This window comes from Phyllobates terribilis, unplaced genomic scaffold (assembly GCF_046119375.1).
Source record: "Phyllobates terribilis strain yellow unplaced genomic scaffold, ASM4611937v1 Scaffold_2__4_contigs__length_985480577, whole genome shotgun sequence".
Classification (NCBI taxonomy): Eukaryota; Metazoa; Chordata; class Amphibia; order Anura; family Dendrobatidae; genus Phyllobates; species Phyllobates terribilis.
In genome coordinates this window covers 927404145-927521662 of record NW_027362762.1, presented here as the reverse complement: position 1 = coordinate 927521662, position 117518 = coordinate 927404145, and the positions used below count along the sequence as shown (strand labels likewise).

Below are 117518 nucleotides of genomic sequence, written 5' to 3'. Positions count from 1 at the left end.
GTGATTAATAGTGGGGTCCCACTACCGTATAAAAAATCACTCGGATGTTGATCCAGAACAGTAGGACGAGTGTCACGCTAGTGCAATGCGATTTATTTCACCCACCATCCGTATGAGATCCGTATGCAAAGCGTTTTTAACATCATCTTTTACATACTGTAAATCTCTATGTAATTTAAAGAGAGTTCACAAAACTAATGAATCAAACTTATATAAAGATATAGATAGACAGATATCCTGTAGATCTTTATTGTCACAACCCCCTACATATAATACACTTGCACCCTTTAGTGCCTTTCATTTGGCATTACATGGTGTTTAGCATTATTTAACCTATTAAATAAATAATTTAAAAAGATGACGTGGGGAACCCCCTTATTTTTGATAGCCAGCAAAGGTAAAGCAGACAGTTGAGTGCTGATATTAAGTGCTTGACAACTTGATCACACTATATAAATCCATGCAGCCGGCAATGGTAAAAAATAAATATTATACTTACCTTCTGATGGCCCCCAGAGTCTTTATCCGATGCTTCCTGGCTTGCCGGCAGCTCGCCATACACTGAAGGACCTGCCGATGTCAGCGGTCGCGTGACCTGTCACATGACTAAATTACATCATGGAAGGTCCTTTTACACCATCGCGAGCCACCGGGTAGCCTGGACGAATCGGAGAGAAGACCGCGGGCCATCGGAAGGTGAGTATAATGTTTATTTTTTATCATATTTTTCATTTTTTTTTTAACTGTTAACTTGGTCACACTATATATGCCGGTTGCATGGATTTATATAGTGTGACCAAGTTGTCAAGCACTTTTCCAAGTGATGGTAAAATCGCTTGGAAAAGCGCTTGATAACCCACATGCAGAAATGCATGCAAAAATGCTCTCGGGTGCCCCCCTGGTTATTGGGCCCTTTCCAGCCTAAAAATGCCAGCCCGCAGCCGCCCCAGAAGTGGCGCATCATAAGATGCGTTAATTCTGGCGCTTTGCCCGGCTCTTCCCGATTGCCCTGGTGCTTTGGCAATCGGGGTAATGGGAGTTGGGGTTGACGACAGCCATGATTTGTCAAAAATCACATCTGCCATCAAGCCTTGGTGTTAGTAATGGAGAGGCTGTTATGCTCACGCCCAGACTGACTGACATGAGCGTGGTTAGTGGTCCCACTGGGCCACGAACCAAGGAGTGTCTGGAGGGGCGTGACTAGGGGCCTCGCCAGATCCGACTACGAACACACCGCGGCTCAATCGACTCTGTGGTCTGAGGAGGGACGTGGGAGGTGGCCCAGGTGCTACGCCAGGTCAGACCCCGGTCACAGCTGTTGACCCACACCGGGGAATGCAGGAATGGGCAGGCACAGCTGGTATGCAGATAGGTGGGTACTGGCAGGCTCGGCTGGTATGCAGACAGGTGGGTACTGGCAGGCACGGCTGGTACGCAGACAGGCGGGTACTGGCAGGCACGGCTGGCATGCAGACTGGCAGATACTGGCAGGTAGGAACGCAGGCTGGATAGGGACCAGTACAGACTGGGATACAGGAACAGAGCCGCGGGTGCGGTGGACAAGCAGAGCAGAACCGTAGGCGCAGAGGACAAGCGGAGCAGAGCAGAGCGAAACCACAGGTGCGGTGGACAAGCAGAGCAGAAATGCAGGCACGGAGGACAAGCGGAGCAGAGCAGAGCGAAACCGCAGGTGCGGTGGACAAGCGGAGCAGAGCAGAGCGAAACCGCAGGTGCGGTGGACAAGCAGAGCAGAGCGAAACCGCAGGTGCAATGGACAAGCAGAGCAGAGCGAAACCACAGGTGCGGTGGACAAGCAGAGCAGAGCAAAACCGCAGGTGCGGTGGACAAGCAGAGCAGAGCGAAACCGCAGGTGCGGTGGACAAGCAGAGCAGAGCGAAACCACAGGTGCGGTGGACAAGCGGAGCAGAGCGAAACCGCAGGTGCGGTGGACAAGCGAGGCAGAACAGAGCAGAAGGTGCAGGCAGACAGGACAGGGCTCTGTTCACATGGAACAGACTGGGAAACACAGGAAGATAGTTAGAACACAGGAGGTAGATACGGAGGCAGGGAAACTGGAAAAGCAGAACCAGATACACACAAGGTACTTACAATGAAGTAGTGAGTGGACACAAAACTCACAAACAGAAGTATAGCGACAATGAGTTGGAGTTAGGTGCAGGTTTAGACACTGCAGGAAAAGGGCAGGTATGGACATAGAGAAAAGCAGGTAACGGGCTAGGACACAGTTCAGACAGGAATTGAACCCGGAACAAGATACAGGAACGAGCCTGGGAACTCAGCCCCCAGGGTGGCAGAAACAGACTAGAAGTCACAGATACCGATAACGGGCCTGGGTATACAGCCCCCAGGGTGGCGGAAACAGGCTAGATACAGGACAGGACCTGGCAACTCAGTTGCACAGAACACACTGAAAGAAAGTGTTGCTCAAGCACCTCCTACTGGGTGGAGGGGGTTTAAGTGTCCAGTGACTCACAGCAATAGGCTGGGGAGGCATTAGGACTGCGCACACTGTAAGTTTAAGAATCAGGCAGTAACAGCGCCGCCGCCCTAAGCAATCAGATAAGAGACATGCACACAGCACATACTGGAGCAAAGTGTGCAGTCTGGACTGATAGGTAAGTTGGCGGTCTTGCATGGTGGGAGATGGTAAGCCATGCCAGCACGCCGCCAAGGATGTTACAGAGGCGTCTATCAGACTCCCCATTACTAAAACGGTAATAAAAACACGCAGAAAAAAAAACACTTTATTTGAATAAAGATTTTCCCCACACTATCCCTCGTTCACCAATTTATTACCCAAAATGTTCCCACGAAGCTCCGATGTATCCAAGTTCCCTGATTCTGTCTACAGCAGTAATGTTCGTGGACGAGGTACTCGTCTTCCACGCCCCGACACGCTACATTAAAACGGGGTCCCAACTGGGTGTGTGTGGTTGGATTGCTGCGCCGGACCCCTTTAAACCCACAATGAAGAAACCAGACAAAGTTGGTAAAAATAGAGACATTTTTACTGACAATAAAACTTATGTACAGAGGATAGCAGGGAATAAGCTTGCTGTTTTCTTCTGCACGACGCAGAGGTCCATTCTTATTGGTTCTGAACGGTGGCACAGTACTTATGGTGAACTTTACAGATGAACAGCAGGATAAAGCAGGTGACTCCATCTTCCTGGTACAGGGCCACACGGGTCAATGTGTGTCGCTATGACCACTGCTCCCTAACTGCACCTCCTGAGCACAACGTAAGGTAGCTCCGCCAGCTACCACCTCACTGAACGTGCCCCCAGCCTGGCTGACGCTGCCTTACTTCACGGCAGATCCCAGTTCTGGCTAGCACTAATGTGTCACCCCAGGCCTGGATGCCACAAACTTGTAAGGCTGTGTCTGAGAGCAGGAGGGAGGTTCTCTGGTCATGGACCATTTGCATGCAGCACCTCCTGTCCCAGGCCAGTAGGGGGAGCAGGCTGCCCCTATAAAAACTGGTACTGAGGGCAGGGTTAGAGAGACCAGGACCCACTTCTGAAGCATCCAGAAGGGTTCCCAGAAGAGAGGGACAGGTCAGCCGCAGCTGAGGAGTCCAGGAGGCAAAGGAGGAACAGAAAGCCAGGGACAGAGGCGACGAGAGCCGGTACTGGCAGAGAGAGACTACACAACCGGACACTGGGGTCCGAGGCTGTCAGGGTTGCAGGTCCTGCAGCAGATAACCAACCCGCAAGGGATTTCAGGTCCCTTGGCCTAAGAAGCCTGGAGGCTCCGCCACACAGAGGGACCGGTACAGCACGGAGAAGCTACAGGTACCTAAGGCCCGAGTCGCAAGTCATACAGGCGTAGTACACGGCAAGCTCAGGGACGTGGGCTATCACACCACTAAAGGGGGGAGATAGTCAGCAAGGGCAGAGAGAGAACAGTAGGCCTACCCACTCACCCTGGCCAGTGGAGCTCACCCGAATGCCCTCAGACGCCCAGGTCCATTCCTACCCTGTACTCCTGGTGGGTCTGTGATAAGATCTGCAGTAAAAGACCCTGGACTGCATTATTGGACTCTGTGTGGTTACTGCTGCGCCTGCACCATCACCCCCAGCATCCTATTACACTGCCCTGAGGCAACACTCCTGCCTGCTGCACCCACAACACCAGCCTCAGCAGTCTGCCCTGCAGCGGCGGTTCATCCTGACCGCAATCCACGGGTGGCGTAGTCGGACAATTTACAAATAATAACAAACACCATAACTAGACTGCCATTTGGTCTGACCACCCTGAGCTACGGACCGGGTTGCCACTACTACTCCGAGCATTGCCCCGAAGCCCGGTTCTGGGTGCCCCACGGCCCAGGGGGCAAGTCAGCTTTGGCGTAGTCGGCAGGATTGTGACCAACCCGCCACAAGCGGGTATTGCGTGCCTGAAAAAGACTGTACACGTACCTTAAAAAGAAGTTTCCCGCCATCCGGAGCCGTTTCCCGCCGTTTTCAGCCGTCTCCAGCCATCTTCAGCAGTTTTCCCGCCACCTTCAGCCATTTTCCCGCCATCGGACGCCATCTTCAGGACGCCGCGCGGGAAGAAGAGGGGCGTGGACGTCCAAAGCGCGCGAGACTTGAAGCCCCGCCCTACGCACGGACGCTGCGCAAGGTCCTGGAAGGGAGAGAGAGCGACGCTGACGTCACCAGGACGCGACGCAAGGTCCTCACACGGAGCTGCACCAGCGGAGCCGCGGCCTACAGAAGAGGATCGTCGGAAGGTAGGCCACGCTTAACTAGGGGGAAGGAAGATGACGGACACGGAGGGGCCTTCTACAACCAGCGGGGCTGCAGCAGCGGTGATGCCGTTCTCTATGCCCTACATCCCCGGAGCAGCCTGGCTGCCCCAATACTCAGGGGACCCCCATACCTTATCTGACTTTAGGGAAAGACTGCACAGTTTATTCAAAGTTTATCCCCTGACAGAAGAACAGAAAGTGAGCATTCTGACGGGGCAGCTAACCGGCGGGAAGTGAAATCATGGTCAGATGAGGAGAAAAGGACAGTAAAGGACATTCTGACCCGGCTGCGGAGTACCTTTGATACCCGTACCTCAGCAGAAATCAAAATGCGGTTCTATGGCTGTAAGCAGCGGGCCCAGGATAGTATCAGAGACTATGCCTTGAACCTGCAAGAAGCCCTGAGAGCTATCAAACAAGCTGACCCTGGTAGCGTGCAGGACTCTGATAAACTGTTGACTGACCAGTTCATAGAAGGTCTGCTGTCCAGCGCCCACAGAACCCAGCTGCGCCTCATGGTCCTACAGAACCCCGATTTGACTTTTGCGCAGTTCAAGGATCGGGCCATCCGGGTGCTCAGAGAACCCGCAGCAGGTGGCGCTGTAGCTTCCCGGCGCCCTGCCATCACTTACCACCAGGGGGCAGCGCCCTACCCCGCAGACCTTGTGGGGGCTGATGCACAGGCCCTAAATCCATCCCAGCCTGCAGACCTGCACAATCAGGTCCAGGAGCTAACAAAGAGCGTGGCTGCATTAACCAGGACCGTACAGTCGTTGCAGGTGGAACCGTCAAGACCAATCGAGCTGGCTTCCAGTCCGGAGGATGTCCCGTGGCGTCGACAGAGGAGGATCCCGCCGTTCAGAGGGAGGCCCGCCGACCGCTACACTGAGGATGGACAGCCGATTTGCCGCCATTGCAGTCAGCCAGGACACATAGCAAGGTACTGTACTTTAAATGGGTCCGACCTGGGGCAGAGGGCCAACCCCCAGGCATAAGGTCATCAGGCCCGTCTAATTGGCATGATAAGTACGTGGGGGGATGCCCGGTCTTACTCGTAGTGCTGGATGGTATCTCCATGAGTGCACTGCTGGACACCGGGTCTCAAGTGACTACCATCCCTTACGTACTTTTCAAGCGGTACTGGAGTGACGCTGACATAACCCGCTACCCAGACGATGACTTAAGCATCATTGCCAGCAATGGCCAACCCGTGCCGCAGGTGGGGTTCAGAGAGATGACCATCAAGATTGGTAAGGTGGAACTGCCGGCACAGGGAGTGATCATTGTGGACATTGACCGTCGTGAAAGTCACCCTAAAATAACTGTGGGTACTAATGTAATTGAAAACTGTCTTTCAGAAGTAATTGTGATTTTACAGCAGGTGGCGATGAATGCGAGCTCCAGCCAACAGAGAGTCCTCCAGAAAGAGATAAGAGCCCTGATGAGACGGCAGCAGGTAGAACTGTCTGGTGGTGAGATCGGTAGCGTAAGAATGAGTGACCCATTCCCCATTTCCATGCCTCCCAAAAGTGAAATGATGATCTGGTGTCGGACTGCAATCGGGTTGAGAGGCAGAGACTACCAAGCCATGGTAGAACCCGTGTACTCAGACAGCAGGCCCACCATTTTGACAGCCCGGGGGGTGGTTGATGTCCGTCATGGGAGGGTGCCCGTTCGCATTCTCAACATTGGGGAGAGGGAGGTACACCTACCCAGGTACGCTACACTTGCCAAACTGTTTGCTGTTGAGCACAAAGCTATCAGGGCCGTGGAACCGTTGCCTCCATCTCCACAGGCGGAGGGTAATGGCTCCCAGAAACAAAAGGAGGACTGGTGCCAGAAACTCCATGTTGGTGCTGACTCCACTCCCCTGCACCAAAAACAAGGAGTCTACCAGGTGGTTCAGGAGTACAAGACAATTTTTAGTAAGCACCCGCTAGACTTTGGCAGAGTAAAAGGGATAGAACACCATATCCCCACGGGGAGCCACCCACCAATAAAAGAGAGACACAGGCCTGTACCCCGTGCACATTATCAGAACGCCAAAGGTATGCTGAGAGAAATGAAAGAAGCTGGGGTCATTAGAGATAGCTGTAGCCCCTGGGCAGCTCCCTTGGTTTTGGTAAAAAAGAAAGACGGTACCATGAGAATGTGCGTGGACTATAGACAAATCAATCGTATCACCCATAAAGATGCGTACCCGTTACCTAGGATAGAGGAGTCTTTAGCAGCTCTAAAATCAGCTAATTTCTTCTCTACTTTGGACCTTACTAGCGGGTACTGGCAGGTTCCTGTGGCAGAGGCTGACAAGGAGAAGACCGCCTTCACCACCCCGATGGGACTGAGCGAGTTCAACTGTATGCCCTTCGGGCACTGCAACGCACCAGGGACCTTCCAGAGGCTGATGGAATGCTGTCTAGGACACAGAAACTTCGAGACGGTCCTCCTTTACCTGGACGACGTGATCGTCTATTCGAAGACTTACGATGACCATCTAAAGCACCTGGCCGAGGTGTTCGAAGCCCTGGCAGGCTACGGCCTGAAAGTGAAGCCTTCAAAGTGCCACCTGTTAAAACCGAAGGTCCAATACCTAGGACACGTGGTGAATGCAGAGGGAGTAGCCCCCGACCCTGACAAAGTTACAGCCATCAAGAGCAGGCCAAGCCCCTCTAACATCAAGGAAGTGAGGCAATTCCTCGGGTTGGTAGGCTACTACCGAAGGTTCATCCCCGGGTTCACAAAGATGGCAGCCCCTATGCAGGACCTCCTGATAGGGCAATCTAAATCCAGAAGTCACAAGCCATCCTTCAAGTGGGACAAGCCGGAAGAAGAGTCCTTCCGCCAGTTGAAGATGGCCCTCGCGGGGGATGAGATCCTGGCCTACCCCGATTATGGCCAGCCTTTTATCCTCCACACAGATGCCAGTAATGTGGGGCTGGGAGCCGTACTGTCACAGAACCAACAGGGCAGAGAAAGGGTGATCGCGTATGCCAGCCGGAAGCTGAGGCCCACTGAAAGAAACCCGGAGAACTACAGCTCCTTCAAGCTAGAATTCTTGGCAGTGGTATGGGCTGTCACAGAACTGTTTAAACATTACCTGGCCTCCGCAAAGTTCACCGTGTACACGGACAACAACCCGTTGACACATCTGGACAATGCAAGACTAGCTGCCCTAGAACAGCGGTGGATGGCCCGGCTATCCAATTATGACTTCACAATCAAATACCGGGCGGGCAGAACCAACGCCAACGCAGATGCCCTATCAAGAATGCCCCACCTACCTGAAGGAGAAGACGACTCGGAAGAGCTGGAGGAAATAGAGCTCCCTGCGTTCCACCGGTATGGGGCCACTCAGCATTCTCACCGGGTAAGAGACAAAGACTTAACCACCGTCATGTTCAATCCCTTACCCCACCACGGCTGGGCTGAAACGCAAGATAGCGACCCTGCAATACGCCTGGTGAAAGACATGTTAACCCAGGGAGACGCTAGCCCTGGCCCGGACGCTCCAGAGGAAGCCAAGCAGATATGGAAGGAGAAAAGCAGGCTATTCCTCTACGAGGGTAAGCTGTGCAGAAGGCTTGTCAACCACCGGACGCACAAGCTGATCTGGCAGATAGTGGTCCCAAGGCGAGATGCAGCAATGGTCCTGGAGGCCTACCATGACAGAGCGGGACACTTCGGGTGGAAGAAACTGGAGTTCCTACTGAGAGAGCGGTTCTACTGGGTCGGCATGAGAAGGGCCATCGAGAAGTGGAGCAGGGACTGCGGCCCATGTTACCTCAGAAGGAAGGACCGTACCAGCCAGCAGACACCCTTGAGGCCTATCGTCACCAGGCTGCCTCTTGAGCTGGTAGCTCTGGACCATGTGAAATTGGCTCCAAGCTGGTCGGGCTACGTATATGCCCTGACAATTGTGGACCATTACTCCCGGTTCCTGGTAGTGGTTCCTGTTAAAGACCTGACAGCCCAAACAGTGGCCAGAGCCTTCCAGCAACACTTCTGCCGTCCACATGGGTATCCGGAACAGGTCTTGACAGATCAAGGTCCAGCGTTTGAGGCTGAAGTATTCCAGGAGTTCTGCAACCTCTACGGCTGTAGGAAGATTCGGACAACGCCTTACCACCCGCAAACCAACGGGCTGTGTGAGAAGATGAACAATATCGTCATTGATCTCCTCAAGACGTTACCCCTGGAAGAACGCAGCCTGTGGCCGGAGAAGCTGCCAGACCTGATTGACTTGTACAACCATATCCCGGTGAATGCTACAAATTGCACCCCGGCTTACCTGATGCGAGCAAGACCAGGTAAGCTGCCGATCGACCTGGAAATGGGAGTCCTGACACCTGAGGACACCTCCCCAGATGTGGACTGGGATACGGAACGGCGGCTACAGTACAAGAAGGTACAGGAGAGTGTGGAGAGGAGTCTGGCTCAAGCGAGAGAAAAGCAAGAGAGGCTCTTCAACCAACATGCCCCTGCTGGTCCCCTGGAACCTGGTGAGCAGGTCCTGAAGCGGAAGAGAAGGCTTCACAAGCTGGACGACCAGTGGGAGAGAGACCCGTACACAGTACTGCTGTCCGACCACAACAACCCGAAGGTATGTGTGATTACCAAGGATGGAGGAGAAACCACTAGCACCATCTCCAGAGACCACCTAAAATGGTGCCCCGAGCAACTACAGAGTCCAAATGAAGATCAAGATGACCTTGAACCCGCAGAGGACAATGAAGAGATGATCAGCACAGTTCTCGGAGAGTTCCCCCAGACCTGGACTCAGATAAATGGCGCAATAGTGGTACACGTCCTACACTTCCTTCAGCCTACCCAGCAGGAGCCTACAGGAGGATCGGAAGAACAAGAAGAGCAAGAGGCCCCAGAGGCGGAAGAACCCACGCCAGCAGCCCAGGAGAGTCAACCTTCTGCTGACAGTGAGCCTGCCATGCCTGCGGTAAGCCAAAGGACCCGCAGACAGCTGCTTGCCCTGCCTGTACACCCAGCTAGTAGCTATACCCTCAATGATAGTGGGGAAAGCCAGGTTGGTCCACCACCAGACAGTGGGTTAAGGAGGTCAACCAGGAGCACTAGGGGTCAAACACCAGCTCGCTGGAGGATATAGGTACAAGATCTAAATGTACCATGTATATATTTAATATGTTTGTTACCTGTAACTAATAGTGTTTTCTCCAGTTTTTCTAGATATATGGACTGACAGGTTATGAACTTTGGATAACCGGAACTACGTTGTAAATAGTTGCACTTTGTGCCTTTTGCGAAGACGGCCAAGGAAGAAAAACCTGTCTGGCGTGGTCCCGAGTGGTCCAAAGTAGTTTGCTTCGCCTTGCAGCCACGCCCAGGGCCAACATTTGGGGTTTGCTTTGGACAGGTCCCCGCACCGGTTGAGACTTCGCCTTATTGGGTGAAATGGACACCCGGTCACAGGCCATACTGTGACCTAAAGAACTCAATATGTGTGTTGTTTGTTGTTTTCTTCTCTGTTATGTTTATGTTATAATGTATACCCTGTATCGTGTTTCTTGTTTAGTCCCGGACTACTAAGCTTTCCTAGGGGGGAATGTGTCACCCCAGGCCTGGATGCCACAAACTTGTAAGGCTGTGTCTGAGAGCAGGAGGGAGGTTCTCTGGTCATGGACCATTTGCATGCAGCTCCTCCTGTCCCAGGCCAGTAGGGGGAGCAGGCTGCCTCTATAAAAACTGACACAAGACCGATAAATAGACACATATACCGGGAATAAAATAATCACATTTATTTCATACTTGATATTAAAATTAGAATACATAAAAATAGAAAAAGGGAAAGGTGATAAAGACACTCACAAAAAGAGTACACTAGGGTGAGATATTCTAGACCTATCAAAGCAACAAAATATCTCAGGTAAGAAGGCCAAAAAGACACTTAAGTGTGTATATCCACTGACAATGGAAAGTGCATAGTGCTATTCAATGAAATATAATAAATATATAAATACAATCATATCCATAATGTACAAGTCCAAGTGGATGGAAATAAATAGATAAATATACAAATATATCAAGAATATTGCACTTTAAAGAGTAGCCAAAAGTAATCATGACCAAACAAATCAATATAGCAGTAGGTAGATGAGTAGGTACTAACCCTGGAGTGTGTGGTGTCTCATGTGTGAGTCCTGCATCCGAGGTTCTCTGGTCATGGACCATTTGCATGCAGCTCCTCCTGTCCCAGGCCAGTAGGGGGAGCAGGCTGCCCCTATAAAAACTGGTACTGAGGGCAGGGTTAGAGAGACCAGGACCCACTTCTGAAGCATCCAGAAGGGTTCCCAGAAGAGAGGGACAGGTCAGCCTCAGCAAAGGAGGAACAGAAAGCCAGGGACAGAGGCGACGAGAGCCGGTCCTGGCAGAGAGAGACTACACAACCGGGCGCTGGGGTCCGAGGCTGTCAGGGTTGCAGGTCCTGCAGCAGATAACCAACCCGCAAGGGATTTCAGGTCCCTTGGCCTACGAAGCCTGGAGGCTCCGCCACACAGAGGGACCGGTACAGCACGGAGAAGCTACAGGTACCTAAGGCCCGAGTCACAAGCCATGCAAGCGTAGTACACGGCAAGCTCAGGGACGTGGGCTATCATACCACTAAAGGGGGGGAGATAGTTAGCAAGGGCAGAGAGAGTACGGTAGGCCTACCCACTCACCCTGGCCAGTGGATCTCACCCGAATGCCCTCAGGTCCAGGTCCATTCCTACCCTTTACTCCTGGTGGGTCTGTGATAAGATCTGCAGTAAAAGACCCTGGACTGCATTATTGGACTCTGTGTGGTTACTGCTGCGCCTGCACCATCACCCCCAGCATCCTATTACACTGCCCTGAGGCAACACTCCTCCCGTGGGGAGTTGTACTACACTCTGCTGCACCCACAACACCAGCCTCAGCGGTCTGCCCTGCAGCGGCGGTTCATCCTGACCGCAATCGACGGGTGGCGTAGTCGGACAATTTACAAATAATAACAAACACCATAACTAGACTGCCATTTGGTCTGACCACCCTGAGCCACGGACCGGGTTGCCACTACTACTCCCAGCATTGCCCCGAAGCCCGGTTCCGGGTGCCCCACGGCCCAGGGGGCGAGTCACTAACATTGGTCCTAAAAGTCTCTTGCTGTAGGTCCCCCGACTTGCCACCGCTGAAGATCTCTTTCTGAAACTTGCTCCATTTTCATAGTCTCTTCCTACACACACACTCAGTGATGATCGCTTTCCTCTGAGGGTGTCCTTTCTTGTCGCCAGCTCGCTAACAAATCAGTACCAAAACAGGAGCTGACACACAAATCCCCAATGCTCTTCCATAAACATGGGCCGTCCCTGCCATTAACCTTGTCACCCCTGACTAACCTGCAGCCTCCCACTCCTGCACAGGGGCCCACCAGAGAATTCTCCTGTTCTCCTGTCGGCCAGTCCAAGCCTTCTCGTACATGCTGATGTGATGATGTCATGTCACGGGAGAGGCGCTGCCATTCTGTATCGCCAGAAGCAAAGCTCCAGGACAGCACTCTGCCCAAATATGTGCTCCGCCATTATAGTGAGGGCATGCTGGCCATGGGCGCCCTGGGCAGCAGTTCAGATTGCCCTCCCTATAATCCACCTATGACCGTTTGCCTTCTATAGCCTCTGTGCTACACTGTCTATTGCAGGATGCAAAATAGGGTTAACTGAGGATCTTTCAGTGAGCTTGCTCTGACTGTCCAATGGGAGAGTTTGGACAGTATATACTATTTATGTCAGGAATTTCCTCCTTGAAGTCAGTCTCACCAATGGTGCAGAAAGGCACAGAAGGAGATTGTGCCAGACCTGCTAGTGCATTAGGTAGCTAGCATTGAGGATGGGGAAGTGCTGTCTAATATGGTGCACCACCTTAGGACTTGGATATGGCCACAGAGGAGCATTAAAAAGCACTGGCCTGAACTGCAGCATATCAGGTTTGTCCAGGATTGAAGAGACCAGTCAACCTCCCAAGAGAAGGCGCCATTAGAGAGAGGCGGATTGCAACACATGGGGAAGCATAGAGGCTCATTCCTGACTGTGAAGAGATTGCTGCCAAAGAGAGGTGACCGCATGAGTGTGTGCTTAAGAGATAACTTCCACTGTGATGGAGTTGCTGCTGGAGAGAGTGACAGCATGCTGCTACAAGAGAGTCTACGGCAAAGTGATGGAAGTGCGGCTGAAGAAAATGCCAGCAGACTGTCATAATTGAAAACTAATTTTCACATGTGCCAACCTCTGTTCAAGATGATTTGTAGCCTCTAGTAAGATTATGTAACCATCAAATTAGTTACCTCCTTGTGATCTTCAACTGACTCCTATACATGCCTGCATCTTTCCATCATCCCTCAGTGGGGAATCACTCTACTAGAAGGTGCCACTGCATCCTAAAATATCTAAGGGGCACACCATCCTTGAACTTTTTTATAACATGGTTCAGCTCATGCAAAACATCAACCAAACCATCCCCTTTACAACCACACCAATCATGTGCCACTGGGTTTGGCGGTATATTTTACAGTAATGCTCCATTTAAGGTAACGGTAAAAGAATAAATTACAAAATGCTTAAATATTTAATGCACTTTCAGAAAACTTTCACCAAGTCAGAAGTTTTGATTGGTTGGGGATCCAAGCGCCAAAACCTCCACTGATGGCTAAAATGAAGAAATAGAAGCACTGCTCTCCTCTAAGACTGATTGTGTGTATATATTCTTTATATATCCTGCTTGTTTAGTGTCTGTACAGATGTATCTTTATTTACTCACTTATATAGAGCCATTAATTCCACAGGGCTTTATCATACATTATCATCACTGTCCCCATTGGGGCTCACAATCTACATTCCCTATCAGTATGTCTTTGGGGTGTGGGAGGAAACCGAAGAACCTGGAGGAAACCCACGCAAACATGGGGAGAACATACAAACTCCTTGCAGATGTTGTCCTTGGTGGGATTTGAACCCAGGACCCCAGCGCTGCAAAGCAACAGTGCTAAACACTGAGTCACCATACAGTGCTAACCACTGAGCCACTGTGCTGCCCCATTTCATAGATTATGGTGATGCAAAATGGTGCCAAAGTCAAACACATCCTTTGACAAATCTACTTTAGACCATACTTATATTTACTATTAAAAAATACCAAACAATTCTATACGATCTTTTCTTAAAACTCTGTGTGGTGCTGTTCCTCCATTATTCTTCCTGGAAATAATAACAAAATAAGTTGAAAACTGCCATTCCCTTTTAGAGCGTATATCCTTTTTCAGTCTGATATTGCCCCATTAATTGGACAGCATCAGATACTGTAAGAACAAATCAGTTATAAGTTGACAATACATTTTCAAGAGGAATAAAACTGAAGGTGGACCGCGGACTGCGGAAGACAGGTTACCAAACTTTGGGTTATTCAGTGTAGAAAAATGAAGGCTAAGGGGCAATCTAATTACAGTGTACAAATATATGAGGGGACAGTACAGAGATCTGAATAATGATATTTTTACACCTAGACCTGCAATAATGACAAGGGGGCATCCTCTACATCTAGATGCAGACTAATGAGCAGATCTAATTTGATGCAGGTGTTAGCTTTGGAAATGAAAATTTACAGGGTGATTCCATCATTTTTTCCTCAGAATTGAGTGATTCCATAATTTTTTCCCTCTGCTTGGTCTGAAAAAAATTACCCTTACTGAGTACCACATTTTTAATCTTGATTTCTTTTAGTGTTTCTTAAAGCCCTAAAGTTGCCATTTGAAATGACTTTAGTTTTGTGCCATGTCTGTGATCTGCTTTTTTTCAACAACATTAAACAACTGAATGAACATCCTCCGAGCCCGGTGATTCCATAATTTTTGCCAGGGGTTGTATTATAAGTAACACAAGCACAGGAGAGAGAAAGTGTTGTGCTCCAGAAGCATCCAGCAACTAGAGGGGTTAACACAGTCACAGGAGAAGGGGAGTGTTTTAGCAGATCCCCAGGGGGAATGTGGGGAAGTTGTTTACTGTCTGGCTGGAGCCAAAGAGAAAGGTGGTGTACGATCTGTATCTCACAGAAGGCAAGGGAACAGAATTCAGGTCAGCAGGGAAACTAATCAAAGGTGAGTTAGACTCCCTAAGCTAACAGTATGGAGTATTATCGGCCAGCCTGTCATAGGGATCATCTCCCTCATCAAACCCTCCCCCCCTCTATCTCTATGCAGGATAAAGAATGCTGTGTACTATTGAATCCTTGTGAAAGAAAAGCCTGTGGTTGTGTATGCATTAAAACTGTGCTGTACTGTGCTACAGGATAATACACTGTGTACTGCTGTGCTGCAAAGGAGACTGTACTGTTATAACTGGAGCCTGTTGCTCAAAGAGACATTTACATTGCACTGGCCGTGCCTCATTAAATGTTACTGTTCTACCGTTTATGAAGACTCTTGTCAGATGTGTCTGGTCAGCAACTGAATCTGTCGTGTGCCTGAGAGAAGCTGCAGCCTATGGAATAACGGTTCCACCAGGATTCCAACGAATTCATGTAACCTGTCTCGCCCTATCTTAACCTAATGGTGTGCGTGTAACATTGGTGGCCTGTACGGCGAATCCTGAGCGGGAAGTAGCGTGTAGAGGGAGGAGAGGAAAAGTGTCTGGAAAAATACAGCAGCACAGCACCTCAACTCAACTCTGCTACACCAGTTAAAGGGGACCAGCCCTAAAGAAAAACTCACTAGCAGCAATGGATGTGGAAATACAAATGGACAGAATTAGTGAGCTGCTTCTTCAGTTAACCTGTGAAGAATTCAGAACAGTAGCAGAACATATAAAGATGTCAGTAAAACAGATTTCCAAAGCACACAACCGCAGGGAACTGTTAGCTGCCATTAATGCAAAAATGGATGAGCTGGGGGAGAAAGAAGCTGAAGATGTCATGGGGACGTTCCTCCAGGAACTAGCACAGTTTCTAATCAGGTTGAAATTTGAGGATGGAGGGGTGGCAACAATTACCAAAAGAGGAAATGTCCGTCCGCAGACAGAACTACAGGAATTGAAAGAACAATTCAAAGCCCTAACAACAGCCTTGCAGGAATCGACCCAAACCTCTGAATGGGTGACAGACTCAGACAGGACCTTTAACCTGCTTGAGTTAGATAAATCAGGGAGACAGTCCTCTCTAACACCACAAATCACCATAAGGAAAGAATTAAAGATCCGGGGACAGATTGGAGAGTGTGAACAGAAAGAGAGACTGTCTTATAGGAACTTGTTGCACCAGATCAATGCAGGGTTACAGAAAGGATGAAATCATTGACGGGATGGTGAAAGCAATCAGCCCAGGACTGAACCTCTGTAGTATGCTAGAAATGAAAAGTCAATTGACCTTGCAACAGCTGAAGATGATTTTAAAAGGCACTATCAAGAAGAGAGTACTTCAGAATTGTTCCACCGACTCATTAACCTCTCACAGAAAAATAATGAATCATCCCAAAATTTCTTGTTCAGGGCAATTGAACAGAAGAATAGACTGTTGTTTGCATCCAGAGATGTAGAAGCGGAAGAGAAGTTTGATGCTGGACTAGTCCAGAAGAAGTTCTTGAGATCATTGGGAAAGGGATTAATCAGCAAAGATATCAAGTTGCAGCTGAAACAGTACCTAGAAGATCCTGGCATTTTGGACAAAGTCCTAACTGAAAAAATGAATGAGGCCGCTAGTTTGGAGTCAGAGAGCGAACAGAAGTTAAAGAAAGGCTCTGCTCCTAAAATCACCAAAATGAGTCAGCTGAAGTTGGAGACCACCGATGGCCAGTCCGAAGATCATCATGGAGACCCTCTAGTGCCGCCTCCAAGAGGGAACCTTAAATCACCAACAAAAGAGAGAACCGCCAGCGCTGACTGGGAGGAAGTAATAGGAGAACTGCGAGGTGAGTTGATTGAGGTGAAAAAGTTGATTCATTCCAGGCCAGAACTTGAATCCCTCAGACCCAGGAGTGGGTTCCAAAACAGAAGATACCCGGCTTGTGAAGCGTGCCGTTAATCAAATCAGAGTCCGGTGTGTGTCCACTGTCTAAGATGTGGTGAGGAAAGACATTATGCCAAGGAATGCCAATGGTCATGGTCGTTTGGGTTAAAAGACAGGAGGTTACCAGTGCGGGACGACTGGTAACTGTGACACGGAGGAGGCCCCAGAAGCAAATCCAAATCTCACCAAACCCCAGAACGGCGCATGAGGTAAAACGGATGCGTCAGTACTATCCCCAAGTGTGTTCCCCTCTACAACAGCTGCAAGAGAGACAGGGGCATCAGTTACTTAATGCCCAGTGCGGAGGTCAAACGATGTACTCCTGAGAGGAGGATTCCTCGGACAGTAAAGAGAGCCTCATCAGCCTAATCGGTGAAAGGTGCTTTATACAGTGCCAGCTAGATGGACTCCTGGTAAAAGCACTGTGGGACACAGGAGCACAAGCGAGCCTTTTAAAAAAAGACTAGAGAAGGCGCTACCTGCCACACACTTGCCTTCAGTCACTAAAAGAACTCTTGGGACCAGTGGAACTCCACGGAAAAGACCAAAATCTCTTTCATAGGCTGGGTGGAAGTGACTTTCCAACTCAGGGCCACGAAGAACAGCAACACCATTGAGCTTTTCGTACCTTTTCTCCTGATCAGTGATCAGAATGTGGCAGAGGATCCTATCCTGGGTTATAATGTAATCAGTGAGGTCATCACGAAACACAAGGCAGGGGCACTGGTAGTGGATGCAATTGCCACATCACTTGCCACACCCAACGCCGTGGCGGAAAACGTGATTCATAGTGTAAAGTGTAACATACCTGGCGGCGTCCTTGCATAGTGGTCCATCTCCCACTGTGCAAGAGCGCGCACTTGATCTCCTGTCCAGAATGTCTCTCTGGCTTCCCTCCATGCTGTCTGTTTGTGTCTGTTTCTGCTGCTTAAGGGCGGCGCCCGATCACTTCCTGCTTTTTGTACCTGCTGTGGGTCACACCCCTTGTGCGTCCGCAGCCTATTGATGTCTGTCAACTGGTATATAACCCAGCTGCGGCAATCAACCCCTGCCTGAGCATAGTGTTTCATTCAGTGTGTGCTTGCACTCTGAAGGTGCCAGGTCCCGTTCTTTGTCTCCTGCCTTGCGGTATCAGTTCCCGTGTCTGAACTGAGTCCTGTCTATGTCTCCTGCCTTGCGGTATCAGTTCCCGTGTCTGAACTGAGTCCTGTCTTTGTCTCCTGCCTTGCGGTATCAGTTCCCGTGTCTGAACTGAGTCCTGTCTATGTCTCCTGCCTTGCGGTATCAGTTCCCGTGTCTGTACTGTGTCCTATCTGTGTACCTTAACCTGCAGTCTGTACTCGTTCCTTGCCTGTTCGTTCCGCCTTCCTGGAGGCTGTATTTCCAGGCCAGTCTGAACACGCTCCTTGCCTGTTCGTCCTGCCTCTCTGGGGGCCGTATTCCCAGACCCGCTCCTGTATCCCGCTGCAGTGTCGGTCTCCTCCGTACACTCAGTTCCAGTCTGAACTCTCTCCTATCTTTTACCTGTTTTTTCTCTATGTCCGTTCCATTCCTTTTTCTGCAGAGTCTGAACTCGTACCTAACTCCTGCTCGTTGTCACTGTACTTCCGTTTGTGAGTTTGTGGTCCACTCGCTACTTCTCTGCAAGTACCCTGTGGGTATCTGGTTCTGCCTTTCCCTTCTAGTCTGTTCCGTGTGAACAGAGCCCTGTTCCCACCGCGTCTGCGGTTTTCGCTTTGCTCAGCTCTGTCGCCGCGTCTGCGGTTTTCGCTTTGCTCAGATCTGTCCGCCGCGTCTGCGGTTCTCGCTTTGCTCAGCTCTGTCCGCCGCGTCTGCGGTTCTCGCTTTGCTCAGCTCTGTCCGCCGCGTCTGCGGTTTTCGCTTTGCTCAGCTCTGTCCGCCGCGTCTGCGGTTTTCGCTTTGCTCAGCTCTGTCCGCCGCGTCTGTGGTTTTCGCTTTGCTCAGCTCTGTCCGCCGCGTCTGCGGTTTTCGCTTTGCTCAGCTCTGTCCGCCGCGTCTGCGGTTTTCGCTTTGCTCAGCTCTGTCCGCCGCGTCTGCGGTTTTCGCTTTGCTCAGCTCTGTCCGCCGCGTCTGCGGTTTTCGCTTTGCTCAGCTCTGTCCGCCGCGTCTGCGGTTTTCGCTTTGCTCAGCTCTGTCCGCCGCGTCTGCGGTTTTCGCTTTGCTCAGCTCTGTCCGCCGCGTCTGCGGTTTTCGCTTTGCTCAGCTCTGTCCGCCGCGTCTGCGGTTTTCGCTTTGCTCAGCTCTATCCGCCGCGTCTGCGGTTTTCGCTTTGCTCAGCTCTGTCCGCCGCGTCTGCGGTTTCGAATTTGTCTCCCAGTCTGTACTGGACCCTACCCAGCCTGTGCTCTAGTCTGCCTGTTCCTGTATTCCCCGGTGTGGGTCAACAGCCGTGTCCGGAGTCTGACCTGGAGTAGACCCTGGTTCCTCTGCTCGGTTCCTCCCTGGTGCACTGGCGTTGTATGCCGTCGTGCGACCTTGGTCGGATCGGGCAGATACTTAGTTACGCCCCTCCAGGCACTCTCCGGTTCATGGCACAGTGGAATCACTACATAAACACGCACACGCCAGTCAGTCCGGGCGTGTGCATTACAGCATGCTCAGGCCATGGTTCCCGTTGAGCCCCACGGCCTTCGCTCTCTGAGAAGTTTTCCAACGAACACATGCATTAAAATAAATAATTTTTTTTTTTTTTTTTTCCCTTTAGCTGAGTTCCAGGCGAATTACGCACCCGTCCAGATGGATCTATCTGCTCTCGTTCCTGCGGATCCGCTACGTTATTTTGGGGATCCAAGACAAAGTCGTGCATTTGTGGAGCAATGCATGCTACACTTCAAGTTCTACCCTCTATGTTTTCCCACCGATCGGGTTAAGGTGGCATTCATTATGTCTTACCTGGCGGGTGATGCCTTGGAATGGATCAACCCCCTATATGAAACACAGGATCCGATCCTCCTGGACCTAATGGCCTTCCTGGTGGCCTTTCTAATGGTCTTCGATGATCCTAACCCGGAGGCTCCTGCTGAAGCTTCACTTCCCAATATCCCGGAGCAGCCCCAATGGGTAATGTGTGTGGGTAGCGCAATAGTCCTCCAGCCCAATGAGACTACTGCCCACCCAGAATCCTCACAGGGTGACTACGCTTTCCGGAATACTTCTCCCAACCTCAAGAGGCAGTCCAGACGTGCTAGACGTAGAGGCAAGCCGTCACGCCAGGGTCTGTCCTCCCTGAGACCTCCTGACCCCAACCTTGAAGTCCCTACTGAAGCTTCATCTCCCTGTATCCCGGAGAAGCCCCAACGGGTAATGTGCGTGGTTAGTGCACCAGTTCTCCTGCCCGAAGAGACTTCTGCCCATCCAGACTCCACACAGGAGAACTTCCTGCACCCGGCATCAGATGCTTCACCCACTTTAACCGGTGTGCATGTCCAAGGATGCTCCAAAGCTGTGGTTACCTCAGAGTCTGTGCACCTCTACTACCTGGCGGAGGATCCCCTGTTGCCTCCTGAATCCTCCGGGATACCACTCAATGACAAATGGAGAGAGACTTCTCTACACCCGGTACTCGATACTTTGTCCGCTTCGTCCTGTGAGCCTGACAATGGGTACCCCAAAGTGGTAGTTACCCCCGAGTCTCTACACCCCTCCGACCAGGCGGAGGACCTCCAGTTGTCTCCAGAACCCTTCGGGGTGCTACCTGGTAGCGAAAGGACAGAGACTCTCCTATACTCTGTACCTGATACCTCGCTCGCTTCGTCCAGTGAGTCCAACCTAGTGTACTCCGAAGCAGAGGTTACTCCCGAGTCTCTACACCCCTCCGACCAGGAGGAGGACCTCCAGTTGTCTCCAGAACCCTTCGGGGTGCCACCTGGTGGTGAATGGATAGAGACTTTCCTATATCCTGGATCAGATACCTCGCTTGCTTCGTCCAGTGAGTCCGACCTAGTGTACTCTGAAGCAGAGGTTACCCATGAGTCTCTACACCCCTCTGACCAGGCGGAGGACCTCCAGTTGTCTCCAGAACCCTTCGGGGTGCTACCTGGTAGCGAAAGGACAGAGACTCTCCTATACTCTGTACCTGATACCTCGCTCTCTTCGTCCAGTGAGTCCAACCTAGTGTACTCCGAAGCAGAGGTTACTCCCGAGTCTCTACACCCCTCCGACCAGGCGGAGGACCTCCAGTTGTCTCCAGAACCCTTCGGGGTGCCACCTGGTGGTGAATGGACAGAGATTTTCCTATATCCTGGATCTGATACCTCGCTTGCTTCATCCAGTGAGTCCGACCTAGTGTACTCCGAAGCAGAAGTTACCCATGAGTCTCTACACCCCTCTGATCAGGCGGAGGACCGCCAGTTGTCTCCAGAACCCTTCGGGGTGCCACCTGGTGGTAAATGGACAGAGACTTTCCTATACTCGGTACCCGATACCTCGCCTGCTTCGTCCAGTGAGTAAGACCTAGTGTACTCTGAAGCAGATGTTTTCTCTGAGCCTCTGCACTCTTCTGACCCGGCGGAGGACCTCCAGTTGTTTCCTGAATCCTCCGGGGTACCACCAGATAACAAAGAGACAGTGACTTTTCCTCATCCTGTACCTGATAACCCGTCTATTTCTTCCTGTGAGCTTGACAAGATGTACCTCGAAGCAGAGATTACCCCCAAGTCTCTGTCCCCCTCCAACCCGGTGGAGGACTTCCAGTTGTCTCCTGTACCCTCTGGGATGCCTCCTGAAAGTATGTGGAGTGAGACTTCCTTGTGTGCTGTTCCTGGTACTCCACCCATTTCGTCTGTTGCTAAGGGTGGCTGGATGGGAGGTAGCATCCTAGCTACCCAGAGGAGACCAGTTTTTCCGGTGGACAGTGGAAGTGATCTCTTCGAAGTGAAGAATTGGCCCTCAAATTCCCTGCGGAAGATTCTGGCAGGCCTGAAGAAGAGGGGGCGTAAGGGGGGGGGGGGTACTGTAACATACCTGGCGGCGTCCTTGCATAGTGGTCCATCTCCCACTGTGCAAGAGCGCGCACTTGATCTCCTGTCCAGAATGTCTCTCTGGCTTCCCTCCATGCTGTCTGTTTGTGTCTGTTTCTGCTGCTTAAGGGCGGCGCCCGATCACTTCCTGCTTTTTGTACCTGCTGTGGGTCACACCCCTTGTGCGTCCTCAGCCTATTGATGTCTGTCAACTGGTATATAACCCAGCTGCGGCAATCAACCCCTGCCTGAGCATAGTGTTTCATTCAGTGTGTGCTTGCACTCTGAAGGTGCCAGGTCCCGTTCTTTGTCTCCTGCCTTGCGGTATCAGTTCCCGTGTCTGAACTGAGTCCTGTCTATGTCTCCTGCCTTGCGGTATCAGTTCCCGTGTCTGAACTGAGTCCTGTCTTTGTCTCCTGCCTTGCGGTATCAGTTCCCGTGTCTGAACTGAGTCCTGTCTATGTCTCCTGCCTTGCGGTATCAGTTCCCGTGTCTGTACTGTGTCCTATCTGTGTACGTTAACCTGCAGTCTGTACTCGTTCCTTGCCTGTTCGTTCCGCCTTCCTGGAGGCTGTATTTCCAGGCCAGTCTGAACACGCTTCTTGCCTGTTCGTCCTGCCTCTCTGGGGGCCGTATTCCCAGACCCGCTCCTGTATCCCGCTGCAGTGTCGGTCTCCTCCGTACACTCAGTTCCAGTCTGAACTCTCTCCTATCTTTTACCTGTTTTTTCTCTATGTCCGTTCCATTCCTTTTTCTGCAGAGTCTGAACTCGTACCTAACTCCTGCTCGTTGTCACTGTACTTCCGTTTGTGAGTTTGTGGTCCACTCGCTACTTCTCTGCAAGTACCCTGTGGGTATCTGGTTCTGCCTTTCCCTTCTAGTCTGTTCCGTGTGAACAGAGCCCTGTTCCCACCGCGTCTGCGGTTTTCGCTTTGCTCTGCTCTGTCCGCCGCGTCTGCGGTTTTCGCTTTGCTCAGCTCTGTCCGCCGCGTCTGCGGTTTTCGCTTTGCTCAGCTCTGTCCGCCGCGTCTGCGGTTTTCGCTTTGCTCAGCTCTGTCCGCCGCGTCTGCGGTTTTCGCTTTGCTCAGCTCTGTCCGCCGCGTCTGCGGTTTTCGCTTTGCTCAGCTCTGTCCGCCGCGTCTGCGGCTTTCGCTTTGCTCAGCTCTGTCCGCCGCGTCTGCGGTTTTCGCTTTGCTCAGCTCTGTCCGCCGCGTCTGCGGTTTTCGCTTTGCTCAGCTCTGTCCGCCGCGTCTGCGGTTTTCGCTTTGCTCAGCTCTGTCCGCCGCGTCTGCGGTTTTCGCTTTGCTCAGCTCTGTCCGCCGCGTCTGCGGTTTTCGCTTTGCTCAGCTCTGTCCGCCGCGTCTGCGGCTTTCGCTTTGCTCAGCTCTGTCCGCCGCGTCTGCGGTTTTCGCTTTGCTCAGCTCTGTCCGCCGCGTCTGCGGTTTTCGCTTTGCTCAGCTCTGTCCGCCGCGTCTGCGGTTTTCGCTTTGCTCAGCTCTGTCCGCCGCGTCTGCGGTTTTCGCTTTGCTCAGCTCTGTCCGCCGCGTCTGCGGTTTTCGCTTTGCTCAGCTCTGTCCGCCGCGTCTGCGGTTTCGAATTTGTCTCCCAGTCTGTACTGGACCCTACCCAGCCTGTGCTCTAGTCTGCCTGTTCCTATATTCCCCGGTGTGGGTCAACAGCCGTGTCCGGAGTTTGACCTGGAGTAGACCCTGGTTCCTCTGCTCGGTTCCTCCCTGGTGCACTGGCGTCGTATGCCGTCGTGCGACCTTGGTCGGATCGGGCAGATACTTAGTTAAGCCCCTCCAGGCACTCTCCAGTTCATGGCACAGTGGAATCACTACATAAACACGCACACGCCAGTCAGTCCGGGCGTGTGCATTACATAAAGAAAGCACAGAATACAATGGACCTAAAAGAAGTCAAGGTAGGCTTGCACCCAACCATCATCCCTGCAAACCAAATGGTGGGGGTGAGGTGTGGAGTCTGGGTAGAACCGAGAAGAAAAGACCAGAAAAGACTGTTCGTGTCTAAAGACTCCTCAGAACTTCCGGAAGGCCTAGTTCAAGGTGAGACTGTGCTTACGATTCCTACTGGTAGGTTTGCTCGAGTGACAGTACCGGTGATGAATACTACGAAACACGAAATTAGACTGGATCCAAAGACTGTGTTAGGTCACATTGAAACTGTTAAAACGGTATATCCAGCCAGTATGAGACCCGCTCCGGGGTCCACAGTGGACTGAGTCTCTCAACCAAGGAACAGGAGTTGCCCAGGGGAAGAAATTGCACAACCCACCTCGGGGACCTGGGATCCCCCAGTACCCCTAGAACACTTGTGTGCTGAAGATCTAGCAGTAGCAAAACAGATGCTGAAAGAAGAGTGTCATATGTTCTCCAAAGATGACTCTGATATAGGCTGTATCCCGTCGTTGCATTTGAAAATCAATTTGAAAGACATGACCCCAGTAACCAGGGTTACATGTCTGTGCCAAAACCATTACATCGTGAAGTGAAAGAGTACTTACAAGATCTCATCAACAGAGGTTGGGTCCAAAAGTCAAAGTCGTCTTATTAAATGTTGCTGGTTTCTTTCAGCAGTGCAGAAGTTAATCTGCTCAGCTTTGAGTCTCTGTAGCTTCCTCTTGGAAGTTTTCAGCTGTGCAGTTTCATCCACTCACCTCTCTCATATAGTCTCTACTCTGGCAATCTGTATTGCCAGTGTTCGGTCTTGTACTGCCTGGTGAGGAGTGGAGGATTCAGTGTTCAGTAGAGGCATTAAAGGTGGAGTTTTCTACGACTGTTGCTTGGAGTATTGGTTGTGTGCATAGTCCAATCCTCTCTTATTTAGTTTACCTTCCTAATTCCTTTGGTGTTTCCCTCTGTTTGTGAGTGCATATTTTGCATATTTGGTATTTTCATTTATCCCTGTACGTCCTTTCCTTGTTTGTCTGGTTTGTTTATTTACATAGACTATTCCTCCCTACTTCCCTGGGTGGGGGAGGGGATAGATAAGGGCTGATTCAGGAGTACAACAAGGTACGTGGAGACGGCGTCTTCACCATCAGAAGTAACCTGAGAAGCAGGGATAGCTAGGGCGCCCCAAACGTTAGGGACAGGGTAGGTCCCGGTTTATCAGACAACAGTATCGTGACATGTCTGACTTTTCATAATATGGGACAATTAGCATCTACCTCATGGGTTGTTTTTCATCCTCTGGATCAACACATTCAGTTAACGACTAAGGGTGTACTTAGCGTCAGAAATGCGTCCATTGTTTCAACCATATAGGATTACTTTTTTAATGTGCCTTCAATAAAAATTCAATATTTTACCAGTGGATGTGCTGACAATTTCCCTTTATTTCTTCACTATTGCTGTCCTCCACCAGCAGGATCCAGCACCCATGGTATAAGGCTGATCTAAATACTAATATTACTGGAACATGGTAAGCTTACTTTTTACATTTACATTTAAATTTTTTTCTTCACATTAGGCTATAGGGTGAACTCGATGGACTTGGGTCTTCTTTCAACCAGCCAATATCGGTGGCGGTGGCCCGAGGCTGGAAGTACTCACTGGCGGAGCTGCCAGTCTACTTGTAGTGGCCACTGCAGAGTACTGCACATCTGGAGGCGGATGTGTAGTACCCTGCCTCGGCCACTACAAGTAGACGGCCAGCTCCACAAGTGAGTACTTCCAGTCACCGGCCACCGCCACCAATAACAGCTGATCGGCGGGGGTGCCGGGTGTCGGACTCCGGCTGATTAGACATTGATGACTTATCCTAAGGATAGGCCATCAATGTAAAAGTAGTGGACAACCTCTTTAACTATAATTGAAAATCTGAGAAAAGTGTGTGTGGGGGGGTGAGCTTTAAGAAAAAAGTAAGACACCAATTTATTCCCTCCACCAGGTTTATTATTATTGTTTATTGAAGTAGCACAAACTTATTCCAATAAATTTAATCACATTACTCCCTTCTCCAGTGAAGCTTAAGGGGGTCACCCAGTTCTTAAGAATTTATGGCCTTCTTGGCACCACCGCCATCTTTGAAAGTCCCTTCATTGTTGGCCGGGCACAGCTTTAAACTTTTGGTAGTGACTGTACAGCAACTATTAAAAGTGCAACGCTATGCCTTTGGGCATCCCTGCCGAGCAGCTTTCGAGGGCAAAGCGGCTCCCTGGTGACCAATGTGTCTTACTAAATCTGATCAGTGGTGGTGCCGAGATTTGGACCTTCACTAATTTAATATAGATGGTCAGTCCTAAGGATAAAGCACCAGATAACCCCTTTGAAAAGTCATTTTCCCATCACACACACTAAGGTCTAGTTATTGGAAACTAGACAGTCCTACTTTACTCTCTCAGACTAGGCTGCAACAGAAGCCCGCAGTTCAATCCTAGTCTGGTCGTCAGTAAATTAATGTCACAATGTAGCTCTTATTTGTGGCCGATATCAAATTGGAAAATGGCAGATTCGGGAACTCTTCCTTTACGCTTGATACGTTCTCCACGCTGTACGACTTTAACAAGGGAAGTCCATTAAACAGTGAAGTATCCAGGTAGGAGATGTGAAGCAGTGGAGTTGTGGGCACTTGGCATGGTCTATCTTTGACACGGCAGTGGGTTATTGTCAGGCTTTGCTCTTGGATGGTCTCAGCCTGGACACGAAGGTACCTAAGCCCAAGAATGGCCAGATACTCTGTGGGGAGAGTAGTTGCTCCACACAAAGATAGTTTTAGGCTATGGACAAAGGTAAAGTTAACCAACCTTCCCAGAGTGATTGTGTCAGAGAACCAGATGGTCAGGTCACCATTGTAGCTCACCCTGGATCCCGTCTTGTTTTTCGGAAGGGTGATGGTTTTACAGTTGCACATCAGGTTGGCCAAACTGTAGTCACAACTCTGGATGTCGAAGGAGCAGCTGCAGTTTCTGAGGTTGTTGTCCTTGGAGAATATCAGTGTGTGGTTCTGGCTCTCTACAAGGTGCTCAATGATACAGAAGTCCAGGAAGACAAGTAAGAAGAACAGGTATCTATTGAAGGACATTGATAGCCTGATATCATAGGCACCAGGCTTCAAGCGGCATAACTCCATCCATCGGGGGACTGCAGAGGCCGTTCGTGATCTGGAAAGGAAATTATCAAGAGTCATCAGTGCTCTGAAGCTGAACATGTACATTCGATTTTGTCCAAAATCATTGATTTTGGTGGGACCCACCCACCATCTAATGCATACATGTCAAACTCTTGCCCGTGGGCCAAACCTGTCCCGCATGGTGATTATATGTGGCTCGCGACACCATGACCTCCCCCCTAAGTGGGGCCATTATTCTGTATGGAGGACTTTGTTGGGCCCATTATACTGTATAGAAGGCAGTATGGGGCCCATAATACTATAAGGAGGACTAGGTGGGGCACATTATACTATAAGGAGTAAATAAACCAAAATCAAAACAAACCCTTATAAAATCACTATTTATTAGATATATTAAAAAATACTATATAAAACCACATACATAGACATACAAGAAGTTAGATACTTTATCATACCAGTGCGGGGTGATTGGTTGAACTAATAAGTCCCTAATAGGACCCTATCATACCCCTACCTGGCTGTGAGGGTTTGCACCCTAATAGATTGTCGAGAGTGGTGCCCCCACTCCACGTTGACTGACCCTATTGGTCCCTATTTACCCCTATAGAGGCTGTGGATTTTACATGGTCGGGTATAACGCCACGTAACCTATGGTCAGGTATAACAGCATGTAACCTATGGTCAGGTATAACAGCACAAAACCTATGGTCAGGTATAACAGCATGTAACCTATGGACAGGTATAAGGGCACGTAACCTATGGTCAGGTATGACGGCACGTAGCCTATGGTCAGGTATAAGGGCACGTAACCTATGGTCAGGTATAAGGGCACGTAACCTATGGTCAGGTATAAGGGCACGTAACCTATGGTCAGGTATGACGGCACGTAGCCTATGGTCAGGTATAAGGGCACGTAACCTATGGTCAGGTATAAGGGCACGTAACCTATGGTCAGGTATGACGGCACGTAGCCTATGGTCAGGTATAACAGCACATAGCCTATGGTCAGGTATAACAGCACGTAACCTATGGTCAGGTATAACAGCACGTAACCTATGGTCAGGTATAACAGCATGTAACCTATGGTCAGGTATAACAGCATGTAACCTATGGACAGGTATAACGCCACGTAACCTATGGTCAGGTATAACAGCACGTAACCTATGGTCAGGTATAACAGCACGTAACCTATGGACAGGTATAACGCCACGTAACCTATGGTCAGGTATAACAGCATGTAACCTATGGTCAGGTATAACAGCACGTAACCTATGGTCAGGTATAACAGCATGTAACCTATGGACAGGTATAACAGCATGTAACCTATGGTCAGGTATAACAGCACGTAACCTATGGTCAGGTATAACGCCACGTAACCTATGGTCAGGTATAACAGCATGTAACCTATGGTCAGGTATAACAGCACGTAACCTATGGACAGGTATAACGCCACGTAACCTATGGTCAGGTATAACAGCATGTAACCTATGGTCAGGTATAACAGCACGTAACCTATGGTCAGGTATAACAGCATGTAACCTATGGACAGGTATAACGCCACGTAACCTATGGTCAGGTATAACAGCATGTAACCTATGGACAGGTATAACGCCACGTAAACTATGGTCAGGTATAACAGCATGTAACCTATGGACAGGTATAACGCCACGTAACCTATGGTCAGGTATAACAGCACGTAACCTATGGTCAGGTAAAACGCCACGTAACCTATGGTCAGGTATAACAGCACGTAACCTATGGTCAGGTATAACAGCACGTAACCTATGGTCAGGTATAACAGCACGTAACCTATGGTCAGGTATAACAGCACGTAACCTATGGTCAGGTATAACGCCACGTAACCTATGGTCAGGTATAACAGCATGTAACCTATGGTCAGGTATAACAGCACGTAACCTATGGTCAGGTATAACAGCATGTAACCTATGGTCAGGTATAACAGCACGTAACCTATGGTCAGGTATAACAGCACGTAACCTATGGTCAGGTATAACGCCACGTAACCTATGGTCAGGTATAACAGCACGTAACCTATGGTCAGGTATAACGCCACGTAACCTATGGTCAGGTATAACGCCACGTAACCTATGGTCAGGTATAACAGCACGTAACCTATGGTCAGGTATAACAGCACGTAACCTATGGTCAGGTATAACAGCACGTAACCTATGGTCAGGTATAACGCCACGTAACCTATGGTCAGGTATAACAGCACGTAACCTATGGACAGGTATAACAGCACGTAACCTATGGACAGGTATAACAGCACGTAACCTATGGTCAGGTATAACAGCATGTAACCTATGGTCAGGTATAACAGCACGTAACCTATGGTCAGGTATAACAGCACGTAACCTATGGTCAGGTATAACAGCACGTAACCTATGGTCAGGTATAACAGCACGTAACCTATGGACAGGTATAACAGCATGTAGCCTATGGTCAGGTATAACAGCACGTAACCTATGGTTAGGTATAACGCGACGTAACCTATGGTCAGGTATAACAGCATGTAACCTATGGTCAGGTATAACAGCACGTAACCTATGGTCAGGTATAACAGCACGTAACCTATGGTCAGGTATAACAGCACGTAACCTATGGACAGGTATAACGCCACGTAACCTATGGTCAGGTATAACAGCATGTAGCCTATGGTCAGGTATAACAGCACGTAACCTATGGTCAGGTATAACGCCACGTAACCTATGGTCAGGTATAACAGCATGTAACCTATGGTCAGGTATAACGCCACGTAACCTATGGTCAGGTATAACGCCACGTAACCTATGGTCAGGTATAACAGCACGTAACCTATGGTCAGGTATAACAGCATGTAACCTATGGTCAGGTATAACAGCATGTAACCTATGGTCAGGTATAACAGCACGTAACCTATGGTCAGGTATAACAGCATGTAACCTATGGTCAGGTATAACAGCATGTAACCTATGGACAGGTATAACGCCACGTAACCTATGGTCAGGTATAACAGCATGTAACCTATGGACAGGTATAACGCCACGTAACCTATGGTCAGGTATAACAGCACGTAACCTATGGTCAGGTATAACAGCACGTAATCTATGGTCAGGTATAACAGCATGTAACCTATGGACAGGTATAACGCCACGTAACCTATGGTCAGGTATAACAGCATGTAACCTATGGTCAGGTATAACAGCATGTAACCTATGGACAGGTATAACGTCACGTAACCTATGGTCAGGTATAACAGCATGTAACCTATGGACAGGTATAACGCCACGTAACCTATGGTCAGGTATAGCAGCACATAGCCTATGGTCAGGTATAACAGCACGTAACCTATGGTCAGGTATAACGCCACGTAACCTATGGTCAGGTATAACAGCATGTAACCTATGGTCAGGTATAACAGCATGTAACCTATGGTCAGGTATAACAGCACGTAACCTATGGTCAGGTATAACAGCACGTAACCTATGGTCAGGTATAACAGCACGTAACCTATGGTCAGGTATAACGCCACGTAACCTATGGTCGGGTATAACAGCACGTAACCTATGGTCAGGTATAACGCCACGTAACCTATGGTCAGGTATAACGCCACGTAACCTATGGTCAGGTATAACAGCACGTAACCTATGGTCAGGTATAACAGCACGTACCCTATGGACAGGTATAACGCCACGTAACCTATGGTCAGGTATAACAGCATGTAGCCTATGGTCAGGTATAACAGCACGTAACCTATGGTCAGGTATAACGCCACGTAACCTATGGTCAGGTATAACAGCATGTAACCTATGGTCAGGTATAACGCCACGTAACCTATGGTCAGGTATAACGCCACGTAACCTATGGTCAGGTATAACAGCATGTAACCTATGGTCAGGTATAACAGCATGTAACCTATGGTCAGGTATAACAGCATGTAGCCTATGGTCAGGTATAACAGCACGTAACCTATGGTCAGGTATAACGCCACGTAACCTATGGTCAGGTATAACAGCATGTAACCTATGGTCAGGTATAACGCCACGTAACCTATGGTCAGGTATAACAGCATGTAGCCTATGGTCAGGTATAACAGCACGTAACCTATGGTCAGGTATAACAGCACGTAACCTATGGTCAGGTATAACAGCATGTAACCTATGGTCAGGTATAACGCCACGTAACCTATGGTCAGGTATAACAGCATGTAACCTATGGTCAGGTATAACGCCACGTAACCTATGGTCAGGTATAACAGCATGTAGCCTATGGTCAGGTATAACAGCACGTAACCTATGGACAGGTATAACTCCACGTAACCTATGGTCAGGTATAACAGCATGTAGCCTATGGTCAGGTATAACAGCACGTAACCTATGGTCAGGTATAACGCCACGTAACCTATGGTCAGGTATAACAGCATGTAACCTATGGTCAGGTATAACAGCATGTAACCTATGGACAGGTATAACGCCACGCAACCTATGGTCAGGTATAACAGCATGTAACCTATGGACAGGTATAACGTCACGTAACCTATGGTCAGGTATAACAGCATGTAACCTATGGACAGGTATAACGCCACGTAACCTATGGTCAGGTATAACAGCACGTAACCTATGGTCAGGTATAACAGCACGTAACCTATGGTCAGGTATAACAGCATGTAACCTATGGACAGGTATAACGTCACGTAACCTATGGTCAGGTATAACAGCATGTAACCTATGGTCAGGTATAACAGCACGTAACCTATGGTCAGGTATAACAGCATGTAACCTATGGACAGGTATAACAGCACGTAACCTATGGTCAGGTATAACAGCACGTAACCTATGGTCAGGTATAACAGCACGTAACCTATGGTCAGGTATAACAGCATGTAACCTATGGACAGGTATAACGCCACGTAACCTATGGTCAGGTATAACAGCACGTAACCTATGGTCAGGTATAACAGCACGTAACCTATGGTCAGGTATAACAGCATGTAACCTATGGACAGGTATAACGTCACGTAACCTATGGTCAGGTATAACAGCATGTAACCTATGGTCAGGTATAACAGCACGTAACCTATGGTCAGGTATAACAGCATGTAACCTATGGACAGGTATAACGCCACGTAACCTAAGGTCAGGTATAACGCCACGTAACCTATGGTCAGGTATAACAGCATGTAACCTATGGTCAGGTATAACAGCATGTAACCTATGGTCAGGTATAACAGCATGTAACCTATGGACAGGTATAACGCCACGTAACCTATGGTCAGGTATAACAGCATGTAACCTATGGTCAGGTATAACAGCACGTAACCTATGGTCAGGTATAACAGCATGTAACCTATGGACAGGTATAACGCCACGTAACCTAAGGTCAGGTATAACGCCACGTAACCTATGGTCAGGTATAACGCCACGTAACCTATGGTCAGGTATAACAGCATGTAACCTATGGTCAGGTATAACAGCATGTAACCTATGGACAGGTATAACGCCACGTAACCTATGGTCAGGTATAACAGCATGTAACCTATGGACAGGTATAACGCCACGTAACCTATGGTCAGGTATAGCAGCACATAGCCTATGGTCAGGTATAACAGCACGTAACCTATGGTCAGGTATAACAGCATGTAACCTATGGTCAGGTATAACAGCACGTAACCTATGGTGAGGTATAACAGCACGTAACCTATGGTCAGGTATAACAGCACGTAACCTATGGTCAGGTATAACAGCATGTAACCTATGGTCAGGTATAACAGCATGTAACCTATGGTCAGGTATAACAGCACGTAACCTATGGTCAGGTATAACAGCACGTAACCTATGGTCAGGTATAACGCCACGTAACCTATGGTCAGGTATAACAGCACGTAACCTATGGTCAGGTATAACAGCATGTAACCTATGGTCAGGTATAACAGCACGTAACCTATGGTCAGGTATAACAGCACGTAACCTATGGTCAGGTATAACAGCATGTAACCTATGGTCAGGTATAACAGCACGTAACCTATGGTCAGGTATAACAGCATGTAACCTATGGTCAGGTATAACAGCACGTAACCTATGGTCAGGTATAACAGCACGTAACCTATGGTCAGGTATAACGCCACGTAACCTATGGTCAGGTATAACAGCATGTAACCTATGGTCAGGTATAACAGCACGTAACCTATGGTCAGGTATAACAGCATGTAACCTATGGTCAGGTATAACAGCACGTAACCTATGGTCAGGTATAACAGCACGTAACCTATGGTCAGGTATAACGCCACGTAACCTATGGTCAGGTATAACAGCACGTAACCTATGGTCAGGTATAACAGCACGTAACCTATGGTCAGGTATAACAGCATGTAACCTATGGTCAGGTATAACAGCACGTAACCTATGGTCAGGTATAACAGCACGTAACCTATGGTCAGGTATAACGCCACGTAACCTATGGTCAGGTATAAGAGCACGTAACCTATGGTCAGGTATAACAGCACGTAACCTATGGTCAGGTATAACAGCACGTAACCTATGGTCAGGTATAACGCCACGTAACCTATGGTCAGGTATAACAGCACGTAACCTATGGTCAGGTATAACGCCACGTAACCTATGGTCAGGTATAACGCCACGTAACCTATGGTCAGGTATAACAGCACGTAACCTATGGTCAGGTATAACAGCACGTAACCTATGGACAGGTATAACGCCACGTAACCTATGGTCAGGTATAACGCCACGTAACCTATGGTCAGGTATAACAGCACGTAACCTATGGTCAGGTATAACAGCACGTAACCTATGGTCAGGTATAACAGCACGTAACCTATGGTCAGGTATAACGCCACGTAACCTATGGTCAGGTATAACAGCATGTAACCTATGGTCAGGTATAACAGCACGTAACCTATGGTCAGGTATAACAGCATGTAACCTATGGTCAGGTATAACAGCACGTAACCTATGGTCAGGTATAACGCCACGTAACCTATGGTCAGGTATAACAGCATGTAACCTATGGTCAGGTATAACAGCACGTAACCTATGGTCAGGTATAACAGCACGTAACCTATGGTCAGGTATAACGCCACGTAACCTATGGTCAGGTATAACAGCACGTAACCTATGGTCAGGTATAACAGCACGTAACCTATGGTTAGGTATAACAGCACGTAACCTATGGTCAGGTATAGCAGCACGTAACCTATGGTCAGGTATAACAGCACGTAACCTATGGTCAGGTATAACGCCACGTAACCTATGGTCAGGTATAACAGCACGTAACCTATGGTCAGGTATAACGCCACGTAACCTATGGTCAGGTATAACGCCACGAAACCTATGGTCAGGTATAACAGCACGTAACCTATGGTCAGGTATAACAGCACGTAACCTATGGACAGGTATAACGCCACGTAACCTATGGTCAGGTATAACGCCACGTAACCTATGGTCAGGTATAACAGCACGTAACCTATGGTCAGGTATAACAGCACGTAACCTATGGTCAGGTATAACGCCACGTAACCTATGGTCAGGTATAACAGCATGTAACCTATGGTCAGGTATAACAGCACGTAACCTATGGTCAGGTATAACAGCATGTAACCTATGGTCAGGTATAAAAGCACGTAACCTATGGTCAGGTATAACAGCACGTAACCTATGGTCAGGTATAACGCCACGTAACCTATGGTCAGGTATAACAGCACGTAACCTATGGTCAGGTATAACAGCACGTAACCTATGGTCAGGTATAACAGCACGTAACCTATGGTCAGGTATAACAGCACGTAACCTATGGTCAGGTATAACAGCACGTAACCTATGGTCAGGTATAGCAGCACGTAACCTATGGTCAGGTATAACAGCACGTAACCTATGGTCAGGTATAACAGCATGTAACCTATTGTCAGGTATAACAGCATGTAACCTATGGTCAGGTATAACAGCACGTAACCTATGGTCAGGTATAACAGCACGTAACCTATGGTCAGGTATAACAGCACGTAACCTATGGTCAGGTATAACAGCATGTAACCTATGGTCAGGTATAACAGCATGTAACCTATGGTCAGGTATAACAGCACGTAACCTATGGTCAGGTATAACGCCACGTAACCTATGGTCAGGTATAACAGCATGTAACCTATGGTCAGGTATAACAGCACGTAACCTATGGTCAGGTATAACGCCACGTAACCTATGGTGAGGTATAACAGCACGTAACCTATGGTCAGGTATAACAGCATGTAACCTATGGTCAGGTATAACAGCATGTAACCTATGGTCAGGTATAACAGCACGTAACCTATGGTCAGGTATAACAGCACGTAACCTATGGTCAGGTATAACAGCACGTAACCTATGGTCAGGTATAACAGCATGTAACCTATGGTCAGGTATAACAGCACGTAACCTATGGTCAGGTATAACAGCATGTAACCTATGGTCAGGTATAACAGCACGTAACCTATGGTCAGGTATAACAGCACGTAACCTATGGTCAGGTATAACAGCACGTAACCTATGGTCAGGTATAACGCCACGTAACCTATGGTCAGGTATAATAGCACGTAACCTATGGTCAGGTATAACAGCACGTAACCTATGGTCAGGTATAACAGCACGTAACCTATGGTCAGGTATAACAGCATGTAGCCTATGGTCAGGTATAACAGCATGTAACCTATGGTCAGGTATAACAGCACGTAACCTATGGTCAGGTATAACAGCACGTAACCTATGGTCAGGTATAACAGCATGTAACCTATGGTCAGGTATAACAGCACGTAACCTATGGTCAGGTATAACAGCACGTAACCTATGGTCAGGTATAACAGCACGTAACCTATGGTCAGGTATAACAGCATGTAACCTATGGTCAGGTATAACAGCACGTAACCTATGGTCAGGTATAACAGCACGTAACCTATGGTCAGGTATAACAGCACGTAACCTATGGTCAGGTATAACAGCACGTAACCTATGGTCAGGTATAACAGCACGTAACCTATGGTCAGGTATAACAGCACGTAACCTATGGTCAGGTATAACAGCATGTAACCTATGGTCAGGTATAACAGCATGTAACCTATGGTCAGGTATAACAGCATGTAACCTATGGTCAGGTATAACAGCACGTAACCTATGGTCAGGTATAACAGCACGTAACCTATGGTCAGGTATAACAGCACGTAACCTATGGTCAGGTATAACAGCACGTAACCTATGGTCAGGTATAACAGCATGTAACCTATGGTCAGGTATAACAGCACGTAACCTATGGTCAGGTATAACAGCATGTAACCTATGGTCAGGTATAACAGCACGTAACCTATGGTCAGGTATAACGCCACGTAACCTATGGTCAGGTATAACGCCACGAAACCTATGGTCAGGTATAACAGCACGTAACCTATGGTCAGGTATAACAGCACGTAACCTATGGACAGGTATAACGCCACGTAACCTATGGTCAGGTATAACGCCACGTAACCTATGGTCAGGTATAACAGCACGTAACCTATGGTCAGGTATAACAGCACGTAACCTATGGTCAGGTATAACGCCACGTAACCTATGGTCAGGTATAACAGCATGTAACCTATGGTCAGGTATAACAGCACGTAACCTATGGTCAGGTATAACAGCATGTAACCTATGGTCAGGTATAAAAGCGCGTAACCTATGGTCAGGTATAACAGCACGTAACCTATGGTCAGGTATAACGCCACGTAACCTATGGTCAGGTATAACAGCACGTAACCTATGGTCAGGTATAACAGCACGTAACCTATGGTCAGGTATAACAGCACGTAACCTATGGTCAGGTATAACAGCACGTAACCTATGGTCAGGTATAACAGCACGTAACCTATGGTCAGGTATAACAGCACGTAACCTATGGTCAGGTATAGCAGCACGTAACCTATGGTCAGGTATAACAGCACGTAACCTATGGTCAGGTATAACAGCATGTAACCTATTGTCAGGTATAACAGCATGTAACCTATGGTCAGGTATAACAGCACGTAACCTATGGTCAGGTATAACAGCACGTAACCTATGGTCAGGTATAACAGCACGTAACCTATGGTCAGGTATAACAGCATGTAACCTATGGTCAGGTATAACAGCATGTAACCTATGGTCAGGTATAACAGCACGTAACCTATGGTCAGGTATAACGCCACGTAACCTATGGTCAGGTATAACAGCATGTAACCTATGGTCAGGTATAACAGCACGTAACCTATGGTCAGGTATAACGCCACGTAACCTATGGTGAGGTATAACAGCACGTAACCTATGGTCAGGTATAACAGCATGTAACCTATGGTCAGGTATAACAGCATGTAACCTATGGTCAGGTATAACAGCACGTAACCTATGGTCAGGTATAACAGCACGTAACCTATGGTCAGGTATAACAGCACGTAACCTATGGTCAGGTATAACAGCATGTAACCTATGGTCAGGTATAACAGCACGTAACCTATGGTCAGGTATAACAGCATGTAACCTATGGTCAGGTATAACAGCACGTAACCTATGGTCAGGTATAACAGCACGTAACCTATGGTCAGGTATAACAGCACGTAACCTATGGTCAGGTATAACGCCACGTAACCTATGGTCAGGTATAATAGCACGTAACCTATGGTCAGGTATAACAGCACGTAACCTATGGTCAGGTATAACAGCACGTAACCTATGGTCAGGTATAACAGCATGTAGCCTATGGTCAGGTATAACAGCATGTAACCTATGGTCAGGTATAACAGCACGTAACCTATGGTCAGGTATAACAGCACGTAACCTATGGTCAGGTATAACAGCATGTAACCTATGGTCAGGTATAACAGCACGTAACCTATGGTCAGGTATAACAGCACGTAACCTATGGTCAGGTATAACAGCACGTAACCTATGGTCAGGTATAACAGCATGTAACCTATGGTCAGGTATAACAGCACGTAACCTATGGTCAGGTATAACAGCACGTAACCTATGGTCAGGTATAACAGCACGTAACCTATGGTCAGGTATAACAGCACGTAACCTATGGTCAGGTATAACAGCACGTAACCTATGGTCAGGTATAACAGCACGTAACCTATGGTCAGGTATAACAGCATGTAACCTATGGTCAGGTATAACAGCATGTAACCTATGGTCAGGTATAACAGCATGTAACCTATGGTCAGGTATAACAGCACGTAACCTATGGTCAGGTATAACAGCACGTAACCTATGGTCAGGTATAACAGCACGTAACCTATGGTCAGGTATAACAGCACGTAACCTATGGTCAGGTATAACAGCACGTAACCTATGGTCAGGTATAACAGCATGTAACCTATGGTCAGGTATAACAGCACGTAACCTATGGTCAGGTATAACAGCATGTAACCTATGGTCAGGTATAACAGCACGTAACCTATGGTCAGGTATAACAGCACGTAACCTATGGTCAGGTATAACGCCACGTAACCTATGGTCAGGTATAACAGCATGTAACCTATGGTCAGGTATAACAGCACGTAACCTATGGTCAGGTATAACAGCATGTAACCTATGGTCAGGTATAACAGCACGTAACCTATGGTCAGGTATAACAGCACGTAACCTATGGTCAGGTATAACGCCACGTAACCTATGGTCAGGTATAACAGCACGTAACCTATGGTCAGGTATAACAGCACGTAACCTATGGTTAGGTATAACAGCATGTAACCTATGGTCAGGTATAACAGCACGTAACCTATGGTCAGGTATAACAGCACGTAACCTATGGTCAGGTATAACGCCACGTAACCTATGGTCAGGTATAAGAGCACGTAACCTATGGTCAGGTATAACGCCACGTAACCTATGGTCAGGTATAACAGCACGTAACCTATGGTCAGGTATAACAGCACGTAACCTATGGTCAGGTATAACGCCACGTAACCTATGGTCAGGTATAACAGCACGTAACCTATGGTCAGGTATAACGCCACGTAACCTATGGTCAGGTATAACAGCACGTAACCTATGGACAGGTATAACGCCACGTAACCTATGGTCAGGTATAACAGCACGTAACCTATGGTCAGGTATAACAGCACGTAACCTATGGTCAGGTATAACAGCACGTAACCTATGGTCAGGTATAACGCCAAGTAACCTATGGTCAGGTATAACAGCACGTAACCTATGGTCAGGTATAACAGCACGTAACCTATGGTCAGGTATAACAGCATGTAACCTATGGTCAGGTATAACAGCACGTAACCTATGGTCAGGTATAACAGCACGTAACTTATGGTCAGGTATAACGCCACATAACCTATGGTCAGGTATAACAGCACGTAACCTATGGTCAGGTATAACAGCACGTAACCTATGGTCAGGTATAACAGCACGTAACCTATGGTCAGGTATAACAGCACGTAACCTATGGTCAGGTATAACAGCACGTAACCTATGGTCAGGTATAACAGCACGTAACCTATGGTCAGGTATAGCAGCACGTAACCTATGGTCAGGTATAACAGCACGTAACCTATGGTCAGGTATAACAGCATGTAACCTATGGTCAGGTATAACAGCATGTAACCTATGGTCAGGTATAACAGCACGTAACCTATGGTCAGGTATAACAGCACGTAACCTATGGTCAGGTATAACAGCACGTAACCTATGGTTAGGTATAACAGCATGTAACCTATGGTCAGGTATAACAGCATGTAACCTATGGTCGGGTATAACAGCATGTAACCTATGGTCAGGTATAACAGCACGTAACCTATGGACAGGTATAACGCCACGTAACCTATGGTCAGGTATAACAGCACGTAACCTATGGACAGGTATAACGCCACGTAACCTATGGTCAGGTATAACAGCACGTAACCTATGGTCAGGTATAACGCCACGTAACCTATGGTCAGGTATAACAGCATGTAACCTATGGTCAGGTATAACAGCACGTAACCTATGGTCAGGTATAACGCCACGTAACCTATGGTCAGGTATAACAGCACGTAACCTATGGTCAGGTATAACAGCATGTAGCCTATGGTCAGGTATAACAGCATGTAACCTATGGTCAGGTATAACAGCACGTAACCTATGGTCAGGTATAACAGCACGTAACCTATGGTCAGGTATAACAGCACGTAACCTATGGTCAGGTATAACAGCATGTAACCTATGGTCAGGTATAACAGCATGTAACCTATGGTCAGGTATAACAGCATGTAACCTATGGTCAGGTATAACAGCACGTAACCTGTGGTCAGGTATAACAGCACGTAACCTATGGTCAGGTATAACAGCACGTAACCTATGGTCAGGTATAACGCCACGTAACCTATGGTCAGGTATAATAGCACGTAACCTATGGTCAGGTATAACAGCACGTAACCTATGGTCAGGTATAACAGCACGTAACCTATGGTCAGGTATAACAGCATGTAGCCTATGGTCAGGTATAACAGCATGTAACCTATGGTCAGGTATAACAGCACGTAACCTATGGTCAGGTATAACAGCACGTAACCTATGGTCAGGTATAACAGCATGTAACCTATGGTCAGGTATAACAGCACGTAACCTATGGTCAGGTATAACAGCATGTAACCTATGGTCAGGTATAACAGCACGTAACCTATGGTCAGGTATAACAGCACGTAACCTATGGTCAGGTATAACAGCACGTAACCTATGGTCAGGTATAACGCCACGTAACCTATGGTCAGGTATAACAGCATGTAACCTATGGTCAGGTATAACAGCACGTAACCTATGGTCAGGTATAACAGCATGTAACCTATGGTCAGGTATAACAGCACGTAACCTATGGTCAGGTATAACAGCACGTAACCTATGGTCAGGTATAACGCCACGTAACCTATGGTCAGGTATAACAGCACGTAACCTATGGTCAGGTATAACAGCACGTAACCTATGGTCAGGTATAACAGCATGTAACCTATGGTCAGGTATAACAGCACGTAACCTATGGTCAGTTATAACAGCACGTAACCTATGGTCAGGTATAACGCCACGTAACCTATGGTCAGGTATAACAGCACGTAAGCTATGGTCAGGTATAACGCCACGTAACCTATGGTCAGGTATAACAGCACGTAACCTATGGTCAGGTATAACAGCACGTAACCTATGGTCAGGTATAACAGCACGTAACCTATGGTCAGGTATAACGCCACGTAACCTATGGTCAGGTATAACAGCACGTAACCTATGGTCAGGTATAACGCCACGTAACCTATGGTCAGGTATAACGCCACGTAACCTATGGTCAGGTATAACAGCACGTAACCTATGGTCAGGTATAACAGCACGTAACCTATGGACAGGTATAACGCCACGTAACCTATGGTCAGGTATAACGCCACGTAACCTATGGTCAGGTATAACAGCATGTAACCTATGGTCAGGTATAACAGCATGTAACCTATGGTCAGGTATAACAGCACGTAACCTATGGTCAGGTATAACAGCACGTAACCTATGGTCAGGTATAACAGCATGTAGCCTATGGTCAGGTATAACAGCATGTAACCTATGGTCAGGTATAACAGCACGTAACCTATGGTCAGGTATAACAGCATGTAACCTATGGTCAGGTATAACAGCATGTAACCTATGGTCAGGTATAACAGCACGTAACCTATGGTCAGGTATAACAGCACGTAACCTATGGTCAGGTATAACAGCACGTAACCTATGGTCAGGTATAACAGCACGTAACCTATGGTCAGGTATAACAGCACGTAACCTATGGTCAGGTATAACAGCATGTAACCTATGGTGAGGTATAACAGCACGTAACCTATGGTCAGGTATAACAGCACGTAACCTATGGTCAGGTATAACAGCATGTAACCTATGGTCAGGTATAACAGCACGTAACCTATGGTCAGGTATAACAGCACGTAACCTATGGTCAGGTATAACAGCATGTAACCTATGGTCAGGTATAACAGCACGTAACCTATGGTCAGGTATAACAGCACGTAACCTATGGTCAGGTATAACAGCATGTAACCTATGGTCAGGTATAACAGCATGTAACCTATGGTCAGGTATAACAGCATGTAACCTATGGTCAGGTATAACAGCACGTAACCTATGGTCAGGTATAACAGCACGTAACCTATGGTCAGGTATAACAGCATGTAACCTATGGTCAGGTATAACAGCATGTAACCTATGGTCAGGTATAACAGCACGTAACCTATGGTCAGGTATAACAGTGTGACACCCCAGGGGTCTGGTTGCCACAGTGATAGAGATATTACGTCTGAGAGCAGGTGGGAGGTCCTTTGGTCAGGGATCCTGTGCATGCCACACCTCCTGCCCAGTCTTGGGAGGGGAAGAACTTCCCCTATATAAACCCGGGGCTGAAGCAGGGTGAGCAGTCAAGGAGAGTAGAGACAAGAAACAGTCACAGGAAGAAACAGCAGAAGCTCAGTGGGAGCAATACTACTACAAGTCAGGGGCTGGCAGCTGCAGAGCTCGCCCTGACTGAGAAGATTTCTTACCGGACCCGGAGTCCGAGGCTGTGGGGACTAACTCCTACCCAGCAGCAGAATCCGTCAGGCAGGGGATTTCAGGTCCTCTGGCCAAGAAGCCCGAAGGCACGGTCACACGCGTGGGACCAGCACCGCCATCGTGGAGCGGAAGCCATTAGAAGGCCCCGAGTCACCGGCCATACGGGTGAGCACCACACGGTACACTCAGGGACGTGGGCTACTTATACCCGCTTCTAGCAAGGTAGCCAGAAGAGTACAGTCAGTTTGGGAGGCCTACAACTCCACCTGGCCAGGGGAGATCCCATCTGCTCAAGGACTGACCAGGCCCCAATCGCTAGCCAGTACTCCGGGAGGGTCTATCATTGTCACCAGTAAAGACCCTGAACTACACAGTACCGTCTCCGAGTGGTTCCTGCTACCCCCATCATCCACATCTGCTGCCCTGAGGCCATACCCCTCCCGTTGGGGGGTATACCATCTACGCTGCACCATCCATCCACCGGCCTCAGCGGACCGTTCTGCAGCGGCAGCTCCATAGCTGCATTCAACGGGTGGCGTAGTCGTACAACATCTACCGCCGATACATCGCCGCTCAGTTTGACTCCCTGGGCACGGACCGGGTCGCCGCCACGAGGCTACAACCCTCAAGAGATCCGGCTCCGGGTAAGCTCCCGCGTGCGCAACGCAGCGTGACACAGGCCCAGGGGCGCGTCAACTTTGGCGTAGTCGGCAGGATTTCGTGCCCGCAACCACCGGGTACTGCGTGCCTGAAAAAGAGACTTTTCAAACTTACCTGTGGTGAAGATTCCCGCCATCCGGCGCCATCTTCAGCCTTCTTCCCGCCATCGGTGAAGTTTCCCGCCATCCGGCGCCATCTTCTGCCTTCTTCCCGCCATCCGTGGAGTTTTCCCGCCATTGGACGCCATCTTGAGGACGCCGCGCGGGAAGAAGAGGGGCGTGGACTCCGAAAGCGCGCGAGAACTGAAGCCCCGCCTCACGTCCGGATGTTGCGTAAGGTCCTGGAAGGAGCCCAGCAGACGCCGACGTCACAGGAGCGCGACGGAAGGTCCTCAACCCTGACGATCCACTGCGGAGCCGCGGCCTACGGAAGAGGATCATCGCAAGGTAGGCCACGGTCCACTAGGGGGGAGGAAGATGTCGGATACGGAGGAGAGCTTCACTGCCTCAACCCCCGCCGGCGCTACCGCTGCTGCAGTTATGCCCTTCACCATGCCCTATATCCCGGGAGCAGCTTGGCTACCCCAGTACTCAGGGGAGTCACATACCCTGCATGACTTTAGAGAAAAGCTGGATAGCCTCTTCCAGGTGTACCCCCTCACAGAAGAGCAAAAAGTGAGCATCCTGGTGGCCCAACTAACCGGGGCAGCCAAAAGGGAAGTAAAATCCTGGCCACCTGGGAGGAAGACTGTCGCAGGGATACTAACCCGGCTGAAGGACACCTTTGATACCCGCACCTCAGCCGAGATTAAGCTTAGATTCTACGGGTGCAAGCAGCGAGCGCATGAGAGTATAAGGGACTATGCACTAAACCTACAAGAGGCCCTGAGGGCCATTAAGCAGACCGACCCTGATGGAGTGGGAAACGAGGACAGGCTGTTGACCGAACAGTTTATAGAGGGACTATATTGTAATACCCACCGAACCCAGTTGCGGGCAATGGCCTTGCAGGATCCCCATATGGGATTTGCACAGTTCAAGGACAGAGCCATCCGGGTGCTCCGAGAACCGGCACCAGGTGGCGTTGTGACCCACAGGCGCCCCACTACCACTTACCACCAGGAGGCGGCGCCCTTGTCGGCAGGGCCTGTGGGAGCTCATGCGCAGGCTTTGGACAATGACCCGGCTCCAGACCTACACCATCAGGTCCAAGAGCTAGCTAAGAGCGTTGCTGCGCTAACCCGAACTGTGCAGTCTTTACAGGTTTCCACTCCAGGGAAGATCCAGCTGGCATCCGGACCGGAGGACATCCCGTGGCGTCGACCAAGGAGGACCCCACCGGCCAGAGGAAGACCCAGTGACCGATACAGCGAGGACGGACGACCCATCTGCCGCCGCTGCAATCAACCCAGACATATGGCAAGGTACTGTTCTTTAAACGGGCACAACCTGGGGTAGAGGGCCAACCCCCAGGAAAAAGATCACCAGGCCCATCGAACTGGCGCGACAGATATGTGGGAGGACGTCCAGTCTTGCCTGTGGTACTGGATGGCATTCCCATGAGTGCCCTACTGGACACCGGGTCACAGGTCACCACCATCCCGTACGTGCTCTTTAAGCAATACTGGAATGACTCGGATATTACCCGCTACCCTGACGACGACTTGAGTATCATCGCCAGCAATGGCCAGCCCGTGCCACAGATCGGATTTAAAGAAGTGACCATCAAAATCGGTAGAGTCGAACTGGCAGCACAGGGACTGATCATTGTAGATATTGACAAACATGAGAGTCACCCAAAAATAACTCTAGGAACTAATGTAATTGAAAATTGTCTTGCAGAGGTGATTTTCCTTCTACAGCAGGTTGCCAAGAACGCCAGTTCCGGCGAGCAGCGGGTGCTCCAGAAAGAGATCCGGGCACTGATGCGACGGCAACAGGTGGAACTCTCCGGCGGTGAGATTGGTAGCGTAAGAATGTGTGACCCTTTTCCTATTGCCATGCCCCCAAAAAGTGAAATGATGATTTGGTGCCGGGCAGCTATTGGTATGAGAGGTAGAGATTACCAGGCAATGGTAGAACCAGTTTACTCAGACAGTAGGCCCACCATCTTGACAGCACGGGGGGTGGTTAATGTACGCCATGGGAGGGTGCCCGTTCGCATAATCAATATCGGGAAGAGGGAAGTGTACCTGCCCCGGTATGCCACGCTAGCCAAATTATATACCATTAACCAAAATGCTATACAATCTGTGGAACCCTTGCCTCCATCTCACCCGGAGGAAGGTAACGGCTCTAAGAAAACAAAGGAGGACTGGTGTCAGCAACTACATTTGGGTACTGACTCCACTCCCTCACATCAGAAACAGGGAGTCTATCGGGTGGTTCAAGAGTACGAGAGAGTGTTTAGTAAACACCCGTTAGACTTCGGGCGAGTCAAGGGGGTAGAACACCACATCCCCACGGGAGACCATCCTCCCATAAAAGAGAGGTATCGACCCGTACCCCCTGCACACTACCAACACGCCAAGGGGATGCTTAGAGACATGAAGGAGGCTGGGGTGATCAGGGATAGCTGTAGCCCCTGGGCAGCTCCACTAGTTTTAGTCAGAAAAAAAGACAACACCATGAGGATGTGTGTAGATTACCGGAAAATCAACCGTATCACACACAAGGATGCGTACCCCTTACCAAGGATAGAGGAGTCATTGGCTGCTTTAAGATCTGCTAACTTCTTCTCTACCTTGGATCTCACTAGCGGGTACTGGCAGGTTCCTGTAGCAGAGGCGGACCGGGAGAAGACCGCATTCACCACCCCGATGGGACTTAGCGAGTTCACCTGCATGCCGTTCGGACTCTGCAACGCACCAGGAACCTTCCAACGACTAATGGAGTGTTGTCTGGGCCACAGAAACTTCGAGACGGTCCTGTTGTACCTGGACGATGTCATCGTATATTCCAAGACGTATGAGGACCACCTGAAACACCTGGCGGAAGTGTTCGAAGCTCTGGCAAGTTACGGCCTAAAGGTGAAACCCTCCAAGTGTCACCTCCTGAAACCAAAGGTGCAGTACCTGGGACACGTGGTGAGCGCTGACGGAGTGGCTCCCGACCCTGATAAGATCACCGCAATTAAGGAATGGCCAAGCCCCTCCAGCGTAAAAGAAGTGCCGCAGTTCCTCGGGTTGGTAGGCTACTACCGAAGGTTTATTCCCGGTTTCACCAAAAAGGCAGCACCTATGCAGGACCTCCTGATAGGCCAGTCCCGGAAGGCCAAGAACCAGAAGCCGCCCTTCAAATGGGAGGAGCTGGAAGAAGAGTCCTTCCGCCAGCTGAAGATGGCCCTCACGGGGGACGAAATCCTGGCGTACCCGGATTATAGCCAGCCCTTTATCCTCTACACCGACGCCAGTAACATCGGGCTAGGAGCCGTACTGTCCCAGATCCAGCAGGGGAAGGAACGAGTAATCGCCTACGCCAGCCGAAAACTGCGACCCACCGAAAGGAACCCCGAGAATTACAGCTCATTTAAGTTAGAGTTCCTGGCCATAGTATGGGCAGTCACCGAGCGCTTTAAGCATTACCTCGCTTCTTCCCGGTTCACCGTGTACACGGATAACAACCCGTTGACACACCTGGACACGGCAAGACTCGGTGCCCTGGAGCAGAGGTGGATGGCCCGTCTGTCCAACTACGAGTTCACAATCAAATACCGGGCAGGACGCTCCAATACCAACGCGGACGCCCTGTCCAGGATGCCCAACCTGCCGGACGGAGGAGAAGATCCGGAGGGACTGGAAGAAGTTGAACTCCCTGCGTTCCACCGTCATGGGACTATCCAGTATTCCCACCGGGTAAGGAGTAAGCAGGCTGCTACGTTAAACCCCTTACCCCACTACAACTGGGCGGAAACGCAAGACAGCGACCCTGCCGTCCGACTGGTGAAGGAGATGCTGACTCGGCCGGAGGCTCGCCTTGAACCAGACGCTCCGGAGGAAGCCAAACAACTATGGGCAGAGAAGAGTCGACTGTTCCTTTACAAAGGGAAGTTGTGCCGCAGAATGGTTAACTCCCGGACGCATGAATTACTCTGGCAAGTAGTGGTGCCACGAAGAGACGCAGCCATGGTGATGGAGGCATACCACGACGGAGCTGGACACTTCGGGTGGAAGAAGCTGGAGTTCCTGCTGCGCGAGCGGTTCCACTGGGTAGGCATGAGGGGAACCATCGAGAAGTGGTGCAGAGACTGTGGCCCGTGCAACCTGAGAAGGAAGGACCGTGCCAGCCAGAAGACTCCCCTGCAGTCCATCGTCACCCGGCAACCGTTGGAACTGGTAGCCTTGGATCATGTAAAACTGACCCCAAGCAGAAGTGGCTACGTCTACGCGTTAACCATCGTGGATCATTACTCCCGGTTTCTGGTTGTCGTCCCCGTCAAGGACTTAACGGCTCAAACAGCAGCTAGAGCCTTCCAGCAGCACTTTTGCCGTCCACACGGGTACCCGGACCAAGTGCTGACGGACCAGGGACCTGCCTTTGAAGCGGAGGTCTTCCAGGAATTCTGCAATCTGTATGGCTGCCGGAAGATAAGGACGACACCCTACCATCCGCAAACTAATGGACTTTGTGAGAAAATGAACCAGGTGGTAATGGATCTTCTAAAAACGTTGCCCCTGGAAGAACGCAGTCTGTGGCCTGAGAAGTTGCCCGATCTGGTGGACCTATACAACCACATCCCGGTAGGTTCCACCAACTGTACCCCGGCTTACCTAATGAGGGCAAGACCTGGTAAGTTACCTGTTGACCTGGAAATGGGAGTCCTGACACCCGAGGACACTTCACCAGAATCAGACTGGGACACAGAGAGGCAGCAGCAGTACCGGAGAGTACAGGAGAGCGTGGAGCGAAGTCTCTGTCAGGCTAGGGAAAGACAAGAGAAAACTTACAACCAGTATGCTCCCGCTGTTCCCCTGGTACCCAGAGAGCAGGTCTTGAAGAGGAAGAGACGGCTCCACAAGTTGGACGACCAGTGGGAAAAGGACCCGTACACCGTACTGCCCTCAAGCCACGAGAACCCGAAGGTTTGTACCATCAGTAAAGACGGAGGGGAAACCACAGCTATTGTATCCCGGGACCACCTGAAGAAGTGTCCCGAACAACTGAGGAACCCTGAAGAGGAACAAGAAGACCATCGACCCGTAGAGGAAAGGGAAGATATGGTTAGTACTGTGCTCGGGGACTTCCCTCGGTCTTGGACTCAAGTCAATGGTGCAGTTGTGGTACCCGTACTCACCTTCCTCCAACCAGCATCCCAAGCACCTACGGAGCAACAGGTAGAGCTGGAAGAACAGCCGGTCCAGGAGGCAGAAGACTCCACACAAGCAGAACAGGAGGATCAACCCTCTGCTTATAGTGAGCCTGCCGTACCCCTAGTGAGACAAAGAGCCGGTAGACAGCTGCCCAGTTTACCCTTGACAGCTCCTACACCCTGTAGTTCAGGGCCAGACAGTCAGCTCCGTAGGTCCACTAGGGCCACTAGAGGCCAGTTACCCGCACGCTGGAGGATTTGAAGTGTATAAATTGTTTTATTTATGTTTATCTGTGTATTGTTGCTTGTGTATAATTTTGTGTTTCCAGTTATTTTTAGGAGTCCTTGGTGGATTTACCGGGAATCCTTGTACATAGTTGGAGCGTAACCCAGGATGGACTAGAGACTGTTAAGGACTCGGGGTAGGACAGACCCCTACCTGGTTACGTCTCCCTGTTTTGGTGAAATGGACACCTTGCTTTCTTCAAAGACTGCACCCGGTTGCGGACACGCCGCAACCATCTTATGTGTTTTTCTTATTGTATTGTTATTGTTATACCTTGTTATGTTTTTCTAAAAAATATGTTTAGTCCCGGAGTACTAAATTTCACTAGGGGGGAATGTGACACCCCAGGGGTCTGGTTGCCACAGTGATAGAGATATTACGTCTGAGAGCAGGTGGGAGGTCCTTTGGTCAGGGATCCTGTGCATGCCACACCTCCTGCCCAGTCTTGGGAGGGGAAGAACTTCCCCTATATAAACCCGGGGCTGAAGCAGGGTGAGCAGTCAAGGAGAGTAGAGACAAGAAACAGTCACAGGAAGAAACAGCAGAAGCTCAGTGGGAGCAATACTACTACAAGTCAGGGGCTGGCAGCTGCAGAGCTCGCCCTGACTGAGAAGATTTCTTACCGGACCCGGAGTCCGAGGCTGTGGGGACTAACTCCTACCCAGCAGCAGAATCCGTCAGGCAGGGGATTTCAGGTCCTCTGGCCAAGAAGCCCGAAGGCACGGTCACACGCGTGGGACCAGCACCGCCATCGTGGAGCGGAAGCCATTAGAAGGCCCCGAGTCACCGGCCATACGGGTGAGCACCACACGGTACACTCAGGGACGTGGGCTACTTATACCCGCTTCTAGCAAGGTAGCCAGAAGAGTACAGTCAGTTTGGGAGGCCTACAACTCCACCTGGCCAGGGGAGATCCCATCTGCTCAAGGACTGACCAGGCCCCAATCGCTAGCCAGTACTCCGGGAGGGTCTATCATTGTCACCAGTAAAGACCCTGAACTACACAGTACCGTCTCCGAGTGGTTCCTGCTACCCCCATCATCCACATCTGCTGCCCTGAGGCCATACCCCTCCCGTTGGGGGGTATACCATCTACGCTGCACCATCCATCCACCGGCCTCAGCGGACTGTTCTGCAGCGGCAGCTCCATAGCTGCATTCAACGGGTGGCGTAGTCGTACAACATCTACCACCGATACATCGCCGCTCAGTTTGACTCCCTGGGCACGGACCGGGTCGCCGCCACGAGACTACAACCCTCAAGAGATCCGGCTCCGGGTAAGCTCCCGCGTGCGCAACGCAGCGCGACACAGGCCCAGGGGCGCGTCAACAGCATGTAACCTATGGTCAGGTATAACAGCACGTAACCTATGGTCAGGTATAACAGCATGTAACCTATGGTCAGGTATAACAGCACGTAACCTATGGTCAGGTATAACAGCACGTAACCTATGGTCAGGTATAACAGCATGTAACCTATGGTCAGGTATAACAGCACGTAACCTATGGTCAGGTATAACAGCACGTAACCTATGGTCAGGTATAACAGCACGTAACCTATGGTCAGGTATAACAGCACGTAACCTATGGTCAGGTATAACAGCATGTAACCTATGGTCAGGTATAACAGCATGTAACCTATGGTCAGGTATAACAGCATGTAACCTATGGTCAGGTATAACAGCATGTAACCTATGGTCAGGTATAACGCCACGTAACCTATGGTCAGGTATAACAGCACGTAACCTATGGTCAGGTATAACAGCACGTAACCTATGGTCAGGTATAACAGCATGTAACCTATGGTCAGGTATAACAGCACGTAACCTATGGTCAGGTATAACAGCACGTAACCTATGGTCAGGTATAACAGCATGTAACCTATGGTCAGGTATAACAGCACGTAACCTATGGTCAGGTATAACAGCACGTAACCTATGGTCAGGTATAACAGCATGTAACCTATGGTCAGGTATAACAGCATGTAACCTATGGTCAGGTATAACAGCACGTAACCTATGGTCAGGTATAACAGCATGTAACCTATGGTCAGGTATAACAGCATGTAACCTATGGTCAGGTATAACAGCATGTAACCTATGGTCAGGTATAACAGCACGTAACCTATGGTCAGGTATAACAGCACGTAACCTATGGTCAGGTATAACAGCATGTAACCTATGGTCAGGTGCTTATCCTTTAAGCACTTATTTTATTTTAAGAAAATACTTATTTAACCATACTTTGTAAAAAAGAAAAAAAATGTATTCTATGTTAGTATTTTTTCTTTTTTAAAGCGAACATTTTTTAAAATTTAGGACATCTCTCCCAGTAGATCTGTCTCTTTTCTCACTAATTTACAGTGAAAAGAGAGACGAGGAGTTGTGGGAGAGCACAGTGCAGCACCTACGATTTAACAGGGTGTAGCCCAGCCTTTGTTATCTTGGTGGTTGATGCCTATGCAGAGCGCAGCAGCCGATGATAAACTGACTTCAGCTGCTGTGTTTTTCAGAGGAAATGGAGGCAGCCACTGAAGTGACAAAGCAGCTCGCCAGTCGGCAGACAGGTACTCCAAGAAGATGCGGCAGTGAGGGTGGAGGGAGCAAAGTTTTCCACCCCAATAGATTTTAGTTCCTTCCAGGGCGACCGCCCCTGTGCCACCTCCCATGCAACGCTATTGACAGGACAAAATAAGTATTTCTGTCAGTGATGTCCATGAACAAAGCAGAAAACTGTCTGAGAGAAAACCTTTATTTGTCACCCATTGCAACCAATCACAACGTAGTTTTTATTTTTTAAGAGCGCTGTCAGAAATGAAAGCTGCACTGTGATTGGTTACTATGAGCTACAAATACGGGTATTCTTGCAGACAGTTTCAAAAATCAGACCCACTGAAACCCAAAATAAAAATCCCCTAGATAACCGCACAGGTCCCACCGCTCCGCTGAGAGGACACCCCTGCAGGCCTCTTGTACAGGACAACTGGGGAAGACATTGCTTGGTCTGATGATTCTGGATTTCTTCAACACCGGGATAAAAATAGATGTAAATACTTTTATGCCCAAAAATGACAAAACTATTCTCAGAGTGATACCTTTATTGGCTAACCACAAAAAATATATATTTGCTGCTTTCAGAGCACAGAGGCTCCTTCTTCAGGCAGGTTTACAAATTAATTCATTTGTAATCTCGCCTGAAGAAGGAGCCTCTGTGCTCTGAAAGCAGCAAATATATATTTTTTGTGGTTAGCCAATAAAGGTATCACTCTGAGAATAGTTTTGTCATTTTTGGGCATAAAAGTATTTACATAGATTTTTCTGGCTAACATGGTACCACAATATAATTTTATATTGTACATCATTCTACACCGGGAAAATGATAAATCCAAAAGTTTCTATAACCCGTCTCAGTTCTGGCTGCTGGTGGCCGGAGGGTTCAACTGAATGACATTAAAGGGTTTCCCAACCCTCTCTCTGTTTAGACACTGCTGCGACAACCATATAATGCCCAGGACATATGAACGATCCATCAATCTATCTGTGTCATATCTATCTCATCTATCTCATTGCGACCACTATGGGGTACGTAAATGGTGGGGGGATCCGGTGTCCATCCTCCATCATTACAATTTCAAATGCATTTGCATCCTTAGGGCGCAGATACTGTTAATTAGGATGGTGGATCAGGGAGCCGAAGGCTGAGGGGCCATCATACTGTGTGTGTGTGTGTGTGTGTGGGGGGGGGGGGGTGAAGGGGCCTCATACTGTGTGTGTGTGTGTGTGGGGGGGGGGTGAAGGGGCCTCATACTGTGTGGGGAGCTGAAGAGGCCATCATACTGTGTGGGGGGCTGAAGGGGCCTCATACTGTGTAGGGAGCTGAAGGGGCCATCATACTGTGTAGGGGGCTGAAGGGGCCATCATACTGTGTAGGGGGCTGAAGAGGCCATCATACTGTGTATGGGGCTGAAGGGGCCATCATACTGTGTATGGGGCTGAAGGGGCCATCATACTGTGTAGGGGGCTGAAGGGGCCAACATACTGTGTAGGGGGCTGAAGGGGCCATCATACTGTGTATGGGGCTGAAGGGGCCATCATACTGTGTATGGGGCTGAAGGGGCCATCATACTGTGTAGGGGGCTGAAGGGGCCATCATACTGTGTAGGGGGCTGAAGGGGCTATCATACTGTGTAGGGGGCTGAAGGGGCCTTCAAACTGTGTAGGGGGCTGAAGGGGCCATCATACTGTGTAGGGGGCTGAAGGGGCCATCATACTGTATGGGGGGCTGAAGGGGCCATCATACTGTGTAGGGGACAATTTGGGTATCATACTTAGTGGGGATATCATACTAACAGGCCATCATATTGTATGTGGGGGAACTTTCGGAACATCCTACTGTGGTGGAGGGGCACTTTAAGGGCTTTGGGCTGTGAGGGTATTATACAGTGCTGGGAGCATCATACTTTGCTGAAGGTACTGTATAATCATCATACTGTACGTGTGTGGAGAATAATTGGGGTAAAATTGTGGTGAGGAATTCACTATGGGGCTATCATACTCTATGTGTGCGGGTGGGAGTATTTTTGGGAGCATCTTACCATATAACAGCCATGAAAGAGGTATCATGGGTAAGAACACTAAGGGACAATAGGGGCATAATTACTGTGCATGTGCCGCAAAACATGTCCCCCTTCTCTCATTTATTAATGTTCGGAGGTATGACCCCGAATACTATCTATCTATCTATCTATCTATCTATCTATCTATCTATCTATCTATCTATCTATCTATCTATCTATCTATCTATCTGTCTATCCTCTAGTTTGGGGTCTGTAGGGCACAGACTGGAAGCTTTGTCTCTAGCAGCTCAGGATTTCCAGTGTCAGTGCACTTGGAGTACCTCGTGTGTATATATATATATATATCCTCACCGGCTCTGGTCATCTGTCCTCAGCTCAGGTTACCCTGTGGATGTGCTGATGCTGCTCTGCTCCAGACTGCTGAACATTTTTGCATTATAGGAGTTTTATTCTCGGCTTTTCCTGGATTTCTCTTGTTTTTCCCCTTGATCTATCTTTGGTTCCTCTGCCACGCAGCAACACCAGTAGCAGGAAATGAATCTCAGAAGTTTCTGGCTAACTATACAGAGTTAGTTAAAGGAGCAATAACTCTTACTGCATATAACGCAGGATGTATTGTGTTATGTCGCCTACTAAAAAGAAGAGAAAACATATAGAAATGACTCACACGAGATCCTGAGAAGGTTACGCCATTGTCAGCGACAGTGATATTACTCTATGAACTGTTTCTTAAAGGGGCTACAGGTAAATAACCTGGTCTAACTATACACATCTTATGTACAGTACAGACCAAAAGTTTGGACACACTTTCTCATTTAAAGATTTTTCTGTATTTTCTTGACTATGAAAATTGTACGTTCACACTGAAGGCATCAAAACTATGAATTAACACATGTGGAATTATATACTGAACAAAAAAGTGTGAAACCACTGAAAATATGTCTTATATTCTAGGTTCTTCAAAGTAGCCACCTTTTGCTTTGATGACTGCTTTGCACACTCTTGGCATTCTCTTGATGAGCTTCAAGAGGTAGTCACCGGAAATGGTCTTCCAACAATCTTGAAGGAGTTCCCAGAGATGCTTAGCACTTGTTGGCCCTTTTGCCTTCACTCTGCGGTCCAGCTCACCCCAAACCATCTCGATTGGGTTCAGGTCTGGTGACTGTGGAGGCCAGGTCATCTGGCGTAGCACCCCATCACTCTCCTTCTTGGTCAAATAGCCCTTACACAGCCTGGAGGTGTGTTTGGGGTCATTGTCCTGTTGAAAAATAAATGATGGTCCAACTAAACACAAACCGGATGGAATAGCATGCCGCTACAAGATGCTGTGGTAGCCATGCTGGTTCAGTATGCCTTCAATTTTGAATAAATCCCCAACAGTGTCACCAGCAAAGCACCCCTACACCATCACACCTCCTACTCCATGCTTCACGGTGGTAACCAAGCATGTAGACTCCATCCGTTCACCATTTCTGCGTCGCACAAAGAAACGGTGCTTGGAACCAAAGATCTCAAATTTGGACTCATCAGACCAAAGCACAGATTTCCACTGGTCTAATGTCCATTCCTTGTGTTCTTTAGCCCAAACAAGTCTCTTCTGCTTGTTGCCTGTCCTTAGCAGTGGTTTCCTAGCAGCTATTTTACCATGAAGGCCTGCTGCACAAAGTCTCCTCTTAACAGTTGTTGTAGAGATGTGTCTGCGGCTAGAACTCTGTGTGGCATTGACCTGGTCTCTAATCTGAGCTGCTGTTAACCTGCGATTTCTGAGGCTGGTGACCCGGATAAACTTATCCTCAGAAGCAGAGGTGACTCTTGGTCTTCCTTTCCTGGGGCGGTCCTCATGTGAGCCAGTTTCTTTGTACCGCTTGATGGTTTTTGCAACTGCACTTGGGGACACTTTCAAAGTTTGCCCAATTTTTCGGACTGACTGACCTTCATTTCTTAAAGTAATGATGGCCACTCGTTTTTCTTTACTTAGCTGCTTTTTTCTTGTCATAATACTAATTCTAACAGTCTATTCAGTAGGACTATCAGCTGTGTATCCACCAGACTTCTGCACAACACAACTGATGGTCCCAATCCCATTTATAAGGCAAGAAATCCCACTTATTAAACTTGACAGGGCACACCTGTGAAGTGAAAACCATTTCCGGTGACTACCTTTTGAAGCTCATCAAGAGAATGCCAAGAGTGTGCAAAGCAGTCATCAAAGCAAAAGGTGGCTACTTTGAAGAACCTAGAATATAAGACATATTTTCAGTTGTTTCACACTTTTTTGTTAAGTATATAATTCCACATGTGTTAATTCATAGTTTTGATGCCTTCAGTGTGAATGTACAATTTTCATAGGCATGAAAATACAGAAAAATCTTTAAATGAGAAGGTGTGTCCAAACTTTTGGTCTGTACTGTAGATATGCACTGCCTTCATAAAGGAATATAGATATACTGATGTAGCAAAATTTACCTTAAAGGGGTTGTCCACTATTTGGACAAACCCTTCTCAATCCTTGTGTTTTATTCTCCCCAGTAAAATAGCAAAGCCTATACTCACCGCAGGTGCCGCTGCCGACGCCGTTCCAGTGGTGTTGAAACTTGCTCTCCCAGGGCTCACATAACATTGTTATGTCATGCATTCCCTGCGGCCAATCAGCGCTGGCTTCACTCTCCTTTAGACAAATCAGACATCCAGAGGAAGTGACAGCTACTGCTCTCTCACCTCCTCCAGATGTCAATTACGTCCAAAGGAGAGTGAAGCCAGCGCTAATTCGCCACAGGGATCTTTTTTATGGCACGCAAGCCCCGGGAGAGCAGAAAGCAAGAACGACTCCAGCACCGGAAGAGGCTCAAAGTGCTGTTTTTAGGGACACTCTGATATTGATGCTTAGGGGGGACCCTAATGGTGCTGTTTATGCGGGCACTATGATGGCAGTGTACATGAGTGTACTGTGATGATGCTGTATATGAAGGCACTCTAATGGTACTATTTATGGGGCACTTGAATGGCACTCTTTGTTGTGGCATTCTGATAATACCATTATGGGGCCACAATCAACAGCATTATTCAGTGGCGTAACTAAAGTCCGATAGGCCCCGATGGAAAATTTAGACCAAGGCCTCACACTGCATGTTGCTCAGATGTATAAAGACATATGTTTTGCCCCCCTATTATGTAGTAATGTCCCCTATCTTGGGCCCCTTCCAGGTATATGTCCCCCATCATGGGCTCCTTCCACATGTATATGTCCTCCATCCTGGGCCCCTTTGAGGTATATTTGCCACCATCCTAGGTTCCTTCCTGGAAGATATGTACCCCATCCTGGCATATATGCCCCCCTTCCTGGTATATATGTCCCATTCTGCCCCTGTTCTGAAACACATAAAAAAATCAAAACAGTCTACTCATCTTCACCCGTTCCCACGTTGCGTGGCGTCCTCATCTGTAGCAGTCACAGAGGCCGGCAGCTGACATCTGTGTTCCTGCTATGGGCGACGTATGACGTCACTGCCATGCGCTGCCTGCCTGCGGTGTGTATTGCAGAGCAGGGACCTGGCAGGTCTGTGTGCTGCAATAAATTGCAGCTGAATGTGCATCGTCGAACGCACATCTAGCTGAAATAGCTGCTAGCATTGGTGAGCCCCCCTCCCGCACAGGCCTGGTCACGGTCACACCCTCTGCAACCACGATCGGTACGCCCCTGGCATTATTTATGGAGGCACTTTATGTTATTTATGAAGCACTTATGGTTTTGTTTTTTGGGCACTCTGATGGTGATGTTTATGGAGGCACTCTGATAGTGCTGTTTATGGAGGCAATCTGATGGCAGTGTACATGGGTGCACTCTGATGGTGCTGTTTATAGAGGCACTATGATGGCAGTGTACATGGGTGCACTGTGATGGTGCTGTTTATGGTGGCACTCTGACGGTGCTGTTTATGGAGGCACTCTGATGGTGCTGTTTATGGAGGCACTCTGATGGTGCTGTTTATGGAGGCACTCTGATGGTGCTGTTTATGGAGGTACTATGATGGCAGTGTACATGGGTGAACTCTGATGGTGCTGTTTATAGAGGCACTCTGATGGCAGTGTACATGGGACACTCTCATGCGCTGTTTATAAGCGCATTCAGCTGATGCTATTTATGGGGCACTCTGATGTGCTGTTTATAGAGGCACTATGATGGCAGTGTACATGGGTGCACTGTAATGGTGCTGTTTATGGTGGCACTCTGATGGTGCTGTTTATGGAGGCACTCTGATGGTGCTGTTTATGGAGGCACTCTGATGGTGCTGTTTATGGAGGCACTCTGATGGTGCTGTTTATGGAGGCACTATGATGGCAGTGTACATGGGTGCACTGTGATGGTGCTGTTTATGGTGGCACTCTGATGGCAGTGTATATGGGACACTCTCATGCGCTGTTTATAAGCGCATTCAACTGATGCTATTTATGGGGCACTCTGATGTGCTGTTTATAGAAGCACTCAGATAATGCAGTTTAGGGGACACTCTCATGTGGTGTTTATAAGAGCACTCGAATGATGCTATTTATGGGGCACTCTGATGCCACTGCTTATGTGAACACTCTCGTGCTGTTTATATGAGCACTCATATTTTGCTGTTTATGAGGCAACCTGTTGGCACTGCTCGTGGGAACACTCTCATCTGCTGTTTATAGGAGCACTCAGATGATGCAGGTTATGGCGCACTCTGATGGCACTCTTCATGGGGATCACTCTGATGTGCAGTTTATGGAGTAACACTAATAACACTCTAAATAGAGGCACTCTAATAGCATGGTCCACAGAAACGTAAAAAAATCTGCCGCGCACGCAGTATGCCATACCTCGTCTCTACCTAAATGCATTTTTGGTGTGTTTTTTTGTGCATTTTTTCTGTGCAGAATTGCTCCAGAAACGCATTGCATACCTTATCCTATGACTTCCTAAGACATTTTGCAAGTTCTGTGCACATGATCAGGAATTTTCCTGACAGGATTTCATTTTTGCTTATACAATGAATTGGAAAAAACGCATGGCAAATCCGCAGGCAAAAATGCACAAAAAATGCATCAAAAAAGCATGAGTTTTTGCTGCCAAGAGGTGCAGAAACACTTCAGAAATTTCTGCAAGCAATTCCTGAACGTTTGCACATTTCCAAAAACAATTTAGAAAAGTAAGCTCACATGCTTTAAATTGTAGCTTATCACTAACCTTATAATAATTTATAGGAAAATCACATTATAAATACATTTCCTAATATATCACTATAATATCTTCATTATAATACAAAATTATATATTTACTATATTATAATATCTACTATTCTATAATATATGATAACATATTATCAACTCTACTATAATATGTCATAATAACATATTTACTCTAGCATACTGTTATATCTACTCTACTATATTACATAATATCTACTGTTCTATATAATATCTTCCATACTATAATATATCATTTAATATATACTGTTCTATAATATAATATACTCTATTCTATGACATATAAAAATATATCTGCTATTAGAGTTGAGTAAAAAGATTTGCATTACCCCGCTGGTCCAGCAGCCTTCTCCTACCGACCAGTGTGACATCATCATCATCAACGATGATGTAACGCCAGGCCTACTGATCTAAATGAGTAGTGTGTAATACTTAATTTCTCCAGTGGTGGCGCTGTAGAGAAATTGAATATTTCCTACCACCGATTACAGAACAGTGATCAGCATATCGAGTCGGGACCCTTCCAACAAGTAGGACTTGTCCGAGGCAGAGAGCCCCTTTATTACCTACCTGCCGCCATCTACCATGATGAGGTTGCATCGTGATGTTGTTTTGCATTCTTCTTCCATGTTTCTAGAATTGTAAATTATTTTCCTACACAAGTTGTGTGTCAGTTTCTGCCTATTTATGAGAGAGAGTGGCAGAAAGAAGCTTTTTCGGGCTTTAGTGCCCAAACATAAGCAGGATTAAAGATTAATCGCCTTAGTTACTAAGAAAGAAAATCTCAGCGGGGTGTGAAAACATAAAGGTAATTAACGACTTAATTCAGCTTCAGGCGCCTAAACCAGAGCTGAGAGTCCCCTCTGTGCGCCGCCGTTGTTATTCCCCGGTCTTACTTTCAGTTCTTTACGCAGTACTTATAGATAAGTAAATATCCCTATACAATGACATTAATATTCATAATGACTGGAAATGATTCGTATAAAGGAAGGGAAACGACGGAAGATTCTGTAAAGGAAGAGGAAGGCCTCATCCAGATGGTGTAGTGTATGGCACCCACGTGTAACCGTCTGGGTGTAACGCCCGCACCCATATCAGAGCTCAGTTACTTTACAAGTCAAACGTTCTACACCTTTCTAATTCAATTTTAGATTTTTTTTCGGTATACTGTAAACTGCGTCAAAAATTGACACAAATTTTTGAACGTTCCAAAATGTTACTTTTTAGATTGCATTCGTCAAAAGTTATATAGGATGTGGAATACAACAGAACAAATGTATTCATTTGGATATATGCCTTTTAATAAATATTTTAAATAATCTTCACTCTCCTAGCCTGATTGACAGCTCCTCAATGCCTCTCCTCACTGCTGCTTAATCCCCAGCCACCTAGCCTGACTGAAAGATCCTCAGTGTCCCTCCTCCCTGATGCTGCTGAATCTCCACTCATCTAATGTGATTGATAGCTCCTCATTGTCCCTCCTTTGTGCTGTTGCTGAATCTCTGCTGACGTAGCTGGATTGACAACTCATTGGTGTCCTTCCTACCTGCTGCTGCTAAATCTCTGCCCACCTAGCCTGATTGATAGCTCCTCAATTCCCCTTCTCTCTGCTGATGAATCTCCAGCCACCTAGCCTGATTGATACCTCCTAAGTGTCCCTCCTCCCTGCTTCTGAATCTCCACCCACCTAGCTGGACTGACAGCTCCTCAGTGTCCCTCCTGTATGCTGCTGAATCTCCACCCACCTAGCTGGATAGATATGTTACACGCACGCCGCTAGGTTCAGATAGGGGCATGATAGGTTACATGAATTCTTTGGAATCCTGGGGGAACCGTTACTCAGGGCGACCATAGACCATGTGTTGCAGCTTCTCTCAGGCACACAGGGGTATTGACCCTCAGCACAGACAGGTAGGTTGTTTCACTTGCTCACCAGATACACTTGACAAGAGTCCTCATAAACGGCAGAACAGTAGCATTTAAAAAGAAGCCGCACAGCCAGTGCAAGTTAAGTCTTATGAGCAACAGGCTCCAGTGACAAACAGTACAGTTTCCTTAGCAGCACAGCAGTTCACAATCTTCCCAGTAGTACAGGACAGCACAGTTCTAATGCAAAGGCACATCAATGAACACAGTATTCTTGACAGCACAGTGGGATGGAGGATGGGGGGAGGGTTTGCTGAGGGAGATAATCCCTGTGACACCATTTCTTACAGTCCTTATCTTTCTGCTTGATAATACTCTGCACTGGTAGTTCAGGAACTCTACCTGACCTGTGCTTTGCTTCACTCCTGACTTGAATCCTTTTCACTTACAGGGGCACTTCTGTCAGATGCAGAACACACACACCACCTTTCTCTTCGGCTCCAGCCAGACAGTAAACAACTTCCCCACAATCCCCCTGGGGCTCTGCTAAAACACTCCCCTTCTCCTCTGACTGTGGACTCAATAGTACACAGCATTCTTTATCCTGCATGGAGATGGAGTGGGGAAAGGGTTTAATGAGGGAGATGATCCCTATGACAGGCTGGCCGATAATACTCCATACTGTTAGCCCAGGGAGTCTAACTCACCTTTGATTAGTTTCCCTGCTGACCTGAATTCTGTTCCCTAGCCTTCTGTGAGATACAGATCATACACCACCTTTCTCTTCAGCTCCAGCCAGACAGTAAAGAACTTCCCCACAGTCCCCCTGGGGCTCTGCTAAAACACTCCCTTTCTCTTGCGACTGTGTTAACCCCTCTAGCTGCTGGATGCTTCTTGAGCACAACACTTCCTGTCTCATGTGCTTGTGTTACTTCTAATAGTTGCTGATTGAAAGCTCCTCATAGTCCCTTTTCCTTGCTGCTGCTGAGATCTCACATTGCTTAGTACAAGCTGTAAGTATTTGTCAGGCTGAGCGGGTGAATCTTTATGCCGGACTCTAATGCTGACTGCTTGTAAACAAAGACAAGGGGGGGGGGGTGAGATGTAATTACATAGTAACATAGTTTTTAAGGTTGAAGGAAGACTAAGTCCATCTAGTTCAACCCATAGCCTAACATGTTGATCCAGAGGATGGTGGATTGGTGGATTATTAAGGGAAAGAAGAAGTCAGAATAATTTATTATGATATTTTATAACATTTGCAGCAGTTTTTTTAGTATTATTTTTTTTTAAAGTTGGATAATGAACCAGTATCTAGTAAAAGCCACCTGGAGGCAGCAGACAGAATCAACCAATACATAAAGAATAGCTCATAAAAAAAGAAGGCATGAGTTACCCTATTCTCCTACTGGTGAAGGGAGTAACACATCCTATGAGAAGTACAAACGTTCTGGACGTGTTATTGTATATAACACATTTATATAAATACTTCAATGCTTTTATAAGGGCGTCAGTACTAAATTTACCTCCTTCCTCTCTCCCTAACCTCATTTCACCTCTGTCTTACATTTCTGCCTACTGTCATATTAACATCCTAATTTAAACATAAGTAATGCAAGCACCCAATTCCAGACCACCCAAAAATAGTGACTAGACTCTCAAACAATGCTGAGAACAATCCCAATAATGATCCCAACCCCATAGATAAGAGTCTTATGTAACTGGTGGTTGTTGCTTTTGTGGCCGTAGAGTGGTGGTAAGCAACACTTATACAGGGTGGTGAAAATAAGATTCTTGAGGCGCATTGCTCATTTATCACCAGTGCTTTAATGTCAACACAGAAAGACATTAAAGGGAGTAACGGGGCAGGAGATAGTGTAAATGCTAGGAGTGCAACATTTTCCCAGTAATCTCTGTTTATGTTGTGATTCCTGTTCACACTCCAGATAGAACACCACTCCTGAAAGTTTTGAGAAACATTAGAAAATTCTTAAGAAACTTTCTGCTGGAAATCAACCAACAGAAACAGAGTCAGTAGGCAAAATATTACCTTTAAAGGAACACTAAACCTAGAAATGAATGAATAAAGTAACAAGAAATCTAGAATTTAAAGGGAAATTGTCACCAGAAATTACACTATTAACCTGCAGATATGGGGTAATTCTGCAGGTTAACAGCATTATTACGCTGCCCGGCGCCTGCACGCAGTCGAATGCAGTGAGGAGAAAATTAACTTTATTAATTAATTAATTACCTTAATTGTCCCTGGTAGCATTCGCTTTCAGTCATGGGGCGGGGGCGCTGTGGGTTCGGTCATTTCTCTGAGAATACAGCGCAGCAGCTGTAACCACGCCTTGACTGACACTCGCTTTGCATTACGGCCGACTGTCAGTCAGGATCGGGAGCGCGATTACAGCCAACTCTCTGTATTCTCAGAGCAATGAGTGAACCCGCAGCGCTCCCGCTCCCATGACTGAAATCGAATGCTGCCAGGGACAATTAAGGTAATTTTCTCCCTGCTGCATTCGGTTACATGCAGGCACCGGGCAGCATAATGACACTGTTAACCTGCAGATTAACCGCATTTCTGGTGACAGGTTCCCTTTACTATCAAGTATATCTGCATGATCTGCAAAAAATCAATCTTGCAGAAATCCTGCAGAGACACAGGGGTTAATCTCCGGCTCATCAGTTCCATCTTTGCCTGGTAGACAGCTGAAGTTATGCCCCTGAGATAAGGGGTGTGGCTTAGTAACCTTTTACCCTACTGCACACAGGGCAGCAGGAGAGAGGATCCTGCTGCAGCCAGTTGTCTTACAGTCAGACACAGAATTGTAAGGAGGAGGTGTTCTCAAGACACATAGAAGATTTCTTCATATATTTTACACAATTATCCCAGATCTGTGCCCTTCTCCCTACACGCCAGACTGCTATGCTTTCTTGTGCTCAATGTCGGGCTTTGCAAGTAACCTGGCATGCTCCCATGTGTTGAACTTCCTAAGCCTATATAAGGCCTCCCAAGACACACACTTGTGTCTTGGTATTAAGACTTTCCAGTAACTGTCTTCAATCTACAGAACATTTCCTGCCTGTGGCTTCCAGTAACTCTACTACCTATCTGCGGTCTCCAGGATGTCTCCGGTCTGCCTGCGGCTTCCAGTAACTCTACTACCTATCTGCGGTCTCCAGGATGTCTCCGGTCTGCCAGCGGCTTCCAGTAACTCTACTACCTATCTTCAGTCTCCAGGATGTCTCTGGTCTGCCTGCAGCTTCCAATAACTCTGCTACTTATCTGCAGACTCCAGGATGTCTCTGATCTGCCTGCAGCTTCTAGTAACTGCGATCTAGAGTACATCTGATTTTCTCATATGAAAAAAATAAATAAATTGCAAAGCGTCTCCAATTCATTGCAATGTTAATCACAGACAGCACACAGACTGCACACTGATGCCATTCGTGTGCTCACAATGATTTTCACGAACCCATAGACTTTTATGGATAATTTTGATTTGTGACTCGAAAATCAGAGATATCTCTTTTTTTATGGATACATTAAAACCATGTCTGATTTTTGGACTGAATTCACCAATGATTTTCATCAATGATCAGTGTTTCATCATTAATTATTATTTTTTTTTTAAAAGGAAGTTACAATCCTTCTAGAGCACACAGGCTGCACACGATTGGCATCCTGTGCTGTGAAAACCACAGATAGAACATGAAAGGAAATTACTGGGATTTTTTTTTTAATTTTTGTGAATTTTATGTGCTTAGTGTTCCTTTAAAACATTGCAAAAAAAGCAGCCTCGCATACTAACACCTGGTCACAATACTAATGTACTGCGGGATGCAGATAGACCCTGGTGATATAAGGTGGAGGTAGCACAAGTGCAAAATACTGAGGAACAATCATTCACACACCGACAATTCATGGGGGAAGTCGATGCGTAGTATTATAAATGCACAAGGATAAGGCTTGCCTAAGCCCGACTGTCACTTCTCATATAGGATGGAACTTACTTTGTCCAAACTTCAATGAGAAATGATTGCTCATTATTATAATAGCAGCAACACACAGTCATAGGAAAAAATAAGTACACCTTCTTTTAATTCTATAGTGTTTACATATCAGGACTGCTTCCATAAGATGGCAAGTAGCAGCCAGGTGATGCTAATCAAATGCCCTTGAATATTTGGCAGTTTTGCTGGTCTGCAGCATTCAGACATGGAGCATTCAGACGTGTTTGCCAAGGAGGAAAGATGTCATCAATTATCTTAAAGAAACAACTGTTCCCGCCCATCAATAAGAGAAGGGTAACAAGGCCGTTTACAAACAATTTGGAGTTGGTCATTCTCCATCCTCCATTGGGAAAGATTATTCACATGTGGAAAATGTTCCCTGGAGTGATCGTCCCAGCAAATTCACCCTAAGGTCAGACTGTGCAATGCTAATAGAAATTTCCACCCCCTCCCCAAGAGCTACAGCTCAGACTCTAAAGTCCTCAGTTAGGATGTTCAAGTTCGAGACAGTACAATTAGAAAAAGACTAAGGCTGTGTGCCCACGATGCGTTTTTAATGCGTTTCTGCAGCGTTTTTGCAGCTGCGAAAGCGCATTAAAAACGCATAGTAGAAGGTCTGCCATGTTCCCCAATGATAATCCCCATGTGCTGTGCACATGCTGCGGAAATTTTGGCTGCGGATTATCATTGCGGAAAAAAACGCAGCACTACCAATTATTTTGCGGAAGTGCTGCGTTTTCGCCGCCATTGACTTGCATTAGAACGCGCCAATTCCGCAAGACTGCATCTGTACTTGCGTAATTGGCGCATTCTAATGTGTGGATGGTACCCGGGTGTAGAGGAGAGGAGAGTCTCATCCACACGCAGGTACCATTAAAAAAGCGGTAAAAAAAAAATAAAATAAAAAATAAATGTATATATACCTTCCGGCGGCCCGCGCTGCGCTCCTCCTTGCTTCCCGGCACTTCGTGGTGGATTGAAGGACCTGCGCTGACGTCAGAGTCATGTGAGGGGTCACGCGACGCTGACGTCGGCAGGTCTTTCAATCCACTGCTGCCGGCAGCCGGTACCGAGCGAAGCAAGACAGCGCGGGGCATTGGAGGATAAGTATATATTTATGTTTTTATTTTTAACCACTCTCTCGGGTCACACTATATAAATCCATGCTGTTTGCATGGATTTATATAGTGTGACCTAGTTGTCACAAGCACTTTCCAAGTGATGCTTATCGCTTGGAAAGCGCTTGTCAACCCGCATGCGGAAATGCATGTGAATAACGCTTCACTTCCGCTTGTCCCTGGCAGGAAAACACATGTACAATCCGCATGTACAATCCGCATGCGTTTTTTTCTGCCAGGGAGATGCAGAAACGCTCAGGATTTTTGCATCGTGGGCACATAGCCTAAATGAAAAATGGCTTGTTTGGTAGGATCGTCAAGAAACAGCCTCTTCTTTGGTGTTTCTGGTATTTCAGAGAAAAGTACTTTGAAAAGCCGGCCGTGGACTATGCCACTTGGATGACTAGTCCAAGATGTGTCTTCTCCCTGCCTTGCTCCTCTGGAGTGACAGGTCTCTCGCTATAGCATTTCTAAATAAAACATACCTGGCTGAAATGACAGAACCAAGGTCTGATACATTCTGTAGGAGTGTCCGACCTCACTGGTTCAGAGAACAGAGGTCCCAAAGTCACCTGTGTGAATGAAGTATTACTGAGGATGTGCAACCACCACTCCTGTAGGCAGCAGGCAGCGGTCGCACATGCCCACTAGCGCTCCATTCACACAGGGAACTTTGAGAACCCTATTCTTCAGATTGATGGTGGTCAGATAGATTCTAATGTAATTGTTATCTTAAATGAGGGGAGGAGAGAATGGAAGGAAGGGAAAGCAGGGAAGGAAAGGAAAAGAAGGAATGAAGGAAAGGAAGGGAGGAAAGGGAAGGGAGGAAAGGAAAGGAAGGGAAGAAGGAAAGGAAGGGAGGAGAGGAAAGGGAGGAAAGGAAGGAAAGAAGGAAAGTGTGATGAAAGCCGGCCGGTGGGTGCAGCTCTCTGGCGCCCCCTTACCTCTCAGGTCAGTCAAGGTACTGCACCTAGAGAAAGTAGTGCCAGGAAGCTGCAACCAGCGCAGGGAACACGGTAGTGTGTTATCCCTTCAACGTCACTAAACCGTAACGTCACTACACAGCACAACTCGCTAGCGCCCTCTTAGCCTCAGGTCAGTCAAGGAACTGCACCTAGGATAAGCGGTCGCCAGGGAGACTGTCCTGTAACCTACTGGGTATCGGGGCCCTCTGTAGTGAGGGCGGTATATATATCTTCCTTGGCCGCGCCAGGAATATATATATCTGAACCTCCGACCGTCACTACCAGCCTTCCCCAATCCCCAGTTGGTATGCTGCCACCAGTCCCTATTTTAGATATACGCCCAGTCCGTGAATGGGCCTATATCGGGTCAGGAACCAACCCTGGGTAGCGTTTTTGGCTTGAGCCGAGCTCACACGGACGTGCGTTCGTTATGCAGAATAAAAGGCAGGCCCACAATTACTTGAGGTAATTGATTATAATAATACACTAGATACACGATATACAACTAAATATACACAGGTATAAGGTCAGGCTAAACTATACAACAATGGAATACAACACACAGAATCACCACAGCATATCAGTTACCGGTTTCTTGATTTTCTTGTGACGCAGGGAGAGGATTCTGCGATCGCAGGCACGGTTCTTTGTTACAGGCTGAGGCCTACCACCGCATGGTCAAACTGCTCCTCCCCTTGGTGGCCTCAGCTGGTGCTCAGATGTTCAGCACACCACTCTTGGGTCAAGACTGACTTGTCTCTTGTCTGTCCTGCTATCTTACCTGCCCCGTCCCGCCCACTGCTGGTGAGGTCAGCTGGCTCAGTCTCCACCCTCAGGTCTAACTTCGATCAGAAGCCCAAATTCTATGGAACCCAATAACTTCTTCTGGGATGGTCTCATGATACCCCCAGGGGTTCCCATGGATTCGGGCCGCCGTAACCGACCTTTTGATATCAATTATGATACCATACGGTCCTCAGGAATGGCTCCGCGCTATATCTTGGCTTCCAGAGCACGTACAAACGTCTACCGCGGAGGCTTGTGTGCGCAATGGCTCCGGGACGCCGTGATATTTTTTTATTGGCCCATCCCACGCAACATGCGTGTACTATTCATGTTTCTATATCTTATGCCTCCATGCTTGTGACAGACAAAGAAACTAGTCCTATGGGACAAATGGTCAGGTACAGATAGACGAAGCACCCCCCCCTGCTGGCTGTGTTTCCTCTCGAAGTCTTTGAAGCTCCTAGCATTCAAGTGTTAAGTAGGCTTCTTATCTTACAGGAGCCTGGATGGGGGGAAACTATCTAGTTGACGTTTTAACAGAAGGTCCCAAGGGTGGGGGCTGCTGAAGTGTGGCCATCCCTGGATATGATTTATCATTACCAAGATGGCGGCTACAGGTTCATCACACCTCCCCCTATACGAGGGCGCGAGGGGGTAGCACATTCCTGTGTTCCCCCGTGCGTCCTTCTGCACCCTCCCCTTGCCGGGATAACCCGTCAGCGTTACCGTGGTCACGGCCTCTTCTGTGGCGAATGGAGAAGTGGTACTGCTGGAGAGCGAGGCTCCAGCGTAGCAACCTGCCATTCGACCCAGAGACCGTGTGTAACCAGCTGAGGGGGTTGTGGTCCGTCTCCACGGTGAAATGGCTCCCGTACAAGTAGGGCTGCAGACGCTGCAGGGCCCATACAATTGCCAGGCATTCTTTTTCCACCGTGGAGTAAGCCACCTCCCGGGGCAGTAGCTTCCTGCTCAGGTACAAGACAGGATGTTCCTGGCCTGTCGTGTTGACCTGACTTAGCACAGCACCGAGGCCAAAGTCACTGGCGTCGGTCTGTACCACAAACGGCCGGTCGAAGTCGGCAGCTTGCAGTACAGGGGAGCTACTTAGGGCGGCCTTGAGTGCCCCGAAAGCTGTCTCGCAGGCGACTGTCCAGTCGACTGCGACGGGCAGCTTCTTCTTGGTGAGGTCCGTCAGGGGCTTGGCCAGGGTGCTATAGTGTGGGACGAACCTCCTATAGTACCCGGCGGTCCCCAAGAAGGACATCACCTGCTTTTTGGTCCTAGGAGTGGGCCAGGATGCGATGGCATCCACTTTCCCCGGTTCTGGCTTCAGAACCCCCCCGCCTACCCGGTGACCCAGGTAGAGGACCTCACTCATGCCCAGCTGGCACTTTTCCGGCTTGATGGTCAAGCCTGCCCGGTGGATCCGACCGAGCACCTGCCGCAGGTGCTCTAGGTGATCCTCCCAAGTGGGACTGAAGACTGCAATATCGTCCAAGTACGCAGCCGCGTACCCTTCAAGTCCCTCAAGCAGCGTATTGACCATCCGCTGAAAAGTGGCAGGGGCATTCTTCATGCCGAATGGCATCACTGTGGACTCGTACAGTCCAAAAGGGGTGATAAAGGCAGAGCGTTCCCTTGCCGCGGGGGTCAGAGGAATCTGCCAGTACCCCCGGCTCAGATCCATGATGGTCAGGTACTTAGCCCCGGCCATCCGATCGAGCAGGTCATCGATGCGTGGTATGGGGAACGCATCGGTGGCCGTTACAGCGTTGAGCCCCCGGTAGTCCACGCAGAACCGTGTAGTTCGGTCCTTCTTTGGTACGAGGACTACAGGCGAGGCCCACGCGCTGCTGGATGCCTGGATCACCCCCAGCTTCAGCATCTCGTCTATCTCTTGGCGCATGTTTCCCTGCACCTCGAAAGAGACCCGATATGCTGAACGCCGGATCGGCGGGTGATCGCCAGTGTCCACGTCGTGGACAGCCATCTCAGTCCTTCCGGGCAGGCTGCTGAACAGCCCCCGGAAGGGGTGCAGGGTGGTCCCCAGCTGGGACCGTTGGTCCTCCGTGAGCTGGTGGCCAACCCCCACATCCTCGATGGACCCACCCGCCTTGGCTTGGGTGAGCAGATCCAGGAGGGTTTCTACCTCTCCTTCCTCGGGAAGGTTGCACACTGGGTGGGCAGTCGCTTCCCGCTCATGATGAGCCTTCATCATGTTCACGTGGAAGGCCTTCCTCCTTCCACGGGCGTGATCCAGGGTGACCAGATAGGTGACGGCATTGAGTTTCTGGTGCACGAAGTAGGGACCTTCCCAGGCTGCCTGAAGCTTGTTCTGTGGTACGGGGACCAGTACCCACACCTTTTGACCCACCTGGTAGGTCCTCTCACAAGCATTCTGGTCGTACCACCGCTTCTGGTCGGCCTGGGCCTGGGCCATATTGTCCTGCACCAGCTTTGCCAAGGCCATCATCCTGTCCCGGTGGCGCACGACATACTCGATGACCGACACCTCGGGGGTGGCCAAATTCCCTTCCCATGCTTCCTTCACCAGAGCCAGGAGGCCCCGTACCCGTCGCCCGTACAGGAGCTCAAAGGGGGAGAACCCCGTTGAGGCCTGCGGAACCTCCCGGTAAGCAAATAGGAGGTGTGGGAGGTAACGCTCCCAGTCTCTCCCGTGGGAGTCGACCAACATCTTAAGCATCTGCTTTAAGGTGCCATTGAACCGCTCACACAGGCCATTAGTCTGTGGGTGATACGGGCTGGCCACCAGATGTTGCACCTGCATTTGCTTACAGAGGGACTCCATCAGCCGCGACATGAACTGGGTCCCTCGGTCGGTGAGCATTTCTTGGGGGAAACCCACTCTGGAGAAGATCTCCAGTAAGGCGGTAGCCACCTTGTCGGCCCGAATGGACGACAAAGCTACCGCTTCCGGGTACCGGGTGGCATAGTCCACTACCGTGAGTATGAAGCATTTCCCGAAGTGGCTGGGAGTGGACAGAGGTCCAATAAGATCCACAGCAACCCTCGAGAAAGGCTCTTCGATGATTGGCAGAGTTACCAGTGGGGCTTTGGGGCGCGGCCCCGCCTTCCCCACCCTCTGACAGGTGTCACACGAACGGCAGTAGGCACCCACCGCGGCTCCCATCCCAGGCCAGTAGAAATGCTGAGCTATCCTGGCCTTGGTTTTAGCGATCCCTAGGTGTCCGGCCATCGGAATCTCGTGTGCGATCCGCAACAATTCCGCCCTGAACGGATAGGGTACCACTAACTGTCGGTCCCTGGGCCACGCCTCCGGTGAACCCTGCTGGACCGTTACCCGGTACAGCCGTCCCTGGTCCCAGACCACACGCTCGCAGTCTGACTCCATGGGAGGCTGTGCCGCCTGTTCCTTGAGAGCTTTCAGGCTGTCGTCTGCTTCCAACGCAGCCTGAAATTCCTGACTTGATGTGGCCAGAATCGACGAAACTGCCACATCCTCCGTCAGCCCCTCCGGGCATGTCACCTGGCCGCTGTCTGACCCGGCAGACACTTGGTCAGAAGTGGGGAAGCCGTCGGACCTCTGCAAGGCTCCTTGGGCTCCGGCGCTCCCACTCCTGGTGACAGCGGCTATGACCGCTGTGACCGTGGGTAGTGCCTGCTTCCCCTCTGTTTCTGACCAAGCCGCCCGATCAGGCAGGCTTCCTAGGCCTTTGGACATCTCGGATGTGGGGAACTCCTGCCCTGGGGTCTTACCTGGCGGCTCCTCTCTTGGGACACCCCCACCTCCCATGGCCTGTTCCTCCCCCTGCAGTGGGCCTATACTCAGCAGCCTGGATACCCCTGGGAGCCCTACACTGCCGGTAGCTGCCCCCCTCTCCATCCCTGAGCTTCCCTCTACAGAATCCTGCCCGCCCCCTCCCTCACCGGAGGACAAGAGGTCACGGCACGCCGGCTGAGCACCTCTGCGGGCATCCCCACACTCCCCACCTGCTTTCACTAACCCTGTTTGTGTTGTGTCTGTGCAGGTGTTACCCTCAGGTTTCACTCCCTCCTCCTCAGCAGGACACACACTACATACAACATGGTTGGCATTAGCAGCAGACAAATCAATACACTCTTGGGGGGCCGAACTTGGGGGTTCAGAGGGTACATACTGCGATACTAGACGCCCCAAGTCGGTCCCTAATAAAACATTTGCGGGAATATTTGGCGTTACTCCCACCTCCCGCATCCCCCTTCCGGCACCCCAGTCCAAATACACCATGGCAACGGGAAGTGCCGGCTCCACGCCTCCAACCCCGGAGACGGAAAGAGTCTTTCCTGGTACCAAGTCCTGGGGGGACACCACCTCAGGCCGTACCAGTGTTCGTTCAGCGCCCGTGTCCCGCAGTCCCATGACCGCAGAACGGCCTATGGTGACGGGTTGGATGTTGTCCAGGGACCTACCACCACCCCCTCCCACACACAAAACATTGGGCGCTCTCTGGGACTGGGATGGGGTCTTTTGGCGCTGGGGACACTCAGCCCTAAAGTGTCCTGGTTTGTTGCATAGATGACAACGTCTTACGTCTGGTCCTTGCCTGGAGAGGGCAACAGGGGGATACACCCCTTGTGTTCTAGGGGCCGGGGAAACAGGGGCATGACTGGGCTTACCCCCTCTCCAGGTGCTGCTGGCAGACTTCTTCAGCTCAGGCGCCCTGTTATTGGCATACTCGTCTGCCAGGGCGGCTGTAGCAGAAGCCCCTGTTGGTTTTCGGTCACGGAGGAACTGTCGGAGGTCCTCTGGGCAGTTCCACAAGAACTGCTCCGTGACGAACAGTTCCTGGACCTCCTGGCGGGTAGTAAGCGCTAGACCCGAGGTCCAGTGCTCTGCGGCTCTCAACAGCGCCCGCATATGATCGGTCCAGGTGTCCTTGGGGCCACGCAGCAGGCTCCGGAACTTCTGGCGGTACGACTCGGGAGTGAGGTTGTACTGCCGGATCAGGGCCCGCTTGATGCAGTCGTAGTTCTGTACCTCCCCGGCAGGTAAGTCCCCCAAGGCATCCAGGGACTTACCCCTCAAACGGGGGGTCAGGTATCTGGCCCACTGATCCCGGGCCAGATGGTGCTGAAGACAGGTCCGTTCAAATGCCACCAGAAAGGAGTCCAGGTCCCCATCCTTCTCCAGTAGAGGGAAGTCCTCAGCTCGGACTTTGGACGACTTGGTCTCCTGATGGGTTGGTTGCTCTAGCGGAAGCCCCCGCTGGGCCAGGTCCAGTTGGTGCTGGCGCTCCGCAGCTCGCTCTGCACGCTCCGCAACCTCCCGGCGCTCTGCAGCTTCACGCTCCGCAGCCTCCCGGCGCTCTGCAGCTTCACGCTCCGCAGCCCGCTCCGCAGCCCGCTCCGCAGCCCGCTCTGCACGCTCCTCCTCCGCTGCCTTCTCTGATGCTGCCAGGAGGGTTTTGTAGACGGCATCGCCATGAGACTGGAGACTTGCCATAGCCGCTTGTAAAAGGGCTTGTGATCTGGACAGGCTGGGCTGGGTAGGTGGTGGGCAGCCCACTGCGGGACCGTATACTGGGGACTGGCTCCCTGAGGTGCCCGGGCTGGACTCCTCCTCGCCATGAGTAACAATGTCCTCCCCTCCTGCCACACGGACCGTAGCATTAGCCTCTTGCAGGGTCTTGCTCCTGGTGCCGTCTGCCATCTTGGTAACCGACACCGCTGCAACCCTGAGTTTGCACACACCTTGTTATACTTTTAGCCTGACCGTCTAACGTTGGGCTGACCTTAAGACTCCAGCAGTGGAAGTTACCACTGGCAGTCTTTAGTGCCTGGGAGTAGGGGTCCCACAACACTATTATTCTGCAATCCCACCGCTCTGCCACCAATGTGATGAAAGCCGGCCGGTGGGTGCAGCTCTCTGGCGCCCCCTTACCTCTCAGGTCAGTCAAGGTACTGCACCTAGAGAAAGTAGTGCCAGGAAGCTGCAACCAGCGCAGGGAACACGGTAGTGTGTTATCCCTTCAACGTCACTAAACCGTAACGTCACTACACAGCACAACTCGCTAGCGCCCTCTTAGCCTCAGGTCAGTCAAGGAACTGCACCTAGGATAAGCGGTCGCCAGGGAGACTGTCCTGTAACCTACTGGGTATCGGGGCCCTCTGTAGTGAGGGCGGTATATATATCTTCCTTGGCCGCGCCAGGAATATATATATCTGAACCTCCGACCGTCACTACCAGCCTTCCCCAATCCCCAGTTGGTATGCTGCCACCAGTCCCTATTTTAGATATACGCCCAGTCCGTGAATGGGCCTATATCGGGTCAGGAACCAACCCTGGGTAGCGTTTTTGGCTTGAGCCGAGCTCACACGGACGTGCGTTCGTTATGCAGAATAAAAGGCAGGCCCACAATTACTTGAGGTAATTGATTATAATAATACACTAGATACACGATATACAACTAAATATACACAGGTATAAGGTCAGGCTAAACTATACAACAATGGAATACAACACACAGAATCACCACAGCATATCAGTTACCGGTTTCTTGATTTTCTTGTGACGCAGGGAGAGGATTCTGCGGTCGCAGGCACGGTTCTTTGTTACAGGCTGAGGCCTACCACCGCATGGTCAAACTGCTCCTCCCCTTGGTGGCCTCAGCTGGTGCTCAGATGTTCAGCACACCACTCTTGGGTCAAGACTGACTTGTCTCTTGTCTGTCCTGCTATCTTACCTGCCCCGTCCCGCCCACTGCTGGTGAGGTCAGCTGGCTCAGTCTCCACCCTCAGGTCTAACTTCGATCAGAAGCCCAAATTCTATGGAACCCAATAACTTCTTCTGGGATGGTCTCATGATACCCCCAGGGGTTCCCATGGATTCGGGCCGCCGTAACCGACCTTTTGATATCAATTATGATACCATACGGTCCTCAGGAATGGCTCCGCGCTATATCTTGGCTTCCAGAGCACGTACAAACGTCTACCGCGGAGGCTTGTGTGCGCAATGGCTCCGGGACGCCGTGATATTTTTTTATTGGCCCATCCCACGCAACATGCGTGTACTATTCATGTTTCTATATCTTATGCCTCCATGCTTGTGACAGACAAAGAAACTAGTCCTATGGGACAAATGGTCAGGTACAGATAGACGAAGCACCCCCCCCTGCTGGCTGTGTTTCCTCTCGAAGTCTTTGAAGCTCCTAGCATTCAAGTGTTAAGTAGGCTTCTTATCTTACAGGAGCCTGGATGGGGGGAAACTATCTAGTTGACGTTTTAACAGAAGGTCCCAAGGGTGGGGGCTGCTGAAGTGTGGCCATCCCTGGATATGATTTATCATTACCAAGATGGCGGCTACAGGTTCATCACAGAAAGGAAGTGTAAAATAATACTCTTTCTGTATTATTTTTTCTACTGAGGACTTCTCAAAGTATCAATATCACGATATTCTTATAAAAAATGTATCGATTTATTCTTGGATTGTCCACTAAAAAGAATCAAATTGCAGCAGGTACATACAATAATTAGTTATAAAGTAATTGTCCATTTGTCCATAATTAGCTTAATGGTTGAGATTCACCCATCTTTCCTTGGATCCTGGCTGGTAAATCATGTCTTTATCCAGCACATGTCCAGGCCTACATGTCAGATACGTCTCAGCATGAAGATTCTTCTTGTGGGGTGGGAAGAGCAAGAGAGCCCCCCCTTTCTGTACCATGGGCTTTTATAGCCAGTCGTATGGACACCTGTTCTACATATGGTAGTGAACCAAAAATACACACACAAATAGAGCATGTCAAGTAGACACGATGGCTGAGGCATAGAACTCAGATTTAAGAAAAATGATTATCAATTATTAATTATTTAACAGGAAGGGAGGAAAGGAAGGGAAGGAAAGGAAGGAAAGGAGGAAAGGGAAGGAATGAAGGAAAGGAAGGGAGGAAAGGGAAGGGAGGAAAGGAAGGAAAGAAGGAAAGGAAGGGAGGAAAGGAAGGAAAGGAAAGAAGGAAGGGAAGGAAAGGAAGGAAGGGAGGAAAGGGAAGGACTGAAGGAAAGGAAGGGAGGAAAGGGAAGGGAGGAAAGGAAGGAAAGAAGGAAAGGAAGGCAGGAAAGGAAGGAAAGAGGGAAAGGAAGGGAGGAAAGGAAGGAAAGGAAAGAAGGAAGGAAAGGAAGGATGGGAGGAAAGGGAAGGACTGAAGGAAAGGAAGGGAGGAAAGGGAAGGGAGGAAAGAAGGAAAGGAAGGGAGGAAAGGGAAGGGAGGAAAGGAAGGAAAGACGGAAAGGAAGGGAGGAAAGGAAGGATAGGAAAGAAGGAAGGAAAGGAAGGAAGGGAAAGCATGGAAAGGAAGGGAGGAAAGTAAAGGAAAGGGAAGGAAATTGAGGAAAGGAAGGAAAGAAAGGAAAGAAAGGAAAGAAGGAAAGGAAGGAAAGTAAGTTATGAAAGGGAAGGAAGAAAGGAAGGGAGGAAAGGAAAGGGAAGGGAGGAAAGGAAGGAATGGAAGGGAGGAAAGGAAGGGAAGGAAGGGAGGAAAGGAAGGGAGGAAAGGAAAGAAGGAAAGGAAAGGGAAGGAAGGAAAGGGAAGGAAAGAAGGAAGGGAAAGAAGGAAAGGAAGGAAAGGGAAGGAAGGAAATAAAGAAAGGAAATGAAATGAAAGGAAGGAAGAGCTGCCTTGGCTCTAGACATTAGCTATAGGAGCTGAACTGTTTATATACGTCCAGTATGGCCACGCACAATGATGTATTTATATTCATAGTTATTTTGTAGAGAGGCTAAATATAAATATATATATAGTATCTATAGTTCTCTGCCGGTGAGGTCAGTCTAGTATTGGATAACGTGGACAAGCCATTTTAAACATGCTAAAAAATAAGGAAATTACGAACATATACAATATAGAAATATATACAGTTATAGCTTGCTAATTTTTCCTAGCAGTCTCCACCAGTCAGTGCGTCCTGGCACTTGTAGTCCCATACCAGCTGGGCAGGTGCCAGGCGTCATTATGCCCATTTGGCTCGGGGCGAATAGACTGTAAAAAATGAACCTGCACATTTAATGCTATTGTTTCTAAATCAATGAATTGCATTTATATTGGATATTGTTTCCTTCATGCTATAAATATATATAATATATTATCAACCCTGAAAGTTGGTATCCAGTAGTCAGCAACCTGTGCTTCACTAGCTGTTAGCAGGCTACAACTCCCACCAGGCTGCAGCTGTCATGGGTCATGCTGGGAGTTGCAGTCTTGAAGAACACAGACTGTATGTATGTATATTGGACTAACCTTGGGGCTCCGCAGCCTTCAGATAAGGTTCAGGTATCCACTTGGAGTCGTAGTTAATCCCAGCCTCTCTCAGCCTGAAAACTCCTTCCCATCCCAGAGACTTTGGCACATGGAGAATGGGCAGTGCCGATCACCGGGAGAACCTTCCAATGTTTTCCTTGATAAATGACTGTGTTTAGATTTGATTTGTACTTTGCATTCCTGGGAAACACTCCCTGCAGGAGCTGGGAAAGGTTACCAGTCTCTGAAATGCCTGTCTGACTAATGACTTGGGAGTTTAATTATTTCTAGACCCCGCGCTACACATACTGGATTGTAGGCAGCACCAAATATAGATGTACAGTATATATATATATATATATATATATATATATATATATATATATATATATATATGTGCACCTAGTACCATAGGTCTCTTGGTCTGTTGTATAGTAGGGAGAGTGAAAAGAATATCTGGAAACATGATTACAGAGGAAGGAGGAAAAGAAAAAGATAGATGAATAAAATATATAAATAGAAGATAGAAATATTTTTAGATACAGTAGATAGAGATACATATCAATGAGTAGCTAAATGTTGCATCGAAGAATAAAACAATAGATGCAATGAGATACATAGTTAGGAAATACAAATGCAGAAATAAAATGTATGTAAATATTTATTGTACTCACTTATATAGCGCCTTTAATCCCACAAAACTTTGCAAACTTTTTCATCACTGGCCCCATCGGGGCTCACAATTTACATTCCCTTTGGAATGATGGAGGAAACCCACGCAAACACGGGGAGAACATACAAACTCCTTGCAGATGTTGTCCTTGGTGGGATTTGAAACCAGGACCCCAGGGCTGCAAGGCTGCAGTGCTGACCACTGAGCCAACCTGCTGTCCTAGCTATAGTACAGTGCTAACCACTGAGCCATCCTGCTGCTCTAGCTATAGTACAGTGCTAACCACTGAGCCACCCTGCTGCCCTAGCTATAGTACAGTGCTAACCACTGAGCCATCCTGCTGCTCTAGCTATAATACAGTGCTAACCACTGAGCCACCCTGCTGCCCTAGCTATAGTACAGTGCTAACCACTGAGCCACCCTGCTGCCCTAGCTATAGTACAGTGCTAACCATTGAGCCACCCTGCTACTCTAGCTATAGTACAGTGCTAACCACTGAGCCACCATGCTATATTTTTTTTATTGTTTATTATGCTTACTTTTATAGCGCCATCATATTCCATAGTGTTTTACAGATATTTTCATCACTGTCCCCATTGGGCTCAAAATCAAAATACCCTATCAGTGTTTCTTTGGAGGGGGGGAGGAAGCTGGAGAACCCAGAGGAAACCTAGATCAATAAATATGAGACAGATAGATAAAAAAGTGTAGGAAAGATAGATAGATAGATAGATAGATAGATAGATGATAGATAGATAGATAGATAGAAGAGATAGATAGATAGATAGATAGATAGATAGATAGATAGATAGATAGATAGATGGGTAGATGGGTAGATAGATAATAATAGATAGATATTAGAGAGATAGATAGATAGATAGATAGAAGATAGATAGATAGATAGATAGATAGATAGAAGAGATGGATAGATAGATAGATAGATAATAATAGATAGATATTAGAGAGATAGATAGATAGATAGATAGATAGAAGATAGATAGATAGATAGAAGAGATGGATAGATAGATAGATAGATAGATAGATAGATAGATAGATAGATAGATAGATAGATGGGTAGATAGATAATAATAGATAGATATTAGAGCGATAGATAGATAGATATGAGATAGATGATAGATAGATAATAGATGATATAATAGATGATAGATAATAGATATACAGATATTATATAGATAGATAATAAAAGATAGATTTATAGATAGATATGAGATAGATAGATGGATAGATAGATATTAGAGAGATGATAGATAGGTAATAGAAGGATAGATATGAGATAGATAATAGATAGATAATACATAGATATTAGAGAGATACTGGATACATATATATGAGAGAGCTAGCTATAGATAATAGGGTCATAGATAGATAGATAGATACTAGATAGCTGTAAATCCTCCCCGTACAGCACGTTCTCCATGGACTCGCGCCTGGACAGTGATTAGCTGGGGGCGCAGTATATGATGTACGCTGCTTACTCCAGACATAAATGGGAATTCCAGTCGAAATCTACAAATATGTCTGGTATTCAGACTAACGCTGTCTTCGTTTTATAGTCATCTCATTATTTTCTGGTCCATCAAAAATTATTTTTCCTCCTTTTTTAACCCCCTTGCTATTATGGCAATTGATTCCCCAAGTCCATATTTTGGGGGCGGCGCTGCCCCCGTCTCGCTGGCAGTGCAGGGGTCGTGGACTGAGCATTGTGTCCGGTGTGGAAACTTCTAGAATCGGGCAATAAGACGAGTCTGTGGGAAAATTCAGCAAGACAAAGAGCTAATCCCGTCTAGTGGATTTCCACTCTTTTTAAACAAAGGACGGCTAATTACAAATTTTCTTAACCCAATGAAGGACTCGGGTGGCGAGCGGGTTTGTCTGCCACCTTTTCTATAGTGAAGTGAAAAGCCGCCTTTATGAGCAGAGAAATGCTGAATAGTTAGATGCGTAGGACACATTGTATAGCGACATAGTAATGTACCATGCGTAATATAATACCAAAAGTATCACTGCAGAAGATGACGGATTAGGAGGGTAAGTACAGACATAACAGAATGGACAATTGCTGCGGGGCCCAGAAGTATTGGGGCCCATTAAGAAAACAAAAACGTGTCTAAGAGCCCTATTTAAAGGGATTTTCCCATAATTGACTTTTTATGACCCTTCACACCAGCTGCCGGACCCCCACGTATCTGAAGAATGAATTTTGAAGTCCTGGTTGTCCATATTGGAATGGGAATAAAAAGTTTGTATAGGAGAGAACAGCACCAGAGCGAACTAGGGGACGTGTGTGGTACTGCAGAGCAGTCCTATTAACTTTAGCAGAGATGAGTGCAGTACCAGACACGGCCCATGGACAGTGGTGGCAGCGATGTTATTTTAATCCTGTACAACCCTTTTAATGAAATTTACACATTTTTATGCTTGTAGCTCTCAATGACATCCATTTATGTCTATGGAGAGCAGTAATGGAGTCTAGGGCTGCAATATTAGTTTGTAAACATATTACTTTACTCATTTTGTACTGATCCTGTATTATACCCCAGAGCTGCACTCACTATTCTGCTGGTGTAGTCACTGTGTACATACATTACATTACTGATCCTGAGTTACCTCCTGTATTATACTCCAGAGCTGCACTCACTATTCTGCTGGTGCAGTCACTGTGTACAGACATTACATTACTGATCCTGTACTGATCCTGAGTTACCTCCTGTATTATACTCCAGAGCTGCACTCACTATTCTGCTGGTGCAGTCACTGTATACATACATTACATTACTGATCCTGAGTTACCTCCTGTATTATACTCCAGAGCTGCACTCACTATTCTGCTGGTGCAGTCACTGTGTACATACATTACATTACTGATCCTGTACTGATCCTGAGTTACCTCCTGTATTATACTCCAGAGCTGTGCTCACTATTCCGCTGGTGCAGTCACTGTGTACATACATTACATTACTCATCATGTACTGATCCTGAGTTACCTCCTGTATTATACTCCAGAGCTGTGCTCACTATTCCGCTGGTGCAGTCACTGTGTACATACATTACATTACTGATCCTGTACTGATCCTCAGTTACATCCTGTATGATACTCCAGAGCTGCACTCACTATTCTGCTGGTGCAGTCACTGTGTACATACATTACATTACTGATCCTGCACTGATCCTGAGTTACCTCCTGTATTATACTCCAGAGCTGTGGTCACTATTCTGCTGGTGCAGTCACTGTGTACATACATTACATTACTCATCCTGTACTGATCCTCAGTTACATCCTGTATGATACTCCAGAGCTGCACTCACTATTCTGCTGGTGCAGTCACTGTGTACATACATTACATTACTGATCCTGTACTGATCCTCAGTTACCTCCTGTATTATACTCCAGAGCTGTGCTCACTATTCCGCTGGTGCAGTCACTGTGTACATATATTACATTACTGATCCTGTACTGATCCTCAGTTACATCCTGTATGATACTCCAGAGCTGCACTCACTATTCTGCTGGTGCAGTCACTGTGTACATACATTAAATTACTGATCCTGTACTGATCCTCAGTTACCTCCTGTATTATACCCCAGAGCTGCACTCACTATTCTGCTGGTGCAGTCACTGTGTACATACATTACATTACTCATCCTGTACTGATCCTGAGTTACCTCCTGTAGTATACTCCAGAGCTGCACTCACTATTCTGCTGGTGCAGTCACTGTGTACATACATTACATTACTGATCCTCAGTTACATCCTGTATGATACTTCAGAGCTGCACTCACTATTCTGCTGGTGCAGTCACTGTGTACATACATTACATTACTCATCCTGTACTGATCCTGAGTTACATCCTGTATTATACCCCAGAGCTGCACTCACTATTCTGCTGGTGCAGTCACTGTGTACATACATTACATTACTGATCCTGTACTGATCCTGAGTTACATCCTGTATGATACTTCAGAGCTGCACTCACTATTCTGCTGGTGCAGTCACTGTGTACATACATTACATTACTGATCCTGAGTTACATCTTGTATTATACTCCAGAGCTGCACTCACTATTCTGCTGGTGCAGTCACTGTGTACATACATTACATTACTGATCCTGAGTTACATCTTGTATTATACTCCAGAGCTGCACTCACTATTCTGCTGCTGCAGTCACTGTGTATATACATTACATTACTGATCCTGTACTGATCCTCAGTTACCTCCTGTAGATCTTTTATTATAAAAATGAAAAACATAACAATAATAATAACAGAAACATAACAAAATTAATAACCAGAAAATAAACAATGTAATGAACTGGTCCAGCCGCTCCCTCTCTCCTCACACACATATTATACATATATACACAATAATAACTACCTACACCATGACATCTGGTCCGGTTACCAAACAAATAATAACAATATAATAAGTAAAATAAACCATAGCTGACAAAATATATACAAACTAATATATACATTTTTTTTTTATATTAAATAAATACTAACTATATAAATATATACAAAACAAAACAAAATACCCCACACTCAAGCCCACCATTCCCAACCTCGGCACTGACCTGAGAGCTGGTCCTGCGCCTCATGCCTCAGTCCATGTCCAACGTCCATAGGACAGATCAGGCAGTGCCAGTTTTTCCCCCAAATAACCAGTGTCCCTCAAGATGAACCCACCTCCCCCCTTTTCCCACCACCCAACCTAACACCTACACCCAAACCCATATATACAATATATACAGAAACAAACAATACAATAACAAACAATACAATAACCACAACTGACAAAGCCCAAGTTCGGCGCCTGCAGCCCACCACCAGGAGAGGAGATGACCAGACTAGGGCACACTAAAAGAAAAGCCCCTCCAGAGGAGAGCGGCCCTTCGTGTACCCAGTCTCTCATACTCCAGAGAACGCACCTTCACCAGGTCACCGAGTATGGTCCTAAACACATCGTTCCCTGGGAGGATTTTCCGTTGCGTCGATACTAAGCACCGTGCGTTCCACGAGTGATACCTAACCACTGCGCTAACTAGAAATAAGGTGCAGATGTCCCGACCACCCAGGTCCCCGAATGCTCCATAGGCCCATTCGGCATAAGAGAGACCGGCCAGCCGGGGCCAGCCAATGGAGGCGCCCACCCTGTTGTACACCTCTGTGTTAAAGGGACAACGAAGCAGGAAGTGGTCCATGCTTTCAAGCATGGTACCACAAAGCTCCCGAGGACAGTTCCTGTCCTCAGAGCTCCTACACTTCAGATTGTCCCTCACACACAGTTTCCCATGGAAGCAGCGCCAAGCTAAATCCCAAACCTTCGATGGGATCCTGATAGAATTCAAAAGATGCAGACCCACCCCAAGATCCCGACTTGGGCAATCCCTGAGCACCAGAGGCCTCTGAAAATGGGTCAACAGAACCCTTTTGTCAAGGAGCTTCCTTGGCAGAGTCCTGACCACCCACATTCCCAGACCCCACCGGCGAATTACCTTCAGAACCACGGTATCGTAAGCTGGGAGATGTCCATGCGCTGTGCGTAGATCCTTCACTTGCCCTCCTGTCTCCCATTCCTGGAAGAAAGGCTGAAACCATCCCCTCAGGAGAATACCCACGGAGGAGCCCTCTCTTTCCAGAGGCTTGCAATATTGATCTTAATGAAGGTATTCACAAGGAATACCACAGGGTTGACCATACCCAACCCTCCTAGTCTCCTCGTACTGTAAGTAACCTCCCTCTTGACTAGGTTCAGTCTATTCCCCCATAACAGTTGGAAGAACAAACTGTAGACCTGAGTCCAGAGAGGCTCCGGCAAGATGCATACACTGCCCAGGTAGATCAGCAAAGGGAGCAGGTAAGTTTTGATCAGGCTTATCCTTTCCCTTAGGGTCAAAGACCAACCCTTCCATTGGTTCACCTTCTGAGTGGCAATCTCTAGCCTGCTGTCCCAATTTTGTTTGGGGTAATCCCCCTGGCCAAATTCGATGCCAACAACTTTTGCAGAGACTTTGGATCCTGGAAGGGTGTCCGGGAGATCAAAACCAGGATCTCCTCCTCCCAACCAGAGACTGTCACACTTATCCCGGTTGATCTTGGACCCGGATGCCTCCGAGTAGCGATTTACCTCTGACATCAGCAATTCTGCCTCCCCATCAGAGGAAACAAAAACGGTGACGTCATCGGCATACGCCACCACTCTCAGAGTGGCTTCCGGTGCTGCCTGGTCCATCCCGATCCCAGCCAACGATCCACGCTCCACCCTCCTAAGAAGCGGGTCAATCGCAAACACGTACAGCAGCGGGCTCAAGGGACAACCCTGGCGAACACCACACCCAACCTCAAAAGAGCTGCCAATTCAACCGTTCACAAGCGGGAAACTCTCTGCCCCAGCGTACAAGGTCTTAAGCCAATCAACAAACCCTCCCGGCAGGCCATACCTCAGAAGGACAGACCAGAGGTACTCATGGTTAACCCGATCAAACGCTTTTGCCTGGTCCAATGACAGCATGTACCCCTTCCAGTGGCCAGCCCTACCCTGCTCCGCCGCCTCTCGGACACAGAGCACAGCACTAATTGTACTGCGGCCCAAAACAGAGCAATGCTGGGCTCCCGAAAGGAGTCGTGGCGCAAATTTTACCAGCCGATTAAACAGCACCTTTGCCAAAACCTTCCTGCCTGCATTGAGAAGCGCTATGGGATGCCAATTCTCAATGCAAGATGGGTCCTTACTCTTTGACAAGATGATCAGGGCAGACCTCCTCATTGACTTTGGCAGAGTGCCCGAGGAAAGACACTCATTGAATACCTCAGTCAAGAAGGGAACCAAGGCGTCCTTAAAGGTCTTATAGAATTCAGATGTTAAGCCATCTGGACCGGAAGATTTCTTTAGGGCAAGTCCTTCAATTGCAAACTTAACTTCCTCTTCCCTGATCATCTCTGTCAAAACGCCAAGAGAGGGGTCTACCCATGGTTCGGGGATGGCTTCAGCCAGAAAAGCCGACATCTCATCCCAATCCAGATCCCTCTTCCCCAAGAGGTGCGAGTAGAAGGATCTGACGACCTCCAGGATCCCTGATCTGGATCTTTTCAGGGACCCCGCAGTGTCAATCAGTCCTGTAACAACTTTACTATTCACTGACATCTTGCAGTTTCTGTAAAGGTCAGGCGAGCGGTACATCCCATAATCCCTCTCAAAAACCAAAGATGCGTGTCTATCATACTGACACCTCATTAGCAAAGATTTCACTCTGGAGATCTCCTCGCGACTACCTCCAGTTGAGACAAGATGCTCGAGTTTCCTCCTCAGGCCCTGATACAGGTGATACCTGTCCAGGCTCTTGAGGCTCGAGAGCTGGCGGAAGAATCTCGCCACCCTTTTCTTGAACATCTCCCACCACTCTGACTTACTACTACAAAGATCCAGTAAGGGTACCTGGCTCTGAAGAAAATCCTCAAAGGACTGTCTTATCTCCGCTTCTTCCAACAGAGACGAATTGAGCCTTCATAAGCCTCTTCCCATCCGGGGGTCTCGGTAACATTCAGGGAAAACAAAATCAAACAGTGATCAGAGAGCTCCACCTCAACAACAGATACTGCTGAAGAGATGGCTTCCTCCTTTAAATAAAACCTGTCTATCCTGGACTTACAGTTACCTCTATGATAGATGAACCCCTGGTGGCCTGGGGTGTGCCGGATGTGGACATCCACCAGGCGAGCCTCACTAGCTATACTATTAAGGGCAACACTATCATAATTCAGCTTGTCTCTGCAACCTCCTCTATCCTGGGGCCTCATGACAGTGTTAAAATCCCCCCCAAAGACGACCAGCCGACTCGTAAAAAGGTAAAGAGACTCTTCCTGTCCCACTTAGATTGGGGACCATAGATGTTAATGAGCCGAAGCTCTTGTCCCTTCATGAGGACATCTAATATCAGGTACCTCCCCATTTCTAACTCAATAACCCGTCGGCATTCTACCGGTGCGGTAAAAAGGACCGCCACTCCTCTATACGGCTCAGCCGCAAGAGACCAATAGGAGGGCCCGAGTCTCCACTCCCTCTTAGCGATAAACACCTCTGCCATATTTGGCAGCCTGGTCTCTTGCAAAAAGAAAATGTCAGCTTCAACCCGGCTGAGAAAATCAAAGGCCGCAAATCTAGCCATATTTGACTTAATGCTGGTGACATTAATGGACGCCAGCGTCAACAGAGTGGGTACCGCCATCATTGGTGATTGAGTTAGATGGCTTTCTTCTTCCCACTCCCCTTATCCTCTGCCTCAGACGAGGAATCCTACCCCCTCTTTAACGATACAGAGGTGTCCATTCCCACATTTTTCATTCTTTTTTCGTCCTCGTCTCCGGACTCTGAGCCAGTCCCTCCCCCCAAGGACGTTGCATCCCCAGGAGAAGGAGACTCGGCGCCCCCTGTAAGCTCCGCCGAAGCTGGAACCTCACCCTCAGCCTCCTCTTCAGAGGAAGAGGTGTTATCAAGGGCTTGGAACCCGTTAGAAAGACCAACTAGAGGGGAGTCAGTTTTACCTTCCTTAGGTACCTGGTCAGAGAGGGAGAAGATGTTTTATCTCCCTTCTTTCTCTTCTTTTTGGTGCCGAGCTTACGCTTGTCCTCTAGCCACCGCTTATTATCCTCATCAATAGTTTCATAATGGGAGGATTCTGAGGCAGAGGCGGTTTCCTCCCTGTGGATCCTCCTGACCTCCTCATCCAACTCATCATCCCTCGGGGCCTCAGCAGCAACACTGGCATCCAGGACAGGGGCCGCCCCAGTAGCCCGGGGCTCGCCCTACTCCCTCTCCTGTCTGCGCTTGTATAGACGCCTCAGCTAGGCAGGCGTCTTTTTATTGCTTTTCTTCCCTGGCCCCTCAGCTCCCCCACCCCTGTTAGTCCCCTCCCCAGCAGAATCGGCCTCACAGCTTTTTCCCACCGGGGTTTCGACTGCATTAGCGAAGGAGCGAGGACAACTTTCTGAATGGGTGACCTAACTCACCACACAGGTGGCACCTAATCTTCACAGAAGAGGGGGCAAGATGGCCCACACCCCCACACAACACACATTTCTGCACAGTGCAGTTTGCACTGAAGTGTGTGGGGTCGCCGCACCTGTGACAGAGCTTTGGTTGCCCCTGGTAGAAGACCAGGATACGATCCCTACCCAGGAAGGCAGATGATGGAATGTGCGCAACCGTACCACCTGAACTCCTAAGTTTTACCATAAACGTCCAGGCCCCTGACCAGATACCAAACTCGCGGTCTTTCTTTGGCATCTCCACCACCTCTCCATACTGACCAAGCCACGTCATGATGTCATAACAAGAAAGTGACTCGTTACGAGTCATCACAATCACTTTCTTGATTTGGTTTTGGCGAGACACTGCCTGAAAGGTAAAGTCTCGCCAGCAGGGCTCATTTTTTGCCAACTCATAATTCGTCCAGAAGAGCTCAAGCCCCTCAGGCGTGGAATAGAGATGTATCAAGGCGTAGATGTCAATCGCCTTGAAGCCCATCCTCAGCAGGACCTCAACAACTTTAGACCTTGGAGGACATGCATCACTGCCCCTCCACCGAAGGCGGACCACATTCCAACGCACACTCCCTGGACCGGCTGTTGGGAGGGACCACACTGTATCCCCCCCTTTTTTCTCTCGGAAGGCCCCGAGGCCATACCTCTCTATCCAGAAGGATAGATCAACCTCTCGACCCTCTACGATTAGTGATCTCTCCCCCTTCTTTAGAGCCTCCAAAAGGCACCGTTGCAACATGCCATCCCCAAAGCCCAGAGCCGAGGAGGCAGATGCCCTATTTGCCCCGGAGGTGACACTGGCATAACTCTGGACAGGTGTTGCCACCACCAGGGGGTCAACCGGACCAGTGACTACATCAGCCCCAACAGCATCACCATTACCCACCTCCAGCTCACCCTCCACCAAACCAGCAACCACACCACTAGACAATGAATTGGCCTCATTCACACCCACGACCACATTCATTCCTGCTGGACCAGTAACAATGGTGCATGACATTTTGACCACAGCATCATCAGGCACAAGGGGCTCAGTCACCTCCATAGAACTGGAGGCGACCTCACCCCTGGTCTTATGTGTGCCCTCCACATCATCAGTCGGTAATTTCTGTTTGACATTAGGTATAATGCGCCGCTGATCTTTAGCTGCTGTGAGGCGCCGCTGATCTCTAGCATCAGGATCCTCCGGACCAGCGACGCCAACACAAAATAGCACTTTCGTGGGAGGACTGGAACTCTCAGCCTCAGCAGCCCCCTCACACTGCCGCCACTTCTCAACTAAGTGATCAGCGGCAACAGCATTCAGAGGCGCTGAGGCTACCGGAGCTGCCCCCGACACCGGGCTGCTCCCCCCTCACACTGAGGAGCGCACCACAGCAACGTGGCCTGACCGAACGCCCGCCGCCGGGCCGCCCTCACTGTCCAGCCTCTCGGCTGATGCACATCCTGCTGCGTCCCCGCTACTACAAGCAGAGACGGAGCTCTGTGCCTCACTACCACGCTGTGTAATCTCCCCGTGCCTTTGCACCGGATCCACAGCAGAACCCGGGCAGGGCTGGGCAGCAGGGCTTATACAGCGAGCTAAACCTGCCGCCGACTCAGGGGGTACAGGGAGGGGGGCATATACGTATCTTACCGCTTCCTGCAGCTTTGGCTTGGTCTTCTTAGCCTTTTTGTGGCCCCCAGGTGCCTCTTCTGGTAGATGGTCACCAAGATGGAAGTTTTGGAGGCACACTGGGGACTTCAGGAGCTTTATTTCCGCCATTAGCGCCCCTCCCTGGCCGCTGCTGTAACTGTCCTCCCCAGAGCCGGCAGAACTGCGACCGGATGTCATTGTCGCCTGTCCTGCAGGGAGCTTGCTGCACGTGGCCTGCGGGTGACTTTGCAGGCTGCCAGGTGGGGCTTTCTGCTGGTCATCATCACTCTCATCATTCACCTCATCATCCAACTGGCTCTCAGTCTGCAGCCCCATCTGCCTTTGCTCTCTGTTATCAGCCATTTCTCTGAATCGGTCTTCATTAATTAGTTTTTCCTTGAATGGACCATTCTGCTCTCTGATGGTAGCTTTCCTTAGTTCCAGCACATTAATCTCACTGGTGAGCCTCTTTACCTCTGCCTGGAGTTTAGCCTTCCTCGATTTGGAGGCACCTGCAGCTTTGGCGCTTGTGCAGCGCAGCTCCTACCGGAGCCTCCTGATGAGCTTACTCGCATCTTCATACTCACGGAGGTGGCTCATGACCCGGGAGGCATAGGTGGACACAGACTCCCGGGGACTTTGAATCGCCCAACCTTCCTCCTCAGTGAGGTCGGCCTCACCTCCGTGAGCACTCAGCTTTCCTCCGGCAGGAGCACCATCATGGACGCTGTCAGGCTTTACCTCCATGCTGGAAGCCTTGTGGCTTCTGGGAGTCTCCACAGTCCCAGGGGGAGTAGGAGCCACATTGCTGCGACTCCTGGTGGAGCGTCTCACCCCTGAGTCTTCCGATGTGCAGGCTGGTTGCTGGTTTCTCCTGCCCCCCGCCGGCCTGGTTCGGGAAGCAGAAGCCTGGGACTTGGCTCCATCACTCATCCCAGGAAACCCACTCCCTCCCTGGGTAGGAGAGGGAGCAGATCCCCAGGTGGAGAGGTGTTGGTTCTCACAGACCTCAGGAGCGAACCGCAGGATCTGCAGCCACCACACCCACAATGACCACAGTGAGCAACAGCTGATCAGAGCTGCACTCACTATTCTGCTGGTGCAGTCACTGTGTACATACATTACATTACTTATCCTGTACTGATCCTGAGTTACCTCCTGTATTATACTCCAGGGCTGCACTCACTATTCTGCTGGTGCAGTCATTGTGTACATACATTACATTACTTATCCTGTACTGATCCTGAGTTACCTCCTGTATTGTACTCCAGAGCTGCACTCACTATTCTGCTGGTGCAGTCACTGTGTACATACATTACATTACTGATCCTGAGTTACATCCTGTATTATACTCCAGAGCTGCACTCACTATTCTGCTGTTGCAGTCACTGTGTACATACATTACATTACTGATCCTGAGTTACCTCCTGTATTATACTTCAGAGCTGCACTCACTATTCTGCTGGTGCAGTCATTGTGTACATACATTACGTTACTGATCCTGTACTGATCCTGAGTTACATCCTGTATTATACTCCAGAGCTGCACTCACTATTCTGCTGGTGCAGTCACTGTGTACATACATTTGTAGCGCCCCGAGGGTTCGGTCGCTACAGAGGTATTGCACCTCAACCAGAGGTGTGATATCCCACTCCCGGGTAAGGATGGTGTGTGGACCGGGACTCAGTTAGCTGAATGCATCACACACACCTCATTTCCGGGGGACAGCTCAACGGTGCTCCCATTAGTACAGTAATGCAGGCACGACAGATCATGTCCCTGACTGGAGTGGGGAGGGGGGAGGAAAACCCAGTGATGTAGGAGCAGGAGGGGACGGTTGCTGGGCATAGGTAGGAGCCCATTGGTTGCAAGTCACCTGGGCTCATACACTAGAGGGAGGTATATAAGGTGGGCACTATCTTAGTTCTGAGAGTAGAGAAGAAGGTCAGTTCAGTCAGTGGAGAGAGAGAAGGAGTTCAGCCAGAGAGGGCTGACAGGGAGCTGTGGCTCAGTCTGGGCCCAGCTCCACGAGGCAGGCCTAGGGTGAAGGCCGGAGCCAGAGGAGAGGAACAGAAACAGAAAGGAAAAGAAGGGAACAGGAACAGAAAGGAACAGCAAAGAAAGAGAAGTACCCAAAGTGTAGAAAGGCCCAGAGACAGGAAGGCGGAAGGAACCCTAAGGACCCAGGAGATTACGGGTGACGGGTTGGCAGAACAGGGTACCGGATCCCACGTTGGTGGAGGTGACTAATCCTTAACCAAGAACCGGTGGTCGTGATCATTTACTGGTGCGACCCCTCACTACACCTACTAGGAAGGCACACCACATAGGGTCAGGGAAGTGGACACCCAGTCCTCCCAGGAGAAGACCCGAGGCAGCTGGACAGGGGTAGTGTCACTGGTGGGGCACGGCTGGCGAAAGGATAGAAGGGAGTCCTGTGCCACACTCCGGAATTGCCTGGGGGTTGATCGAGCCCCCTGCCTGGTGGACGCAGCACGGCTCAGGCGGTCCTACCTGTGCACAAGTGACCTGGATGAGAACTGTGAGTAAAGAACCTGAACTGCAACACCTTGTCTCTGTGCTTTCTCACCGCGTCAGCACTACTAGTACTGGGACGCCCCGCACCACAACCACCATCATCACTCTACACTGCCCTGAGGCTATACTCCTCCCGTGCGGAGTTGTACTACACTCTGCTGCACCCTCAACACCAGCCTCAGTGGTCTGTCCTGCAGCGTCGGTTCATCCTGACCGCAATCCACGGGTGGTGTAGTCGGACAATTAACCTAAAACCCATAAAAGACTGCCACTGGTTTGACCACCCTGAGCCACGGGACCGGGTCGCCGCCACGGAGACTACAACCCCCAAAGACCCGGCTCCGGGTATCCCACACACGTGCACACACGGCCCAGGGGGTGTGTCAACCTTTTTGGCGTAGTCGGCAGGATTGCGACCAACCCGCCGCAAACGGGTATTGCGCGCCTGAAGAGAAAGAGACTGCTTTATTGAAAGTTGACTGTGTTGAAAATGGCGCCCGCCCCAGCAGAACGGACGCCATAATGTGCGCGCCAAAAGACAACAGGAAGCCACCTCCCATCGTGGGCCAGGTCCCAGAATGGCGCCAAAGAAGGAGCCCGCCCCCAACAGCCATGAGTGCGGCTGTAGAGATGTCCATTAACGTGGGGGGGCTGCCCCTGAAAGTGATTGCCAGCAGATGGCCCCAAGACCACCCCCAGTGGGGGTGGACAGGAAAGAAAACTGTGGGGCAGGATGCGGTCTGGATCAGTCTGGACAGACCGCACCCGGGAATGGAAGGAGCACCGAATACTACTAGCACCATGGCCCGTAGCCTGTTGCAGGCTGAACCACCATGCAGCCTAACAGAGTTGCTGGCACAGCTCCCTAGAGACCCGGAGCATGCGCAAGCCGCGCTAGAAGACCTGGACCGGAGAATGGTCCGGGCACAGCGGGATGTGATCGCCGGGTGGAGGGAGGAGTTGGCCCGGCAAGCCGTGACCCGAGCGCAGGAGGCGCTACCACCGCCCAGCCACACGCCTGCCTCTGAGGGCGGTGAAGGTGGACCGGAGTCCGGGGACGACGCCGCGGAGGAGGCCACAGAGACCGAGGCAGGTAGCGGGGACATCAACACCCCAAGCCCTGAGGCCGCAAGCCTGCCCCGGCCTCCCGTTGCGGGACCCGAAGCCCCGGGAACGGTACCTGACATCACGCCTCCGCCGCTACCAGCTAGGCCTCAGGCTGCAAGAGCTGCTGTCACGCCCCGCCCCGCGCCGTGCCCTTTAACCCCGGGCGCAATAAAGAAACAGGCGCCACAGGCTGGGTCGCAAGGCCTAGTGCATCCGGGCGTCACTGCCTCACGAGCGCCCCCTTCCTTGACGGTGCCACTCCCGGGCATAACCGGAAGATGCCCACCGGCCTGGTCGCCAGGACGAGTGCCCCCGGGCGCTGCTCCCCAACCGGGGCCCCCTGCCATACTGCCCCTGGGCGCGGATCTATTCGCCCAGCACACCTGCCCGGACGAACTGCACCTGGTATGGCCGGCCGACCTTGTCAGCAGCCGCCGATGGAGAGACCAGCCCCCGCGCGAACCCCTGATACCAGCTCCGGAGCCCAGAGAGATAAGCCATCCCCCGCTGGAGGACGCCCAGTTCGAGTGGGACCCCACTGGAGAAAACCTGATGAGGTTCACCCAGGAAACCCGGGCGGACGCAGCCCGTCGACTGGAGTCCTGCCGCCAGCAGCTGGCGACATTTGAGAGGGAGCGGCGGGAGCGACGTGTCAGGGAGTAGCGGCTCCAAGCACGGAGTGCGGAGCAAAAGAGGAGAGCCTGACAGGATCACCGAGCAGCCCGCGGTCCCCGAGCCACCGGGACCGTGGTGAAATTCCAGATGGAGCGCGGCTGGGGCTTCATCAAGGATCCTGAGACCACAGACGACGTCTTTGTGACCCGCAGGGACGTCGAGAGCCACCTGCCAGAGGGACATCGCGGACGAGACCTGTACCCTGGTGACGTGGTCACCTACACCCGGCACAACGGCGCAAAGGGACTGTACGCCCTCCGTGTCCATAGAGTGGTAGGAGAGGAGGAACAGTACCACTCGGACCCCGAGTACCAAGAGGGCCAGGAAGGGCCTGAAGACTACCCGGAAGAAGGTGCACAAGGAGGACACCGCTACTGAAAAGTGGCAGCCCACAAATGTATATAGTTACCCATCAGGGTATAAGAAATGTTGTGGGACTGTTTCCACTGAGAGTGTGGTCCCCGTTGGGACTGATATAGAACTGATAAAAATAACCCCATCCCCTAAGTTACCTGGCTGGGGACTGAGAACAGCCATCCCTTTTCCCTACCTGGCCGAGGACTGAGAGCGGCCATCCTGTAAATAGTTGCGCTTCCTAAAGCGCCCCCTACTGGTTTTATAAAAAGACTGCAACGTCTACCTCAAGACAAATTTATTGGACTGTTGCACCTTTAAGAAGAAAGGACACCTGGTCGCAAGATGCACGGCGGCCAGTACCCAAGAATGTGTTTTACTTGAGAATGTTTTATACTGAAAAGTTTTATATGCTGCTAAAAGAGTTTTATGGTATTTTATATGTGTAATACTTGTTAAAAGAAGGAAGTGTACCGGTAACGTTGAAGGAGAAAAGTGCCTCCCATAAAGGGAGGGGTTAAATGGTTATTGTCTTATATGCGAATGCATTCTAAAAATGTTGTATGTTTTTGAATTGTCTTTGCTCTTTTCCAGCCCGTGGACGTGCTGTGGTTTACCGGGGGAAAATGTAGCGCCCCGAGGGTTCGGTCGCTACAGAGGTATTGCACCTCAACCAGAAGTGTGATATCCCACTCCCGGGTAAGGATGGTGTGTGGACCGGGACTCAGTTAGCTGCATGCATCACACACACCCCATTTCCGGGGGATAGCTCAACGGTGCTCCCATTAGTACAGTAATGCAGGCACGACAGATCATGTCCCTGGCTGGAGTGGGGAGGGGGGAGGAAAACCCAGTGATGTAGGAGCAGGAGGGGACGGTTGCTGGGCATAGGTAGGAGCCCATTGGTTGCAAGTTACCTGGGCTCATACACTAGAGGGAGGTATATAAGTTGGGCACTATCTTAGTTCTGAGAGTAGAGAAGAAGGTCAGTTCAGTCAGTGGAGAGAGAGAAGGAGTTCAGCCAGAGAGAGCTGACAGGGAGCTGTGGCTCAGTCTGGGCCCAGCTCCACGAGGCAGGCCTAGGGTGAAGGCCGGAGCCAGAGGAGAGGAACAGAAACAGAAAGGAAAAGAAGGGAACAGGAACAGAAAGGAACAGCAAAGAAAGAGAAGTACCCAAAGTGTAGAAAGGCCCAGAGACACGAAGGCGGAAGGAACCCTAAGGACCCAGGAGATTACAGGTGACGGGTTGGCAGAACAGGGTACTGGATCCCAAGTTGGTGGAGGTGACTAATCCTTAACCAAGAACCGGTGGTTGTGATCATTTACTGGTGCGACCCCTCACTACACCTACTAGGAAGGCACACCACACAGGGTCAGGGAAGTGGACACCCAGTCCTCGCAGGAGAAGACCCGAGGCAGCTGGACAGAGGTAGTGTCAATGGTGGGGCACGGCTGACGAAAGGATAGAAGGGAGTCCTGTGCCACACTCCGGAATTGCCTGGGGGTTGATCGAGCCCCCTGCCTGGTGGACGCAGCATGGCTCAGGCGGTCCTACCTGTGCACAAGTGACCTGGATGAGAACTGTGAGTAAAGAACCTGAACTGCAACACCTTGTCCCTGTGCTTTCTCACCGCATCAGCACTACTAGTACTGGGACGCCCCGCACCACAACCACCATCATCACTCTACACTGCCCTGAGGCTATACTCCTCCCGTGGGGAGTTGTGCTACACTCTGCTGCACCCTCAACACCAGCCTCAGTGGTCTGCCCTGCAGCGGCGGTTCATCCTGACCGCAATCCACGGGTGGCGTAGTCGGACAATTAACCTAAAACCCATAAAAGACTGCCACTGGTTTGACCACCCTGAGCCACGGGACCGGGTCTCCACCACGGGGACTACAACCCCCAGAGACCCTGCTCCGGGTATCCCACACACGTGCACACACGGCCCAGGGGGCGCGTCACATTACATTACTGATCCTGTACTGATCCTGAGTTACATCTTGTATTATACCCCGGAGCTTCACTCACTATTCTGCTGGTGCAGTCACTGTGTACATACATTACATTACTGATCCTGTACTGATCCTGAGTTACATCCTGTATTATACTCCGGAGCTGCACTCACTATTCTGCTGGTGCAGTCACTGTGTACATACATTACATTACTGATCCTGAGTTACATCCTGTATTATACTCCAGAGCTGCACTCACTATTCTGCTGGTGCAGTCACTGTGTACATACATTACATTACTGATCCTGAGTTACATCCTGTATTATACTCCAGAGCTGCACTCACTATTCTGCTAGTGCAGTCACTGTGTACATACATTACATTACTGATCCTGAGTTACATCCTGTATTATACTCCAGGGCTGCACTCACTATTCTGCTGATGCAGTCACTGATCCAAAATAGCAGCCTTTATTATACCCCAGAGCTCATTAACAGTTCTGCAGGCTTCAGAGCTGAAATCTTACAGAATTTCTTGATTTTCTGTCAAAACCTTACTCTGGTGATTTGCAATGTTGGCAGTGTATCCTTTGTGCCATACAATGCACATTTTTAAGAGCAAACAAACCTGATTGTTCCACTGCATATAGGAGCTCAGCTGTTGGAGATCTGACAACAAGCTTGATGACTGTTTCCAATGACAACCAGCTGACTTTTAAATGTAGCTCTGATCTATAAGGTTACCTTTACAGGTTAGTGGTGCTGGTAAACTCTGTAGTAGAAGACAGTAGCGTTCCTGTGGGTCAGAATTTAACAAATCTCATCTACATGCTGTGGACTTTTTCTGCATAGAAATTGACCTTGGGTGCAGATTTTAAAATCCACATGTCCTTTATTTTGTCTTGTTCACATTATTATTAGTTTTAGTAAAAAGACCCTCGTTTGGGCTGGGAATAGCATCCATAATCTGGATATATACACAATATGGTTGTGTTAACCCTCCATTCCTTAGAGGTTCCTCAGCTGACTTCTATATGAGTTTATGTTCAGGGGTACAACTAGAATCCTATGTATCCCCAAGAAACTTTTGGACTTGCCACCAATACTTACCAATAATACCAGCCTACAAGGGACACATAATACCGCCACACCATTACTACATATTACCACCACACAGTGACTAAATAATACCATCATATTGTTGCTAAAGAAAATCTAGTATACATAGGCCTTGTTACCAATAATACCACTATGTACGGGACAAATAATACTACCTGAAAATGCCCACATATCACAATCCTACTAATAACAAACCACTAAACTAAGTACAATAGTAGATCCATACAGTGAGCATATAGTGGTAGATATCAGCTTTATGCACCATATAAGTGAGTACCGTCAATGTAAATCAACTAACGTCTTCTTTGATTATAGTCATTAATTTTCCTTTCTCCATCTGGCCCAGACCATCACGAAGACTTCTATGTTTCATCTCGTAGAATTTAACACACAGAGTTTTGATTGCATTTCCAGCTCTCCATAGTACTACAGCCATTCATAATGCATTTTACAATAATATTCGCCCCATGCCCTACAGGGTTCCCAACTCTGGTCCTCAAGAGTCACCAACAGGTCATGTTTTCAGGATTTCCTTACTATTACACAGGTGATGGAATTTTTGCCTGTGCTGGTGATGTAATTATCACCTGGGCAATACTAAAGAAATCCTGAAAACATGATCTGTTGGCGGTTTTTGAGGACCGGAGTTGGGGAACACTGCCCCACATAATAATAGTTACCCTCCTCTTGTGACACTGATACTGCAATACAAAAGTTTTGCAGTATATAGGTTCGAGTCCCTTAGGGGGACTAAAAATTAAAGTTAAAATAAAAAAAAGTTTTAAAAAATATAAAAGTTTAAATTACCCTGTTTTTCCTAGTTACAACAATTAAGGAATAAAACATAAACATATTTGGTATCACCATGCTCATAAAAGTCCAATCTATCAAATTCTAAAATTATAGAAAATCATCCAATAAACTCAAATAAAATCGAAACACCAGAATTACCATTATTGCACTTCCCCAAAATATGCAATAAAAAGTATAATCAAAATTTTCTTCAAAATAATATCAATAAAAACATCAGTTCGTCACACAAAAAAAACAAGCCCTCTCACAGATCCATTAAATAAAAAATAGAAAAAGACACATACCAATTTTATTTTTTTTTAAGTTAGGAATTTTTTTAACCAGTAAATTATTAAAATAAAGCGTCCTTAAATTTGGCATTGATTAACCATCCTTAGGCTACGGGCCCCACTATCAGTATTTGGTCAGTATTCGGTCAGTATTTTTTCTCTGGAGTTGGAGCCAAAACCAGGTGAGGAACAATCAGAGAAAAGGTATAATAGAAACAAGTCACCAATTCTGCATTTATCACCCACTCCTGGTTTTGTCTCCCACGCCTGAGAAAAAATACTGACCAAATACTGATAGTGGGGCCGTGGCCTTACTGGGAGAATCATAGTGCCATATAATTTTTAATGCACAATGAATACAAAAAAAACCCCACAAAGAAACAAAAAAAAATAGTGAAATTGCATTTTTTTCACCACTTTAACACACATGGAATTTTTTTTTACGATCATTTTCATGGAAAAATAAACACGTTATGGCTCTTGGAAAAAGGGGTTGAAAAACAAAAAAGGATTTGTCACAATACACAATACTATCCTATGAGTCGCAACGTTCCATCCTCAGCAATGTACACTGCTCCCAGATGTCTCCACACTCCGGACTGACTTGGCTCCAGCTCAAGCATTATCTGATCTCCTCTGGAGGAGTGCAGTACAGTAATTTCTAGTAGCTAAATGTATCACTGAAAAGTAAATCATTATTTGAGTAAGATAACTACAAAAGATTTGCAGAGAAGAAACCCTTTCATCCTACATACTTAGTGCACGAAAGAGGCCAAGTCCATGTAATAAAGCCGTTCATCAGGTGCGAGCACATAAATAATGGGCCCCAAATGCCTTTATTGTATTTTATACCCCGGGTGTTATAAATACATTTATTCTTAATGGTTACCTTCTTTCTGAATTGCTTTTTAAGAGGCTTTAATAATGGTTGTCTAAACCAAACCAGAACTAGGGTGACCAATTTGTTTGGATAAGGGAACCCAATATTCAATCACGTTGCATCACTCCTCCTTGGTGGTCGTTCTCTTCTGTGCCTCTTCCCCTGCAGTCTCCTTCATCCAATGAACTTCCTTGACCTACTTCTCGGCATTTTACTAGAGTATTCATATATTTTTTAATGGGGCTTGGGGAATAATTTGCTGCTAAAAACTTGCCTGGTCCAACATTTCTTTATTTCCTTTTTTTTCCAAACTTTTGCCAGCGGGGAAAAGTTGTGATACCCCAATACACATTATATAGTCAACTGGTGACCAAACTGGTGGATTTGGCAAACATTCATCTAACGCCTGTTTAGGCTTGCAAGTCAGCATATGAGATAGATTCCAGACGGGAACAATAGGTAAGCAGAAATAAACTGCTGTCAAACTTCAGTCCTGCAATAATTGTAGAGGTCATCAGAGAGCAGGGACATAATGATTGCACTAACAGAGGACACGACCGTGACCAGGCCCGTGCGGGAGGATGGCCCATTGACGCCAGCGTAAAATTCACATTTAGCTGAAATGTACTGCAGCGTAGAGACCCACGGCTCCCTGCACTGCAATACATGCTGCCAGCCAATCAGAGGCCAGAAGCAGATGTCGGCTTGCCCGCGCCGGGTGGCACATGGCAGTGACGTCATTCACTGTCTATGCAGGCACACCAGTTTCGGCTGCCGGTTTCTACTCTGGTAATAGAGGAGGAAGCAGCACGTCGTGGGAGTGGGGGAAAGGAAGAATTGTTTGTTTCTTTTTAAAATATACTGGAGAAGAATATAAGGGGCCCATGATGGGGGCATTAAACCTGGAAGGGGTATATATTGCTGGAAGGGAGCAGGATGGGACATTATTACTTGAAGTTGCCCAGGATGAAGAACATTATTAAATATATGTCCCAGAATTGGGTGACATTATTACATGTTGGGGAACATTATACCAGAAAGGACCCCAGGATGGAGGACATTGTTATAGCATGGGGGCATTATTACTGGAAGGGACCAGGATGAAGGACATTATTAAATACATGTCCCAGAATTGGGTGACATTATTGCTTGTTGGGGAACATTATACCAGAAAGGGCCCCAGGATAAGGGACATTATACCAGGAAGGGGCTCAGGATGGGGGATATTGTTATAGAATGGGGCCCTGGATGGGGGGCATTATTACTGGGAGGGACAAGGATGGGGACATTATCAATGGGAGGGGCCCAGGATGGGGAACATTATTACAAGAAGTGGCCATGAAGGGGGATATTATTACAGGAAGGAGCCAGGATAGGGGACATTATTACATGGGAGGTGAACATTATAGGATCTATAATACTACAAGGGCCCACACATATGACCAACAAGCAGGCGGCGGCCCAGGTTCAAATTTTGCACCGGGGCCCATTTGGACTCTAGTTACGACACTGTCAGAAAGTTACACATTAGCATCTCTGGCTGCAACTCTCTGACTGCATTTTTGTGAATTATTTGCATAGTCTTTAAACTATGAATAAGGGGGTACACTGTGACATGGCTTTCATTGGGGGCACTGTGGTTAGGATTTTTTAGGGGAACTATAGGTATTGCTACAGGAGGCATTTTGTCTGCTACTTATTGGAGGATATTATAGGAAGCATTAATGGGGGCACAGTGGCTCTTATAAATATAGTAGAATAGGGTCTAGTATCCAAGGAAGGCAATATAGTTTTTATTGTGGCTGGCTGTAATAGGGCAGTTGTGGCTCGAACTGTTGGCAGAAATTCTGTGATCCCTGTGACTATCACTACTTTTGCTGCCACTGTTATGAGGGGTTTACAGTTTGGTCATTATGTGGGAGAAAACTTTGACATGTTTGACTTGATCTCCAAAAAAGCTTGTCTGAGCCTTGAATGTATGATCAATACAATACATGTGTCACATTCCACGGGAGCCGGTATGTGGCTGATGTCCTAGATCAGCAATATCCCTAACATCTCAAAAAACACGAAAATGCCTACAATGCCATTCTCTATTATATTAATAAAAATGACCTTCCTTGAATATTTTGAAGAACATTGCGTTAGTGCAGTTACTCATTAACAGATATCCTCTGCAGTTATTTTCCTAGGCAGGATCCTAAAACACACACATCTGTGATTGCAATGCAGGATTGAGACATGAAAACTTTTCGATTTTCTGGCTGATAGTCAAGGGAGTGAGGTTGGATCCAAGACCCACCACCAATAGATGCCTCGTGTCCTGATGGGTCAGCCTGAACTAGCTTCATCCTGCGCTGGGTGGTTCTGTACCTTCAGAACTGACTAAAACCTGATGGAACGAAACAGACTCGTGGGTCATGACATGCGGTCGTCTTCTTATCAGGATGAACTTCTAGTCTGAATCCTAAACCGTGTGTTTACTTAAATATGTAATCCCACAAAGTACTCAAATAGCTAACAGAGGTATTTAGAAGTGTGCCAGACCACTACATTCACCAGCAGAAGGAATGTGATAGCACGGCACCTACTTACTTCACTTGTATCTTACAACCTTGGCTAAAGTATGATCAATCTGAATCTTAAAGTAGCGCTCCATGTTTAGTTTGTAAATCTATCAATATGTTCCTAGTCCCCACTATATATAATTCAGCAAGTATTACCCTTTGTAGTTGTTCCTTTCTATCTGGAATTTCAGGTTATTATTCTTTTCAGGTAGGTCATATGATCACATGGTGACTACTTGGTAAGTACATGGGTTTATGTTGTTTGGAGGAGATCACCATTACAGATGCTAGAACTGCCTGGATGATGCAATTGCATCGACTGTACCCCAGACGTTCTTCATAGAACCTTATATCAAAGATAATGATGATGACTGCACAGTGCCTGTCACATAGTTATAATGTAGGAGATCACAGTTCAGCCTCCCTGATTGTATACCTCTAATGTATTTACTGTTTATTTTGTTAGGATAATATAGAGGGAAATATGGTTATAGTGTGCTAGCTGCAGACAGAGATAGTACTAGATCTAGCTGCCCAGAGAGCATAGAGGAATTACATGCAGGATAAAAGCGAAGAATCAACATGGAGACGGAAAGGTAGAAAAGAGGAGGCTGTATGGAGGAATATGTGGGCCCATTATTCTGTATGGAGGACTATGTGGGCCCATTATACTGTATGGAGGACCATGTGGGGCCCATTATACTGTATGGAGGAATATGTGGGCCCATTATACTGTATGGAGGACCATGTGGGGCCCATTATACTGTATGGAGGAATATGTGGGCCCATTATTCTGTATGGAGGACTATGTGGGGCCATTATACTGTATGGAGGACCATGTGGGGCCCATTATTCTGTATGGAGGACCATGTGGGGCCCATTATACTGTGTGGCGGACTATGTGGGGCCCATTATTCTGTATGGAGGACTATTTTGGGGCCCATTATACTGTATGAAGGACTATGTGGGGCCATTATTCTGCATGGAGGACTATGTGGGACCCATTATGCTGCTTGGAGGACTATGTGGGGCAATTATTCTGTATGGAGGACTATGTGGGGCCTATTATTCTGTATGGAAGACTATGTGGGGCCAATTATACTGTATAGAGGACTATGTGATGGTCATTATTCTGCATGGAGGACTATGTGGGGCCCATAATTCAGTATGGAGGACTATGTGGGACCCATTATTCTGTATGGAGGACTATGTGGGGCCCATTATTCTGTATGGAGGACCATGTGGGGCTCATTATTCTGTATGGAGGACTATGTGGGGCCCATTATTCTGCATGGGGGACTATGTGGGGCCCATTATAATGTATGGAGGACTATGTGGGGCCCATTATTCTGCATGGGGGACTCTGTGGGGCCCATTATTCTGTATGGAGGACTATGTGGGGCCCATTATTCTGCATGGAGGACTATGTGGGGCCCATTATTCTGCATGGAGGACTTTGTGGGGCCCATTATACTGTATGGAGGGCTATGTGGGGCCCATTATTCTGTATGGAGGACCATGTGGGGCTCATTATTCTGTATGGAGGACTATGTGGGGCCCATTATTCTGCATGGGGGACTATGTGGGGCCCATTATAATGTATGGAGGACTATGTGGGGCTCATTATTCTGCATGGGGGACTCTGTGGGGCCCCTTATTCTGTATGGAAGACTATGTGGGGCCCATTATTCTGCATGGAGGACTATGTGAGGCCCATTATACTGCATGGAGGACTGTGTGGGGCCCATTATTCTGTACGGAGGACTATGTGGGGCCATTATTCTGTATGGAGAACTATGTGAGGCCCATTATACTGTATGGAGGACTGTGTGGGGCCCATTATTCTGTACGGAGGACTATGTGGGGCCATTATTCTGTATGGAGAACTATGTGGGGCCCATTATCCTGTATACTGGTTGGCCCGTGACTTTGTCCAAGTTTCTCATTTTGGCCCTCTGTGTGTTTGAGTTTGACATTTCTGCCCTAATGACTCATTCAGATGTAATTTTTTTTAGTGTGAGTGCTATACATATTTTTCACAGATAGCACTGGCTTGTGAATGGGCACTAATTTCTGTTCTGTCCATAACGAAAAAGTTTTTTAAAAACTATTTTTCGGATTATAAAATGCACTTTTCCCCCCCAAATTTGTGAGGAAAATGTGTGTGTGTCTTATAATGCGAAAAAGAAAAATTGGCTCTGGAGGCACAAGGTTAAAGGGGTTTTCCAGGCTTGGGAAAAAAGTTTGCGGGCACACTATCACAATTTCGCGATATTACTGTTCCGAGCATGTGGTCACATAACTGCATCGATGCAATTTGCATACTAGCGCTCACATGCCGACTAAACTCATGTATCTTCTCTCAATTCATTTCTATGGAGAGAAGCTGAACGCGTCTAGTCAGCACTTGATCGTAAGTATTCAAATCACATACATGCAGTCGCGTGACTGTCCACTCCCATCGTACAGCATGCGCATCATACAATGTCATGTTTCATAAAGTGCCTGCAAACTTTTGTCCCAGGCATGGACAACCCCTGTAATAAATAATAAAGTCTGTTTCTAAGAAACAAAATCTTATTTTTTGGAGCTAGTTGCACTTTATTTCACAATTCATATGTATCTTTCCACCTTTCTAATCTATTCCTGTGAAATATTATAATTTGGTCCTCCCTGGGATTCGAGCTCACACCCTCTAGCATGGTAGACACCAGTGGCAGCTGCAAGCTATAGTAACAAGCTGTAATGCTGAGGATAGGGGAATTCTCTCAGGCTAAATACATAAATTAATAAATATAATAATATAATATATACTTATCAGATAAATATATTAAAATTATGTATCTTTATATTTATATAAGTAAAGTACACAAAACAGATTTGTCAGAAAACCTTTAAATTCCTTTCTGAATCAACACTTTCCCTGGGATGCTCAACTACAAAATACTTCCACAAATGTAGGCCACTGATTGCAAACAAAATGTGTTATTTTGCACACCCAAAAAACTAATTTTCCTAGCACATTTATTTAATACCATGTTGCAAAAATGAGTGCACCCCAATGAAAATCTAAGGAGCATAGCTAAAGTTTAGACAACAAAATTATAATGAACAAGAATTCAACCACAGATAAGATTAAACAAATGTCCAGCAGACAGGTGACTATAAAAGTGCATTGCTTAACATAGAAAACCACTTCACATTTCATGCTGTCAGCAATGGTACCACATGGAAGAGAAATGACACAAGATCTGAGAAAGAAAATAATTTCTTTACACAAGAAAGATGAAGGCAATACGAAGATCAGCAAAGCTTTCTTATCAGTCAGAATATTGTAGCAAAAGTGCTACAAAAAATTATCAAAGAGGGAACCTCAACTATCTCGCAGAGACGTCCAAGCCGACCACAGAAGTGAACACCTAAACAGAAGCATCTTATGATGAGAAGGGTTGAAGAAAATCCACATGCAAGTTCACTGCAGTTAGCTAAAGAGGTCGAAAGCCAAACCAGGGTGAATGTTTCTCGAGATAGAACATGGCGTACACTGTAGAGGAACAGCATGCATCGGTGTTGTCCATGAAGGAAGCCTCTCCTAAAGCTCATGCACAAAAAAAGGTACCTACCATTTGCCAGGGCCCATGCTGGAATATGTGAAGACTACTGGGACTCTATGCTCTAGAGTGATGAGATCAAGATAAATATTTTTGGAACTGATGACTTTAAAACTGTATGAAGTCACCAAGGTGAGGAGTACAAATAAATATACAAGGTATATTTACATACAGTAAAATGTGGTGGCAGTGCATTTTGAATTTTTTAGTTTTGAAAAAAATTAGGAAAATCAGAGAAAAATAGCATTTGCATAATAATTTGGAACGCACTGCATTACTAACTTTACTTTCAGGTTATGGGTTAAAAAATGTTACATGAAACTTAGTCTAGTCAAAAAATTTAAAGATGTTCTTGTGTTCAGTGAAATATTGATTACCGTAAATTCTTAATTTTCAAAGGGGGTGTATTAATGTATGCTGACTTTGCTGAGCACTGTAGACGTGTAGCTGTATTTCTACATACCAATTCAATGTGCCTATAAAGAAGAAGATCATGTAGCCAAAGAATTTGTCACAGCAACGACTGGGCATGCACGGAGAAGAGAATGAAGTGATTAACCAGAGCCAGCATGGGTTCATAACTAATAAGTCATGTCAGACTAACTTAATTTCCTTCTATGAAAGGATCACTGACTGGGTGGATCAAGGAAACGCAATAGATAGAGTATATCTTGACTTCAGAAAAGCATATGACAAAGTATCTCATACCATCCTTATTGAAAAAATGACCAACTATGGAATGGGGAAAGCAACTGTTAGATGGATTCATAACTGGCTTAGTGATTGGACCCAAAGATGGGTAATAAGTGATTTCACATCAGGTTAGAAGAATGTCTCAAGTGGGGTACCACAAGGCTCTGTCCTAGGCCCTGTGTTGTTCAACATCTTTATCAATGATTTAGGTGAAGGAATTGAGGGTAAACTGATTAAATTTGCTGATGACACAAAGCTAGGAGGGATAGATAATAATAGAGAAAAGAGAGAGAAAGATTCAAAAAGATCTCAACAAACTGGAGCAGTGGGCAGCAACTAACAATGTTTTTTTAACAAGGAGAAATGCAAAGTCCTACATCTGGTCAAGAAAAATGAAAAAAAAAAAACATATACAGAATGGGAGGGATAGGACTAAGCAACAGCACATGTGAAAAAGACCTGGGTATACTAAAAGATCACAGACTGAACATGAGTCAACAGTGTGATGCAGCAACAAAAAAGGCAAACACAATTCTGGGATGTATTAAGAGAAGCATAGAGTCTAGGTCACGTGAAGTAATAATCCCCCTCTACTCCTCCTTGGTCAGACCTCATCTGGAATACTGCGTCCAGTTTTGGGCACCACATTTTAAAACAGACATTGAAAAACTGGAGCAAGTTCAGAGAAGAGCAACCAGAATGGTGACCGGTCTGCAAACTATGTCCTATGAGCAACGGTTAGAGGGTTTGGGAATGTTTAGCTTGCAAAAGAGAAGACTGAGAGGAAGAGGAAACTTAATAGCTGTCTACAAATATCTGAAGGGATGTCACACTGTAGAGGGATCAGCTTCATTCTCATTTGCACAAAGAAAGACTAGAAGCAATGGGATGAAACTGAAAGGCAGAAGATACAGATTAGATATTAGAAATTTTTTTTTGACAGTGAGGGTGATCAATGAGTGGAACAGGCGGCCACGAGAGGTGGTGAGTTCTCCTTCAATGGACGTCTTCAAACAGAGGCTGGACAGATATCTGTCTGAGATGGTTTAGTGAATCCTGCATTGAGCAGGGGGTTGAACACAATGACACTGGAGGTCCCTTCCAACTCTGCCTTTCTATGTTTCTATGAATCTATGTAAGACATCGCCGTGCTGCAGAGCTGATGTTGGTTCATAGCCCCGACCTCTTGGGACAGAGGAACATCTCCCCCAATTCGGGACTGTCCAGCTGGACCCATGATGGTTGGAAGGTATACTCAAAAAAATAGACTCTAGTGACATGTGATTGGCTCTAAAATCATCTTCAAATGGCATTATCTTCTGCAGGATCACTGGGACCAATCATTGCATCTGAGCCTGGGCTTGGTATCCATCTACTAGTAGTCTAGAGAGCCAGTCCAACTTTGTTAAAAAATACAAAAAAATAATTGCATATAGTATAGTTATATACTGAGATGGCTTTGCTTGCTTCTTTACATAGCATGGCCTCAAAAGCAATTGTGGTCCAGTTGAGACCACTACCTCTACATTTAAATAATTTTAGTGCTGGCTCTACCATTTGTTTACTCTATAAAGTGAGACTCCACTTTTGGAGCACTTCATTGCATTATATTGTACATACTATAGTGGGGGTGGAGGGAGAGGTAAACTGGACAATTGCTTTATATGTAAAGTGCCCCCCTTCGAGACCCCACTCAGCAGCAGGTTGGGTTGGATAGCGGATAATGCTTCCAGTCACTTTGCCACCACCACCACCACTTTGTCTTCCACACGATCAAGTCTCAGCAGTGGTGAGTCTGGACCGCATATTCCTCACCCTGATCCTCCTTCATCCCACCATGCCGAGTACCCGGAGACAACTGATCCTACACTTGGACACTCCGAAGAGCTGTTCACTTTTCCATTTGTAGATTTGTAGATTCCGGCCTCTCGCCCGGTCCACTTGAAGCGGGGTAAGAGAAAATCGCATGTAGCGATGCCCAAATATTTGAGCAGCCACAGTCACATGAAGACGATGGTGGGAAACTGTCACAAGAGGTGGAGGATGATGAGACACAATTGCCAGAAAGTCAGGAGTAGGACCAGGGTGCGGAAGTGGAAGATGAGGTGGTGGACGATGAAGTCACTGACCCAACCTGGCAAGGTGACATGCAGAGCGAGAACAGCAGCACACAGGGGGAGGGAGGTGTGGCGTCCCTGTGGGTTCAGTCGCCACAGAGGTACTGCATCTCACCCAGAGGTGTGGTATCTCACTCTCAGGTAAGGATGGAGTACTACCCGGGACCCACACACTTGCATCCATTACACTTCAGGAGGGAAGGGTGAGATTGCTCCTAAGGGAGATCACAGTCCCTGGTCCCTAGCTGGACGGTGGAACCATGTAGTGGGTGTGGGTGGAGGAACAAGCACAGGGGAGCACTTCAGCAGTAGTATAAAAAGGTGAGCCATCTTGGGAGTGGTGAGAACAGTCTGAGAGATCAGTCAGAGAGGAGAAGGAGTCTGTGAATAATTGCTGCGCCATCACTCGCCCTGCACTACACAGCACCAGCAACATCTACCTCATACAACATCTACACTGCCCTGGAGCTTAGCTCTACCTGTGGAGAGCTTACCCAACTCTGCTGCGTCACCATCAGCTCCAGAGGATCTGCATCACAGTGGCGGCTCCACATAGCCGCATACCACAGGTGGCGTCACGAACATTAACTACAAAAGCTATAAATCCCCTTTGATTGACCACCCTGGGTCATGGACCGGGTCACTGCCACTGTGACATCCCCTGCACCGACCGGCCCGGCACCGTGTACCCCACGGCCCAGGGGGCGCGTCATATGTGGCGTCAAGAACAGGATATGAACCCACCCGTTATAACCGGGTATTGTGCGCCTAGAGACTGTGTTGTATACTGAATGTGGTGCCCGCCCCAGAAGAACGGGCGCCATTATGTGCGTTATCAAGGACAACAAAGAACCTCCTATCGTGGGCCGGGTCCCAGAATGGCGCCAAAAGCGCAGCCCGCCCCATACGTCTGTGGCCATATACCTAGACTTGTCCATCAGTCTGGGGAAGCCGCCCCCAGGTGTGGCCGACAGCAAACAGCCATGGGACCGCCCCAGAAAGGGGAGAGGAGAGAAGAAACCTTGGAGACAGGGCGGAGTCTCCAGCAGAGCAGCCAGACCGCACCCGGCAGGCAAGATGGACGGAGATCAGCCTCAGACTCCGGGCCATGGCCTGTAGCCAAGTGCAGCGAAGCTGTCCCTGGAGGATACGGGGTTCCTCCGAGATGAGGTGCAAGAACTGGGCAGAAGAATGGAGGAGGCCCAGCAAGCTGCTGTCGCCGTCTGGGGAGCTGAGCTCCTGGAGAAGATGCTGACCTGGCAGCAGTCTGAGCTGCATGTGACTGGCAGCGCCCCAGCCCCGGCGGAGCTGCTCCTGGACCAGGAGGTGTCAGGCCAAGCTGAAGCGATCGCGGGAGCAGGTAGGAACGATATCCCTGTCCCGGATGCCGCTGGCGCTGATCCGTTCCTTGTCCTCCTGCAGGAACCTCTGTCCCCACACCCGAATGGGTGTATCGACGCGCAGTCTGGGATTGGAACGCGGAGGTTGAAGACCAGAGCCTCCCTTTACTGCCCGCACCTGCATCCTCGGTTGCCCAGAGGGAAGAGGGAGACCAATTCCGATGGGATAACCCGGCGGATGACCTGATGGAATTTCCCCGGGAGACCCAAAAGGAGGCCGCACGCAGGGAAGAGCATTGCCAGCGGGGACTCCTTCAACTAGAGGCGGAGCGGCGCACGCGGCGGGTGCGCTGGGAGAGGATGGAGGCCCGCAGCATGGAGGAGAAAACCCAGGCCCGCAGAGCCAAACCAGACACGCCCAATCCATGGGTAGAAGGGGTCGTAGTCAAGTTCGACCTGGATGGAGGATGGGGCTTTATCCGGGAGCTGCAACTTGGCACGGACCTTTATGTAAACAGTTGGGATGTGGAGTCCCATTTACAACAGGGACACCCGGCACGGGATCTCTACCCTGGTGATACGGTCACCTACACCAGGCACAGAGGAGAGCAGGGCTGGTAGCTCTCCATGTCCACAGGGCGGTGAAGGAGGAGAGTGCACCCCGGGCAATTGAAGATGACCCGGCTGGGCCATCTAGTGGTGGGCCAATGTACCCCCGGAGGGGACCCCACTACTGAACTGTTTACTGAAAAGTTGAACTTATATAGTTACCCGGAAGGGTACATCCTTGTTTGAGAGAACTGAAAAAGTTTTGTGTGTTACCTAGCTACCCGGTGAGGGTATAAGAACTGACAGGCTGAGGACTTGTGAGCAGCCAAAAAACTTTTAAACTGCACATAGTTGGCACTTCTTAAGGTGCTTCTTATTGGTTTTATATGAAAAGACCATTGGACAAAAATCCGTTTGGCGTGGCCGAAGACGTGGTCCAACAGCTGGATCACCTATGCCCTGCAGCCACGCCCAGGGCCTACGTTGAAGTTTTTCGGACTGGTCCCTCAAATTGCACCTTGTTCAGTGAAATGGACACTCGGCTATAGATTTCACTGTAGTTTATTGAAAATTGTTTAATGTGAAAAATGTTTTATAAATGTGAAGAAGATTTTATTGGAGAAAGTGAAAAATGTTCTATAAGCTGATATAGTAACATGTAACGTTCAAGAAAATGGGCCTCCCATAAAGGGAAGAAAAGTTGTGTGATATTCTTATATGTGATGCATCTAAAAATTTTGTATGTCTAAAAATTTGTTTTACTCTGTTCCAGCCCACGGACGTGCTGTGTTTTACCATGGGGGTATGTGGGCCCCTGCGGGTTCAGTCGCCACAGAGGTACTGCATCTCACCCAGAGGTGTGGTATCTCACTCTCAGGTAAGGATGGAGTACTACCCGGGACCCACACACTTGCATCCATTACACTTCAGGAGGGAAGGGCGAGATTGCTCCTAAGGGAGATCACAGTCCCTGGTCCCTAGCTGGACGGTGGAACCATGTAGTGGGTGTGGGTGGAGGAACAAGCACAGGGGAGCACTTCAGCAGTAGTATAAAAAGGGGAGCCATCTTGGGAGTGGTGAGAACAGTCTGAGAGATCAGTCAGAGAGGAGAAGGAGTGGGAGCAGGAGCTCTGCAGGAGCTATGCTCAGGGAAGCGGACCTAGTATGAGAGGCCCAGGAGGAAAGGCTGAAGAGAAAGGGAGCGGAGAAAGGCTCCAGAAGTGAGGGGATCCCAGGGGCAAGGGAAGTGCAGGAAGTAGTGTTGAGCGAGCACTAAAATGCTCGGGTGCTCGAAGCTCGGGCCGAGCTCGCCGTGATACTCGGGTGCTCGACCCGAGCAACGAGCCCAATGTTAGTCTATGGGAGACTCGAGCATTTTTGCGGTGGCACCCCCTGCAGTCTTTTAAAAGCCTAACAAGTGCCCAAAACGATAGTGACAGTGCTCAAATGACATGGGGACAGCATGGGGATCGCCCCAGGAAGCATTTCTGACCCCCAGGTCACTGCTGTCAACAACGTGGTCAGAGGTATTAAGCCACTTTTACGGGCTCACAATAAAACGTTCAAAAACGAAAGTGAAACTTTTTTCCTGTGAAATATGTTAAGGAACATCCTTTCCAGGGAAAAGACTTGTGTATAAGTTAAAATAAATGACCAAAAACAAAAATACTCCTCCACACCTTTGGCTATGTTCACAAGTAGCATTTTTTATGCGTTTTTGCACTTTTGTATTGCTTTCAACTATGACAAATGCATTCACCGGGAAATGTCATTTTAACATTTTACAACCTTATCTGGCCATGTGCTGTGTGACACATGCATAAAGTGCTGAAAAGACATAGGAACAGCATGGGGAAGACCCCTGGAAGCATCTCTGACTCCCAGGTCACTGTCTAAAAGTGTGCCCATCATAAGTGATCCTTGCCGCATCAGAAGATGCAGACTTGCAACTATCCCCATGCAAGTTCTAGTCCCAGGGCAGTGTTCAATTGTACCTCCCCCATTCCTTGCAATGCAAGCGCAAGTATGCAGCCTGCCACCCACCCACCCCCAGGCTGCAATACCATACTGCTTGCTTGCTTGAACTTGAAATTGGGCCTTTTAGGCATGTGGAGGCGGAATTTGGCCACCACGTCATGGCTGTGTTGGCGGCCTGGAATCCATACTCAGTCCCCAGCTGCCCGGCGGCCGGGTGTCCATACTCGGTCCCCAGCCGCCCCGCGGCCGGGTGTCCACACACGGTCCCCAGCCGCCTGGGGGCAGCCGGGTGTCCATAAACGGTCCCCAGTGGCCCCTATTTCTCCTTGGAACATCCCTCCACACACTTTTCTTAGCCCGGCCTGCTTTAGGCAGCATTGGACGAGCCCACCAGAGAACCAGACTCCTCCAGTGGGCCCTGACTTCTCCATCGGTGGAGTTGAGAGTGCCAAGGTGAGGAGAATGATGATGATGACAGAAGTTAGCATCTGCTATGTTTTCTTTTAATGCAAGTGTAAGTGTGCAGCCTGCCACCCACCCACCCCCAGACTGCAATTCCATACTGCTAGCTTGCACTTGAAATGGGGCCTTTTAGTTTGGAGGAGGCCGAAGCTGGCCACTACCTCATGGCTGCTACGGCAGCGAGGTATCCATACTCAGTCCCCAGCCGCCCCTATTTGTCCTGGTGTGCCTTATACATAAGATTAAGCGCGTATACCAAAACATTACCTGTGCCCTCCCCAGTTCATTTAGTGGGAAGGAGAGCCTATTCCGCTGTAGTGTGTGCATGCCAAACCCCTGTTCATGGTACATGCGAAGATGCCTCCCACCTTGCACCTGTCGTTGAAGACTTGCAACTATCCCCATTCAAGTCCTTGTCCCAGGGCAGTGTTCAGTTGTACCTCTCCCATTCCTTGCAAAGCAAACGCAAGTATGCAGCCTGCCACCCACCCACCCCCAGGCTGCAATACCATACTGCTTGCTTGCACTTTAAATTGGGCCTTTTAGGCATGTGGAGGTGGAATCTGGCCACCACGCCATGGCTGTGTCGGCGGCCTGGTATCCATACTCAGTCCCCAGCCGCCTGGTGGCCGGGTGTCCCCGCTTGCTCCCCAGCCTCCAAGGGGTGGCCGGGTGTCCATACTCGGTCCCTAGCCACCCCTCTTTGTCCCGGTAACCTTTCCCACACTTTTCTTAGCCTGGCCTGCTTTAGGGCAGCATTGGCCGAGCCCACCAGACTATCAGACTCCTCCGGTGGGCCCTGGCTTCTCCATCAGGGGAGTTGAGAGTGCCAAGGTGAGGAGCATGATGAGGATGATAGAAGTTAGCATCTGCTTTGTTTTGTTGTAATGCAAGCGCATGTATGTAGTAGCGGCTAGGCCTGAGGTGGTCAGCGTTTTGGCGCATATCCTACCTTCTCCGAGGATTGCTGGATGTTTTCCTGCTACTATCCAAGTTCTATGACTCCCGTTAAAACAAAGCTTCAGGTGATAAATGATGGATGAGGTAGTGGCAAAGGAGAAAGAGCAGGAGGAACAGGGACCATTCACATCAATATCAGGCCAGTCAACCAGATATGTCTTGTAGGATATGTTTCTGTAACAAAAGGAGCGGTTCGGCTACACAGTTATAGGGCATACAGTGAGTGCAATGCCTACCAAAAATTTCAAGGCACTCCAATGCCCCTTGGAAATGACATGGAGGTCAGAGGGCGTTAACTAAACCTTTTTTTCCATTTATAGCAACTGGGTCTCCTGTGCACTGTTGGCCTAAGCAGTGAATGGAAGGCTTTCCAAAAATTATGAGGAACTGCAATGCCCCTTACAAGAGCCATGTGTGGCACCCCAGGGGTCTGGTCACCACAGTAATAGAGATATTACGTCGGAGAGCAAGTGGGAGGTTTCCTGGTCAGGATCCCTTAAACATGCAGCATCCTCCTGCCCCAGTCCTGGGAGGGGAGAATTCTGTCCTTATAAACTGGATCTGGGGCGGGGTTGAGTGAGTCAGAGAACAGAGAACAGTCAGAGTCAGAGTGAGAGCAAGGGAAAGTAACAGCAAGGAGCTCTGTAGGAGCTAGGAGCTAAAGACCAGGGGCTGGAAGCTGAGCAGAGCTCGCCCTGGCAGAAGACAATAGGAGCCGGACACAGGAGTCCGAGGCTGTGAGGACTTATATATCCAGCAGCAGAAACCAGCCGGCAGGGGATTTCAGGTCCTCTGGCCATAGAAGCCCGGGGGCTCAGTCACAAGCAAGGGACCAGCACCGCCGTCGTGGAGCGGAGGCTAACAGAAGGCCCCAAGTCACCAGCCATACGGGTGAGCACTACATGGTACACTCAGGGACGTGGGCTACTTCTACCCGCTTACAGCAAGGTAGCCAGGAAGAGTGCAGACAGACGGGGAGCCCTACAACTCCACCTGGCCAGGGGAACTCCTGCTTGCTCACAGACTGACCAGGCCTCTTATGCTAGCCAGTACTCCTGGGAGGGTCTACCTTATAATCATCAGTAAAGACCCTGAACTGCACTGCAAAGACTCTGAGTCGTTCCTGCTGCGCTCGTGCACCATCACCCCCATCATCCACACTCACTGCCCTGAGGCTATACTCCTCCCGTGGGGAGTTATCCCATTATCTGCTGTGCACACAACACCAGCCTCAGCGGTCTGCCTCGCAGCGGTGGTACTCCCTGACCGCAATCCACGGGTGGCGCAGTCGGACAATTAACCTCAAAACCTAAGAAAGACTGCCACTGGTTTGACCAGCCTGAGCCACGGGACCGGGTCACCGCCACGGAGACTACAGACCCCAGAGACCCGGCACCGGGTATCCCACACACGTGTACACACGGCCCAGGGGGCGCGTCACATGCAGTACAGCATATTACAAACATAAGTCCCATTATTGGGGAGTGGGTGTCCCATAGTATTTGCTTATGCCTTGCAAGCAAAAGCTGCCAAAAATTAGGACGGAGCAACTTGCAATGCCCCTTACAAGAACCATGCAGTACAGCATATTACAAACATAAGTCCCATTTTTGGGGAGTGGGTGTCCCATAGTATTTGCTTATGCCTTGCAAGCAAAAGCTGCCAAAACTTAGGACGGAGCAACTTGCAATGCCCCTTACAACAGCCATGCAGTACAGCATATTACAAACATAAGTCCCATTATTGGGGAGTGAGTCTCCCATAGTATTTGCTTATGCTTTCCAAGCAAAAGCTGCCAAAAATTAGGACGGAGCAACTTGCAATGCCCCTTACAAGAGCCATGCAGTACAGCATATTACAAACATAAGTCCCATTATTGGGGAGTGGGTCTCCCATAGTATTTGCTTATGCTTTCCAAGCAAAAGCTGCCAAAAATTAGGACGGAGCAACTTGCAATGCCCCTTACAAGAGCCTTGCAATACAGCATATTACAAACATAAGTCCCATTATTGGGGAGTGGGTGTCCCATAGTATTTGCTTATCGCCTTGCAAGCAAAAGCTGCCAAAAATTAGGACGGAGCAACTTGCAATGCCCCTTACAACAGCCATGCAGTACAGCATATTACAAACATAAGTCCCATTTTTGGGGAGTGGGTGTCCCATAGTATTTGCTTATGCCTTGCAAGCAAAAGCTGCCAAAACTTAGGACGGAGCAACTTGCAATGCCCCTTACAACAGCCATGCAGTACAGCATATTACAAACATAAGTCCCATTATTGGGGAGTGAGTCTCCCATAGTATTTGCTTATGCTTTCCAAGCAAAAGCTGCCAAAAATTAGGACGGAGCAACTTGCAATGCCCCTTACAAGAGCCGTGCAGTACAGCATATTACAAACATAAGTCCCATTATTGGGGAGTGGGTCTCCCATAGTATTTGCTTATGCTTTCCAAGCAAAAGCTGCCAAAAATTAGGACGGAGCAACTTGCAATGCCCCTTACAAGAGCCTTGCAATACAGCATATTACAAACATAAGTCCCATTATTGGGGAGTGGGTCTCCCATAGAATTTGCTTATGCTTTCCAAGCAAAAGCTGCCAAAAATTAGGACGGAGCAACTTGCAATTCCCCTTACAAGAGCCATGCAGTACAGCATATTACAAACATAAGTCCCATTATTGGGGAGTGGGTGTCCCATGGTATTTGTTTATGCTTTCCAAGCAAAAGCTGCCAAAAATTAGGATGGAGCAACTTGCAATGCCCCTTACAAGAGCCATGCAGTACAGCATATTACAAACATAAGTCCCATTATTGGGGAGTGGGTGTCCCATAGTATTTGCTTATGCTTTCCAAGCAAAAGCTGCCAAAAATTAGGACAGAGCAACTTGCAATGCCCCTTACAAGAGCCATGCAGTACAGCATATTACAAACATAAGTCCCATTATTGGGGAGTGGGTGTCCCATAGTATTTGCTTATGCTTTCGAAGCAAAAGCTGCCAAAAATTAGGACGGAGGAACTTGCAATGCTGACACCATGGTGGTATAGTGGTGGTGGAGGCTGAGGATAAGGAGAAGAATATAAAACAGCCGAAACGAGGAAGCGTATTCCCATGTGTGGGTGTGAAGCGGTGCATGTGAATACACCTCCCAAAATAACACAGTGGATTTGACTTTATGTTACTCTGCTGTCATTTGGTGGTGATGAGAAGTCTGGCCCAATCCAGCCCTTGTTCATTTTGATAAGGGTCAGCTTGTCAGCATTGTCAGTTGACAGGCGAGTGCGCTTATCAGTTATAATTCCCCCAGCGGCACTAAAAACACGCTCCGATAACACGCTAGCGGCAGGGCAGGCCAGGACCTCCAAGGCGTATAGAGCGAGTTCATTCCAAGTGTCCAGCTTGGATACCCAATAATTAAAAGGCACAGAGGAATCACGGAGGACGCTGGTACGGTCGGCAAGGTACTCCCTCACCATCTTTTGAAACTTTCCACTCCTTGTGAGAGTACCCCACGCCTCAGGGCCTGTAAGCTGGGTGGGTGTCAGAAAACTGTCCCAGAACGTTGACAGTGTTCCCCTGCCTCTGCTGGATTGGAGTTGCATCTCTCTCGCCTGTACGCCTTGGTTGGGCAACGAACTGTGACCTCTGCCGCTAGCGTGTTCAGATGGGAATTTTTTTAAGAGTTCTGCAGCAAGGGCCTTCTGGTACTGCCCCATTTTTGTAGACCTCTCCACCTCAGGAATAAGAGAGTGAAAGTTCTCCTTGTAGCGGGGGTCTACAAGTGTCACCAACCAGTAATGACTGTCACCCAACATTTTGACAACGCGAGGGTCACGGTTAAGGCAGCGTAACATAAAGTCAGCCATGCGTGCCAGACTGGTAACGGGCAAGATTTCCGTGTCCTGACCAAGATGACGACTGACCATGCTCTCCTCCTCCTCCTCTTCCTCCTCCCCCTGTCCTCAGGCCACCCACGCTGAACTGACGGTATGACACTTGTACAGGTACTACCGTCTACAACGCATGATAGCAGCTCCTGTTCTTCCTCCTCCTCCTCCTCCTCCTCTCCCTCATTGTCCCCCAATGCACGTTGGGATGAGATGAGGCTGGGCTGTGTGTAATCGCCCGCTACGGCTTCTTGATCCATCTCATCATACTCTGGCTGCAATGCCTCCTCTTTAATTCTCTGCAGAGAGCGTTGCAAAAGACAGACAAGTGGGATGCTGACACTAATGATGGCGTCATCGCCACTCACCATCTTGGTGGCCTCCTCAAAGTTTGTCAGGATGGTACATATGTCAGACATCCAGGTCCACTCCTGAGGTCTTATGTGTGGAGTCTGATCTGAATATCGACGGCCTTGTTGCAGCTGGTACTCCACAACTGCTCTCTTCTGCTCACAAATCCTTTGCAACATGTGGAGGGTAGAGTTCCAACGTGTGGGGACATCACACACCAGTCGGTGTGCCGGAAGCTGCAAACGCTGCTGCAACACAGCAAGGGCGGCGGAAGCTGTAGCCGACTTGCGAAAATGAGCTGACAGGCGGCGTACTTTCACGAGCAGATCTGGCAACTCGTGGTACGATTTAAGAAACCGCTGAACCACGAGGTTAAGCACATGAGCCAGGCATGGTACGTGTGTGATCTTGCCTCGCCTCAGAGCCGCCACCAGGTTACGGCCATTGTCACACACGACCATGCCGGGATATAGGTTCAGCGGTCTCAGCCACAGATCTGCCTGCTCTTTCACAGCTGTCCACAACTCACAAGCAGTGTGAGGTTTATCACCTAAGCTTATGAGTTTCAGCACAGTCTGTTGCCGCTTGGCGGAGGCAGTACTGCAATGCTTCCAGGTTGTAACTGATGTGGTGATATCTGAGATGGAGGCTGAACATGAGGAGGAGGAGGATGCGCAGGAGCTGTACACTGTGGGGGCAACTCTGACTGACATAGGGCCCGCAATCCTCGGTGTGGGGAGGATGTGTTCCGTCCCAAGGTCCGACTGGGTCCCGGCTTCCACTATGTTTACCCAGTGTGCCGTCAGAGAGATGTACCGTCCCTGGCCACAAGCACTTGTCCACATGTCCGTTGTCAGGTGGACTCTCCCAGTAACTGCGTTGTTGAGGGCACGGCAGATGCTTTGGGACACGTGCTTGTGTAGTGCGGGGATGGCACACCGGGCAAAATAGTGTCGGCTGGGGACCGAGTACCAAGGGACGGCCACCGCCATAAGATTGCGGAAGGATTCCGTCTCCACCAGCCTAAAAGGCAGCATTGCCAACGCAAGCAGTCGTGAAATGTGCGAATTTAGGACTGTGGCCTGTGGGGCGTTAGCTGCGAATTTCCGCTTTCGTTCAAAGGTCTGGGATATGGACAATTGAACGCTGCGGTGGGACGTGGATGTGGACGTTGATGCTGTTTCTTGAGAAACTGCCATAACAAGTGAAGACTGAGAGGAGGGGGCATCTTTACATGCAGTATGGACAGGGGATTGCCTTTCACACACAACAGGGGGTTCTATTGCACGCACAACAGTGAAAGAAGCAGTGGTGACACCCGCTGACACTGGTCGTGGACCCTGGGTTTCGCCCCACAAAGTCGGGTGCTTTGCTGCCATGTGCCTGATCATGCTGGTGGTGGTCAGGCTGG

The 117518-nt window shown here is 48.6% G+C and overlaps 1 protein-coding gene across 3 annotated transcripts; it reads right to left on the bottom strand.

Annotated features, from left to right (window-relative positions):
* Nucleotides 1-25678: 25678 nt before the first annotated feature.
* EPCIP (exosomal polycystin 1 interacting protein) lies at nucleotides 25679-76710 on the bottom strand. 3 transcript variants are annotated; one of them, XM_073670820.1, is made up of 2 exons: nucleotides 59083-59225; nucleotides 25679-26911 (listed from the first exon to the last, which is right to left on the bottom strand). In XM_073670820.1, the coding sequence occupies exons 1-2, from the start codon at nucleotides 59139-59141 to the stop codon at nucleotides 26197-26199; spliced, it is 774 nt and encodes a 257-aa protein (XP_073526921.1). In that variant the 5' UTR covers nucleotides 59142-59225; the 3' UTR covers nucleotides 25679-26196. The 3 variants fall into 3 exon arrangements, with proteins under 3 accessions (XP_073526921.1, XP_073526923.1, XP_073526922.1); XM_073670822.1 differs by lacking the exon at nucleotides 59083-59225 and adding an exon at nucleotides 53632-53817 and having other exon boundaries at nucleotides 25680-26911; XM_073670821.1 differs by lacking the exon at nucleotides 59083-59225 and adding an exon at nucleotides 76522-76710 and having other exon boundaries at nucleotides 25681-26911.
* Nucleotides 76711-117518: the final 40808 nt, after the last annotated feature.

Bases quoted from the DNA above. Each gene is read 5' to 3' on its own strand.
- EPCIP (XM_073670820.1), bottom strand. From the start codon at position 59,141: ATGGAAGAAGAATGCAAAACAACATCACGATGCAACCTCATCATGGTA. The intron at 26,912-59,082 runs GTAGGTAATAAA...TTTCCTTTCCAG, and splicing joins ATCATGGTAGATGGCGGCAG to ATCACGAACGGCCTCTGCAG.